Source organism: Gymnoscopelus microlampas (genome assembly GCF_963454915.1).
Source record: "Gymnoscopelus microlampas genome assembly, chromosome: 21".
Taxonomy (NCBI): domain Eukaryota; kingdom Metazoa; phylum Chordata; class Actinopteri; order Myctophiformes; family Myctophidae; genus Gymnoscopelus; species Gymnoscopelus microlampas.
This window is the reverse complement of record NC_139958.1, coordinates 42,928,505-43,032,865: the sequence shown is the minus strand read 5'-3', so window position 1 is coordinate 43,032,865 and position 104,361 is coordinate 42,928,505. Positions and strand designations below refer to the sequence as shown.

Here is a 104,361-nt window from a genome sequence, read left to right as displayed (position 1 = left end):
GTTGAAATAGTGCAGCACCTGCAACATTTAGGCTCTACACAGTAGTACCAACATATTTTAAATTGTGGTCGTTTGGTGTTCCCTGTTCACTTCCATGTTTCCACCTGTTCTACCTGTCCACAGACAGTCAGACATGCCCAGCTACAGCCTCCCTTCACCTTCCACTACTACTATGGTAACATCAATACTAATATTTAAATGTGTCCTGTTGTAAGCTTGCCATAGCATGCAATATCTAATAATCATGTTTAGATTAATACATACCGGTTATCTCTGGGGAATTGTCCACGAGGATTCAGTTGATGCAACTTGGAGGTCTGACTCTGTCTGTCTCAACTCAAGGCCCGCCCTACTTTGCCTCTCATTTGTGGTTCAATTTGAGGGTAAGCCAATCAGAGGCGGAGTAAAAGTGACATCACACAGTATTTTATGTATTTCAAATACAGAAATACTACATTTGAAAGTATTTCATTTTTTCAATCCCAGCCAAATACAAATTACAAAATACAAAAAAGAATTTCAAATACGTATTTCAAATACATCTATTTCAAATACTGCCCATAAAATAAAATAAAGTATTTTATGTATTTCAAATACAGAAAATACTATTTGAAAAATATTTGAAAGTATTTTGATACAAATTACATTTCATTTTTTCCATCCCGGCCAAATACAAATTACAAAATACAAAAAAGTATTTCAAATACATATTTCAAATATATGTATTTCAAATACTGCCCATCTCCCATTCAAAATGTTCATCTTACTGTGAACAATGTTTGCCTGAAAACAAATCTTTGAAGTATTTCATAGGTTTAGAAATGTACTCCTTTAAAAGTTTTGGCACCTCAAACAACGCTTTCACCTAGAAACTCCATTCACACTTTTTATAATTCATCTTACTGTGGACACAAATGCTTGAACTTTTTACTTTGAAATGTTTTGTAGTTTTTGAGATATTTAACTTTAAGCGCCCAATGCATTGTCAATGGCAATGGATATAGAGCACCGAAGGGGGAGGGGAGAGAGGATAACTATAGGGTGACTGAGTCTATACACTTCGGCTATAGGCTTTATCATAGAGAAAGGTTTTTAGTCTAGTCTTAAATATACAGAGTGTGTCTGCTTCACGGACTGAGACTGGGAGAAGGTTCCACAGCTGAGGTGCCTGAAACTTAAATGCTCTGCCTCCTTTTTTGGGGTTTCCTGGAGCCGTAAGCATTTTTTCATACTGTGGGCGCAGTGGTGTTCTGGTTGGTTTATAGGGCTCGATGAGTTCTTTGAGATATACTGGTGCCTGTCCATTGAGAGCCTTGTATGTGAGTGTGTATGTGCAGTAGAGGGCCAGTAGAGGGCGCTGTTCCAGGGTTTGTGGCTTTATTTTTTGAGTTGCAATCCCCATTTGGGAATCTTATATCACGTCATATAAGAACTGTGTTCCAAACATATACACACCACCCTGGCGTTTTTGTCAGGGGGGTGGCTACTTTAACCTATAAACTTCACAATTTAAAAATTCCACCTTACTGTGGACATGTATGCTTGAGATTGACACAGTGGTTCTTACTTATCATGTTCACTTGTGTGCTATTCACTGAAAGATTAGATAAAGGTAAAAGCGCCAGGTAAAAGTTGGAAAAAAGATATGGCTGGATTTGAACCGGGATCCTTCTGGTTGCAATTCCTGTATCTAAACAACTGCACCACAGAGGTCCTTACCTGTTCTGTTGACTTGCGTGGAATTTTCTGAAAGATTAGATACAGGTAAAAGCCCCAGGTAAAAGTTAGAAAGATGTCCTTGCGGGATTTGAACTGAGGACCTTCAATATGCAAGGCCTGAATCTTAACCACTGCTCCACCATGGTACATACTTTCTGTGGTCTCTTGCATGATCTTCAGTGAAAGATCAGATAAAGGTGCAGGGGTCAGGTAAAAGTTGGAAAACTGTCCTAGTTGGTTTTGAACTGTGAACCTTCTGGTTACAAGCCCTGTATCTAAACCACTGCACCACAGTGGTTCTTACTCAATCTGTTCACTTGCGTGGTCTTCAATGAAAGATTAGATAAAGGTACAAGCAAAGTTTGTACTTTTCCCCCTTTAAATGTCCATTGCAATTGACAATGCATTGGACGCTTAAAGTTAAATATTTCAAAAACTACAAATCATTTCAAAGTAAAACATCTCAAGGATGCATGCCCACAGTAAGGTGGAATTTTTGAACTTTTCTAGGTGAAAGTATTTTTTTGAGGTCCCAAAATCTTCCATCGACCTCCATTATAAATCTCTGAACTTCTAAAACAATGAAACATTTCAAAGATCCCTTTTCAGGCAAACATATCCATATTAGGATGAACATTTTAAAGTTTGAATGGGGTTTCTATTCTATACATGACATTTTGAATCATTACAGTCAGTTCACCTTCTTTTGGGTTTTGAGTCGAACCAATTACTCCCGCGGAGACATCAAATTTCTCTTTTGGGCCTTGAGTCTTGGGACATAAGGCCCAAAAGAGAAATTTGATGTCTGCGCGTGAGTAATTCGTTCGACTCAAGACTCTTTTGGGTCTTGAGTCTTGGGACTCAAGATTCAAATCCTGGAAATGGCAAATCAGCATGTGTGGGATTTGAAGGTGCAAGCGTCAGGTAAAAGTTGGAAAAATGTCCAAGTTGGATTTGAACTGGGAACCTTCCGGTTGTAAGCTCTGTATCTTAACCACTGCACCACAGTGATTCTTACTGACTTTGTTCACTTGCGTGTTCTTTACTAAAAGATTAGATAAAGGTGCAGGAGTCAGGTAAAAGTTCAAAAAATGTCCTTGTTGGATTTGAACCAGCAACCTTCTGGTTATAGGCCCTGTATCTCAATCACCGCACCACTGTATTTCATCCTAATTCTGTTCACTTGCATGTTCTTCATTGAAAGGTTAGATAAAGGTGAAACAGCCACGTAAAAGTTGAAAAATAATCCTTGTTGGTTTTGAACTAAGAACCTTCTGTGTGCAAGGCCTGTATCCTATCCACTGCTCCACCATGGTTCATAGTTTCTCTGGTCTCTTGCAGGCTCTTCAATGAAAGATTAGATACAGACCACAAGAGTCAGATAAAAGTTGGGGAAATGTCCTGGTTGAATTTGAACCGGGAAACGTACTCCTAACAGGTTTTTGGGGGGACGATTTTGGCCTCCACACTCAGTGATTTTTTCGGATTTAACTTTCGTTATGGTAGCGACAAACTTTCGTTTCGGTAGTGACACAATGGTGAAAAAAAATTGACTAAGTCCAGAGCTCGATGAATGTTAGGGACCAAAAAAAAAAGTCACTACAAAGTACTACCAATCAACTCTAAATTTCCTGAAACGTACTCCTAACAGGTTTTTAGGGGGACGATTTTGGCCTCCACACTTAGTGATTTTTTCGGATTTAACTTTCGTTTCGGTAAAATAAATTTTACCGAAACGAAAATTACCAATCAACTCTAAATTGTCTGAAACGTACTCCTAACAGGTTTTTGGGGGGACGATTTTGGCCTCCACACTTAGTGATTTTTTCGGATTTAACTTTCGTTTCGGTAGTGACAAACTTTCGTTTCGGTAGTGACACAATGGTGAAAAAATAAATGTATTTGTCTTGTTTGTTGTTCAAGTCAAAGCACCAGGAAGGCTGTATTTTTTGGCCAACAGTTAGCTCAATGGGTTGAGCTAAAGTGTCCCCGGTAACTTGGGGCAACGGATAAATTGACTGATATCCTTAGTGATGCTTCCCTTTGCAGACTAACTTCTAGAAAAACAAGTTAAAACCACCAGGAAACCTGTAACTCTCAGCCAACAGCATAGCTCAACTGGTAGAGCGTCTGTCCAATAACATGACTTGACTTCACTTGAGTGGGTTCGATTCCCACTCGAGTCAAGTGTCCCCGGTAACTTGGGGCAACGGATAAATTGACTGATATCCTTAGTGATGCTTCCCTTTGCAGACTAACTTCTAGAAAAACAAGTTAAAACCACCAGGAAACCTGTAACTCTCAGCCAACAACATAGCTCAACTGGTAGAGCGTCTGTCCAATAACATGACTTGACTTCACTTGAGTGGGTTCGATTCCCACTCGAGTCAAGTGTCCCCGGTAACTTGGGGCAACGGATAAATTGACTGATATCCTTAGTGATGCTTCCCTTTGCAGACTAACTTCTTGAAAAACAAGTTAAAACCACCAGGAAACCTGTAACTCTCAGCCAACAGCATAGCTTAACTGGTAGAGCGTCTGTCCAATAACATGACTTGGCTTGACTTGAGTGGGTTCGATTTCCACTCGAGTCGAGTGTCCCCGGTAACTTGGGGCAACGGATAAATTGACTGATATCCTTAGTGATGGATAAATTGACTGATATCCTTAGTGATGCTTCCCTTTGCAGACTAACTTCTAGAAAAACAAGTTAAAACCACCACGAAAACTGTAACTATCAGCCAACAGCATAGCTCAACTGGGGCCTGTTCCTCAAAAGGTGAATAAACTAAGCCTGGACTTAAGCCAAATCCAGACTTGACAAAGTCGGGTCCATATAAGCCTCGTTTATTCCGTTCCTCGAAGCAAAGCCAGGCTGAAAAGGAGCGACTTTGTCGAGCTAGGCCTTGTCAAGCCAGGCTATGTCCAGCCAGGATAATGAAGCCAGGCTTCACGTATTTCTATAAAAGACCATGAAAGTCGATAGCAGAATCCTTGAACTTGACCAATCATGGAGTCCAAAACCAGAGCGGCGTTCCTCTCTGTGGCTGAACAGCAGCATTGCAGCAGCTCATGAAATCATACAAGGAAGTAAAATCTAAAATGTATTATAAGCGAGAAAGGAAACGCGACCGCAATAAATAGATCCAGGGAGAAAGCGTGGCAAGGTATTGCAAGCACACACAGAGTGTGTGTGTGTGTGTGTGTGTGTGTGTGTGTGTGTGTGTGTGTGTGTGTGTGTGTGTGTGTGTGCGCGCGCGACGGTACGGGACGGCAACGGGACGCACGGGACGGGACGCCGCGGGGGGTTGACCGCGACTGGGGGCCGCGACGGGATGAGCGGGGGACAGGGGGACGGGGGGCGAGACACGCAATAACCCCATTTGCAAGACCACTTTGGTAGAGGTTTGGGTTGTGTAGTTACCTTGCCATCATGATGTAACTCCAAAGGTGGACAAGAAATAAATAAAAAATTCTCCATTGACTAGAAATTGATCATTTAAAATATGCTCCTCATTGACTTACATTCAGTGAAAAAAAAAATCTGTTATATATTATCAAACATCTAACAACAATATGAACTATAGTGTTAACAGAGTGACAATGACATCCCATGAGTCATTGTGAAACAATTATGATTCATGGTCACACACTATTTCAGTAATATAATTAATTTGATTATATCTGATTGTATTTATTTCATTTTATTTGAATGCAAGGTCATTAAAATGAGTCCATATTCAAACACATGTGTTGAATTAACTGTGGAAAAACTTGAAGAACAAGGCACTGGATTAAGTAAGCTTGGCTGTTAGCCTGCTCCTGACCAGGCTAACTTCACAGCTAAATTGCCATGGTAACTAAGGTAGGATTTCAATTCTCTTTTGAGGAATCGGCTCATGGCTAAACTTAGCCCGGGTGAACTGGCTAAACTAATCTTCAAGCTAATTCAGCTTTTGAGGAACCGATTCAGCCCTAATCCTGGCTAAATTAAGCCAGGATAGGTGTTAAAGCCAGGCTTAAGCTTTAATTCTCTTTTGAGGAACAGGCCTCTGGTAGAGCGTCTGTCCAATAACATGACTTGGCTTGACTTGAGTGGGTTCGATTCCCACTCGAGTCAAGTGTCCCCGGTAACTTAGGGCAACGGATAAATTGACTGATATCCTTAGTGATGGATAAATTGACTGATATCCTTAGTGATGCTTCCCTTTGCAGACTAACTTCTAGAAAAACAAGTTAAAACCACCAGGAAACCTGTAACTCTCAGCCAACAGCATAGCTCATAGTCCGCTTGCCAGAATGTGAACCCGGAAATGTTGAGTATACCAAAGTTTTATGTTAGAAATGTTGAGTATGGGTCCCCAGCATTTAGAAACTGCCGGATGCTAACTTGGATATGTTGAGCAATTTTCAGAATTAGCGTAATTAGCTTTTATTAGCATAATCACCTATATGGACAATATTTCAGCAATAGTCCCAGGCCTTAGGGATATTTTTGCGCTAATCAGTCTTAAATGCACCAAATGTAAGCCCAGATGTAGCCCAGGGCATGCTCTAATGATTTAGCTAGGGCGCCCGAGCGGGCGACCTTTGGGGTCGACATAGCGGCCAAATCCAAAATGGCCGCCATATAAAACGGTTTTGGCTGTAACTTTTGAACCAGATGAGCTACAAATACAAACTTGGTGTCTATTTCATGTTTTTTGACCATTGCAAACACATTGGAATGCTTATCATTATGATTGGGTGTGTCTGAAACCCTAATATGCATATTTCCAAGATGGTGGCTATGTGCAAACGAGTTATAACTTAACCTTTGACACTTTTGGCAAACTTGGTGTCATTTTATGTTTTTTTTAAGCATTAGAAACACATTGGAATGCTCCGATTAATGATTAAATCTATCTAGAGCACTCTAATTAGCTTATTACCAATATGACCACTATCAACAACCTAAAAAAAGCAACCTATGTATGTTTACATACAATTTTATTGAAACAATAGAAAAATGGAGTGGAGCATATCCCTATTGATACAGATAATAAGCCAGTAGGCTAGAGTATATTAAACAATACAAATAAAAATGGAAATGCGGTGCGTGGAAGGGGTGGGGGTGCCCGGGGGGGGGGGGGGGGGCGCCACTCCACGCACCACACAACAAGGTTTGTTGTGTAGAACCTCAATGTTCCTTACATCCACAGGATGAGGTGTAGCAAACTCCGGCTTTTCCTCTCTTCCATGCGCTAGCAGGATGTGATACTACATCAGCCTTCCTTGGCCATGGAAAAAGAGTGCATGTTTAGCTTGAGAGGCAACACTGGATCTCACAGTAGCACCTGATTATGTGGACGTGAGGATGCCTCACCAACAATGAGCGGTCCAGATGACAACATATAAGCACAATGGATAGACAGATACCTTTATTGGTCGCACAGGGGAATTTCAGTCCCCCAGAGGCAGCACAGCAGTCAGAGTTACAAAGTTACAGATACAGAGTAAGGAATGTATATGTTACAGGGAAATTGGAGAACCAGGGAAATTGGAGAAGGAGCACTCGTTTTCACCGCCCCCAAGCAATTCTGTAGAAACAACACTAGAGGGAGCCACGAGCCAGGCTTCTCAACTAAAGTGCACACACATATATGGCCGCGACCACACACACACACTCACACGCGCTCATGCTTTCAATTTAGAAACAACACTAGAGGGAGCCATGAGCCAGGCTTCCCAACTAAAGTGCACACACATATATGGCCACGACCACACACGCGCGCGCGCACATGCGCATACGCTCATAATTTCAATTTGGTTTATTGAAAGCAGGACTGTTAAGATACTTTTATTGTGTTCTGGCTTTTGTTTTAGTTTCTCCCTGACACGCGCGCATCGGCCGGTCAGCGTGGGCACTCGCGCCGCGCGCCTTCTCGGCCTCAAGCTCTGCTGAGTCGGCGCCCCTCCGTCATGGACAATAACTATTATCACGTGTGCGTGTGAACGTGTGTTCAGCGTTCCCCTATCGTAGCTTCCTGGTTGCTACGTGGGGGGAACAACAAAAGACAGGTCCGCGTCGCATCAAAGCCCCGCCTCGCCCCAAAGCCCAGTGCCTAAAAACGAGCGCTTTGTCTTCAATCTCCCTGGTTCTCCAATCTCCCTGTGACATATACAGCAATACAAAGGTAAGACATAACAATAAGATGCACCATCACTAAAGAACAAAAGTATACACCTGTACAAACTATCCTGCACTATGCAGAAAAATAACAATAACACCAGGTTACAGTGTCCTGTCAAACCGTGCAACCAGTACAATCACTGCAATGCAAAGAAAAGTGACAAAGTGTCCACAGTGCAATCAGTACAATAACTATCTAAGTGTAATTAGAGGTCAGAGTCCTTGGTACATCTTTTATTCCAAGTTATATGACCGGGAGCAGTATGGGTTAGCGCCCCCAGCCTGTGTCTTCCGTGAGGAAGAAGCCCAACACACCCACGGTGAGGCCTTTAGGAGGGCCATTCAAGCAAACCGGCCCAAGGAACCATCACGCCAGAAGGAAATGTTTGGATCGGGGTGTTGCAGCGGATCTGGTGCAGCGGATCTGGTACAGTGCTCAGGTCCTGGACCTGGTGAGACGAAGAAGGAGCCCGGCCAGGAGGCCACCCACAGAGCCTAGTCCCTCCACGTGCCAGAGCCTCCCCGAGTTCCGGCAGAGTAGTTCTGGAGAAGCGGACTGAATGGCCCTGTCTTTCCCTATAGGACTGACCGTGGGTCCTGGGACGTAAGTTGGGGCTTGATCAACCCCGGCTGGGTCACCTGGGCGAGGGTGTATGTTGCGAGACCCGAAACAGCCTATGACCCCAGGCTACAACACTGATGATACATCCCAGGTGCATCCATGTGATGTTTTCTTTATAGACAGAAGAGCGGCAGAGCGACCAACGTGTGTCTCATTGTAAATCCTCATAGCTACCTGCACAAAAGACATGCCAAGTCTCAAACAGTTCCACCCGGGGTAGGTGAATCTACCCCGGGATGCCCCACTATATCCTTGTGAAGGGAGAGGGACGTGTTTGCCATGATGGCGTCCAGCCTCCTCACTGTACGCACCTTAGCCACCCCCTCCAGTGAGGTCCCCACGACGGAGCCCACCTTCCTCACCAGCCATTTACAGCATCCTGTTGCACACGCCAAAACATCAGAGTCTTCTCAGGAAGAACAGCCTGCTCCTACATTAGAGTATGTCAGACCAGTCCAACAACCTGTTCAGGTGCACTCCTAGAAACTTAGTTGGCTACAATCTCCACCACCTCAGCATTTATGGTGCTGGGGACCGGAGGTACCCTCTTGGTCGTGCCATAGTCCACCACCATCATCCTTGGTCTTGCTAGCATTGGGCCGGAGGCGGTTTGCCTCGCTCCAGTCCACAAAGTCCTTCGCCATGCTATCGTGCTCAACAGTGTTGTCACTTGAGATGCAGCTGACCACCGCAGTGTCATCTGAGAACTTCTGTAGGGGCCATGTCTTGGAGTTGATCGGAAGTCAGATGTGTATAGGGTGAACAGGAAACATCACTGTGCCCTGGGGACAGCCGTGTTGTTCACCAGCACCTCCGACTGACAACCATGCAGTCTCACATACTGCGCTCTGCCCGAGAGGTAGTCTGTGATCCATGCCACCAAGCCGTGGTCCACATCATCAACGCAAGCTTCTCAGCAAGCAGTTGTGGCTGGATAGTGTTGAAGTAAAAACACATGATTCTGACTGTGTTTCCCAGGGTGTCAAGGTGTATGAATGCCCTGTTTAGCATGTAGATGATGGCATCATCAAATGTCCGCCTGGTATGCAAACTGAAGGGGGTTGAGGTATTCACTCACCATCGGTCTAAGTTGATTCAGTACCAGACGCTCAAAGGTCTTCATGCTCTTTCATGTCAGAGCCACTGGCCTGTAGTCACAAGGTGCAACTTTTCTTAGGCACCGGGACAATGCAGGAAGATTGCCACAGTTGCGGCACCCCCCCCCCCCCCCCCCCCCCCACCCGTCTAAGAGAGGCATATCGTTTGGATCAGCGGTTCTGGACAACCGGATCACTATATATGCCTATACTATACTGATACGCCCAGCCCACCTTTGCACGTACAGTTTTTGTGCATTAATTGTAAGATTGTTTCAAATACTCCTATCTATATCAATAGGAATGTGCTGCACTCCATTGTTCTATCTTTCAAATGCATTATATGTGTAACATACAAAGGTTGCTTATTAAGGTTGTTCCTAAAAGTGTTCTGGGCGAATACCTCTTTGGGGATAGTGTTGATATTGTTAATGAGTAAATTAGAGTGCTCTAGATGGATGCAATCAGAAAATCGGAGCATTTCATATGTTTCTAATGCTTAAAAACATAAAATAGACACTAAGTTTGCCAAAACTGTCAAAAGTTAACGTTTTCACATAGCCGCCATCTTGGAAATATGCAAATTAGGGTTCCAGACACACCCAATCGTAATGATAAGCATTCCAATGTGTTTGCAATGGTCAAAAAACATGAAATAGACACCAAGTTTGTATTTGTAACTCATCTGGTTCAAAAGTTACAGCCAAAACCGTTTTACATGGCGGCCATTTTGGATTTGGCCGCTATGGCGACCCCAAAGGTTGCCCGCTCGGGCGCCCTAGCTAAATCATTATAGCATGCCCTGGGCTACATCTGGGCCAAATTTGGTGCATTTAAGACTGATCAGTGCGAAAATATCCCTAAGGCCCGGCACTATTGCTGAAATATTGTCCATATAGGTGATTATGCTAATAAAAGCTAATTACGCTAATTCTGAAAATTGCTCAACATATCCAAGTTAGCATCCGTCAGTTTCTACATGCTGGGGACCCATACTCAACATTTCTAACATAAAACCTTGGTGTACCCAACATTTCCGGGTTCACAATGGGGCTCTATGGGCTGGCAAGTAGACTATCAACTGGTAGAGCGTCTGTCCAATAACATGACTTGGCTTGACTTGAGTGGGTTCGATTCCCACTCGAGTCAAGTGTCCCCGGTAACTTGGGGCAACGGATACATTAACTGATATCCTTAGTGATGCTTCCCTTTGCAGACTAACTTCTAGAAAAACAAGTTAAAACCACCAGGAAATCTGTAAGTTAAAACCACCAGGAAACCTGTAACTCTCAGCCAACAGCATAGCTCAACTGGTAGAGCGTCTGTCCAATAACATGACTTGACTTGAGTGGGTTCGATTCCCACTCGAGCCAAGTGTCCCCGGTAAATTGGGGCAACGGATAAATTGACTGATATCCGTAGAATAACTTGTAGGAGTGTGCTGGTTCAAATCCAGTTCAACCTAGGACCGAGCGGTCCTGGGTTCGATTCCCACTAACGTCAAGTCCCCCGGTAAATTGGGGCAGCGGATAAATTGACTGATATCCGTAGAATAACTTGTAGGAGTGTCTTGGTTCAAATCCAGTCACCACCTTTGTAACTGAAACCGAATCTGGCCAATTCGGTCTCAGTTACTGAGATAGATAGAGGGTGTGTAGAGTAGTGAGTAGAGTAGTGAGTAGAGTAGGGGTAGAGTAAAGAGGGAATATAGTCGGGAGTAGGGGGAGGAGTAGGAGTAGGGCCCAGAAGGGCCCAGAGTAGGAATAGGGCCTAGAGTAGGGGGAGAAGTAGGAATAGGGCCCAGAGTAGGGGGAGGAATAGGGCCCAGAGTAGGGGGAGGAGTAGGAATAGGGCCCAGAGTAGGGGGAGAAGTAGGAATAGGGCTTAGAGTAGGGGGAGGTATTGTTATTGAGTTGTGTGGTTTAAAAAGGCAAATTAAATGCTCTATTGCACTGGCCCATCTGTTGCTCCCTTAAAAGACTGTTTCAACTAGAGAGTTATAAAAACACATATACACATACACACATATATATACATATATATACATACATACATATACATACATAAATACAAAGGGCATTGTGTGCACGTGTGTATGTGTGTAATGATTTATTTTGTCCACCAGAGGGGGGTGTTCCCAAATGGTGACCATCTATGGAATAAAATAACCAGTGAACTATATGAGATATGTTCACTGGGGGCTGTGCATGGCAGGGGCGTCCAACTCCCTGAGTCCCACCTTAGTTGGACCGCATACCCACAATCATCCACTGTGTCATTACAAAAGGGTACAGGACTTGGACTCAAGGGAAGATTAAAAACTTGAAACTTAAAATATATGCTAAAAAGGACCCACTGTTGTATATTGTTGACTTGGACAGTAAGGGGTCTAACAAGGCTGCCGATAAAATGTAGTTTTGGACCATGACGGAGGCGCGCCGACTCAGCAGACCTTGAGGCTGAGGAGTCGCGCCCGAGCGCCTCCAGGCGCGAGTGCCCGCGACGACCAGCCGATGGTCTGCTAGTCGACTCAGCGCCGTCCGAGTTATGTACCGATAAGGACAGAATAGTAAATATTTTTGGGGGGGACTGCGTTTTCACCACTGCGTTTTCCTGGTGTTTTTAACTTGTTTTCTAGAAGTTAGTCTGCAAAGGGAAACATCACTAAGGATATCAGTCAATTTATCCGTTGCCCCAAGTTACCGGGGACACTTGACTCGAGTGGGAATCGAACCCACTCAAGTGAAGTCAAGTCATGTTATTGGACAGACGCTCTACCAGTTGAGCTATGCTGTTGGCTGAGAGTTACAGGTTTCCTGGTGGTTTTAACTTGTTTTTCTAGAAGTTAGTCTGCAAAGGGAAGCATCACTAAGGATATCAGTCAATTTATCCGTTGCCCCAAGTTACCGGGGACACTTGACTCGAGTGGGAATCGAACCCACTCAAGTCAAGCCAAGTCATGTTATTGGACAGACGCTCTACCAGTTGAGCTATGCTGTTGGCTGAGAGTTACAGGTTTCCTGGTGGTTTTAACTTGTTTTTCTAGAAGTTAGTCTGCAAAGGGAAGCATCACTAAGGATATCAGTCAATTTATCCGTTGCCCCAAGTTACCGGGGACACTTGACTCGAGTGGGAATCGAACCCACTCAAGTCAAGCCAAGTCATGTTATTGGACAGACGCTCTACCAGTTGAGCTATGCTGTTGGCTGAGAGTTACAGGTTTCCTGGTGGTTTTAACTTGTTTTTCTAGAAGTTAGTCTGCAAAGGGAAGCATCACTAAGGATATCAGTCAATTTATCCGTTGCCCCAAGTTACCGGGGACACTTGACTCGAGTGGGAATCTAACCCACTCAAGTGAAGTCAAGTCATGTTATTGGACAGACGCTCTACCAGTTGAGCTAAGCTGTTGGCTGAGAGTTACAGGTTTAAATTTTACCGAAAGAAAAATCACCAATCAACTCTAAATTGCCTGAAACGTACTCCTAACAGGTTTTTGGGGGGACGATTTTGGCCTCCACACTTAGTGATTTTTTCGGATTTAACTTTCGTTTCGGTAGTGACAAACTTTCGTTTCGGTAGTGACACAATGGTGAAAAAATAAATCTACTAAGTGGTTACACTGAGTGTTTTTCCCAGATTTAACTTTCGTTTCGGTAGTGAAAAACTTTCGTTTCGGTAGTGACCCAATGGTGAAAAAATAAATGTACTAAGTGGTTACACTTAGTGTTTTTTTGGGATTTAACTTTCGTTTCGGTAGTGACAAACTTTCGTTTCGGTAGTGACCCAATGGTGAAAAAATAAATATACTAAGTGGTTACACTTAGTTTTTTTTTCGGATTTAACTTTCGTTTCAGTAGTGAAAAACTTTCGTTTCGGTAGTGAGCCAATGGTGAAAAAATAAATGTACTAAGTGGTTACACTTAGTGTTTTTTTTTGGATTTAACTTTCGTTTCGGTAGTGACAAACTTTCGTTTCGGTAGTGACTCAATGGTGAAAAAATAAATTTACTAAGTGGTTACACTTAGTGTTTTTTTCGGATTTAACTTTCGTTTCGGTAGTGAAAAACTTTCGTTTCGGTAGTGACCCAATGGTGAAAAAATACATTTACTAAGTGGTTACACTTAGTGTTTTTTTCGGATTTAACTTTCGTTTCGGTAGTGAAAAACCTTCGTTTCGGTAGTGACCCAATGGTGAAAAAATACATTTACTAAGTGGTTACACTTAGTGTTTTTTTCGGATTTAACTTTCGTTTCGGTAGTGACAAACTTTCGTTTCGGTAGTGATCCAATGGTGAAAAAAATAATTTACTAAGTGGTTACACTTAGTGTTTTTTTCGTATTTAACTTTCGTTTCGGTAGTGAAAAACTTTCGTTTCGGTATTGACCCAATGGTGAAAAAAAAATGTTACTAAGTGGTTACACTTAGTGTTTTTTTCGTATTTAACTTTCGTTTCGGTAGTGAAAAACTTTCGTTTCGGTAGTGAGCCAATGGTGAAAAAATAAATGTACTAAGTGGTTACACTTAGTGTTTTTTTTTTCGGATTTAACTTTCGTTTCGGTAGTGACAAACTTTCGTTTCGGTAGTGACCCAATGGTGAAAAAATACATTTACTAAGTGGTTACACTTAGTGTTTTTTTCGGATTTAACTTTCGTTTCGGTAGTGACAAACTTTCGTTTCGGTAGTGACCCAATGGTGAAAAAATAAATTTACTAAGTGGTTACACTTAGTGTTTTTTTCGGATTTATAGTCCAGACCTCGATGAATGTTAGGGACCAAAAAAAAAAAGTCACTACAAATGTTACCCCGCTAAATAAATGGAAGGCAGACCAAAGTGTAGGTTATAAAAAATAGCAGTTATTTTATTATAGAAAAGTTTACAAAATGCTACTTTCATTTATTTGCATCATGGAAATGGTTAAAATGTGTTGGAGCAAATATAATGGGGAAAACTGGTACAAAACTGGTACAAAGAAATAAGTAAATCAAAACATAAATCAAAGGGAAAAGGAACAGCAGTCCAACATATGCCGCTTGTTCATAAGGGTGGATCTACAAGCAATGACAAAAACACATTTTGTTAGTTTATAATATGCACATGGCATGGTATCATATCACATCAACACAATATAATAAAATGCACTAATGCCATCTACAAAATGTCACAGGTATATTACAATAGGCAAACCAATAAAAGGAATACCTTACCATATAGCTCTTAAGTTTATGCTCAGGGTTGTCACACAGGCAAAACCTCCCTCAACAGTTATACACACACAGAACAGGCCCCGTCTCCACCTGTATCTGTTGAGCAATGACATTATACATGAAAGTTAAACAGTGTTACACAGAAACAAATTACCGCACATATATAAACCCTTGTTCCCCTTTGCACATACATACATATACTCACATTTCTTCTGTTTAAATGCCCATATACTGTATACCTAAAGGCAGCCACACCCCAAACAAATGGACCGGCACGCCAACAGTGCAGTGGAACAGACCTGACAACATAAAAACATTTCTTCATTATAAACATATGAAATAAAACAACAATAAAAGCGAGGATACAAAACAAAACAAACAAACAAACAGGCTTACCGAGTTAGCAGGTCAGCATGCAAACCTCCTCCTCTCAACACGCTACCAGCAGTGTTGAGGACCCACAGTTTACTGACCTGCTAACTGCCTGTTCAGAATCCTCTTAAATAGGAGTCTCACTCAAGACGTCAGTCTGCACTCTGCTACCCTCTAGGGGCTACACAAAGTACTATCAATCAACTCTAAATTGCCTAAACGTACTCCTAACAGGTTTTTGGGGGGACGATTTTGGCCTCCACACTTAGTGATTTTTTCGGATTTAACTTTCGTTTCGGTTGTGACAAACTTTCGTTTCGGTAGTGACACAATGGTGAAAAAAAAAATGTACTAGTCCAGAGCTCGATGAATGTTAGAACCAAAAAAAAAAGTCACTAGAAAGTACTACCAATCAACTCTAAATTGCCTGAAACGTTCACTTGCGTCTTTTACCTGCAGGAGTCAGGTAAAGGTTCAAAAAATGTCCTTGTTGGATTTGAACCAGCAACCTTCTGGTCATAAGCCCTGTATCTCAATCATTGCACCACTGTAATTCATCCTAATTCTGTTCACTTGCATGTTCTTCATTAAAAGGTTAGATAAAGGTGAAACAGCCACGTAAAAGTTGAAAAATATTCCTTGTTGGTTTTGAACTCAGAACCTTCTGTGTGCAAGGCCTGTATCCTATCCATGGTTCATAGTTTCTCTGGTCTCTTGCAGGCTCTTCAATGAAAGATTAGATACAGACCACAAGAGTCAGATAAAAGTTGTGGAAATGTCCTGGTTGAATTTGAACCGGGAAACGTACTCCTAACAGGTTTTTTGGGGGACGATTTTGGCCTCCACACTTAGTGATTTTTTCAGATTTAACTTTCGTTTCGGTAGTGACAAACTTTCGTTTCGGTAGTGACACAATGGTGAAAAAAATTTTTTTACTAGTCCAGAGCTCGATGAATGTTAGAACCAAAAAAAAAAAGTCACTACAAAGTACTACCAATCAACTCTAAATTGCCTGAAACGTACTCCTAACAGGTTTTTGGGGGGACGATTTTGGCCTCCACACTTAGTGATTTTTTTGGATTTAACTTTCGTTTCGGTAGTGACAAACTTTCGTTTCGGTAGTGACACAATGGTGGAAAAAAAAAATCTTCCATCGTCCTCCATTATAAATCTCTGAACTTTTAAAGGAGTACTATTCTAAAACAATGAAACATTTCAAAGATCCCTTTTCAGGCAAACATGTCCATATTAGGATGAACATTTTAAAGTTTGAATGGGGTTTCTATTCTATATATGACATTTTGAATCATTACAGTCAGTTCACCTTCTTTTGGGTTTTGAGTCGAACCAATTACTCCCGCGGAGACATCAAATTTCTCTTTTGGGCCTTGAGTCTTGGGACTTAAGGCCCAAAAGAGAAATTTAATGTCTGCGCGGGAGTAATTCGTTCGACTCAAGACTCTTTTGGGTCTTGAGTCTTGGGACTCAATACTCAAATCCTGGAAATCAAATCCATTGCCGCATTGACAAGGCATTGGGCGCTTAAAGTTAAATATCTCCAAAACTACAAATGATTTCAAAGAAAAAATCTCAAGCATGCATGTCCACAGTAAGCTGGATTTTTTTAACTGTGAATGGAGTTTCTAGGTGAAAGTGTTTTTTTGAGGTCCCAAAATCTTCCATCGACCTCCATTATAAATCTCTGAACTTTTAAAGGAGTACTATTCTAAAACAATGCAGCATTTCAAAGATCCCTTCCAGGCAAACATGTCCATATTAGGATGAACATTTTAAAGTTTGAATGGGGTTTCTATTCTATATATGACATTTTGAATCAGTACAGTCAGTTCACCTTCTTTTGGGTCTTGAGTCGAACCAATTACTCCCGCGGAGACATCAAATTTCTCTTTTTGGCCTTGAGTCCCAAGACTCAAGGCCCAAAAGAGAAATTTGATGTCTCCAAGGGAGCAATTGGTTCGACTCAAGACTCTTTTGGGTGTTGAGTCTTGGGACTCAAGACTCAAATCCTGGAAATCAAATCCTGGAAATGGCAAATCATCATGTGTGGGATTTGAAGGTGCAAGAGTCAGGTAAAAGTTGGAAAAATGGCCAAGTTGGATTTGAACTGGGAACCTTCCGGTTGTAAGCCTTGTATCTTAACCACTGCACCACAGTGATTCTTACTGACTTTGTTCACTTGCGTGTTCTTCACTAAAAGATTAGATAAAGGTGCAGGAGTCAGGTAAAAGTTCAAAAAATGTCCTTATTGGATTTGAACCAGCAACCTTCTGGTTATATAAGCCCTGTATCTCAATCACTTCACCACTGTAACTCATCCTAATTCTGTTCACTTGCATGTTCTTCATTGAAAGGTTAGATAAAGGTGAAACAGCCACGTAAAAGTTAGATTTTAACACAGAACATCCTGTGTGCAAGGCCTGTATCCTATCCACTGCTCCACCATGGTTCACAGTTTCTCTGGTCTCTTGCAGGCTGTTCACTGAAAGATGAGATACAGACCACAAGAGTCAGATAAAAGTTGGGAAAATGTCCTGGTTGAATTTGAACCGGGAACCTTCAAATCCTAATTCTAAAATCTAAAAACCTTTCATTTGAGATATAGCCATTTTAATCTCCTGGCATCCATCTTGGATGCCATCTTAAAAATGACACATTTCAGGACGGTATATTTTCCTACATTGTTTGTATGTTATTTAGCAGGCCAAATACTACCAGAATCAATTGAAAACCCTTTTGTATCAATTTGTTTGGGGTCAAACCATACATTGACTCACCTACTGTGGCGAGACAGCGGAGCTAACAACACTGCAGAGCTCAAGACCCTGATGCTGGATGGAAGGTGTGGAGGGCAGCGATTCAGGAGTCCTGAATAGGCTCTATGCATAGCAGCCATATTGGAAAGAAATTGGGCCTCTTCTTACTTCCTTCACAGGTGTTACCAATGATACTAATGAAGGCTCTGTTCCATTCTGGTCAGGGTGCTGATATTGTGCATGTTGGCTCACTAGAAACACTCCATTTTGGTTCCCAAATGGCCCCTTATGGTGGGTGTGTAACTCTGAGAGTGTACAAATGGAACCAAATGGACCCGTGAGGGTCCATTTGGTTCCATTTGTACACTCTCAGAGTTATGGGGGTTCTTTAAAATAAGACAACCACTGTGCTACACTAAATGGAACAGAGCCTTAATTAGTATCATTGGTAACACCTGTAAAGGAAGTAAGGAAGGGGCCCAATTCATTCCCAATATGGCTGCTGTGCATAGAGCCTATTGGTGTTGGCTGGTCTGGACTCTCGCAGTGCGTCATTATGTATTTTCCAGGTGAGTCTTTCACCAAACCACATTCAGAGACATTTTTATTCATTTACCTGCTCTAAGAGAGCCCCATACCTAAGGTAGATGGATAGCCTTATTGGAGTGGTGCGAGTTGTGAGCTTGTAGTTCAGCTATTTTCGGCTTAAGGTGCATGCATTTGGGATATAACGCTGTGAGGGTTGATAAGCACTGCTCTTAAAAACCAAAGATGGAACATCTGTACAAAACATTTATTTTAAAATTGACAAACAATCCATGACAAGCAAACAATAACTAATGAAAGAAATGCCTTAAATAAAATCGTACATAACATGTTTTTTTTTCATGAAGTCACAAAGCTATTAGCTGAAGAAATTGAAGAAGTTGGGACTTGCATTGAAAAGGTATAAACAGAAAATTATACATGTATATATATAAAAGACATGCTCACATCAACTGTCAAGAGAGTAAAGTAAACACAACATTATGTATAGAGGCCGATTCATTGCTATGCTTCAAGCCATTTGATACAGAAAAGGCCTGCTGAGAAGTAAACAGAATATTAAGTCAAGGGGAAAAAAATTGCGCAGAGGAAAAAATAGTCCCATAGATGCAGGGTGTTATTTCATTGTCTTGTCACTAGATGGCAGTGCCAGCACTGTAAAGCCTTGTTCTTCAGCTATAAAATAGAAATTCTTTCCTCTCTATATAAAATGTAGTCACTTCACTGCAGAAAAAAAGGGCTAATTTGAGTCTCTAGTTTAGTTTTTTTCCACTTCAACATCAACCCCCTTTAGTCAGCATGTCTGCTGTATGCATAAACTTCATACCTCACTAGATTTCTTCTGGTTTTTGTTAATAGAACTGCAGATATATACATATACATATGTTTTTGTGAGGCACACGTTCTCTCTGGAAAAAGAAAATATGTACAAAGGGCTCTATTGGGTAAATAAAATTGAACTTCTTTCCTTCCTACTGTAAATCCAGAAAAGGTTTCCTTCATCTTGTCTTGAGTCTAACCACGAGAAAACATTCCGTACCTGCATGTATTAGCTATATGGCATTTTGTCAGTCAGTTAATGGATTTGGACTTACTGGGACTGGCCAGTCCGTTATAACAAAGAAACAAACTGTGGTGGAAAGTAACTAAGTACATTTACTACTGTATTTGAACACAATTTCTAGGTACTTGGATTTTACTTGAGTATCTCCATGTTTCGATACTTCTACTCGATGACATCTCAAATATTGTACTTTTTGCTCCACTGCAATTATTTGACAGCTTTAGTTATTAGTTAACTTTGCAGATTTAGATTATTAATACAACAATTAACAACTTAAGCTCTATTTTATATTTTGGCTAAATAGCAGGTCAAATATTACTCAACTACATGTGAAGGTTGCTAAGTCAAAATATTTACTCGAGTTAAAGTACTGCAAGTACAAATTACAGTACATTTTCTTTTATCATTGCATTGCTGTATTACAATTTAGATATTTTCCACAAAAAGATTTTTCAGAAATGTAAAAAAACAACTAAAAATCAAGTTAGTAGATTGGATATATTCACTATATTTGAAATAGGGTTCAAGTGGTTAATTCATAATGTATTTTTTTTTCTAACCTTCCTAGAAATATAGTGGAGTCAAAAGTACAATAATTGTCTTTGAAATGTAGTGGAGTGAAAGTATCCAAAAATACAAATACTTGATACTAGATTGTCAAACATGTTTACTAAGTACAGTACTGGTACTTTGTTACTATCCACCACTGGAGTTACCCCTTAACAACTGCAGCGATCGCAGTGAATGTCGATGGTACTGGATGTGAAAAAGTGGGACACGTAACATTAGACAGTTTTTTAGAATCCGGTTTCTCGCTGCACCGCAGTCTGTGTGCATCCAACAGGAAAAGGGTTTAACAAAACAAAACACTGCAAGTTTCAGCCACGCCTTCCAATTGGATCTCAGTCATTGTTGCCCTGAGGCTAAAACGTAGTCACAACACAAAAACAAAATCTGTGCTAAGTTCTGTTTCCAGGGTTTGTTATTGCGATGGTATAAATAATGGCAAGATAATTATAATTCATTAGAATAAATATGTAAATAAATAAAATGACGGCACCTTGGAGGCTTGTGTTAACAACGGAAACATTGAGGAAACATAACTAAAGCTATTAACAAAAAAACAAACAAAAGTTGTGTTCCAAAAGAAACATTGACTGAAACTCCTTCCATGTTTTGTGTAACACTGAACATATCAAAGACTTAATGAGGCGGACTGAACCTATTCAGTTTACTGCTATACTGTATGAAAGGAGGATAGGCTTTATGCACAGCAGCCTTATTGGAAAGAAATTGGGCCTCTTCCTTACTTCCTGTGTAAGGTGTAAGGTGTTACCAATGGTACTAATGCTTAGTACCAATGGTACCAATGGAGGCTCTGTTCCATTTAGTGTACAGTGTACAGTTTTTAATTTGAAGGACCACCATAACTCGATAGTGTAGAAATAGAACCAAATGGACCCGTATTTGTACACTCTCAGAGTTGCACGTCCGTAAAGGGACATGAGGGTCCCTGGACCACACTTTTGAGAGCCACTGGTGTAACAGAGTGTTTCCAGTGAGCCAACATGCACAACATCAGCACCCTGACTCTGTTTGACCAGAATGGAACAGAGCCTTCATTAGTATAATTGGCAACACCTGTGAAGTAACAAGTGGCCCAATGTCTATCCAATATGGCTGCTGTGCATAGAGCCCATGGTTGTACAAAAACATCTATGGCACTTCTGTATCACTGCTAATAAGATACAATCATATGGCAAAGATCTACACCAAAACAGACTCGTATTGTACATTTTTTCAGATTGGACAAACTGTGGGGAAAAGAGGTACAATTTCCATGAGTAAGCCCCACATACCAACCTCTCTTTAGAAATGGTCCAAACCTTTCTTGTCCTTGTCTTAATAGTAATTTGCATACAGCCTATTGACCTGTAGTTTTAAGAGAAAATCTAATTCTACACAACTATTAGTATAGCATAATTGTCGCTCTAAAATTACAAAAAAATGTGCCAGTGGTCAGTGCATCAAGTAGGCACAGCATCAGTGACGGGTAAATGCCACCGCTGCAAAACCAGTGTATGTTCCCTGTCTCAAGGTAAGGGTGTTGGCATCGTGCTCGCTTGCTCAGCATTCTGGGACAAGAACCAGGTGACCCAGGTGAGCTACACGCAAGCCAAGACGCCTATAGGCTTATATTGGCCATACAGCGCCGTATCATAGACAGTAGCCACCTATATGCTTATATGGGCACACAGCGCTGTATCATAGACACTGATATGGACACACAGCGCTGTATCATAGACACCTATATGCTTTTATGGCCACACAGCGCTGTATCATAGACACCTAGATGCGTATACGGCCATACAGAGCTTTAGCAAAGCCTAAAACGTGTGGCTGTTTGGCCTGCTGAGGCCGAGAGCTTCTCTTCATTTTACTCCTTAATTTTGAGTTTTGAGTTTTTGAAAAGACTTGCATGGCCTTCTTTGGGGACGAAGTTGTCAACTTTGATCACTATTTCTTTTGTTCTTCTTTGTTTCGCATTATTTTGCATGTAACCGACCATCCTGGTTAGTTACACATTGTATAACGACGATTAACGACAATTCCTTCCATCCCCATTTTTTTTCTTCTTGTTTTCTCTTTGCTTTTCAAGAACGACTGGCCCTTTCGACGGCCAAAACAACCACACACACACACACTCACACACACACGCACACGGCCAAATTCAGCCAGCGAGAGGTACACCCCCCCCCCCCTCCCCCACTCTTGAGACAATGTCAACCAACAACAGCGTCTATGTGCTTGTTCTTCTTGGGTGTAATAAGTACTTATAAAGTTTTCTCTTGTTTGTGGGCTCTCCCCCCCCCCCCCCCCCCCCCGTCGTCACACCCGCGCGGGGGGGGGTTAACAGGGAGCGTCGGCGTGCTTGTAGTAGCCGCGGTGCAGCGCCGCGTACGCGATGCTTTCCGCCGAGCGTCTCTGGTCCATGCTCAGCAGCGCCTCCAGCAGGCTGTTGATGTCGGCCTTGAGGCCCTCGCGCTGCATCCAGTTCTTCAGCAGGTCGTAGACCTTGTCGCCCGGCGGGCCGCTCTCGGCGATGCGGATGTGGTTGTCGCTGACGCCGATCAGCCGGAAGAACTTGTTGTGGATCCGCACGTCCAGGTACTCGTCGAACAGGTCGAAGCTCTTCCTCAGCGACCTTTCTGATCCTTGGAAAAAAGTAATAAAAAGGGGACAAACGGACGGTCTCACTTCTTAACCCTTTAAGAACGCATCTGTGCCATTTTAAGATTTCTTTGGCCATTCAAAAATAGCAGATCTACAAGCTCATAGCGCGGCGCCGAGTGCTGCGCTATGAGCTTGTATATCTGCTATTGAAATGGTGGACATTTTGTGCAAATCTCTGAATCTGTCTTTTTTAACTCTGTTACAACTTCTGGGGGGTCCCTGGAACAAAATATTTTGAGTTGGGGGTCCACGGCCAAATACATATTTTGGGTGGCCCTCGACATGAAAAGGTTTGGGAACCACTGATTATAGCAATATAAGAGAACAAAAGTTAGAGATTTAGGAGACATTTGTAGAATCCCCCAGAAGCAAAATGTTTGCTTTAAAAATATATATATTCAAAGATTTGCACACATTTTCACTATTTTAAAACAAAATAGCAGATCTACAAGCGTTCCCGGTCTTAACACTTCTACTGCCAATCGCGTAGATCTACGTGAACATTTTTTTTTTTTTTTTCCAATTTGACCCAAAGACCAAGGAGATATGATTTATCGAAGATATAGACTCCTATCCACTTCCTTGTTAACTTAAAACTTAAAAATGATTTATCTCGGCTCCTGAGTACTTTTTTTTTTTTCAATGAAAAATCTCTGGCACTGGCTAGAAATATTCAGAAATACCTCTGGCAGTTACTGGGTTAATGGGTTACCCGTGTAAATAAACCCCATTATGCTTTGTTGTGTGTCAAATAGGGAAAATAGCCGATCAAATGCTCACCACGCGTTGCGGCGCATTGTGAGCCTTAGATCGGCTATTTTTTAGCCACGTGTTCACCTATTTTCATCAAACGTTCGTCCATTTTTGCAGAATGTTTGCCTATTATGACATGCCATGCAATGTTATACACATCATGTTATCCATTTTACTTACAATAAAATGCATTCTAAACGGCTAACTGCAGCTTACATTGAGTACTTAAAGATGACCCCCTAAAGCGTGTAGAGAATAGAACGCTAGCTTCATGAAGTGAGGAATGGGTCGATAAACTTACCGAGTAGTGGAAGTAATCTGTTCTGTAAAGGATCATCCTGCAACACAGAAAATAAAACAAATATATTAATATAATGTTACAAGTTTAAAGCAGAGGAAAGAGCCCATAATAAATCTATTCATTATTTTATAATTCTTTGGTGTCAATTTGTTCATAGAAATGTGTTGATTTGTTGATTGAATCGAAAAAGTAATCAATAAAAAATCACACCCAGAGTGAAGAGAGTGGTGCCTTTGAATTAGTGTAACTGGTTGCATCCTTGTGTTGCAATCAGCTGCAGATGTCGAGGCCGTGCTCAAACATACGGACGGACGGACGGACAGACACACACACACGGTCAAGTGTAGGAGTGGCTGGCACCACTCAAAAATAAACGCTAACAAAACAATGGATAGTTGCATCCGCTTCCTTCTCACCATGTCTGTGGGCTGCAGCCTCTGCGAGGTGGGGCTGTGATGCGGGGAGCTGCCACTGGAGGCCGCCGTGGGCAGAGCCGACAGGCTGGTTTGGGACGAGCTGGTGGTGTTGGGCAGACTGTCCCCTAGGCCGCGGTCCTCGTCCTCGAGGGGGGGCGACGCCTTGCTCAGACCCCCCGCCTGGGTCTCCTGAAGCAGGGGGCGGGACTCCGGGCGAGACTCCTCCCCCTCCAGCCCGGCGTTTTGGTTGTTTTGTCTCTCCTCCGGCGTGGGGCCGCTCTCATCCTGAGAACATGAGGCATTGAGGGACAGGAGAAAACACATTCATATGAACTGGATGAAGCCATTAATTACTGCTAATTAAGGTGGTGTAAGTATTTTGTTGTTATTGCCGTTTATCATTGCTATAGAGCATACGTGGGCAACTGGTGGCCCGGGGGCCACATGCGGCCCCCACCTTCACTTAATGCGGCCCGCAGGTTAATATGGGAATACGGATATATTATTGATTTCAGCTGTTACAATTCCAAACATGCAAACATGCTTGGAATTCATGCTTTAATGACTTCAGTCTATATTAGTGGTATTTAAGTTCATAAAGTTAACATAAGTATAACTGAATGCATTTGAAATTAAGTACAACTATTACTTTTCAGGATTCCAATTCAAAAATAGCAAAAACAGCAGATCTAAAAGCTTGTCGCCGTGCAACACGTTTTGAGCTTGTAGATCTACTAATTTTGCTACTTTTGTGTGACATAAAATGACGAAGTAGGGCATTAATTATGAAAAAAGTTAAAATACAGTCCGACAGTATATGCAATGTGGCCCCCTGGACTGAGTGTGGAAATATAGTGGCCCTCTCCATCATCAAAGTTGCCCACCCACGCTATAGAGTGTTTTTTTTTTCAGTAATAGGGGTCTCCCAGTCTCTCCAGCTCTGTAAATAGAACATATATGTTCAGGTCGGGATACCAATTTCATCCATTCCCACCCAATTTCATTCAGGAGAGAGGACGAATACAGGATAAACAAGTGAAATTGGACGTTATTAAAGAGCTGGAGAGACATGGAGACCCCTGTTACTGAACACACACACTCTATAGCAATGATTACTATCACCATTATAGAGCTTTAACTTTTTGGAATTAAAAGAAAAAAAGATTAGAATTCAATAATGAATTACTTACGATGGGAATCTTGACAATTTCACTGTTATCACTCTGGCTCTCAGAACCTGCACCAGAGAGCAAAGACAAAATGGCGTCAGGAAAACCTTGGTAAAAAACAAACAAACATGAAAACATTTTTAAAAATGTACAGTATAGCAACATACATTTGTTGTCATTTTTTAATACATATTTGAAGTTTTTCAGAAAACGGAGGATTTAGGATCAGGATTTAGAAGGCGTTTTTAGAATTGGCCTCAGGTCTGAATGGGTTAAGAGTGTCTGTGGGTTTTCTAAATATTGAAACGACAATTTATTTTCCCCTAATAGGCTCTATGCACAGCAGCCATATTGGAACGAAATTGGGCCTCTTCCTTATTTCCTTCACAGGTGTTACCAATGATTCTAATGAAGGCTCTGTTCCATTCTGGTCAAACAGAGTGTGAACCCCCTCATGGTTCCTTGAGGGGGTTCCAAATGGCACCTTGTGGGTGTGTAACTCTGAGAGTGCACACATGGAACCAAATGGACCCGTAAGGGTCCATTTGGTTCCATTTGTACACTCTCAGAGTTATGGGGGTCCCTGAAATTAAAAGGTTTGAGAACCACTGTGCTACACTAAATGGAACAGAGCCTTCATTAGAATCATTGGTATCACCTGTGAAGGAAGTAAGAAGAGGCCCAATTTCTTTCCAATATTATGCCTATTCCTGAAAAGTAAAGGTTTCGGACATGCAAGACATTGTGTTCAGTACTTACATGGTTTTTCACATGAATGTTTGCTAATGAACCACCATGCCGTCACTCCAACCACGACGAGGAGGATCAGTAGAATCACCACGGGGATAACTGTTCAAAAACAAACAGTACGATGACGTCAGGACATTGCAAAACATTTCTTTAAGACATTCCATAAATAGCAGACCTACAAGCTCAGCTTGTAAGCTTTACATTATAGATCGGCTACGTTAGCCACGCGACACCACCGCACCACAAAGTATGACCCTATGCTAAGTTGGCTGGGGTCCCCCAGGGCTTTCTACTAGGTTCACTCCTTTTGCCCTCTACACCAAATCTCTTCCCCGAAAACAGTCGATCTACAAGTTCACAATGAGTGTCGTGTCGACGCGTTGTGAACTTGTAGGTCGACTATTTTAGCTGAATGCTCCCCCAGAATAGAGACACGCATCATTTCAATAAAAAAATGTAAATTGAGTTTTAAATGTTGATCAATATAGTATAGAATCAATAATGCATGATATACAGTAGTCAGGGTTGGCAATTAACAAAAGAAATATCAAAACCAATATTTAGAACCAGTAAGCGACAGACTTAATCTTGCTCATGTACCGTAAGTTAATCAAATTATTGAGAACAGTTTCTCGAATGTATTTTTAAAATGTATTATATATCAATGTATCCCTTCAGTATGTTAGTACAAGCGCACACAATAGCAAAAATAGCTAATCTACAAGCTCAGTTTAGATCTGCTATTGTCACTTTTCTTATATATATAATTAGTCAAAAGTTTTAAATAATCATGATGCTAATTTGAAGTCATATCGCCCAACCCTATACAGTGGTTAACCTATGGATTATTGTACAGGAACGATAATGTATGACATAGTTACCTATGGATTCAGGAGAGCTGGGGGCGGGGGTAGTGAGGGCCGGAGAGTTTTCGGTGGGATCGAGGTCTCGTTTCCTACATATGGTGTTGGAAAACGGGGTGCACTTCCTGACCTCCTCGTCCCCCGCTTTACACCTGAAACACACACACAAGTACGTAACGTAATGAGACGTATGAACACATTTACATATGGAGTGAGCGGAAATTATCGGTCTCGTTCAAATCTAATTAATGTAATGACACTAATCTTCACTGATGAGAAATGTTCATGGATATTATGAACTGATCCATTCCAGAGGAGAGGAAATTAAAGAGGCTTTTTAGTTTTTAGATCGACCTATCGCAGCCAAACTACTGAAGGGAAATATATCTACAAAACCCAGACAAATAAAAACATCTTTGGACATGCCACACTGATTAACCCATTGAGACCTGAAGCCGATTCTACATCTCTCCTAAATCTCAACAGTATTCTGAAAAACTTATGTTTCTATATCAGTGGTGCTCAAACTTTTTCATGTCAAGGACCCCCAAAATGATATGTATTTGGCCGCGGACCCCATCATAATATTTTGTTCCAGGGACCCCCAGAAGCAAAGATTTGAGTTAAAAATGTTCGCTTTAAAAAAATAATATATATATTCAAAGATTTGCACACATTTTCATGATTTTTCAAAAATAGCAGATCTACAAGCTCATAGCGCGGCACCGAGTGCCGCGCTATGAGCTTGTATATCTGCTATTTTTGAATAGCCCAAAGTGTAAAATAATGCTTTTCAGCTCAAATCTAAAAATGACACAGTTCCAGGTCTTAATGGGTTAAAAAAATACAGTGGTCATAATGACAATGAAAGTATCCGTTGCTAATTAGCATCAACCCCAAACTCGCAGCCATTATTTTCAAAATAAGTGGTAGACACTTTTTAAAAAAATATATATTTTGCAGTTTTAACTTTTTAGGGGCGCTGACATTAAAAGTAGGGGTGCAAAAAGGGTCTAAAAACGCCCCTGGCGTCATGCAAGCCAATTTCTAAACCTGTAGTGAGGCCAGCCTGAGACGGAATGAAGTGTGATCGTTGTGTTAAAAACGTGCCCAGTTAGAGGTCACTCACCTGGCACAGCGCTTGCACACCTCACAGGCCTGGTCGGGCACACAGAACGTCCCGGGTTTACACTGGCATTTAGTGTCCGTAGTGCTGGTGCACGACTCCGTTTCTATCTCATCTGTGGACAGAGGGGACCAGAGAAATGTGCATTAGAATCAAACTGATTAAATTATATAGTTGAGTTTAGGGATGGTAAAGCATCCAATGTACAGTACCTGCAAACAAACAGACAAAGTTGATCCAAGGGAACAGAGACCAGATACTTTTATAAAAAAAAAAAAAAAAAATCTCTTTACACAGGTAAAATATCTAATTGGAAAACAAAAATCAAAGACCAGGATAACTGGATTTACACAGAGTTTGCAATGAGAAACAAAATTCCAGAATCTCCTAGATTTTCTCTATTTTTCCTCTAATCCAAGTAGCCCGGAAATCCAGTAACCTGTTCATTTACATAGTATAACACTAAATCCACATGTTGAAAGAAAATTATGACAACATACATAGATGACAAAAATATTCCTGATCCGACTTAAAGCGTAAGGACTCTCTGGTAGAGGTTTGAGTTGAGTGTGTAGTTCAGGGGGTCTCAAAGTGGGGTCCCCAGCTAAATGACTTAATATAGCAGAAAAATCCAACTACTTTAATCCTATATACACCGGCTATCTACAGCGCGCCGTTATGAGCTTTTTTTCTTTTTTTTGTGTCTCTGGCACAAAATATTTCTAGATGGGGGTCCACAGCTGAATACATGTATGTTCATTTGGAGGTCTTTGAAATTAAAATGTTTGTGAACCACTGGTGTAGTCAGCTTGTCATGATGTATCTACAAATATTGCCCAGATATCTAGCTCTGTTCCTCCATTGATTAGAAATTGATCATTTAAAAAAATCACTTTCTCATTGACTTACGTTGGACAGTGAAACAGCTCTCAAAGTCAATCTTTTTTAAGCACATAAACAAACACAAACAAAGCCGATTCTACCAATGTATAACATCACAAAACCCAGCACAGCATTTGTTTTTGTTTCAAGACAAAATGTCAACTTCCTGTTGATTTTACCGTTTGAAGATCCAGATATGTGGATTTTTCTTAAAAAAACCCCGAAATAAATACAAATTCCGTACTGGGTTTTGTGATGTTTGGCAGAATCCACGTTTTGCTTGTGTTTGTTTATGTGCTAAAAGAGTGCCTTTAAGAGCTATGCAATGTAAGTCAATGAGAAGACTATTTTAGGAATATCAATTTTTGCTCGACGGAGCGATTATTGAAAATATCTCCCAAATATTTGGAGTCACATCATGTCAAGCCTCTACCAGAGTCATTGCACTTCAACAGTAACACTAGGTTAAAACAATAGGCTCTATGCACAGCAGCCATACAAATGAGTGAGTGTACAAATGGAACCAAATGGTGTACAAATGAGTGTACAAATGGAACCAAATGGACCCGTAAGGGTCCATTTGGTTCCATTTGTACACTCTCAGAGTTACACACCCACCATAAGGGGCCATTTGGGAACCAAAATGGAGTGTTTCTAGTGAGCCAACATGCACGATATCAGCACCCTGACCAGAATGGAACAGAGCCTTCATTAGTATCATTGGTAACACCTGTGAAGGAAGTAAGAAGAGGCCCAATTTCTTTCCAATATGGCTGCTGTGCATAGAGCCTATTGGTTCACGGTTAGTATAGAAGCAAAAAAGGCACATCATTTCATTGATGTCGGGCAGAAACCTTGTGTCTCTGACTGTATTTCAATGTGTTATGTATTTTCCTAAATTAATGCCCTATTTCATCATCCTACACTACAGCATCACACAAAAGTAGCAAAAATAGCCGATCTTCAAGCTCACAACGCACTGCGATGCAACACGTAGATTGTCATTTTTGGTACTTTTTTATGTTGCTGTAGACAGTATGACTTAGAAGGCGTTAATTTACCCAAAACAAAGAGGAGAAAAAAAGAAGAAAAAAAAGCACTGCCAGTGCCCAGCCGACAGTTAGATGCTGAGTTTTCTCATAGCTTTGACTGTTAAACAGGAGTTTGTTGTAGAACCACTAAGGTCGTGAACTTATGTTGCATTTCTGGAAAGAGTGATCAATTGTTCAACACCTCTGAATCGATGCTTCACTGCTGGTCAGTCAGCTCGCACCATGGTCTCTGACTCACAATGGTGGAGGAACTACTCAGACAAAATGTTGTCAACCACTCTGAGCTTTATACTAGCGTCTTTTCCGTTTTCGCTCAACACTAAATATCTTCGCTGAATATGGAAGATCTATAAGCTTGTGAGCTTATAGATCTGATATTTTCCCCCAAAGTTTCCCCCAGAATACGGATGCTATCGTTTAAGTGGTTAAGTAAAAGTGGCAATACCACAATGTAAAAAATATTCTGTTAAAAGTAAAAGGTATTACACATTTTACTTGAGTAAAAGTACAAACATTTTTGGCATCAAATACACTTAAGAGTACCAAAATTGTACATCGGAGTACCAAAATATCTCGAACCTTTCCAAAAATAGCTGATCTACAAGTTCACATCGCCACACGTTATTACACGCTATTTTAAAATAGCTAAAAACTGCGCTCGAGTAAATGTAACTTTCCAGCACTGCTTAGTCGATCCTTCAGTCTGCAGTTAGCCCAGCTAAACACCACGGTCGGGGTTTGCATTTGTGGAGAGTTTGGTAGACAACACTGCGATTGTCCCATTTAATCACCAAACTTACCAAACCAATAACAAACAGAACATGAATGTTTGCGCTTTAAATGGCCCTGCTGTAACAACACGCGCTGAGCAATTACACATTCTAAACACAGCAGCTAAACGGTGGGTTTTTTACACAAATACAATTCAACTGTGGCTCCCTCCCTGCACTGCCATGATGTTTCCTGGGTTGATATTAGGCAGAAGAGAGGAGGAGGGTCGACAACATGATTGTTGGTGTTCTCTTCTTATCTTCAAGGGAAACGCGCTGAAGGAAATAGTTAGTCAAAGCATGCTCGACTGCGACTGAGAAACTCCTTAATCAGTCAGCCCTCTGCTATAGTCTCCAACACAAGCTGCTAGATTACAGTCTGTCATTGTCTGTCAAGCATTTTTGCATTAATGCAGAGGATAAGTTAGCCACTTTAGTCCTATACACTTAGTCGTTCAAAAAATTGCCGATCTGCAAGCTCACAACGCGTTGTGTAGATATTATCCTCGCAGATGTTGTACATTTTGGAAACTCATTTAGGAATAACTGGTTGCCTCATGTTCGAGCATAGCCTACAGCCACGGTAACTACAAACCCAAGCTTGAAAATCTATTACAAATGTAAGTTATTAGATTTTCAGGCCTTCAAATCCAGCCCATATATCGCGCTGATCAGAGTAATGGCCACCAAGTTATGGCCATTTGACGTGTTAACCCATTAAGACCTGAAGAAGTATCTGTGTCACTTTTTCATTTGAGCTAAAAAGCATTATTTTACACTTTGGGCTATTCAAAAATAGCAGATATACAAGCTCGTAGACGTGCTATTTTTTAACTCTCTCAGTGCCAATGAAATAAAAGAATATGTTCATACTGTGCCAGCAATTCTTTTTCTTTCAGAGTAAAAAAAAAAAGTGCTTAGGAAGCGAGATACAGCCTTTTTCAGTTATAAGTTAAACAAGGAGTGGATGGAGCTGCAAATCTTCAGATAATGATATCTTGGGTTCTGAACATTTTTTTTCAAAAAAAGAAATAAAATAAAAATAATATATATATATATATATCTTTTTTTTAAACTCTGGATTTTTCGTTCTTGGCACCGAGGGCATTCAGAAAAAAACTCAGGATATCTCGTTGTGTGGCACCGAGAGAGTTAATAGCCTAATAAGTCTAAAATGATACATGCATTAGGAGGAGCGGCTTGCCCTGACCAATATGGCGGCCGCATTGACGCATGGCTCCAATGAGCAGGAGCAGCCAATGCAGTATCTAGGTCATTGGGGGTCCGGGGACCCCCAGAGGTCCTTGGGGGGGGGGGTAGTACCAGGGGGTCCCCCAGCAAAATGTGTTAATATAGCGTCACAATCATATTAACCACTTGAACCATATTTTATACTTTGGCTATTCAAAAACAGGAGATATACAAGCTCATAGCGCGGCGCCGAGATGGGGCGTCCGCAGCCAAAAAAAACGTATCATTTTGGAGGTCCTTGACATGCAAACGTTTGAGGAGCCACTGATCCAGGTGCATATCATAACATCTATGGCATGAAAAGGGCAGGACAAAAACAAGGGGCCGAGATATCCTTCCCTCCACCTCGAACACACAAAAAACACGGCGAGACAATGGAGGCTCAATAGCTTCACTTTATGGCCAGAACCGGCGAGGTGTCGGGTGGCAGCGTTTTTGTTCTGCCCTTTTTTCTTGTTTCAGAACTAGGACAAAGAACACACCTGTACGGGGCGAGGTGCTGCCCCCAATGGAGCTCAGACTACACTCAAAAGGGATGAAACAACACAAGCACCTTTATTGTAACCATTTGTTACGCTTGTGTGTTGTGCGTTTTACATTGTCCTGGAGCTGCTGCTAATAGGCGTTATTTTCTTGGCGACAAGAACCCCCAAAAAAAGATAATTTATCAGCTTGAAGCTTTAGTGTTCCAGTTCCAAAAGGTTCTGCTATTTAAAACATAATAACGTTTAATCACTTCCTGTTTCGCTCGTCTGTCCTGTACGACTTCTCTCTCTCCCGATTGGATGAATTTGGTATCCTGACCTGAATCCCGACCTGAGTATTGTCTGTTTACTAGAAGAGCTGGAGAGACGTGGAGACACCTGTTACTGAACTAACATTCTACACAGCAATGATAACTAACAGAATAGAGTCCGGAATTAAAAATTAACTTGAGTAAAAGTACAAAAGTATTGGTATCCAAATGTACTTAATACCAAAAGTAAAAGTACCAAAATGTTTGAAAATAGAAGATCTACAAGGTCACAACGCGTCGCGACGCGTTGTGACCTTGTAGATCTGCTATTTTCAAATAGCCTGGGTATAAAATAAGGCTAAAGTGGTTAATGTATGTTTTAGAATGTAATAATGTATATCTGCAAAGTATCTTAGTAACTAAACTTTTAAAATAATTGTAGTGGAGTAAAAGTACAATATTTGCCTCTGAGATGTAGTGGAGTAGAAGTAAAAGTATAGACAATTGGAAATACTCCAGTAAAGTAAAAGTACCTCAAAACTGTACTTAAGTGCACTACTTGAGTAAATGTACTTAGTTACTTTACACCAGTTACTTTACACCACTGTATTTAACACATCATTATTTGAACAGAAAAGAGATATCACTTACACCACCCTTAATTGACTAGCTCTTTGTGACCCTGGATAACATGTTTGTGATCGTCAAGACATAAGGTTGTAATTTCCTCTCTTGAATTTACTGGACATGACAGATTACAGAATATTTCTTTCCGGTATGTCTTGGATCAGCCCGACTACTGGCATTGGAGCTGATGTGTTGGCAGCGACATTTAAACGAAATATGTTTGAAAATGGGTGTGAGCAGAAAGGTCTATGTAAATGTTGTGCTCGCGCATTGAAATGCAGCTCAACAGAACTACGACACGAGCAAAACACGTATGCATCCAGCTGCAGAGATGCATAACCCGGCGATGACAACACTATGTGGTGTGTTGAAACCATTAGGGCACTTTTGCACTGAAAAATGTCTAACCACGGGCGAACCAGCAAGCGAGTGTTGTCCCAAACTGTTTTTGGAGCTAAAAAGCATTATTTTACACTTTGGCTATTCAAAAATAGCAGATCTACAAGCTCGTAGCGCGGCACCGAGTGCCGCGCTACGAGCTTGTAGATCTGCTATTTTTGAAAAATCGTGAAAATATGTGCAAATCTTTGAATATATATTGTTTTATAGCAAACATTTTTAACTCAAATCTTTGCTTCTGGGGGTCCCTGGAACAACCTATTTTAAGACGGGGGTCGGCGGCCAAATACATATCATTTTGGGGGTCATTGAGATGAAAAAGTTTGAGCACCACTGATATAGAAACATACGTTTTTTTTTCAGAAAACTGTTGGGATTTAGAAGACATTTTGTAGAATCGGCTTCGGGTCTTAATGGGTTAACTGCATCTCCGGTCGTACTACTTTTAGGACCATAACAAAAGTCGCATACGCAACTATTTTATTTAACTACAGAGCAACATCACTAGTCTTTTTAGGCAGTGTGGCCAAATGTTAAGTCACTCAGCTGTACCGTGAACACAATCCAATTCCGCCTTTTTCCGCATGCTTGCACAGCATTTCTATTGTATTTACGGTCCAATAAACTGTATTTTGTTCAAATGGCAGTGTAACCAAATGTAACCAGGTGTGAAAAGGTGTCTACAAAAAGAATTGCCTTTCTTTCTCATCATGAGAATGACACAATGTACAGCCTGCCCGGTTTCATTTTAAAACACTCAAACAAGTCACGTGACTAATACTTGCAGGTCGTGAATAATATATTTTAGGAAAGAAGGGCCTTATACAATCTGCCCTCGTACCACGATTGATACCCAGGACGAGGATTTTGGACTTTGGACTTTAATTTAAAAAAAATAAAAGGAATTAAGCAGTCTACAAGCTCACAGCGTGTCTCATCGCGACGCATTGTGAGCGTGTCGATCTGATATTCCAAACAAATTCAAAAGATTTTTAAATGCTTTTGAATATTTTTGAATATTCTTGCCTTTAACCCATTGAGACCTGGAACGCATCTGTGTCACTTTAGATTTATTTTTTATATTTTTTTCAAAAAACTGCTAGGATTTACATTTTTTTAAAGAATCGCCTCAGGTCTTAACTCATTCACGGCCTCTGATGTAATTGACGTAATTAACCAATACTGCCACTGACGTAAAAAACATATATATATATATATATATATATATATATTTTTTTTTTTTTTGACCCAAAGACCAAGGAGATATGATTTGTCGAAGATCTAGACTCCCATCCACTTCCTTGTTAACTTAAAACTTAAAAATTCTGTATCTCGGCTCCTGAGTACTTTCTTTTTTCAATGAAAAATCTCTGGCAGTGGGCAAACGCAAAAAAAAAAGTTCTGGCAGTGAATGAGTTAATGGGTTAATGACGAGCCCAAAATCAGGATGCCAGGTTGAAAGTAGTTAGTCAGTTCAAAGTTCAAAGTGACGCAACACACCCACACACCTGTCAACGCCTGTAAACAATAAAAACATAAAAAAAGATTCCCGGCACACTCCTAACTTCCGACGCACAAATATTGATTTTGGACGCGGAGAAATAAAAGAACAGGCTGGCCTTCTTCAACCCTGAAGAAACGTCCCTTCCTAAATAAATATTTGTGTCGGAAGTGACTCTTTCATGTTTGTATTAGCACAAATACAGTACTCCAGTACTATGTGCTTCAGAAATACAGAACAATCATTCAGTGTTGGGCAAGTAACAAGTTACTTGTTACAATACCAATTACTTGGTATCAAGAGTGACTAGTTACATTACAAGTTTTATTACTATGTTATTTTTGCTGCTCAACCCAACATCCCCCCATACTTTTTTTTTTATGTCATGATTTTGGGAGAGGGCACATGCTTAACCCAAGACCTGAAGCCGATTCTACAAATGTCTTCTAAATCCCAACAGTATTCTGAAAAAAAAACCGTATGTTTTTATATCAGTGGTGCTCAAACTTTTTCATGTCAAGGACCCCTAAAATTATATGTATTTGGCTGCTGACCCCCATCTCAAAATATTCTGTGCCAGGGACCCCCAGAAGCAAAGATTTGAGTTAAAATGGTTCGCTTTAAAACAATATATTCAAAGATTTTCACACATTTTCCAGATTTTTCAAAAAATAGCAGATCTACAAGCTTGTAGATCTGCTATTTTTGAATAGCCAAAGTGGCTGAATAGCCAAAAGTGGTTGAATAGCCAAAGATTGCTTAACTTGGAGTAACAAGTAGCCTAAAAGGTACAATATTGTGTGGTGGAGTAGAAGTATATAGCAGAGGTCTTCAACAGGGGGTCCGGGACCCCTAGGGGGTCCTCAGAGTTACTACAGGGGGTCCGCCAAATCTTTGTGTGATATGATTTTTTTTTTTTACATTAACCACTTGAACCCAAGCATCCCTTTTCTGAGGAGAACTTTAGCCACAAATAGCCGATCTACAAGCTCACAACGCCTCGCAGCGCGAGGCGTTGTGAGCTTGTAGATCGGCTATTTTTGGCAAAGAGGTATAGGTGTAGAGGGAAAAAAGAGCAGACCAAGTAAACAAAAAAAGTTGAATCTGCAACACAATTTTATACAATATAGAGGGGGGTCCCTCCTTCATCTCTCTCTCAGCTAGGGGGTCCTTGGCCTGAAAACGTTGAAGACCCCCTGGTATAACGCATTGAAAAATGGAAATACTCGAGTAAAGTAGTAGTAAAGAAGTACAGTACCTAAAAATTGTACTGAAGTACAGTACTTAGTCACTTTCTACCATGTTGTATGTTGTCAATATACAGTAAAAAAAGAGGCTCTGACAGATATAGTGTCAATGACACTCGTGTCATTGACACTTTCTGTCTGCTAGGGCCTTGGGCAACACAAAAAAAAAAGACAAATTACCCACTGTACTACATTATGTGTTTAAACGCAGCGTAATCCACGGTCAAACAAAGGTTTTCTCCTTTTGTTTTATACTAAAATGGCGGCCCCGATTAAATATCATCCATCTATAGATGATTACATGTCATAAATAAAGACCAAATCAGCGCTGGAACAAAACAAAAAAAACATGATCGTCACTGTTGGGCAGAAACCTTGTATCTCCGTGATTTAGACTTTTTATATCATTACGTAAATGAATAGGCTCTATGCACAGCAGCCATATTGGGAATGAATTGGGCCTCTTCTCCTTCCTTCCTTCACAGGTGTCACCAATAATACTAATTAAGGCTCTGTTCCATTTAGTGTGGCATAGTGGTTGTCTTATTTTAAAAGGCCCCCATAACTCTGAGAGTGTACAAATGGAACCAAATGGACCCTTACGGGTCCATTTGGTTCCATTTGTACACTCTCAGAGTTACACACCCACCATAAGGGGCCGTTTGGGAACCAAAATGGAGTGTTTCTAGTGAGCCAACGTGCACGATGTCAGCACCCTGACCAGAATGGAACAGAGCCTTCATTAGCATCATTGGTAACACCTGTGAAGGAAGTAAGTAGAGGCCCAATTTCTTTCCAATATGGCTGCTGTGCATAGAGCCTATTCCCCATTTCGTCATACATGCAGTGTCACATGCCAATCTACGAGGCTATCTTTGCTATCAAATACAAAAAAATAAGTGCAAGTGAAACTAAATAATACAGTGGTGGAAAGTAACTAAGTACATTTACTTAACTACAATTTTGAGGCATCTGTACTTTACTTGAGTATTTCCAATTTACAATACTTTGACTTCTACTCCACTAAATCTCAGAGGCAAATACTGTACTTTTTACTCCACTACAATTATTTGAAAGCTTTAGTCACTAGTTACTTAGCAGATATAAATTATGATTTTATGAAACATACATTATCTAGTTTGGCCCCGTTTTATACGTAGGCTATTTGAAAATAGCCGCTCTACAAGCGCACGATGCGCCGTGAGCTTGTAGATCTGCTATTTTCAAACATTTTAGTACTTTTACTTTTGGTGCTTTAAGTACATTTTGATGCCAATACTTTTGTACGTTTAATCAAGTAAATTTAGAATTCTGGACTTTTACTCGCAACAGTATTTCTACATTGCAGTATCGAGTACTTTTTCCACCGCTGAAATAATAAGTACATTGGATCCATTTTTTCTCCCCAATTTTCTGCAAAGTAACACGTTTTGGATATACAAGGTTTCCACCCGACAGCGAAGATATAAAGCAGTCACTAAACTTTTTTTCTTTTTTAAAAAGCTTTAGTGACTAAGCACAAAACGTGTCCCATGGTTGTAACAGTATTCTGCATTGTGCAGCGCAGGGCTTTCAGAGCGCAACAAAGACAGCACAGTGTGAGAGACAATAAAAAAAAAGAGAGCCACACCCAGGTGAGACAGGTGGGCGCAGACAGACAGACAGACAGGTTTCTTAACCCTTTTAGACCTGGAACGCATCTGTGTCATTTTTTGATTTGAGCTAAAAAAAAAAGCATTATTTTACACTTTTGGCTATTCAAAAATAGCAGATCTGCAAGCTCGTAGCGCGGCACCGAGTGCCGCGCTACGAGCTTGCAGATCTGCTATTTTTGAAAAATCGAGAAAATGTGTGCAAATCTTTGAATATGTATATTTTTAAAAGCGAACATTTGTAACTCAAATCTTTGCTTCTGGGGCGTCCCTGGAACAAAATATTTTGAGATGGGGGTCCGCGGGCAAATACATGTACATTTTGGGATCCTTGACATGAAAAGGTTTGAGAATCACCGACATAGTATGTTTTTTTTCAAAAAACTGTTAGGATTTAGAAGACATTGGTAGAATCGGAACCTCAGGCCTTCATGGGTTAAACTCTCTAGAGAGACAGGTAACACACCGGCATTCAGCGCAGGAAACACAAAAACAACACAGACACACCCTGCTACCTCTGTGGACCCAAATGAGATCAGGTTTTACTGCAGAAAGGAGAGAGAGACAAAAAAAAAACTTCCCAACTAAATATTATCTCAAAGTGCCAATCGGACTGCAGAAGCGTCTCAATTGTGTGAAACCTTTTCATGTCATGTGACACTTGATTGACAAACTTGATGGGGTACAATGGGGTGGTGGGTGTTACACAATACGGAATCAGCTTTGTTTGCGTTCATTCATTTCTATGCCAAAAGAGTGACTTTGACGCTTGCAATGTAAAGCCCAGTCCAGACCAAAGCTTTGCGATGCAACAAAATAAGTTGCAGAGGGAGATCGCGGCGGTCTGTAGTTGCCCCATTGCAGATCGGCGCAGTTTGGGGGATTCTGTTGCAAGCGGCTGCACGTTGCAACTGTGAGTATTTGGTGTGGACTGGGCTTAAAAAGGGATAGTTCACCCAAAAAAGGACTTCTTTTCAATTACACACCCCATGAAGCCTTGAATTCATGGAGTTTTTGTTGTTTTTGTCTCCGGTAGGAGACTCAATGTAGACTCTTTGAGTCTCTGCCGGTCATCACATTATTGGTTTAGGAATGCGACATAAGTGGAGGTTTTTTAACCTCCATGAATTCAAGGCTCCATGGGGTGAGTAATCAATAGAAAAAAAGTCATTTTGGGGGTGAACTATCCTTTTAAGTTAATGAGGAGACTATTTTGAAATATCAATTTCTGAATCAATGGAGCAATTATTGGAGGTATCTCACCAATATTTGGAGTTACGTACATCATGGAAAGGTACCTACACAACCCAAACCTCTAGCAAAGTGTCATTTTGCTTCAAGTACTGTAAATGATTTGACTGTGTGTGGTTTTTATAGCGGGCTGTTAACCCAATCAAACCGGGAACGCATCTGTAACCACTTTATCCATATTTCATACTTTGGCTGTTCAAAAATAGCAGATCTACAAGCTCATAGCGCGCTACGAGCTTGTAGATCCGCCATTTTTGAAAATTCTTGAACATTTGTGCAAATATCTGAATATTATTATTATATAATTTTGAAATGGCGGTCCGCGGGCCAAATACATATCATTTTGGGGGGTCCTTGACATGAAAAGGTTTGAGCACCACTGATATAGCGACATACGTTTTTTTCAGAAAACTGTTGGGATTTAGAAGACATTTGTAGAACCCCCAGAAGAAATTTATATTTGAGTTACAAATGTTTGCTTTAAAAATATATATATATAGGCCTATATATATTAACTCATTCAGTGCCAAAAATATTTCTGGCTATATCACCCCTGTGCCAGAGCCAAAAATACATTGTAAAAAAAAAAGTGCTTAGGAAGCGAGATACAGCTTTTTTCAGTAAGATGTTAAACAAGAAGTGAATGGAGCAGCAAATCTTCAAACCATGATATCTTGGGTTCTGAACATTTTTTTTCAAAAAAAAAAAAAAAAAAAAAAACATTCTTTTTTTTTGATTTTTTTATTAATTTTTTATTCATGACGTCTCAGACGTCATTGGCACTCTGGGCTTATGAAAAACGTGACGTCTCAGACGTCATAGGCACTAAATGAGTTAAAAGATTTGCACAAATGTTAAAGATTTTTCAAAAATAGCAGATCTACAATACGAGCTTGTAGATCTGCTATTTTTGAATAGCCAAAGAAATCTAAAAATGACACTCCCGGGTCTTCTTTCCCGGTCTAAACGGATTAAGCTGTTCATTACCTGTGTGACAGTGGGTACAGGACAGACAAGTGTACATTATCATCATCATTATTCTATGTATTATTACCTGTGCGACAGTGGGTGCAGGACAGACAGGCGTACATGCCGTTGGAGTGCTCCGTGTATGTCTGTCCGTGTTCACAGGGCAGACACGTCCCCAGCTCCAGGTCTCTCTCGCAGGGCTTCTGCACAAAGGTGCCTGCAAAGCAAACAAACAAACGACGGTCACACGCACACGTTTAGGCCACCGTAATTATACACACTATGTCCATGCATACGCTTAACCACATTAACCCACTTACGCCCCTGCATACTTTAAGTCCTACGACCAATAGACAAAAGTAAAGACGACCTGCAAGCTTGTAGATCGTTTGCTTTTGATCTCTTTAATTTGACAAAACATTAAACAAAACAAAACATTTTTGGCAAAACATTTTATGTAATTTTTTTTGTGAAAATCTTTGAATTATATATTTTTTAAACATTAAGTTACATTTGTAACTCAAATCTTTCCTTCTGGGGGTCCCAGGAACCAAATATTTTGAGATAGGGTCGGCGCCCCAAACACATATTTTGGGGGTCTTGACATGAAAATGATAGCGACATAAGTTTTTTCAGAATTTAGAAGACATTTGTAGAATCCCCAGAAGCAAAGATTTGAGTTACAAATGTTTCGCTTCATTCAAAAAAATTGCACATGTAAAAAAAATAAAAATGCAGATCTACAAGCTCATAGCTTAAAAATAGCAGATATAGCCTATCTGCTATTTTTGAAAAGCCAAAGTATAAAATAATGATTATAGCTCAAATCTAAAATAGACACAGATGCGTTCCCGGTCGTAATGGATTAATGTTATTTCATCAATAAAATCGTGGTGTTTTAGCAAATAATCCGCAATACCCTCACTGCCCACCAGTGGGCCCTGGCCTACAGGCCTGTTGAATGGCTGGCTTCGAGTGCATGGGAACTGGTGCAGTAGAGATTTAGATTATACAGTGACCTTTGACCCGGGTGCGGGGTGTGTGTGTGTGCGTGATGGTTCTAATTATTTTCACAGTCGGTTCACGCATGCCACAAATTAGACCAGTTGATTCTCATGTGTTTTCAGCCGTTTTATGTGAAACACATGCAGCAAAAAATAAAAGTTAAAAAAAAAAGAATGAGGAAAAACGATACAGGCTGAGAGAGTCAAACATGAAATGTTATGTAAAATATTAACTATGTGACATATTATGGTCAAGTAGTGCGCTATCGCAGCTGCTTGACAATTCTGTGCACGAGGGTCGTCTAGGACACTGGTTCTCAAACTTCTTATTTTTATTTGAATCCAAATTGTTAGAATTGATTTTAAGGTGTTTTTATTCATTTACAAATCATTAAATGGGCTGGCTCCATCCTACCTCTCTGCACTTGTTGAACCATATGTCCCAACCAGGGAATTCTGACCAATTTTTGCTCGAGGTTCCAACCCAAAAATGTAAAAAGACCAGGGGTGACCGCTCTTTCATGGCCACGGCCCCACGACTCTGGAACAGCCTGCCCCTCCACATCCGATCCCCCCCAACCGATCGGGGCTTTCAAGGCCAAACTTAAAACGTATCTCTTTTCCCTCGCTTTTAATAGCACCTAACTTACACGGCTTTTGCCTTTTATCTCATTCCACTCAAAATGATGTCCATGTATTAGTTTATGTACCTAGCCTATATGCAACCTCTACTTATACATATTTCCCTTTCCCTCTCTTTATGTTGCCTTTTAAAGTGTGTCTTCCTTTGTTGCTCTCAATTGTTGTGTGATTTTGTTCTGTTGTTTTTCTTGCATTGATGTCACTGAATTTGCCTGAACAGCACTTTGGTTCAGCTTGTCTGTTTGTAAATGTGCTATATAAATAAAGCTTGATTTGATTTGATTTGATGAGGCCATTCTTCAAAATCCAAACAGTCACTCGGTGCCGTGCTATGAGCTTGTATATCTGCTATTTTTGAATAGCCAAAGAAATCTAAAGTGACACAGATGCGTTCCAGGTATTAATGGGTTAAGGCATCTGTGTCAATTTAAGATTTATTTTGCTATTCAAAAATAGCAGATATACAAGCTCATAGCGCGGCAAATGAACTCGTAGATCTTCCATTTCTTTGAAAAATCGTGGAAATTTTGTGCAAATCTTTGAATATATATAATATATGTTTTAAAGCGATCTGTGCTTCTGGGGGTGGGGGGGGGGGGTCCCTTGAACATGTTTTGAGATGGGGGGGGTCCGCTGCCAAATGCATATCATTTTGGGGGTCCTTAACACGAACAAAAGTTGGAGCACCAGTGATTATAGCAACATACTGTTAGGGTTTAGATCTGTATTTGGCCGCGGACCCCCCCCCCCATCTCAAAACGTTTTGTTCCAGGGACCCCCCATGAAGCAAAGATTTGAGAACAAATGTTCACTTTACAAATATATGTATATATTCAAACAAAGATTTGCACAAATTGTCAAGATTTTCCAAAAATAGCCAAAGAAATCTTAAAATTACCCATTAAGACCTGGAACGCATCTGTGTCACTTTAGATTTCTTTGGCTATTTTTTTTTAAGCTTTTTTTTTTTTTTTTTTTTTTTTAAATATAAAAGAATCAAGAATTGCCTCAGGTATTTTAATGGACTAAGGACGCCACAACTGAAGTGTACACATGGAATCAAAATGGACCTGTGTGTACACTCTCAAGAGTTACAGACATGTACGGGTTCATGTGGAACCTCTTCAAGGAACCCCGAGGGTCCCTGGACGCCTCTCTTTGAGAACTATACTGATCTAGAAATTGAATTCACAATCCATCTAAACTGAAAGGTGTTCCAACGCCAAAGCCTGATTTATAAAGGAGCAGATCAACAAGCTCACGTCTTCGCACCATGTCTGTGTCTGTCTGTGTCCCTTTTATACCCATATATGGAGATCCCTGGTGTCATCAATACGATGTCATAGTACTGACATCATAGACTGGCCTCCAAGTACTCTGACATCATCAGTTACAATGCCTATTGCATTTACCTGAGGGCCAATGCGTTCCTAATGGGCATCAACTTTGTTCAGACTTCAAAATGCTGATTAAGACAAAATGATGATAAAAAAAAGGCCCACAGTTGATGCAATTGAATGTCATTTTGAGTCAGCTGATACTGTTTATGACAGGGGTTTGGCAATTATTCACTAAATAATAAGAGACACTCCTCATTTATACTTTGACGGGTGACTTTGCGTCACGATCATGGGTCAAACATGACTCATTTTCAATGTTTAGCAGACAGTAGATTGTCCTTAACCCTTTAAGACCTGAGGCGACTCTTTAAAAAAAATCTAAATCCTACCAGTTTTTGGAAAAAAAATAAAATAAAAAAAGATTCAAGATTTTTCAAAAATAGCAAATTTTCACGATTTTTCAAAAATAGCAGATCTACAAGCTCATAGCGCGGCACTCGGTGCCCCGCTATGAGCTTGTAGATCTGCTATTTTTGAATAGCCAAGGAAATCGTAAAATGACACAGATGCGTTCCCGGTCTTAAAGGGTTAAATAGCCGTTTGTGTCATGAGGACATCCACGCAGAACCGGAACATTCTGCGTGGTGATAATGTAGACCTGATGATCTACAAGCTCACAATGCATTGTGACACGTTGAGCTTGTAGATCAGCTATTTTTGAAAATAATTTCATAGGCAAGCGGTTATATAAAAAGCTTTTCGTGTTTATTTATTTTTATTTGTTTGCTTATAAGTAGAGAAAACGTTTAATAAGTAAAATACGTTTTTCAATATCAGTCAGAACATGGTCTAGGGGCTCTACCAAATTGGGATCGGACCCAAAAATCTGGCATCGCTCGGATTCCTAGTGAAGATTGAAAGCTGTGCATGGCATTGCTGTAGGGAAGAAACCTTGTATGTCCAAAAGTGTTACTTTTCAGGAAAATAAAAATAATATATAATATTTATTTTATATAATAAAATAAAATAAATAGATCCCTTTCACTTATATTAAAACAATATATTATAATATTAACCCATTAAGACCTGGAACTGTGTCATTTTTAGATTTGAGCTAAAAAGCATTATTTTACACTTTGGGCTATTCAAAAATAGCAGATCTACAAGCTCATAGCGCGGCAATCTTTGAATGTATATATTTTTAAAGCGAACATTTTTAACTCAAATCGTTGCCTCTGGGGGTCCCTGGAACAAAATATTTTGACGGGGGTCCGCGGCCAAATACATATCATTTTGGGGGTCCTTGACATGAAAAAGATTGAGCACCACTGATATAGAAACATACGTTTTTCATTAAACTGTTGGGATTTAGAAGACATGTAGAATCGGCTTCAAAAAAACCAAAATTTTTTTTTTTACCAAAAAACATAAAAAGTTTAAACATGGATATAAGAGGTTGCTGACAAACAGCAACAATTTCGTTCAAAGTTTAGAGCACATCTCAAATAAAACCAGACATGACAACTCAATCAAATATTTACGATAGCTTCGATAGGGTCATTGGATTATAATCGTATAATAATACGTTTCCTATTGCATTTCCTACATGGATCAGAGCTTGTCTGACAATTATAGACCCAATAAAACATAAGAAAATAAAATAAAACTATTACAATGGCTAGTAACAGCAGGACGCAATAAAGTCAACCAAATGCATTCTCTTCAAGAAAGCAAAATGGTTGTCATCACACGGCCTCTGATATTTATTTACTTCTGCCAATAGAGCTGGACGGAGGTTGTTTATCTCAGTGGTTCTCAAATATTTTCACGTCAAGGACCCCCAAATGTATTTGGCCGCGGCCAAATACATTTTTACACTTTGGCTATTCAAAAATAGCAGATCTACAAGCTCATAGCGCGGCACCGAGTGCCGCGCTATGAGCTTGTAGATCTGCTATTTTTGAAAAATCGGTATTTTTTTGCAAATCTTGAGAATTGAGTTACAAAAGAGAATATTTGTAACTCAAATCTTTGCTTCTGGGGGATTCAACAGTTTTTTGAAAAAACTTTTGTCGCCATAATATCAGTGGTTCTTTTTCCCATGTCAAGGACCCCCAAAATGACATGTATTTGGCCGCGGACCCCCATCTAAAAATATATGTTCCAGGGACCCCCAGAAGCAAAGATTCGAGTACATTTTTTTTCGCGTTAAAACAATATATATTAAAAGATTTGCACACATTTTCACGATTTTTCAAAAATAGCAGATCTATAAGCTCGTAGCGCGGCACTCGGTGCCGCGCTATGAGCTTGTATATCTGCTATTTTTGAATAGCCAAAGTGTAAAATAATGCTTTTTTGTCTCATATCAAAAAGTGACACAGATGCTTCTTCAGGTCTTAAAGGGTTAAAGAAATTCAAATGTATTCCAAATGTGTCACCAATTCTTCAAGATTATTGAAAACGTTTCAAAAATAGAAGATCTGCACGTTGTGAGCTTGTAGGCTATTTTCGGCTATTTTCAAATATCCGAAGTATAAAATAAAGTTACAGTGCCTAAACTGCTGATACAGTGTCTACCTACTCCTCATTTTCCTGGGGACCCCCTGGAAACCCCTGAAGGAAACCCTGGGGGTCCCCAGACCCCACTTCGAGAACATGCGTTTATCCCAATGACTTTACTTTGGATTACTTGGATTTTTTTTTTGCATTAAAGCACAAAAAGAAAGAAAAGAAAACAATAATCTCACAATGTTTGCATTAGGCCAAGCCGCAATCTGCGATTTGCTTCCTAAACAATTATCACAATATGTAAAAGTAGAATGCTTTAGGTATTATCATTCTAAACCTATGTTCCTGCTGTTCTATGAAACATATGGTCATAATAGGCTCTATGCACAGCAGCCATATTATCACTTCCTTCACAGGTGTTACCAATGATACTAATGAAGGCTCTGTTCCATTTAGTGTAGCACAGTGGTTTCCACGACCCCCATAACTCTGAGAGTGTACAAATGGAACCAAATGGACCCTCTCAGAGTTACACACCTGTAAGGGGCCATTTGGAAGCCCATGAGGGTCCCTGGACCCCAACTGTAGACCCACTGGTGTAACAGAGTGTTTCCAGTGAGCCAACATGCACAATATCAGCACCCTGACTCTGTTTGACCATGAAACATCTTAGACCATTAGGGCATTTTGGAAGATGCTTCTGAACAGTAAGCTACTGTAGTTTAACAAATGCAAATACTCTTTAACCCATATGTCTCCTAAATCTCAAAAGTATTCTGAAAAAAACATAGGTTTCTATATCAGTGGTGCTCAATCTTTTTCACGTCAAGGACCCCCAAAAGTATATATATTTGGCCGCAGACCCCCATCAAACTATTTTGTTCCAGGGACCCCCCAGAAGCAAAGATTTGAGTTAAAAATGTTCGCTTTAAAAATATATATATTCAAAGCTTTGCAAACATTTTCACGATCTTTCAAAAATAGCAGATCTACAAGCTCATAGCGCGGCACTCGGTGCCGCACTATGAGCTTGTAGATCTGCTATTTTTGAATAGCCCAAAGTGTAAAATTATGCTTTTTAGCTCAAATCTATAAAGGACACAGTTTCCAGGTCTCAATGGGTTAAGGTTAAACATACCTTTCATATCTTTATAATTAACTGTAGGGCTCGAGTTTACCAGTTTGTTGTGAGCCATGTCACACACTAAAAATAGCCGATCTACAAGCTTGTAGATCGGCTATGTTCAGTGCGTGACAGCCCGTGGAACCATGTATAAATCCTCCTTTTAGAGGAAGCCAAGAGTTAACCATGAGAAAGACACGTTGAACTCTATGGAATCCAAAATGAGTGAAAACAGTGGTGGTTGAGTGAGAACTGTAACCCATGTGTCTCTCTATTCCTCAGTTCAATCCTCATTAGCGACAGCAAATAACCACGTCGGCTCTGGTTTGCGTTAAAAAGTGTAGCACTTGTAAAACGGTAATGATCTTCACTACGTACAGTGGTATTTATTTGTGTCTTGAGGCAGGACATGCACAGAGGTTCAACTCAACATGTTGTGTAGGACAGTGCTCTGGGATGGCTTTCACTGTCTGGGGCCTTTTCCGTGAGGCATGTATGCATGTTCCGTGCCCTTTTCACTCGGACACACAAAAAACACAAACGTACGCGCACGCACAGACAGACACTTGTGTTTTTCAAACATGCTAACCACTTAAACCCTATATACTTCTCGTACGACGAGTAGTGAAAATTAGCCGATCTACAAGCTCACAACGGGGACGCGTTGTGAGTTTTGTTTGAGCTTGAGTGTTGTAATTGACACAGAAGTTGTAACTTTCAGAAACGTCTTGCTGAAAACGATGCTTTTGTGCAACATGTTTGAATACCTCCAAAGAGACCAGACCGGCGCTCTTTGGGGGGGGGGGGGGAGGGCAAACCCCCAGGTTGAGAAAAAAAACGGGTTTCCGTCATGTTTCTGATGGCCAGTGGTTCTCAAAAGTGGGGTCCAGGGTCCAGTTTCCAAATGGACCCTTAAGGGATCTGTAACTCTGAGAGTGTACACATGGAACCAAATGGACCCTAAGAGGTCTGTAACTCTGAGAGTGTACAAATGGAACCAAATGGACCCTTACAGGTCTGTAACTCTGAGAGTGTACACATGGAACCAAATGAACCCTTACAGGTCTGTAACTCTGAGAGTGTACACATGGAACCAAATGGACCCTAAGAGGTCTGTAACTCTGAGAGTGTACAAATGGAACCAAATTGTGTACAAATTGTAACAAATAGAACCATTTTATACACTCTCGGAGTTATGGGGGTCCCTGAAATTAAACAGTTTAACATATCCCTGTCCACACTCAAAACCCACTTTTTCAGCCTTGCATTCCCTACCTAATTCCCCTTTTAAATATAAAAATATATATATATTTAGTTTTTTATATATATTTTTTACCCTTTTACCCTTTTTGACACGTTTTTCCCCCTAATAAAAGTCGTTTTTATTTGTTCTTCTATGATTATTGTCGTTGGGTCTTACCGGCCTGGCAGTTGGAGCAGCAGAGGCCCTGGTGGAAGTACTGCTGGTTCTCCACGCAGACGCGGTGTCTCCTCAGCAGAGTCTGGTTCCTGTAGTCCTCGCCGGACCACTGAGGCGATGCCGCTACGCCCGCGCCCAGGGCCAGCTCCGCCGCCGCCGCTGTGACACCCTGCAAGCCTGACGATAGCACCATCACCATGACCTGATGGAGACAGAGAGAGAGTATATGGTCATAATAGGCTCTATGCACAGCAGCCATATTATCACTTCCTTCACAGGTGTTACCAATGATGCTAATGAAGGCTCTGTTCCATTTAGTGTAGCACAGTGGTTTCCACGACCCCCATAACTCTGAGAGGGTACAAATGGAACCAAATGGACCCTTACGGGTCCATTTGGTTCCATTTGTACCCTCTCAGAGTTACACACCTTATAAAATGTTGGAACCACCTCCAAAACAGACACGGTGTCTCAGTGATCTTTGGGCACCCTACCAACGGGGTCTCGGACCCCAGGTTGGAAACCAGTGTTCTATTGCATGCGGACGAGTAGAGAGCAGAGTCTGTATTCTCATCAGAAACCTTGTGTGAGCAATCTACGGCCTTAATTTGAACCATCTGATCTGTGAACATCTGCAGCGGGGAGGCAATTAACACAGCCTTGCAGCCAGCCAGGCACAGGGCAACAACAAAAAAAAAAACAAGCCTGTATGTGGACGACACAGCGCTATATACGCTATAAACCTTAACCCATTAAGACCTGGAACTGTGTCATTTTTAGATTTGAGCTAAAAAAGCATTATTTTACACTTTGGGCTATTCAAAAATAGCAGATATACAAGCTCATAGCGCGGCACCGAGTGCCGCGCTACGAGCTTGTAGATCTGCTATTTTTGAAAAATCGTGAAAATGTGTGCAAATCTTTGAATATATATATATTTTTAAAGCGAACATTTGTAACTCAAATCATTGCTTCTGGGGGGTCCCTGGAACAACATATTTTGATGGGGGTCGGCGGCCAAATACATATCATTTTGGGGGTCCTTGACATGAAAAAGTTTGAGCACCACTGATATAGAATCATACGTTTTTCAGAAAACTGTTGGGATTTAGGAGACATGTAGAATCGGCTTCAGGTCTCAATGCGTTAACAACCACTGCAGGCAACGATCTAACTCGATTATTTCATGATCCGTTTCCCCCTTGTGTAGCACCTTGTGTTTAGACGCAAAAAAAGGTTCACAAAATGCCGATGTTACGAGCTCACAACGGGTCGGCGCGTTGTGAGCTCGTAGATCAGCTATTTGTGAACATGTTTGAATAGGCTTGTGTTTAAACTGAATGCTTTATTTGCAGCATTGTTAACGGTACAGGTAGTTCAGTCAAAAGGTTATGCTAAGGATAACACAAAAAGCCCCAGGGCGCTTGTTTCCATTGCGGTCCATTGGACTCAGTGCATCAGTGATACATATGCTACATACAACACAATACAAATACAATACATAGGGATTAAAGCTCAGTAGAATCATAAGGTGTATTTACATAGAAAGGAGGGGTGAGGGCGGAGTCAGAGGAGTTAACCCATTAAGACCTGAGGCAGCGTCTAAAAAAATTCTAAATCCTAACAATTTTTCGGAAAAAAATATAAAAAAATAATGTTCACGATTTTTCAAAAATAGCAGATATACAAGTTCATAGCGCGGCACTCGGTGCCGCGCTATGAACTTGTATATCTGCTATTTTTGAATAGCCCAAAGACATCTAAAGTGACCAGGTCTTAATGGGTTAAACTTCATTTTGAGGACAGGAGGTAACTTTTGACGTTTGGTTAGGGAGTCGAGCTCCTGTATGTCTTTGGTAGGTCATTCCAAATGTTTGTGGCCGCATAGTAGAATGCATTTTTTTACCCATGTTTGAGCCTGACTGAAATAAAGTTAAAATGTTATTGTTGTTGCGTAAAAGTAGAGAAAAAATATATATATATATTTTTTTTTACTTTTTTTTAACACTGCAGATGGGTGACACAGCGTTATACGCTATAAACACTGGCAATCACTGCAGGGAAGAATCAAACTTAATTACTTCCCGGTCTGTTTTTTTCCTGGTGTGCACCGTTTTGTTTAGATGCAAGTGCAGCCCCATCGCCTCGCCTCATTTGTGTGTGTGTGTGTGTGTGTGTGTGTGTGTGTGTGTGTGTGTGTGTGTGTGTGTGTGTGTGTGTGTGTGTGTGTGTGTGTGTGTGTGTGTGTGCGTGCGTGCGTGCGTGCGTGCGTGCGTGCGTGCGTGCGTGCGTGCGTGCGTGCGTGCGTGCGTGCGTGCGTGCGTGCGTGCGTGCGTGCGTGCGTGCGTGCGTGCGTGCGTGCGTGCGTGCGTGCGTGCGTGTGTGTGCGCGGAGGACGACATAATGGGGGCTTGATAAGATATCTTAGCCAACACTAGCGCAGGCAGGGCCCCATATCGAATGTGATTCCAGGGCAGTAATCCATTCATGGTTGCTGTTGGATAATAACAGGAGCTTGTATAGGTGGGGGGGGGGGGGGGAGCGGCTAAGAAAGAATACGGCCCGAACACTTTAGTGCGGCCCCCAGGCGCTTGGCGTTTGCTTCTCACGGCTTTTCAGCGCGTCAACGTGAGAAGGCTCCATTCAGCGGGGAAACAACACACTTTAGTGGCTCTACTTCAAATGACCCACATTCTTAAAGCCCGGCCCTTTGAATGCTGGGACATGCGACACCGCCACGAATGCGCCCGGGATGCAACGCGACACCCCGCCGTGTAAATGAGAGGGCCCACTTTTCCGAGGTTTTGTCTCTCTCTCTCCCCCTCTCCCTGTGTGTGCAGTGTAGCACCCAGATACAGCACCCATACACCCCCCCCCCCCACACACAAACACACGAGAGAGTATATGGTCATAATAGGCTCTATGCACAGCAGACATATTATCACTTCCTTCACAGGTGTTACCAATGATGCTAACGAAGGCTCTGTTCCATTTAGTGTAGCACAGTGGTTTCCACGACCCCCATAGCTCTGAGAGTGTACAAATGGAACCAAATGGACCCGTAAGGGTCCATTTGGTTCCATTTGTACACTCTCAGAGAGAGAAAGAACAGGTCAGAGAGAGAAAGAACAGGTTAGGGTGGGGAGAGGAGAGAGAGAGAGAGAGAGAGAGAGCGAGAGAGTCAGGTTGAGGCTATGAAAGAAGGGTGTGGCGCTTCCCTAGTTAACCTTTTTCAACCTGACGTCCCCATTGCATTGTGATGCTAATGAGCCTTAAAAAAAAAAGGACATCCACACACCTGCACACGATGCTAATGTTCTGAACATCATACCCGCTACTGCAACATAGATGTATATCTTTGATTATTTGACCTATGTTCTTTCCTCTCCTACTCCTACCATGCGTCTATCTTCTCTCCTCTCACAAAAACGACGAATTATGGAGCACAATTAAAAAAAAATACGTAAACCTATGACGTGACAGTAAAGACGATGCTGATTCTATTTTGGGCACGGCGTTATATGCTTTCATAACATTCACTTTTTTTTTTTTTACATCAAACTTTTCAATTTGGTTTCTTTTCATTTATTTCGCACTTATCGGCTATTTTCGCAATTTGGCACCGAAAATAGCAGTTAAGTTACAGATGGAGAGCCAGAAAAAAAAGGTACTATAAGACAACAATGGTAGCAATACAAAGGGAACTAGGGCAGTGATTCTCAACCTTTTCTGGATCATCTTGAAAGCATTTTTCAGCCCACTTTCAGCAACTTTGATGATGGAGAGGGGCCACTTATATTTCCACACTCACTCCAGAGGGCCACCTTGCATATACTGTCGGGCAGACACGTCTCATCTCCATATTTTATTTTCATTTCGTAATTAATGCCCTACTTCGTCATTTCATGTCACACAAAAGTAGCAAAAATAGCCAATCTACAAGCTCAAAACGCGTCGCAGCGCGACGCGTTTTGAGCTTGTAGATCTGCTATTTTTGCTACTTTTGAATTGGAATCCTGAAAAGTAACATTTTTATTTAATTTCAAATGCATTTAGTCATACTTATGTTAACTTTATGAACATAAATACAAATACATTTGACATAAAAAAGACAATAACATTGTATTACTAGTCATTAAGCTACTAATATAGACTGAAGTAATTAAAGCGGGTCATGGTTTGCATGTTTGGAATTGTAACAGCTGAAATCAATAATATATCAGCATTCCCATATTAACCTGCGGGCCCGCATTAAGTGAAGGTGTGGGCCGCATGTGGCCCCCGGGCCGCCAGTTGCCCATGTATGGGCTAGGCCATGGTCAGATGGGTGGGCCACTACTAGTGGGTCCCAGCCCACAGGTTGAGAACCAGTGCGCTAGGGAGTCAGGGGGAGGGGATGCCGCCACATAAAAAAGCACCATCAATAATGAAGGTACAGGTGTATACAGTAGTATACACCTGTACCATACCCTGCACTATGCAGTAGTACAAGGGTTCCCAAACTTTTCAGGCCGCGACCACCCAGACATAATCATAATTTAAACTGGGGACCCCCCCACCACCCTGACAAGCACTTGGAATTATAGGCATTACACTGAGTTTGACTCGGTTCCACAGATAAATATTGTGAAAATAGCCGATCTACAAGCACACAGTTTTTGTGAGCTTTAGGGCTGTGAAAGGAATCGTCTGCCGTCTCTCGATTCGATTCCGATTCTTGGGGTCACGATCCCGTTTTTTTTCCAGATATTTTTCAAAACAAACGATTCTCGATTCAAAAAAGTTTTTTTCCCCGGATTCAAAATCGATTTTATTTTTTTTTCGATTCAAAACGATTCTCGATAAAAAAATCGTTTTTCCGATTCAAAATCGTTTTTTTTCCCCCCGATTCAGCCCAGAACTTGACATTTCTCAAAAATGTCATACAAAAATACTGGAGGAAAAAAAGGTAATTAAATTGTGACTTCAGAAATGTGCAGATACCCTCTTATACTCTTATACTGTATGTTTTTTTTTTTTTACTGTTGAGTGAGAAAACAATGTTGCACAATTAAGCTACTTATCTAGGGACCCCGCAAAATCGCCACGACACCCAGTTTGGGAACCACTAGAGTAGGATAATAGGATAATTCCTTTTAACAGGTCGTTCATGAAAGTCCTTGCGGTCTTGTTTCCAATGAGAACCTGTGAGCAATTAGGGGTTAAGAGTCTTGCTCAGGGACAAATTTCATTTCATCGACACATATTCTGACATGGCCTGGAATCGAACCTGGGGCAACCAGGGCCTCTGGCTCCCTAGGCGGGCTCACTAACCATTCAGCTATGGCCGCCGAGTAGCACACACCTGTACAACAGCCCCGCACTATGCAGAACAACAAACAACAACCGACACAAAGTCAGTGTCATCACAGTATCCCGCCCCAAAAAGGCACAATCAAATCAGTATTCAAATCGGTATCCAATACAATACACGCCGATACTAAAGCCCGCACCGCAGAACTAAACAGACACACGTTCACACAGCAGTGTCCATGGTCTCCATACAAGGTCCCGCCCCAAGCTTTGGCAAAAAAAAACGTGAGCAAAGAACACACCATCACAGTGACATAATAACATAATGCAGTGGTTCTCAGAACTTTTTAAATTTCAAGGACCCCCATAACTCTGACAGTGTAACAAATGGAATCAAATGGACCCGCGAGGGTCCATTTGGTTCCATTTGTTACACTGTCAGAGTTACAGACCTGTAAGGGGCCATTTGGAACCACTAACATAATGTATGTATGTGTTTTTTTTAAATGAAAACGGAGTGCTTTGGTACAAAGGTGACAACGACAAAGAGTTTTTAAAAAGCCTTTACTGTCTAATGCATGGCAAAGACAAAAAAGTCATGCATTAGCCGATTTAATAAAGGCTTTGATTTTTTCCCACAATAGTGTCATGGCCATTTTTTTTCCCTCCTTTTTTTTCCAGAAATGGCTGGGAAAAGAAACCAGTCTACAAGCTCGCGACCCGTTTTGAGCTCGTAGATTGTCTTTTCTCCGGCTATTTATCGTAAGATAAAAGCATACAGCAGGGCTAAACCTCTTAAACCCCAGCATCCTTATCGTGGGGAAGACTTTCGCAGGAGAATAGCCAATCAACTAGCTCACAACGGCTATTTTCAGCAAAGAAATTTAATGTAGAGCGACTACAGAAGAGACACCAGGTATAGAGCCCTGAGGGACTCCGGTAAAACATATAGGGTTAAAGGGATATTTCACTTTAAAAAAAGAATATGTGGTGGTCATTTTGGGTGGCTTTTGGGAGCACCCCGGACAGTTTTTTAAGTTGCTTGATTCAGTATTTAGATATTTGATATTGATATTCATTTTATCAGACACGCCCCCTTCCTATACAAACCCATTGTAACTTCAAACTCCATTTTAACCATGTTAGATTAATCCGTCCTTGGTTCTGGTGACTGATATTGTCCTTCTAATACGTGAGGAGACCGTGTTTTAACAATTACTTTTTTCATTTATTTGTAATATTTTTTTTTTGGAAAATGACATAGCTCCCTCATCATTTTATCATGATACAGCCCCCTCACATATTAGGAGGACAATATCAGTCACCAGAACCAAGGACGGGTGCTTTTGATGAATCTAACATTGTTAAAAATGGAGTTTGAAGTTACAATGGGTTTGTATAGGAAGGGGGCGTGTCTGATAAAAATAAATACCGAACCAAGCAACTTAAAAACTGTCTGGGGGGCTCACAAAAGCCAGACGACAAAATTACCCAAAATTGTTTTGAAAGTGAAATATCCCTTTAAGTGAAAGTGTTGCTAGCAACGGGCCAGAGACTGTGTGAAATGACTGGGTCAATGAGAAATAAAGAGCTACAAGCTGTAAAAAACCCTCAGTGTGCATTTTATCCATTTGAACCTCCAAGTGTGGTAAAGTCAGAGTTTCACAGTGTAGAGAGAGAGAGAGAGAGAGAGAGAGAGAGAGAGAGAGAGATGGGGAGAGACTGACTGCATGGAGTTTGATGCTAGACTTTGCTCTCTGGATGGCAGCCATGCCTTGTTGTTCACAAGACGTTTCCTCTCTCTCTCTCTCTCTCTCTCTCTCTCTCTCCCCCTCGCTCTCCCTTTCCTTTCTTCCTCTCTCTCTGTGTGCTGTGCTCACGTCAGACTTTCCACAGACGCTGAGAGGCAGGCAGACGGCAGGCAGAGCACTCACAATCACACCATTTACATTTATCCAAACATTCTCAGAGAGAGAGAGTTAGAGAGAGAGAGAGAGAGAGAGAGAGAGAGAGAGAGAGAGAGACACAGAGAGAGAGAGACACAGAGAGACAGAGAGACAGAGAGGGAGACAGAGGGTTAGAGAGAGAGAGAGAGAGAGAGAGAGAGAGAGAGAGAGAGAGAGAGAGAGAGAGAGAGAGAGAGAGAGAGAGAGAGAGAGGGAGACAGAGTTAGAGAGAGAGAGAGAGAGAGAGAGAGAGAGAGAGAGAGAGAGGCGGGGGACAGAAAAGAGAAGGAAAGAGGAGGGAGATAAAATGAGGGAGAGAGAGAGAGAACGGCAAGCTTGCATGATATGGGACAAGTCAAAGACTTGAATACACTGTGTGTTCGTGTGTGTGTGTGTGTGTGTGTGTGTGTGTGTGTGTGTGTGTGTGTGTGTGTGTGTGTGTGTGTGTGTGTGTGTGTGTGTGTGTGTGTGTGTGTGTGTGTGTGTGTGTGTGCGTGCGGGGTGGGGGGATGTGACGAAAGAGGCAAAATGGGGAGCGACCGCGGAGAAGAAAGCCATGTGAAAGAGCGAGCGAGGGGAGGGAAAAAAAACACCCAACGCACAGAGGACCGTGTGTGTGTGTGTGTGTGTGTGTGTGTGTGTGTGTGTGTGTGTGTGTGTGTGTGTGTGTGTGTGTTCAGGGAGAGAGAGAGAGAGAGACAACTGTGCAGAGAGGAACAGCTTGGAAAGTAAAGCAACACGCTGAACGCTCCTCAAAACAAGCGGTGTTACTGTACGCACACACACACACACACACACACACACACACATCCCACTGGATGCACGTCAAACAACACAACGGCACAGAGCTAGAATCAGTTAATCATCGCGCGTGTGTGTTTTGTTAAGCTCGTGATTCATCCATGGTTACACAGGACGGGACCGCCCCAAAAAAAACTCAGGTGTCCCAGTCAACAGAGAAGAGGCACACACACAGCAACGCTATGATGTCATTTCCTGTCCGTGCATTCCAGGATCCCTGATTCACAGGATTCCCTGGTGGAGCCGACAGAGACAGACAGGCAGACAGACAGACAGACAGACAAAAGTTGCTCGGTAACAACTTGCACTCGAGTTAAAAGTACTGGATTACTTGCTTTAGGAAATTCCTAAGTATGCAAAAGTATAGGCGATTCAACGTTACATATTCCAAGGTGCATTTTCTTTTTTAATATCAATGCTGTATTAAAATTTAGACACATTTTCCAGACATTTTCCGAAGAAATATCAATAATAGTGAAAATAGCAATAGAAGTACAAAGTACACTATTTGTCTTTGAAATGTGGTGGAGTGGAAATCAAGTATCTAAATACTTAAGTACAGAATGATACTCAAAAAAAACTTAAATGCAGTACTCAAGTAAACAAAGTGGTGTAAAGTAACTAAGTACATGTACTCAAGTACTGTACTTAAGTACAATTTTAAGGTATGTTTTACTTTACTTGAGTATTAGCAATTTTCAGTACTTTTGGTCCTACTCCACTATATCTCAGATGAAAATATTGTACTTTTACTCCACTACAAGTATTTGAAAACTTTAGTTAATAGCTACTTTACAGATATAAATTATTACATTATACGACATACATTAACCACTTTTTAGCCCTATTTTAAACCTAGGCTATTTGAAAATAGCCGATATATACGAGAGCTTGTCGATCTGCTATTTTCAAACATTTTAGTACTTTTACCTTTGGTACTTGAAGTCCATTTTGATGCCAATACTTTTGCACTTTCACTCAAGTCCATTTTGAATTCTGGACTCGTACTTGTAACAGAGCGTTTCTACATTGCAGTATCGATACTTTTACTTTACCCCATTAAGACCTGGAACGCATCTGTGTCACTTTAGCTTTCTTTGGGCTATTCAAAAATAGCAGATCTACAAGCTCATAGCGCGGCACCGAGTGCCGCGCTATGAGCTTGTATATCTGCTATTTTTGAAAAATCTTAAAGAGCTGGTGCCATGTTTTTGCACTTTTTCTGTTTTTCATGTGTCTATGAGGTTGATAGAACTTCATTAAGCCCCCCGGTGGTGGTTTTATGGTGTTTTATGTCTTCTCTGATTATTTGGAGTTTCTTCCTGGAGGCTGAAATCTTGAGGGTCAAACGTGCCAATAGAGAAACAGCCCTTTAGTGACATCACAGAGCCCCAAAAAAACATACCCTCCCCCTCATTGTCATAACACAAGAGGTGTGGGCATGAGGAGGAGGAGGGACTAGGACAGGTGGGTGGTGCTAAAGGTGGTGGAGGAGGTGCTAAGGTGAGAACCAGGCATACTTAATGAACTGGAGGCGTGTCCACATAAAAATATTTTTTTTAACAATTTCTGTACACTTTTTGTTTTTGAAAAAATCCTTACATAATAATAATACCTTATGATCAGGTTTTAGGGTTGAAAAATATCATGGCACTCCATCTTTAAAACATTTTTTTTTAATTTTAACTGTTAGGATTTAGATTTTTTTGAAGAATCGCCTCAGGCCTTAAAGGGTTACGTAAAACACGCGAGTACTTTTTTCCCACCACTGAGTAAATGTACTTTGTTTACTGTCCAGCATTGCACACGGTGCCCTTGCGAGCAGTGAAGAGCGGGCCGTTTTTATAGGGGAAATATTGGAGCGGATGGAATTTGTCTTGGACGGGGAGCAGCAGAGAGAGAGAGCGTTGCTTCACAGGAGCAGGAAGGGAGTTCTTCTTGCAGAAAACGAGCGAGTCGGACGCCGACATCCTGAAAGGACATCCTTTCACCATTAAGAATCAATGCTAATCTTCTCCAGAGAAGTAAAACAAGCTAGCGAGCAGTGGTGCAAAGTGACTACTCAAGTAAATGTTTCCAATTGTCTATACTTTTACTTCTACTCCACTACACCTCAGAGGCAAATATTGTACTTTTACTCCACTACTATTATTTGAAAACGTTAGTCTACAAGCTCACAACGCGTTGCGATAGATCTGCTATTTTCAAACTTTTTTTTTTTGATACCAATGCTTTTGTACTTTTACTCAAGTAAGTTTTTTAATCCCCGACTTTCACTTGTAACAGTACTTCTACATTGCAGTATTGATACTTTTACTTAAGTAAAACATTTTTTTTTAATTTGTACTTTTTCCACCACTATTTTGGGTAATGCATGTCATTATAGGTGTAACTGTTCAAAAATAGCTATAAATTAGGCCTCGATTATTACATAGTTGCCGAATCGCAAACCCATGTTGAAAAATGTTCATGTATTTTCAAAAATAGTGGAAATAGCAGACCTACAGGCTCAAATCGCGTGTCGATCAGCTATTTCCACTATTAATATTATAACCCATTTAGACCGGGGACGAATCCGTGTCATTTTTAGATGTCTTTGGCTATTCAAAAATAGCAGATCTACAAGCTCGTCGCGGCACCGAGTGAATGAGCTTGTAGATCATAGCGCAACAAGCTTGCGACATTTTAAAGACAAATGTTGTACTTTGGCCTACAACAACTAAACATAACATCATGCCATGCAGTGTAACATATTTCACAGCTTTTGGAACTCAGAACTTACACTTTCAAATTGTTTATAAAAATAGCAAAACACCGCCGATCTACAAGCTCACAAAGACAGATCTCGTACTTCCGACTCCCCTATACCAGGGGTCTTCCACAGGGGGTCCGGGATCCCTAGGGGGTCCTCAGAGTTACTACAGGGGGTCTGCCAAATCTTTGTGTGATAGGATTATTATTTTTTTTACCTTAAAGGGATATTTCACTTTCAAAAAAACTTTTGGTCATTTTATCATCTACTCAGGCCTTTGTGAGTCCCCCAGACAGTTTTTAAGTTGCTTGATTCATTACTTAGATATTTGATATTCATTTTTATCAGACACGCCCCCTTCCTATACAAACCCATGGTAACTTCAAACTCCATTTTAACCATGTTAGATTCATCAAAAACACCTGTCCTTGGTTCTGGTGACTCATCCTGCCCTCCTAATGCGTGAGGGGGCCGTATTTTTTCGATTACTTTTTTCATTTATTTTATTTACATTTTTTATTGTATTTTATTTTTTCATTTTCCAAAAAAAATATTAAAAATAAATGAAAAAAGTAATTGAAAAAGCACGGCCCCCTCACGCATGATAAAATGACCAAAAGTTTTTTTGAAAGTGAAATATCCCTTTAAGCACTTGAACCCTAGCATCCCTTTTCTGAGGAGAACTTTAGCCAAAAAATAGCCGATCTACAAGCTCGTTGTGAGCTTGTAGATCTGCTATTTTTTGGCAAAGGGGTATAGGTGTAGAGGGAAAAAAGAGCAGACCAAGTAAACAAAAAATGTATAATCTGAAACACAACTGTATACAATATAAAGGGGGTCCCTGCTTCATCTCTCTCTCAGCTAGGGGGTCCTTGGCCTGAAAACGTTGAAGAGCCCTGCCCTATACATTTCTAGGAAAGGGGGCAAAAGTAACTTGAGGAATGAACCACTTCGGCCCCATTTCAAACCTATAGCCGAAAAAACAGCCGATCTACAAGCCCACACAAACGCACGTGGCCGCACAAACCCACGTGTGTAGCAGCCGGTCGGGGTTGTTTACATTCAGGACAAGCTTTAAGGATGTGTATAAATACTATGGGGCTGCCCGCGCCACAGTGCGGTCTAAGCCTTTACCTCTAAGACCTAGTGATGTGTAACCCCACACTGACCAGAACCCTCAGCTGCAGACAGATCTCCAAACCCCCCCCACGGCACAGACTGACCATAACCTCAGGGTAAGAGAGACCTCCGAAGCCACAAATCCGCTGGCGGCCCTCCAACACACACTAGACTGGCTGGAGAGCGAGAGAGAGAGAGAGAGAGAGAGCGAGAGCTCCGAACGTCCACTTCTTCAGCCTAACCCATTAAGACCGGGAACGCATCCGTGTGTCACTTTTAGATTTCTTTGGCTATTCAAAAAAAATTGCAGATCTACAAGCTCAGTAAATGCTTACCGTCATCCCTGCCCATGTTTTACTTAAGTAAAAGTATCGATGCTGCGACGGTAGAGGTACCTCCATTACACAAGTTAAAAGTTCGGAATTACAAACGTACTCTGTGCCGCGCTATGAGCTTGTAGATCTGCAAACGTATTTATTTTTAAGCGCCATTTTTGTAACTCAAATCTTTGCTTCGTGGGGGGTCCCTAAAACAAAACATTTTGAGATGGGGGGGGGGGGGGGGGTCCGCGCCCCAAATACATATCTAAAAATGTGTTCTAACAGTACCGTTGCTATATCGGTTTTCCATGTCAAGGACCACCCAAAATAATAGGTATTATAAAATATGTTGTTCCAGGGACCCCCCCTCCCCCCCAGAAGCAAATATTGGAGTTAAAAATGTTTAAAAATATGTCTATATTCAAAGATCTGCACAAATTGTAAAGATTTTTCAAAAAATAGCAGATCTACAAGCTCGTAGCGCGGCACTCGGTGCCGCGCTACGAGCTTGTAGATCTGCTATTTTTTTGAATAGCTAAAGAAATCTAAACGCATTCCCGGTCTTAATGGGTTAACCCCGTAAGTAGCCCTTCTCTCCACAATGAAGCCACGGCACTGCTAATTATCGGCTACTCCACTGTGCTTACTGTCATCCCTGCCCCGTGTTGTCGGGCTGTGATAGGTTTAGTGCTGTCGTTGCAACGAGTTCAGTGTTCGGTTCAAGTCCATTTTTATATGTTTCTTTCACATTTGAACACGCTGTGAAACACTGGAGTCCACTGCAGCCTAACTCCTCAGCTCGAACCCTCTCCGCAATGAATGCTAATTGCCGGCTACTATAATGCTTACTGTCATCCCTGCCTATGATTTACTTAAGTAAAAGTATCGATGCTGCAACGTAGAAGTACTCCGTTTACAAGTTAAAAGTTCGGAATTAAAAATTGACTTGAGTGTCAACAGTGTCAAAATGTACTTAAAGTACCCAAAAGTAGAAAGTGCTCATTATGCAGAATGTCCCATACCACAAGTTTTCGAATGTATAAAATGTTGAAAAATCTTTCGAAAAATAGCAGATCTACAAGCTCATCGCGACGCATTGTGAGCTTGTAGATCGGCTATTTTCAAATGGCCGAAATGGTAGGGCTCAAGTGGTGAACGTACGTTTTGTATAATAATCACAATCTACAAACTAGTAACTAAAGTTTTCAAATAATTGTAGTGGAGTAAAAGTAACTATATTTGCCTCTGAGATGTAGTGGAGTAGAAGTAAACGTATTGGAAGTTGGAATTACTCAAGAAAAGTACAAATACCACACAGTACTTGAGTAAATGTACTTAGTTACTCTACACCACTGTGTGTGTGGATGATAGGTTTGCTACAATTTAGGCATTTAGCAGACACTCTTATCCAGAGCGACTAAAGTCAACCGAATCCTAAAAGGTTTGCAACTGGACAGTCCACATCCAGGCGCCGAGCTGCGACCGATTGCTGTTTCCACAGCAATGTGTGATAAACAACAGCATGGTAATCACATACATTTAATGCAGAGAGAACAGTGTGGCGCCTCAAGCAACTAGGATCACAGGTAAACCAAGAACCTAGCATCAGTCTAACTATACCCATTAAGACCTGAAGGACCATTTGTGTCATTAGATTTGAGCTAAAAAGCATTATTTTACAGTTTGGCTATTCAAAAATAGCAGATATACAAGCTCTGCCGCGCTATGAGCTTGTAGATCTGCTATTTTTGAGAAATCGTGAAAATTTGTGCAAATCTTTGAATATGTATATTTTTAAAGCAAACATTTGTAACTCAAATCTTTGCTTCCGGGGGTCCCTGGAACAAACTATTTTGAGATGGGGGTCCGCGGCCAAATACATATAATTTTGGGGTCCTTGACATGAAAAAGTTTGAGAATCACTGACATGGTAACATACGTTTTTCAAAAGACAGTTAGGTTAGATTTAGAAGACATTTTGTAGAATCGGCTTTAAGGCCTTAATGGGCTAAACAAAATACTATCAGAATAATAATCTGTGCATTGAAACTAGAATCCTTACACTTTGCAGATTTCAAAATCACAAAACATAAATTAACCAGTGAAGCCCCTGTGTTATGCTTCATCTATTCACAAAGGGATCTTTAGATATCAAAGAAAGAGGTCTGGAACGTGCAAAACACTTCATTCAGCAGACGTTTCATCATCAACACGCAATGTGACGCGTTGTCAGCTTGTAGATCGGCAATTTTCGAATGATTTGGACACATTTTTATGACATTTGGAAAAACCTGAGCAGCAGTGAATACACTGCAATGCTAATTATCTGCTACTACACTGTGCTTACTGTCACCCTCGTGTGTGTGTGTGTGTGTGTGTGTGTGTGTGTGTGTGTGTGTGTGTGTGTGTGTGTGTGTGTGTGTGTGTGTGTGTGTGTGTGTGTGTGTGTGTGTGTGTGTGTGTGTGTGGTACTGTGTTGCTTGTGTAGAGCCAAGCTAATGTACTGACAATCTAACAATCAGTGGTGGAAAGTACCATTACTCAAGTGCTGTACTTAAGTAAATCTTTGATTAACTTTTACTTTGAGTATTTCCATTTTGCAATGCTTTATATTTCTGCTCCACAACATCCCGTTTTGCTGGGAGTTGTAGCTTGTAGATCTGCTATTTTCGTTTGGTAAAGTAAGTACTTTTTGATGCCAATACTTTCGTGCTTTTACTCAAATGAGATGTTGAATTGCAGGGCTTTAACTTGTAACAGATAGTACTTTGTGGTATTGCTACTCTTACTTCTGAGTACTTCTGAGCACTTAAGTTCTTCCATCACTGACAGCAAATTATCTGCTACAACAGTGTGCTTACTGTCATTGTGCGCACGCGAGGGTGCATGTGCGCGCATGTGTGTGTGTGTGTGTGTGTGTGTGTGCGTGTGTGCATGTGTGAGATAGGTTCCGCGCTGTGCTCATGTACAACCAGAGTTAACCCATTAAGACCGGATAGGAAAGGGATAGGGTGTTTCATTTTAGATTTATTTGGCTATTCAAAAATAGCAGATCTACAAGCTCGTAGCTACGAGCTTGTAGATCTGCTATTTTTGGGGGGAAAATCGTGGCAATTTTGTGCACATCTTTGAATATATATATATTTTTAAAGCGAACATTTTTAACTCAAATCTTTGCTTCTGGGGGGTCCCTGGAACAACATATTTTGAGATGGGGGGTCCGCGGCCAAATACATATTATTTTGGGGGTCCTTGACATGAAAAAGGTTCGAGAACCACTGATATTATAACAACATAAGTCTTTTAAAAAAAACTGTTAGGATTTAGGAGACATTTGCAGAATCCTCCAGAAGCAAAGATTTGAGTTACAAATGTTCGCTTTAAAAAAAACATATATATTCAAAGATTTGCACACATTTTCACGATTTTTCAAAAAATAGCTAAAGAAATCTAAAAAAATGACACAGATGCGTTCCCGGTCTTAATGGGTTAAGCTAATGTACGTCGGACAACTATACTCGCTGAGGGCTCCCTTTGTTTATCTGACAACAGTAGGCCTCGGCTCCGGCTTCCTGTGTCGGGCCAGTGGTGGGGTACTTCCAAATTGTCCTTGGCACAGACGGCGGTGACATGCCACGTTACAACCGAGTCCACTGAGCCGTGCCCATTTATCATCATGTACAAACCGAGCGTTGTGTGTTTTACGCGCCGACGACAGGGACGCTCTTTTTCAGGCCGACCTGGGCTTATCAATGTCATCCATTTAGGATCGGGTGTGATGATGATGGTGGTCGCGTAAAACGTCCTCCCACCCAACAAAAAAAAAGAATTACAGTCAGCCGCCCATTAGAGATAATTGACCGAGGAGAAAGGAGGGAAAAATATGTGGCTCATGCAAAAAAAAAATGAGACGTACACGAAAGCAGCAGTGGTGGAAACGGTACTCGAATGTTTTTACTTAAGTAAAAGTATCAATACCGCAACGCAAAAGTACTAAGTAAAAGTCCGGAATTCAACATTTACGTATGTAAAAGTACAAAAGTAGAAGTACTAGAATGTTTGAAAATAGCAGATCTACAAGCTCACAACACGTCGCGCTGTGAGCTTGTAGATCTGCTATTTTCAAATAGCCTAGGCTATTGAGAAGTAACTAGTAACTAAAGTTTTCAAATAATTGTAGTGGAGTAAAAGTACAACATTTGCCTCTGAGATGTAGTGGATTAGAAGTAAAAGTATTGGAAATTGAAAATACTCAAGTGTAGTACAAATACCTCAGAATTGTACTTAAGTACAGTACTTTCCACCACTGGAAAGCAGGGGTGGACAAGGTAACCCCAGTGCTTGAGTCAAAAGTATAGATAAGATACTCCCGGTCAAATGTCACTCAACTATAAGTGAAAGTCGTTAAGTTAAAATGAGTTAAAAGTACTGGAGTACTTGCTTTAAAAAAAAATACTTAAGTATTCAAAAGTGCATGCATTTAAAAACACTTTAGTATTCGAAAGTACAAAAGTACAAATAATATTGACACATTGTGAGCTTATTAGATCAGCTATCTTGACTTGAAAATAGCTGAAATAGGGCTTTAAGTGGTTAATTCATAATGTTTCCCCCTTCCTGGAAATGTAGTGGAGTCAAAAGGACAATATTTGTCTTTGAAACGTCAGCGGAGTGAAAAAGTCATTAAGTATCCCAAAAATACAAATACTCAAGTAAAGTACAGACGCTCCGAACGATTATGCAATTAAGGACGGTACCAAAGTAAATGTACTTCATTACCGTCTCCCCACACACACACACACACAGAGATGTTTTCATTCATACAGGAGGACAGATGATTTCAATCATAAGCTGCATCTGATAAGGAGAAGCACGATGGAGCTCATTACCCCCGGAAGGTTCCGGAGCGGGAACCCTCTGGACGGAGCCCTATACACATCATGCTTTTCCCATTAAAAAAAAAAAAAACACTCCTTTTTCTTCTTCTTCCCATTGACCACTCCCTATTATTCTTCACATTAGCCACTCCTAAATTCTTTCATGTCGTTATCTGTGCGCTGCGGGGGCGCTTGATGATACCGAGCGGGCGGGGGTGCTTTGTGAAGTTGAGATTGTAAAGCGAGGAAAAGTTATCATTTAAATCAGCGGTTTTCAACCTTTCTCATGCCAAGGACCCCTAAATTGATACACGTTTGACCGCGGACCCCCATTTGAAAATGTTTTGTGCCAGGGACCCCCCCCCCAGAAGCAAAGATATCAGTTCATTTTCGCTTTAAAAAAATATAAATATTCAAAGATATGCACACTTTTTCAAGGTTTTTCCAAAAAATAGCAGATCTACAAGCTCATAGCGCGGCACTCGGTGCCGCGCTATGAGCTTTTAATGCCTCCAAGTACAGATCTAGGGTCAGATTGACTGATATCCTGACTTATTTTGAAAAGCCAAATCCGATCCCGAATCAGCAGCCAGGGAATTTAAGTAGATTCACACACTTTTTTTGCGAAATTATTGCACATTTGGGCATTTTTTTTAATTGTTGATCGTACATCGTACAGACGGTAAAATGATAGTACAAATACGATATTATCGTACATCTGGCAAAACTGGGTCTAGTTATTTTCCTGCTCTACGCCAAATCTCTTCAGCGAAAATAGCCAATCTACAATCTTGTAGGTCTGCTATTTTTGCAGGATATTTGCCTGATATGACATGCCCAGAATAGGGGTCAGGGATCAGTGAGTACTGAGTAATGAGTCCGTCCATGTCCGAGGAACATCTTAGATTTTGGAAGAATAAATTATGGAAAATAACAAAGAATTACATTTACTTCAGTAAAAGTACAAAAGTATTGGTATCGAAATGTACTAAAAATGCCAAAAGTAAAAGTACTAAAATGTTTGAAAATAGCAGATCTACAAGCTCACAACGCGTCGCAGCGCGACGCGTTGTGAGCTTGCAGATCGGCTATTTTCAAATAGCCTATGCATAAAATAGGGCTTAAGTGGTTCATGTATGTTTCATAGTATCATAATTTATATCTGAGAAGTAACGAAAGTGTTCAAATAATTGTAGTGGAGTAAAAGTACAATATTTGACTCTGAGATGTAGCGGTGTAGAAGTAAAAGTATAGACAATTGGAAATACTCCAGTAAATCAAAAGTACCTCAACATTTTACCTAAGTACAGTACTTGAGTAAACGTGCTTAGTTATAGTTACTTTACACCAGTGCAAGCCAGCATGAGGATGAGACCTCTGATAGGGACTCTAGCGTTCATGTGGTTCAACACTGGACAAAGCAAAACGAAATGGAACCAAATGGAACATGTTACGGGGGGTTCCATTTGGTTGCCAGTGTAAAACCCTCAGTTACAAATGGATGAATTGACATGTGAAACTTACAATTATTGCATTATTAGCGTGTGTTACTACTTCCAGGAAACGAGGCATTGCAAGTGGGGTGATATTAAAGCACTGCGGCACATGACACCAACTGGGCCATAAGACACACATCTGGTTTGCACACAGTTTGCACGTGAACAAGCCTTAACGAGGCCAGGGCTCAAACTTTCCTTTAGCCACTACTTTCGAAAAGCAGTTTTTTTTTCTATTATATCAAACAAATCGTTAAAGGGATAGTTCACCCCCAAAATGACTTGTTTTTCTCTATTAGTCACCCCATGGAGACTTGAATTCATGGATATTGTTTTGTTTTTGTCGCATTCCGCAAGCCAATGATTTCGTGACCGCAGCGGTTCCGGTGGGAGACTCAAAAGAGAGTCTCCTTTGTGTCTCCTACCGGAACCGCTGCCTTTTGGGTGAACTATCCCTTTAACCACATAAAGCATTAGGTTATACTTCGTCGCACAACGGTGTCATGCAAAAATAGTAAAAATGTTAGAACGTTTGTTTCGTTTTTTTTGCCTACAAGCACACCCCCAAAATAGGGATAGATTATTCATCGATTATTTTATTAATTCATTGATTTTTTTGTTTGTTTTATAATCGATGAGTTCAATTAACTTAAGCATCCCTAAATGAGACAACGTTTAATTTCACTGCAACTCAATTCACTGTTTTACTACAACAACAAAAAACTATGTATAAGATACTAACATAACCATTTGAATCTAACCACTAGGAATCTGTTCCTCAACATATTTTAATTATTTTGTACACATTTCACTTTTAAGTAACCCATTAACTCAATTTCTGCCAATCACGCATAAATGCGATCTATTAAATAGCGCACTTGGCCGCCAAGATCGCATAAATGCGTTCTATTGAAAAATTTGAAAAAACTTTTTTGTTTTCAATTTGACCCAAAGACCAAGGAGATATGATTTTTTGAAGATCTAGACTCCTATCCACTTCCTTGTTAACTCAAAACTTAAAAATTCTGTACCTCGGCTCCTGAGTACTTTTTTAATTTCAATGAAAAATCTCTGGCAGAAAACAGCAAAAAATCTGAAATAATTAGGGCAGGCTAAGTGTTAAGACCTGAGGCGATTCAACAGTTTTTTGAAAAAAATAAATACAAAAACAATTCAAGAATTTTCAAAAATAGCAGATCTACAAGCTCATAGCGTGGCACTCGAGCTATGAGCTTGTATATCTAATATTTTTGAAGAGCCAAAGAAATCTAAAGTGACACAGATGCGTTCCAGGTCGCCAAAGCATCTCACTTTTGGGGTGGGTCCCTTGGATAGAATCACGTCAACTGAGGGGGGTCTGTGGTCAATTTCTGTGTGAACATCAAACATTTGCGAGTGCAAAATCCCACTCACATTTGCCTCCTATAACAAAAGGCAGGAAACGTTGTGCTGCCTCGCTTCAATAGTATAGATTACAGACGGCGACAGTATCTATGCATCTGGCAAATCAGGTTAAGCGTCCTAATATTCCATTCATACTGGGACGTATGTTTTTTTCAGGCCAAAGGACCCCTTGGCTGAGAGAGATATGAAGCAGGGACCCCCCTCTACGTAATTGTATAAAATTGTGTTGCAGATTCAACTTGGTCTGCTCTTTATTCCCCGTCCACACCAAACCTGTGCCAAAAATAGCCGATCTACAAGCTCACAACGCCTTGCGGCACGAGGCGTTGTGAGCTTGTAGATCTAACGTTCCCCTGAGAATAGGGATTCTAGGGTTCAAGAGGTCAGGTAAAAAAACAAACATCCTATCACACAAATATTCAGCGGACCCCCTATGGTAGCTCTGAGGACCCCCTCGGGGTCCCGGACCCCCTGTTTAAGATCCTTGCCCTAGTTTATACTTTCAAATGTTTCCAAAACATGTTTTCAAAAATATTTGCCAGTAAGGAATAGGACCCGAAATAGAGACGCCAGTCAGTATGAAAGCGGTTACTCTGTAATTAGCGTAGCATCATAACATGATAGTTTGTATTCATAGTGGGAGGCAACCATAGCGGTACCACTACCAACCTAGATACCAAATGGATGTAAAAAATCACTGTTGCCAGATTTTGCACGAGACATTGAGCAACCAGGTCTACAAAAACAAGCTCAAAAGAAGCGACTAGGCTGCATGATCACACACACACACACACACACACAAGGTCCCAGCATATAGCATCAATATCACTTGAACCCTATATACAGTACGTTGGCTATTTTAAAATAGCCGATCTACTGCACAAGCTCAGAACATGTTGCAATGTGATGCGTAGTGAGCTTGTAGATCGGATATTCTCAAAACATTTTTAAAAAGTATTTGGAATATTTTTTTAACATTTTACCAACACAAATCTTGTATGTAAATGTTTTCAGATGGGTGTCAGCTGACAATTTGTATTAATTTGGAGGTCCTTGACCTTGAACCACTGGTTTAAACAATATTAGGAAGCAAGCCCTAAATAAGCAACAACACTTAAGAAACAAGCCCCAAAGAAATGAGTTACAAGCAACTTTACAGAAAGACAAGCCTGAAGTCGCTTATAATAAGCAGACTTGGCAACGCTGGTCAAATTAATGATGTCGAGCAACAGCTAATAACAAAAGGAGGAAGCGCTATAGCAATGGGTTCAAATTCAATGTCTCGCTCAACAGGTGCTCCTCAGTGGAACAGGTAGGTTATATATAGAGACATCAAAGACTCACCGCACACTCCTAGCTTCCCCCATGCCAGGTTATATATAGAAATGCCAGGTTATATATAGAAAACCTGCTTAATTTTAACCCATTAAGACCTGATTCTACAAATGTCTTCTAAATCAACAAAAAAACAGTTTTTTGTTCTTTTTTAAACCTATGTTGCTATTATCAGTGGTGCTCAAACTTTTTCATGTCAAGGACCCCCAAAATGATATGAGTTTGGCCGCCAACCCCCATCTCAAAATATTTTGTTCCAGGGACCCCCCCCCCAGAAGTAAAGATTTCAGTTAAAAATGTTTGCAAAGATTTGCATCTAGGGCTTAAGCGGTTAATGTATGTTTTATAATGTAATACTTTATATCTGCAAAGTAACAAAAGTTTTCAAATAACTGTAGTGGGGTAAAAGTACAATATTTGCCTGTGAGATGTAATGGAGTCGAACTAAAAGTATAGACAATTGGAAATACTCCAGTAAAGCAAAATAGTCCCTAAAAAAATTGTACTTAAGTACAGCACTTGAGTAAATGTACTTTGTTACTTCACCCGTGAGGGTCCATTTGGTTACACCAGGACACTCTCAAGAGTTACAAAATGGACAAATAACTTCCACCGTCCCAAGCGGCCTGGCCCTGATAACTAAACCGGAAACCCCTGAATATATCCTATCAAGGTCAACTTCAAGGCTTCACAATAGCCGCTGCTCTCTCTTGACTTGAAGTCGTTAGAAATAACCGCTGGCATCCTTGTAAAAGGCTGGAGAGAGAGAGAGAGCAGAGAAACACGCTTCATTCTGCCCTGATAAACCATCCTGACGTGTTGTATACACAACGCATACTTCCTCGGAGGATGCCAGAGAGCGGTATCTCACAGCCTCGTGTCAACCACAACAATGTCCAACATTTAAAATAAAGGAGCACTTCGGCCATTTCCATATCTTCAAGATGGTCCTCGCCGGTGCTCGTTACAAAGATGGCATTTAACCCATCATTTTAAGATTTCTTTGGCTGTTCAAAAATAGCAGATCTACAAGCTGATACCAATACTTTTGTACTTTTACTCAAGCAACTTTCGAACACCAGACTTTTACTTGTAACAGAGTACTTCTACATTGCAATATTGATACTTTTTAGTTTTTTTTAAGTAAAACATTCGAGTACTTTTTCCACCACTGCCTACCAGTGACAATCATCGGTCGGCAGGTTCGGTCATTGAAAACAAAACAAAAAGAGGACCGAAAAGAGCAGATCTACAAGCTCAAAAAACGCGCCATCACCAACAGAAATGTAACTGTTATTTATATGCTGGCAGTGTTCCAAACGCCAAGAACACAATTCAAATCATTCATCGCACTTATTTGTATGACAATTAAACGTCAAGTAAAATGTCATGATCGTGACACACACACACACACACACACACACACACACACACACACACGCACGCATACAGTATGTAGTGGTGGTGGGAGCGTGTGAAAAGCGCTCGCCCCCTCCTCCCACACTGACAGGAAGCTGCAGACAATGCAGACGCTTCATGCAGACTGGAACACACACACACACACACACAAGCTGGAGCTCCGTCCACACACACACACACACACACACGCACACGTTTGTATATTAACCCCTTAAGACCGGGAACGCATCCGTGTCGTTTTTTTTAAAGATTTCTTTGGGCTATTCAAAAATAGCAGATCTACAAGCTCGGTGCCGCGCTAACGAGCTTGTAGATCTGCTATTTTTTTGAAAAATCGTGAAAATGTGTGCAAATCTTTGAATATATATATATATATACATTCTTAACCCAAATCTTTGCTTCTTGGGGGTCCCTGAATCAAATGCATATAATTTTGGGGGTCCTTGACATGAAAAATGAGAACCACTGATACATAGCAACATAAGTTTTTTGGCTTTTTTTTTTAACTGTTTTTATCTTAGAAGACATTTGTAGAATCCCCTAGAGGCAAAGATTTGAGTTCAAAATGTTCGCTTTAAAAATAGATATATTCAAAGATTTCCACATATTTCCCCGGATTTTTCAAAAATAGCCCGAAGGAAATCTTAAAAATGACACACAGATGCGTTCCCGGTCTTAACGGGTTAACATACTTGCGAGGACATCCAACATTTTTAGGACGACGATTTTACGGATGCCATTTTTGACCCTATAACCCCAAAGCAGGAAAAAAAAAACGAAAAAAAGCAGATCTACAGTCTGCTATCTCTTCAGTGCAGGACGCTGTCTGGCACACAACTAATCAGGCATAGTTCCCTAAACCCCAATCCCTAACCTTGTTAATACTTATATAGTAAACACACACACAAAGGCTGGAGCTTCGTCCCCACACACACACACACACACAGGCTCCGTCAGCCCAGGGGTCCGGCCCCTCGACGGGCCCCTAGCGGCCCCGCGACCCCGATTAAATCCTCACAATGTATCCGCTACGGTGGATATTTTTAACTCGGGGGGGAAGCTGCAAAAAGCTCCACGACGACACACGCGCGCACACGCACACACATGCTTCCTCAGGAGGCAACACTTCACTGATTAGGAACCCAGTGAAGGACACGGGTGCCGGGCGGGGCGGGTCAGGTGGGCTTTCACGCAGGAGGTGGAGAGTAATGACATGTGTTTACTCGAGTACCGCGTGTACTTTTGAGTACACACGAAAGCCTGAGGACGACGTTAAAATGACCAACAGAAGTGTTTTAGAATAAAACACTTCTGGCACCAAAAAAAGGGCAGGAGACTCGCATTGCATGCATTCCACTCGTCATCGAATTATTGGCTCAGGAATGCGGCAAAAACAAACAAATTCAAAGCTTCATGGGGTGTGTAATTGATGGAAAATAAGTCATGTTTTGGGCGAATTACTCCTTTAAGCCCAAGTCAAACCCCAAACCTAAACCCATTCAATTCGGGAACGCATCTTGTGTCATTTTTAGGCTATTTTTAGGCTATTCAAAAACAGCAGATCTACAAGCTCATAGCGCGGCACCGAGTGCCGCGCTATGAGCTTGTATATCTGCTATTTTTTGAGAAAGCGTGAAGATTTGCGCAAATCTTTGAATATATACTCTACAAATGTCTATTTTATTTTTTTATTTTATTTTTTACTTATGTTGCTTTATCAGTGGATCGCAGACGTTTTCATGTCAAGGACCCCCCACAACGATATGTAGGCTATTTGACCGGGGACCCCCCATCTCAAAATATTTAGTTCCAGGGACACCCCCCCCCTCCCCTGCAGAAGCAAAGATTAGAGTTACAAATGTTCGCTTACAAAAAATATACAAGATTTGCACCCATTTTCACGATTTTTCAAAAAAATAGCAGATCTACAAGCTTGTATATCTGCTATTTTTTGAATAGTCCAAAGACATCTAAAAAAAAATGTCACAGACAAGCAGGTTAGATGGCTTTTTGACCTTTCACTCCAGAAAGAAAAAAAACACACTACTACAACAGCGTATATACGGTGACGTGAGTGACAGTGTGTAAGTTTCCTGTTTCGGCGGCGGCGGCGCTCCGCTTTTGCGGTCGTTTGAAATGACTGGACAGACTTGACACGTCGTCGCGACCACAAGTTGAAGTTGACGTACGGGTTCGGTGACATCATCGGCGGGGGCGGGGCTGCCCGAGAGAGCTCCGACGGCGGCTTTGTTTTAACCCATTAAGACCTGGAACTGTGTCTTTTTTAGATTTGAGCTAAAAAAAAGCATTATTTTACACTTTTGGCTATTCAAAAATAGCAGATATACAAGCTCGTAGCGCGGCACCGAGTGCCGCGCTACGAGCTTGTAGATCTGCTATTTTTGAAAAATCGTGAAAATGTGTGCAAATCTTTGAATATATATATTTTTAAAGCGAACATTTTTAACTCATATCTTTGCTTCTGGGGGGTCCCTGGAACAAAATATTTTGATGGGGGTCCACGGGCAAATACATATAATTTTGGGGGTCCTTGACATGAAAAAGATTGAGCACCACTGATATAGAAACAGACGTTTTTCAGAAAACTGTTGAGATTTAGGAGACATGTAGAATCGGCTTCAGGTCTCAATGGGTTAAAAAAAGGGGTAGCGAAACAACAGGTGTCGTGTGAGAGAGACAATGCTCTAGAATCCGATTCATGTTTGTGGTGGGTTTGAGGTTTTTTAGACCGCATTGGTTTAGTGAAGGTTATGATGCTGATGTCACAGATGGATGTAGACAAGAGGGAAACACACACACACACACACACACACACACACACACACACACACACACACACACACACACACACACACACACACACCCTAACCTTAAAGCAGGGGTTCTCATGCTTCTACTTCTTCCGACTCGAAACACAAAAAGGTAAATGCTGTGTCTCTCCGTTACGAGTAAAAGGTCTGGCATTAAAAATGTACTTGAGTAAAAGTACAAAAGTATTGGTTTTCAAAATATACTTAAAAGTACCAAAAGTAAAAGTACCAAAATGTTTGAAAATAGCAGATCTACAAGGTCAGATCGGCTATTTTCAAATAGCCTAGGTATAAAATAGGGTTAAAGTGGTTAATGTATGTTTTATAACGTAATAATGTATATCTGCAAAGTAACTAGCAACTAAAGTTTTCAAATAATTGTAGTGGAGTAAAAGCATAATATTTGCCTCTGAGATGTAGTGGAGTGAAGTAAAAGTACCGAAAATTGGAAATACTCCAGTCAAGTAAAAGAAATACCTCAAAATTGTACTTGAGTAAATGTACTTAGTTACTTTACACCACTGCATCCAAACTTACAAAAGTACACTATAAATTGACCACTTGAGCCCCATTTCAAAATGCGTGAAAGTCGCAGATCTACAAGCTCACAACTTGCCACATCGCCCATAAAGATGGGTTACAGCACGTGATCCAAAAATGGGTCCCGACCCCATTGCTTGGGAAACACTGGTTAAAAAGGGCAATGCAAACAGGTGTGGCCATGACACATGCTGCAGAAACTCCTATATGACGGTGGGTTTGAGGTTGAGACCGCCTGGCTTGATGCTGACACGATAAGACGTACACGAAACAAAACCCACACATGTACACAAAAAAAAAACGACATTTCGCTGCGCATACCTGCGTGAGTGAGAGGACAAATAACGCCTTGTCGGTTTCCACAGACCATCTTCACACAAACAGCAGTGTTACGTGCTCCTTGTTTGACTAATTGCGAGACGCAATGAAAAGCCACGAACATTGAATTTGAAACCTGGCGGCTCGTCAAATTGAGTTTGGTTTGGAGACGCGCAATTAACTTAAGCCTTTTTTTTTTCGAAAAGGGTCAATCTAATTTATCCGGAATAGGAGAAATGTGACGGCGGTCTGATGAGAACGAATGCGCTTGCACACGTTTTTTTTTTTTCAGCGTTGAAGAATCCGCTCGACGTAAGCAGCAGTTTTTTTAGGAATCACAAAATATGTAGAATATGTCCTTTAGCCCGTTAAGACCTGGAACGCATCTGTGTCACTTTTTGATTTGAGCAAAAAAAAAAAAAAAGCATTATTTTACACTTTGGCTATTCAAAAATAGCAGATCTACAAGCTCATAGCGCGGCACCGAGTGCCGCGCTACGAGCTTGTAGATCTGCTATTTTTGAAAAATCGAGAAGATTTGTGCAAATCTTTGAATATATATATATTTTTAAAGCGAACATTTGTAACTCAAATCTTTGCTTCTGGGGGGTCCCTGGAACAACATATTTTGAGATGGGGGTCCGCCGCCAAATACATATACATATCTGGGTCCTTGACATTAAAACGTTTTTTTCAGAAAACTGTTTTTAGAACTGATTTAGAAGACATTTTGTAGAATCGGAACCTCAGGCCTTAATGGGTTAAACTAGTAAGTGTTATGAGAGGTGAGAAGCAACACACATATTTGCTGTGTTTTTTTTCTCAGCTTTTTTTCTCAGATTTGAAGGGCAGGGGAGGTAGAACATAGGAAACGGAAGGTTCTGGGGTTCGATCCCGGCCTCCCCCAGAGTTATAGCGTCGAAGTGTCCTTGAGCAAGACACTGAACCTCTAACTGCTCCTGATGAGCAGGTTGCTGCCTTGCATGGTTTCCTCTGCCCGTTGGTGTGTGAATGTAATGCACATTTTAAAGCGCTTTGGATAAAGGCCCTACAGAAATGCACCATTAACCATTTGAAGTTTAACCACTTCTTAAACGCTATATACTACTTCATTGACCGGGGTCCCCCAGGGATATATACTTGGCCCTCTTCTACACCAAATCTCTTATCCAAAAATAACAGACCTACAAGCTCGCAACACGTTGCAAAAAATCTGCGGTAAATCTGCCATTTATGGCAAAGAGGTTAGGCATAGAGGAAAATAGAGCAGACCAAGTACTGAGCCAAAGGTCAAGTTTTGAGGGGTTTAAGTGGTTAAAATGTCTGAAAATACACTTTAACACGAATAATAATGTAAACAAACAAACAAACATTCATTTACACAACACTGACGATAGTGCTGTCAAACAAATCTATGAAGCTATGAAATGAAAAAAGTCTAATTTGCAACACAATTGTATACAATTGTAGCGGGGGTCCCTGTACCCTGCTTCATCTCTCTCTCTCGGGCTAAGGGGTCCTTGGCCTGAAAAAACATGTTGAAAGACCCCTGACTTACGATATGCACTTTAATAAATGTGTGAAGAAAAAAAAGGAAAACTCAAAAGTGAAGTGAAATGCGCGTATGAGCCTTTACTTGCGGCACAGTCTGCCCGACCGTGCCCCACAACTACCGAACAACAACGCTATAAACAACATGAGGAGAAGGGACACACACACTGAACAGAGAGAGAGAGAGAGAGGATGACCAAGTAATTAAAGTATGTTCACCAAGTAATTAAAGTACACTTCAGGAATCCATGGACTTTCTCCGGAGACAATAACAACAACATGGGGTCTTATTAACCCTTTAAGACCTGAAGCCGATTCTACATGTCTCCTAAAGCTCAACAGTTTTCTGAAAAACGTATGTTTCTATATCGGTGGTGCTCAATCTTTTTCATGTCAAGGACCCCCAAAATTATATGTATTTGGCCGCGGACCCCCATCAAAATATTTTGTTCCAGGGACCCCCCAGAAGCAAAGATTTGAGTTAAAAATGTTCGCTTTAAAAATATATATATTCAAAGATTTGCACACATTTTCACGATTTTTCAAAAATAGCAGATCTACAAGCTCGTAGCGCGGCACTCGGTGCCGCGCTATGAGCTTGTATATCTGCTATTTTTGAATAGCCCAAAGTGTAAAATAATGCTTTTTAGCTCAAATCTAAAAATGACACAGTTCCAGGTCTTAATGGGTTAAAGCATGCCTGAAGCCCCTTTGAAGTCCGCCTCTCTCTCCGCATAAAAACACATCACAGCAAACATGTAGGATTGTGCTGGCAGTGGTTGGACGAAGCATTCAACCCCCAGTATACTCGAGGCATACTCCCTGGTCAAGATATTATGAGTGAAAGTTTCTCTGTCAAAACTTGCTTTTAACCCATCAAGACCTGAGGCCGATTCTACAAAATGTCTGTTTTTTAGAATGTCTTCTAAAAAGTGTTTTTTGAAAAAAAAAAAACGTGTTACTATGTCAGTGGTTCTCAAACTTTTTCATGTCAAGGACCCCCAAAATTATATGTATTTGGCCGCGGACCCCCCCATCTCAAAATATTTTTGTTCCAGGGACCCCCAGAAGCAAATATTTGAGTTAAACATGTTTGCTTTAAAAGAATACATATTCACAGATTTGCACGCATTTTCTCGATTTTTCAAAAATAGCAGATCTACAAGCTCATAGCGCGGCACTCGGTGCCGCGCTATGAGCTTGTAGATCTGCTATTTTTGAATAGCCCAAAGTGTAAAATAATGCTTTTTTTTAGCTCAAATCAAAAAAAGATGCGACACAGATGCGTTCCAGGTCTTAATGGGTTAAAAAAGAGCCAACATAATTCTCAAGTCTTCCGCCTTCTCCGCTCACTCCATTGGCTCCCAGTTAGCGCCCCGCACAGAGCACAAAACACTGACGTTGGCCTACAAAGCAACCAAAGTTATGGCACCCCCATAATATCTTCAAAGTCTGATCCAACCCCTACAACCCCCTTACAACACAGGGAAAGCTGTCTGAGCCTTTTCCTACAACATCCGGGGGACAACGCTCCACACGTCCCAGAGTCTCTTCTCCCTTCTGGCTCCCAAACTATGGAACAAACTATGGAACAGACTCGCCTCTTCAGACTCCACCTTAGCCCGAAGCACTTGACCTAGCCTTGACGACCACGCAGTCTTATGCAAAGGTTTAAATAATGTATTTTAGATGTTATTTAGACAAGATGCCAGGTTCATTTGTTGCCCTGACATCCTATATATTTTTTTATATTATACTGTTTTTTAGACTGATGCTAGGTTCTTGGTTTAACCCATTAAGACCTGGAACTGTGTCATTTTTAGATTTGAGCTAAAAAGCATTATTTTACACTTTGGGCTTTTAGCAGCAGATCTACAAGCTCATAGCACGGCACCGAGTGCCGCGCTACGAGCTTGTAGATCTGCTATTTTTGAAAAATCGTGAAAATGTGTGCAAATCTTTGAATATATATATTTTTAAAGCGAACATTTTAAACTCAAATCTTTGCTTCTGGGGGGTCCCTGGAACAAAATATGTTGATGGGGGACCGCGGCCAAATACATATCATTTTGGGGGTCCTTGACATGAAAAAGATTGAGCACCACTGATATAGAAAGATACGTTTTTCAGAAAACTGTTGGGATTTAGGATACATGTAGAATCGGCTTCAAGTCTCAATGGGTTAACTATGATCCTAGATTACTGAGACACTACACTGTCTCTCTGCTTTTGGATGCATGTGTTCACCTTGCTTACTGTAAGTCGCTCTGGATAGTGTCTGCTAAATGCCTAAATATAAATCATGACACAAATGCACATGCTTTAAAAAAATACTTACTAAATGTTCAAACGCACAAATCACAAAATACATGTCTTTTTAATGTCAATACATTGCAGTTACAATTTAGACATTTTTCCAGGCATAAAAAAAGTCAATAATAGCGACAATAGCAGATCTACAAGCTCACAAAATAGCAGACAAGCACACAATGCGAGCTTGTAGCTCTGCCATTTTCACTGTATTTGAAATAGAGAATAATTGGTTAATTCATAATGTACTTTTTTTCCCTTCCTAGAAATGTAGTGGAGTCTAAAGTACAATAATTTGTCTTTGAAATGTAGTAGAGTAAAAGTCACAAGTAAAACAAATATGTAAGTAAAGTACAGATACTCAAAAAATGTACTTAAGTACAGTACTCAAGTAAACGTACGTAGTTACTATGCACCAGTGTATGGAGGACATGGCTCTTGTGTTAACAGGTCAACACAGCATTAAGTGACCATGACTAGTTGGAATTTATGACCTTATAAACAACGTCATAGTGGAATGGTTGAGTTGTGTGTAAGACTCAACCGTTTCATTATAACCCCCTCCAATCCTCAACATCAAAGAGGGCAAAGTTCAAACAACAGAACGCCGATTAACAGTCAATTTAGACGCAACCATACTCTGATGTCATGTTATGTTATGTGACATAACTGAACAGTGGCTGTGAATGACAAACGCTTCAAAGTAGCCTACATCTCTAGTGGAAAAAAACGCTCTATGTAACCAAATGCACCCATTAAGGGTCCATTTGGTTACATTTGCACACTCTCAGTGGATAAATGAACGCTGTACTGAGGAGTTTACTGTTTAACAGATACACTCTCAATATTCTAAAAGATAAAGGCTGACCCCATGGCCTAGTGGCTGTGGCTCATTCCACACGGGCCCAAAATGCCCTCATCAGCCAGTCGCCGGTTTGGCCGACCATCAAGAATCAAAAATCATTTATTTGCCGTCGGGCAGAAACCTCCTAACTCCATATTTTAACTTTGTATGTTTTGTTCTTTTCTTGTAAATGAATGCCCTACTTTGTCATACTACAGTGTCAAACTAAAGTAGCCGGTTATTTATATAGTTCAGCTTTTTTTTTGCTCAAACGGACGGACGGACCCACACACACGGTCAAGTGTAGGAGTCTACACTTGACCGTGTGTGTGGGTCCGTCCGTCCGTTTGAGCACGGCCTCAACAGCTGCAGCTGATTGCAACACAAGGATGCAACCAGTTACACTAATTCAAAGGCACCACTCTCTTCACACTGGGTGTGCTTTTTACATTTAAATCCTGAAAAGTAACGGTTTTGTGGAGTTTCCAGTTTCCACCCTACAACAAGGATTTGCTGTATGCCATTCCCCAACTCTCTCCCTCTCCACATTTCCTGTCTCCCTCTGAACTCTCACTATCAAATAAAAGCTTAAAAACGCTCCCTCACCCCTCAATTAAAAAAAAAATCAAATACAAATATTCTGTAAGATAAAATGCACACTCCCACATTTGAGTAGCAGACGTCTACCTGTGCTAAAATGTCGTGCGAATCGATTATTCACGTGTGGAAGGCAGACGTAGCATCGCCGGTATGTATGACTTAAAAGCACATCATGGCTGAGAGACCAGGTGGCACTCCCAACCAGCTCAGTGAAAGAGGGCTCTAATAACAGGAAGGTGACTCACTGATGTAATAACAACAGGTGCCTCGCTCCACACTACGCTGGATGGCATCATGATATTAGTTTGAACAAGCACGCTAGAACCGAGCCTCTGTGTCAAAGCCGATGTGGTCCGACTGGTCTCTACACCTAACCTGACCTCTGTGTCAAAGCTGATGTAGTGTCTCTACACCACTGGTTCTCAAACTTTTTCATGTCAAGGACCCCCAAAATGATATGCATTTGGCCGCGGACCCCCATGTCAAAATGTTTTGTTCCGGGGACCACCCAGAAGCAAAGATTTGAGTTACAATATTCGCTTTAAAAACTTTTATATTCAAAGATTTGCAAACATTGAGCTTGTAGATCTGCTATTTTTGAATAGCCAAAAGAATAAAAGGTTAAAGTGGTTCAAATTATTGTGACGCTATATTAACACATTTTGACCTCTGTGTCACGACTAGCTAGTCAATGAACCAAACCTAGGCTGTGTCAAACAAGCTAGTGTTGTCACAAAGCAAACCTGTGTGAACCTAGATGGTATTGTCACAATTTAGGCATTTAGCAGACACTCTTTATCCAGAGTGACTTACAGTAAGCAAGGTAAACACATACATCCAATGCATAGAGACAAGTGTAGTGCCTCGGTAATCTAGGCTCACAAGGTAAACCAAGAATTTAGCATCTACATTACATTTAAACCTTTGCATAAGGACTGCGTGGTCGTCAAAGCTAGGGCATAGTGCTACAGGCTAAGGTGGAGTCTGAAGAGGTGAGTCTTCAGATTACGGCGGAAAAGTGGGAGTGAGTCTGCAGTTCTTAACAGCAATGGGGCTCTATGCACAGCAGCCATATTATGTAGACATTCACAGGTGTTACCAATGATACTAATGAAGGCTCTGTTCCATTTAGTGTAGCACAGTGGTTTCCACGACCCCCATAACTCTGAGAGTGTACAAATGGAACCAAATGGACCCTTACGGGTCCATTTGGTTCCATTTGTACACTCTCAGAGTTACACACCTGTAAGGGACCATTTGGAAGCCCATGAGGGTCCCTGGACCCCAACTGTAGACCCACTGGTGTTTCCAGTGGGCCAACATGCACAATATTAGCACCCTGACTCTGTTTGACCAGAATGGAACAGAGCCTTCATTAGTATCATTGGTAACACCTGTGAATGTCTTCATAATATGGCTGCTGTGATGTGAATAGAGCCTATTGCATCAAAAACGGCAAATGATGGCCGATATATATATATATCGGTCAGGCCCTGCTCAAATCTAGCTGACACCAGACCCTCTGTTAAGTGTCTCAACTTAATAGCTACTCAAAGAGGGTTGTTGATCAACTCCTTGAAAATCATTTACTACGACTCTTCACGTTAACCGCCAACAATAAGTTACAGCGCTTAGCCAACCACTGACTGACTGACCACCATGTTGACCACAACTGCAACAGTTTATTTTGGTTTTACTTTTCCCAGATGGCAGTCCTGTCCTCGTTGTCTGTGTTGTCCACACAGAGAGAGAGAGAGACAGAGACAGAGAGAGAGAGAGAGAGAGAAAACATTTGCAATGCATCCCATGTCTATGATGCATTACTTATAATGCATCATAATGCATTTTAACAGTGATTAAAATGCATTGTAATACGAGTGGTTATGAAGCATTCTATAATGATTATAATGTCCTACAACTATGAGAATTATCGTGGTATGCGTAGGCTTATGAGTGCTTATAACTGTAATTATACAGTGTCAGAAGCAGATTATAATTGTTGTTATCATTATTATGTTTATAAAGCATTACAGACATGGGATGCATAGCAAGTGTTACCGAGTATTTCTACATTGTGGTATTCCTACTTTTACTTAACCAATTAAGACCTGGAACGCATCTGTGTCACTTTAGATTTCTTTGGCTATTCAAAAATAGCAGATCTACAAGCTCATAGCGCGGCACCGAGTGCCGCGCTATGAGCTTGTAGATCTGCTATTTTTGAAAAAAACGTAAACATTTTTTTTTTTTTTTCAAAAATCTGTTAGGATTTAGAAAACATTTTAAGAATTGGACTCAGGCCTTCATGGGTTAAAACGGCACTACATAACTTTTTTTAAAGAATAAAATGTCATTTTGTCCAATCTGTATTGTAGAGTGTGTTAATAAAATATAACTACAATTATGGTAGTTGTATTTAGTCTCCCTGCTCTTCTATCGAGACATTTAGATCGTGTCTCACTTAGACACAGGATCTGACACAGAATTTGACCTGACGGTCAAGATTCAATTCATCCCCTGAGCAAGCAGGCCGGCTCTATTAGCTCAATGGTAAAAAAGATGTCAGCACTTGCGCAGGAAACCCGGGTTCGAGCCCGGGGTAGAAGAGGAAAGTCACATTTAACTAAACAAAACACACACAAAAAAAAGAATAGTAGCTATACTTCCACAACTGAAAAAAGAGAGAGAATCATTTCCGCTGTGAACCCACACCCAGTAGTACAGTTAAGTAGCCACAGATAGTCATCTAGTGCAAATTAGCAAACTCTCAAAAACAAAATTGATGCCACCAGTAATCGGTCAATCTGTGTACAAGTACACAGGAAGTTTACTGAGGGGACGGAAAGGCACGTAGCCGCACTGCTGCAATCTCACAGCCTGCGCAATTAAGAGACCAGAGGGGGCGGGACCGTTGACTCCCAGGGGCCATGGAAAGTAACTAAGTACATCTACTCAAGTACTGTACTTGAGTACAATTTTGAACGTACTTGTGCTTTAATTTGATGGCCATTTTTCAATAATTTATGCTTCTACACGTAGCTACACTGCTGCAATCTCAGAGACTGGAGCAATTAGTTCTCCCAGTCCCATAGCAACAGCGTTTATTTTTGTACTCAATTACAAGTAGCACAATATAAAAAATACTCTGTTACAAGTACATGGGGCTGTATTCAAAATGTTATTTGAGTGAAGGTACGAAAGTATTGGCATCAAAATATAGTATACATACTTTTTTTTCGAAAACAGTCGATCTACAAGCTGACAACACTGCATTGTGAGCTTGTAGACTGGCTATTTTTGAATAGCCTAAGTATAAAATAGGGCTTAATTGGTTAATGCATGTATTGTAATAAAAATCTAAATCTGCAAAGTAACTATATAATTTTAGTGGATGCAAAGAAGAAGAATAAAGTATAGAGCGAGAAAAAAAAAGCTAATACTGAAGTAAAAGGACCTCAAAGTTTTACATTAAGTGCAGCACTTGAGTAAACATTTCCAGCACTGTTTCTTTCTTAGTAATAAAGTACTGGCCAGTTAAGTCCAAATCCATTAACTGACCGACCAGGTGCCATATAGCTAGCTACACATGCAAGTACGGAATGTTTTCCCGTGCTACTTGAGTAAATGTACTTAAAAAGTTACTTTCCCCCACCGCATAGCAGAGAGTGGTCTGCTCTCTCCCCTCTCTCCATTCCAGAATGTTCAGTGGTTTATACAACAGATAAACAATGACACTGCCACCCCCAGAGGAGAGTCAATCTGATTCGAGTCACGGAACAATGCACGACTTGTAAGACGGAACACAGACGCCACACCTATCTGGACTTCAAGACAGACCGACTCTCCCTCGAGGTCAAATATTCACTTATATATCTATAAGCCTGGGAGTTGACCTCTATAATCGTCACTGTCGGGCGGGGAACCTTGTGTTATGTCCAAGACTGTTACTTTTCAGAAAATGGGAAAACATAACCTGTGTTCCAATGGATCCAATGTAGTTATTATTTAGTCACAAGCTCTTGTTAACCCATTAAGCCGCGCTATGAGCTTGTATATCTGCTATTTTTGAATAGCCAAAGAAATCTAAAGTGACACAGATGCGTTCCAGGTCTCTCAATGGGTTAATACTTTTAATTTGTTCAATATTTATGAAACACACAGTGGTAAAGAAAATAGCGATAATAACAGATCCACAATCTCGCGATGCAACGCGTTGCGAGCTTGTAGAGCTGCTACTTTCCCTACGTTTGCGAGACGCTCTTGCATGACAAAGGAGGGGATTAATTTACGAAAGAGAAACATTAAAAAGCTGAAACATGTCGATATATACAAGGTTTCTGCAATGGACGCGATGCAATGACGCGTCGCACTGTGACGCGCCATGAGCTTGTAGATCTGCTATTTTCTGACATTCGTGAAAATGTCCGCCTGTAATGACATAACCCCAAATACGGCCGGTTGAAAGTTGCCAATTAAGCATACACGTAAGCCTTTCCAATTAATTCCCAATAACTGCACTGCATTGTGAACGTCTTAATCCACTTACCACACGTGGAATATAACTGCGCTCAGCGTTTACACAAAAGCACTCAATCCCAGTACTTCAGTCAAAGTATAGATACTCAAATATTACTCAACTACAAGTGAAAGTTGCTCGGTCAAAGTTGTACTTGCGTTAGAGTACTGTAGTGCTTGCTTTATAATATTCAAGTAAAGTACAGATAGGCAAAAACATTCACTTAAGGACGGTACTCCTCAAGTAAGTGTACTTCGTTACTGTCCACCACCGCAGACTGTGATACAGTGCCTGCATTTACACCGCTAGTGTCCCACACAAGACTTATTTTCCGTGACTTTTTCCCATGCATTTCATCATATTTATCCAGGTCTTTTTTTTTTATGTACAGTAAGTTGCTTAAGGCCTTTAAGGTCTTACAGTAAGCATGGAGTATTTATAGAGTCACAGTTTTGGCGCTGCGCATTTGGAAAAAACAACAGCCAGGCAGTGAATGGACGTCTGTGTGTGGAATTGACTTTATGCTGGCTACAAACCACCCAGCTACACCATACACTGCAGTCACTGGAATAACTCCTAAAACTTCCTGGCTTTTCCTGAACTATTTACAACTTGAAATATTATTTTTTCTAAACCATCTGCTTGACAGTTTTTTCAAAACACTAGCCTGTAAGTCAGATTAAATAAGCCCATTTGAGTAACAGTTCGGTATAAAGTATGCTTTGATAGTCTGTACTTGCATTACACAGGGGTTCAACAGTTAATCGAACAAATCAATTTAATCGAATAAAGAAAACGATAATTAGTAATTTCATGAAGTAGTCGATTAGTCACTAAACAAACAATATTTTGGTCATGTCGTAGGCGAAACGTTTCAAAACTTTCAACAATTGAGAAAAATAGCGATAGCATCTACAAGCTCACAACTTGCCTTGTGAGCTTTCCTTAAATCTGCTATTTTCACAATGTTTGCACAACACAGTATTAAATAGGGCTTAATTGGTTCATCGATTCATTGATATATACAAGATAATATTGGGGGGGAAAAAAGCACTTCTCAATTATTCGATGAATTGATAGAATAATCATAAGAAAAGTATCAACAGATGCAAACCCAACAGTAGGCCAATTGTTATTATGTTATATAATAGCCTATCATGTCCATGCATTCCAGAGCCAGTGTGGTACATCCCAGTAGGATTTTGAAAGCTCTCTCTCTCTCTGTGTGTCTCTGTGTGTGTCTCTCTGTGTGTGTGTGTGTGTGTGTGTGTGTGTGTGTGTGTGTGTGTGTGTGTGTGTGTGTGTGTGTGTGTGTGTGTGTGTGTGTGTGTGTGTGTGTGTGTGTGTGTGGAATGGTTTCCACACCACAGATGGTGGCTGGTATCTTTATATGAGGGGAATGGCACTGTAGCTCACACTGTCAGCCGAGTAGAATATCACACTCGGCCTACATTTTTCATAATACATAGGCTAAAGATAATTCTCATAACTCAACACTGTAACGGAGCAGCAGAACACTGGTATGTATTATGATAATGTCAGTGGTCTGGTCTTAACTGACAATGAGCAGATAACAGTGGTGGTAAGTAACAAATTAAATGTACTCAAGTATTGTACTGAAGTACAATATTGAAGAAGTTTTACTTTGCTGGAGTATTTCCAATACTTTGACTTCGACTCCACAACATCTCAAGAGGCAAATATCGTACTTTTACTCCACTAGATTTATTTGAAAACTTTAGTTACTTTGCAGATTTTGATTATTATTACAAAACATACATTAACCACTTCAGCACTATATTCTTTGGCTATTTGAAAATAGCTTATCTACAAGCTCACAACGCTTGTTTGTGTGGATTTTCATACATTTAAAAAAAAGTCTGCATAATGAGTACTTTTACTTTTGGTACTTTAAGTATATTTTCAAGGTTATACTTTTGTACTTTTACTCAAGTATTTTTTTAATACTGGACTTTCACTTGCAACAGCGTATTTCTACACTGCAGTATTGATACTTTTACTTAGGTAATAAATGTGAGTACTTTTTCCACCACTGACAGATTCTAAAGTATCTCAATGGCAGCAGAACAGGCCTGCATGTTGGTCGTGATTACAAATCACAGCACAGCTGCGTCTCTCCCAAGCCGCTCTGCTGTTACTTTTCCCAACATTATGTGACATAATAACAGCTCTATAACAACACATATAACGCCAATGTATCGACTTTTTCCAAACAATGATTCACATTTTCATGTTTTTGACGATAACACACGACCGGGGCGATACATTTTGCGACCCAACACGCGTGGTTTAAGAACCCGGAGAGCTGCTGTTTGATAAGAAGTTGTGTCGAATACCAAAACGCTCGCCCCAATACACAGTCGCCCCCGGGGCAAATCCGGCGACCTCGGAAACGTGCTTATTCCCAAACGTAACCTCAGTAAAACTATGCCTAACCCTAAACTTATTCCTAAACGTAACCTCAGTAAAACTGTCTTGACCTAACCTTATTAAAACTATGCCTAAACCTTACCTTATTAAAACTGTGTCTAAACCCTACCTTATTAAAACTATGCTGCCCCAACCTAAACGTATTCCTAACCGTACCCTCAGTAAACTATGCCTAAACCTAACCTTATTCCTAAACGTAACGTAGCCTCAGTAAACTATGCCTAAACCTAACCTTATTCCTAAACGTAACCTCAGTAAAACTGTCTTGATCTAACCTTATTAAAACTATGTCTAAACCTTACCTTATTAATACTATGCCCCAACCTAAACGTATTCCTAACCGTACCCTCAGTAAACTATGCCTAAACCTAACCTTATTCCTAAACGTAACCGCAGTAAAACTAACCCTAATTATGTTTTATTCCTAAATGTAACCTCAGTAAAACTATGCCTAAACCTTACCTTATTAAAACTATGCCCCTTACCTTATTCCTAAACGTACCCTCAGTAACTATGTCTAAACCTAGCTGTAGTTTACAACCCTCGTAGACGTATTTACGATTCTGACGTCTTCAATCTACGAGAGTTGTAGGGTGCACCCCCCCATGGATTCGAGCACTTTCGGCACTTTACCCCGCTACACTCCAAACATGTACAAATTGAAAATAAAAGGTGCTTACCGCAGAGCCCCAAATGTTAACGACCTCGGCGGGGTAGTAGTGATCCCCGTCGAGGTATATCTTTCAATAAAGAAGTCTTTTAATCCAGCTTGTGTCGGAATCTTCACTGTTCTTCTTTTGTTTTAAATGAGTTTGAACTGCGCATTAGCGATTTGGCGGTCGGGAGGTGTATTGCGCATTGAACTTACAATGTATCAATACACCTCCCGACCGCCAAATCGCTGTTGCGCAGTTCAAACTCATTTAAAACAAAAGAAGAAGCAGTGCGCAATACACCTCCCGACCGCCAAATCGCTAATGCGCAGTTCAAACTCATTTAAAACAAAAGAAGAACAGTGAAGATTCCGACACAAGCTGGATTAAAAGACTTCTTTATTGAAAGATATACCTCGACGGGGATCACTACTACCCCGCCGAGGTCGTTAACATTTGGGGCTCTGCGGTAAGCACCTTTTATTTTCAATTTGTACATGTTTGGAGTGTAGCGGGGTAAAGTGCCGAAAGTGCTCGAATCCATGGGGGGGTGCACCCTACAACTCTCGTAGATTGAAGACGTCAGAATCGTAAATACGTCTACGAGGGTTGTAAACTACAGCTAGTCTAAACCTAACATTATTTTTAACCATATCCTCAGTAAAAACGAACACAAGTGGTCCGCAACAAAAAAAGGGGGGGCGAGCGTGTTTTGGGGCGAGCGTTTTGGTATTCGTTTTGTCGGGTCCTAATAATTAAGTCACACGCCATTCCACAAGCACTGGGAAAGGCTACTTTTACACACTTTTACAGTAGTTTTTCGACAAATAGGCCAACAAATGGAAGAATGTATGAACACATATTGTTTTATCACGCATAATATAGCCGTCATTGTGTCGTATTGATGTGTATATTGTCGGACTTACCAAGAGTTTCGCGACCGTCCGACGACCGAAGTTCATCTTGGAGGAACTCCGAGATTTTTTTATTTTTTTTAGAGCTCGATTTTCTTTTTTAAAAAACCTCGATCTTCTGGGGTTTATCTCAAAAATCAACCAAGACAAAAAGTTCAACGATAAATCTATGAAGAGGAGAAGGACAGCCACGCCGATCCAGGTGTTATTTGATCCCACATCCAGATGTTTGCCTAGGGTTTTCCAGTGCAGACAGACGGTGTTGTGTATGTGTGTGTTGCTGTGATGATCGGTCGGGTTGTGCTCGCATCGACAGCTAGGGACAGAATGACTGCCGTGGAGAAAGTGTTGCCAGATTTTGTGAGGGAAATAAGCAGCCAGGTCTATGGAAAACAAGCCCAAAAGAAGCCACTACTACAGAGCCATATGAGCACTTTATTGAAATTAGCAGATCTACAAGCTCACAATGTGTTGATGCAATCTTGTAGATCTGCTATTTAAAAATATATATATTGAAAAAAAAAGTGCAGAATGTGGAATATTTTTGAAACATGATTCTAACAACACAATACACAAATCTGGTATGGGGGTCCCTGGAATAAAATATTTTCAAATGGGGGTTGGCGGACAAATAGGGCCTACATATTCATTTGGGGGTCCCTGACATGAAAATGTTTGAGAACAACTGGTTTAAACCATAATAATAAAAAAAAACATTGGAAGCAAGCCCAAATAAGCAACTACACTTTAGAAACAAGCAACCTGCAACTATCAATATTTACAAGCAACTTTACAGAAAAACAAGCTCAAAGTCGCTCATAATAAGCGGACATGGCAACCTGGCTAGGAGGAGCTGCTGGGGACGTCATTCACGTCGAGAGCCAATCACATCGCCCTGTTTGGAATAATTACTAAAGTATAGCAACAATGTAACTTCTTTAATAGAAAGTTTACATTGTTGTTACATTGTTGCTACATACACAAATGGACCCTTAAAATGGTCCATTTGGTTACATTTTTTGTATAGGGCTGGGGCAGTATTGATAAAATCTAATTTCATAATATTTTTTTGATCAAATACCTCAATGTTGTGAGTGACGATAATATTGAATTTATTTTTGAATGTTGAATGTTTTTAATGTATCTTTTTTTTCATTGCCTTATTGTCGTTTTTTTGGGAGGCTGCGAGATCATTGGAGATAAACTCATTTCTAGTTGGTCATAGTTATTAAGTCACACTCACAGTCGCATTAATGTCTTTATAATTATATTAATCAATATATTATCTACTATGTTGTGTTTCCTTCTGTAGTTGTTTTTTTTTCTTGTCTTTTTATTACTTTGCATTATAGCTTTTTTCCCCTCCATTGTACAAGTTGACTGCAACTAAACTAGACTAAAGCAGCTTATCTGTGTGCTACTTGTCCACTAATCATTAGTGACTAATGGGTGCCTTATAAAGAATGGTCATTTCGGGATCAGATGAATAATTCTCCAAGCAGGTGACTAAACCCACAGCAGTCAGAACGATGAGAGAACACTGGACACTTTATATCACATGAGTGACTTTCTACATGTAAGGCCTACTGTTACCTAATGCAGGGGTTCTCAAATACCCCCAAATGAATACGTATTTGGCCACACACTAGGCTACATCTGAAAATACTGTGTGCCACGGACACCCATACGAGACTTTTTTTTAAGGTTCAGATTGTTTGAAAAAAACAGATCTACAAGCTCACAAAGCACCCCATCGCAACGTGTTGTGAGCTTGTAGATCTGCTATTTTCAAGTGGCCGACGAATAGGCTTAAACTGGTTGAACTCATTTTAGCTTGTAGATCTGCTATTTTCGAAAGATTTGAATACATTGTATACATATGATACCTTCTGAAACAGGACATTCTGCATAATGAGTACTTTTACTTAAATATACTTTTAGTATATTTTGATGCCATTATTTTTGTACTTTTACTCACGTTGATTTTGATAACCGGACTTTTACTTGTAACAGAGTTCTACAGCGTTGGTTCTCAAAGTGGGGTCCGGGGACCCCCAGGGGTGCTTGAGGGGGTTCCAGGGGGTAAATGATGGATAGAAACCAAATGGACCCTTATGGGTCTGTAACTCTGAGAGTGTCCAAATGGAACCAAATGGACCCTAACGGGTCCATTTGGTTCCATTTGTACACTCTCAGAGTTAAATTAACATTGATTTTACAATATGAATTGGGGTCCCAGAGATATAAATGCCATTAAATGGGGGTCCGTAGCCTAAATGCATGTCAAACTGGGGGTCCTTGAAATTAAAATGGTCGAGAATCACTGCTAGAGCCGTAAAAATCATCTCTTATGGGGGTCCCTGGCTTATCTTTTCAAATGGGGGTCCGCGGGCTAATAAGTGTCAATTTGGGGGTCCTTGACATGAAAAAGTTTGAGAACCACTGTTCTACAGTATTGAGTACTTTTTCCACCATTGCTCATATACGCTGAGTTAGCGCCGTACGGGATCAGACCCATGACCTTGCGGTTGAAAGGCCAGAGTGCTCTACAGACTGAGCTAAACTGTATGGCTTCTTCTGTCACAATCCGAATCAGATTTATTGTCACATCACAAGTTTACTGGTGTAGACAAGTGGGCAAACTGGTGGAAAAAGTACTCACATTTTTTACTCAAGTAAAAGTATCAATACTGCAATGTAGCAAATAAGTAAAGTACAAAAGTACTTTATCTGTGTGATAATAGCAGATCTACAAGCTCACAATGCGTCGCATCGCGACGCATTGTGAGCTTGTAGATCAGCTATTTTCAAATGGCCGAAATGTATATAGGGCTGAAGTGGTTAATGTATGTTTTGTAATAATAATCAAAAGCTACGGTTTATCTAAGTAATTACTAACTCAAATCTTCAAATAATTGTATTGGAGTAAAAGTACAGTATTTGCCTCTGAGATGTAGTGGAGTAGAAGTAAAAGTACAGAAAACTGGAAATACTCCAGTAAGGTAAACATTTCTGAAATGTAATACTTGAGTAAATGTACTTAGTTTCCAGCACTGACCAGGAGTATCTATACTTTGACTCAAGTGGGTTGAGTATACTTCGTCCACTACTGTCTGTGGTACGGCGAGGTCTAGTACTTAAGTGGTTCACTTTGGTCACATGTGGCCAGTGGAGATCAGTTGTGTTGTTAGAGAAAATATCCAAGACAAGCATGAAAGTGGCAGAGCAGAGCAGAGCTTTCTCTCTCTCTCTGTGTGTGTGTGTGTGTGTGTGTGTGTGTGTGTGTGTGTGTGTGTGTGTGTGTGTGTGTGTGTGTGTGTGTGTGTGTGTGTGTGTGTGTGTGCGTGTGCGTGTGCCTGTGTGTGTGTGTGAGCTGTGGGAAGCCACAACTAAAGTCCTGGGTTTGCCTCACATGTGGCCAGTGGTCAAAAGTAACTAAGTATGCTACATTTACCCAGGCACTGTACTTAAGTACGATTTTGAGGAGCTTTTACTTCACTTGAACATTTCCATTTTTCAATACTTTATACTTGCTACAACTATGGTGCGTTTTACTACACAAAAAAATATTTGAAAACTTAAGTCACTAGTTTTGCAGATTTACATCATTATTACAACACCTACTAACCATTTAAAGGGATAGTTCACCCCAAAAATGACTTTTTCCCCCCTATCGATTAGTCACCCCATGGAGACTTACAGTATTAGATTTTCTTTTTGGTTTTGTCGCATTCCTAAGGCAATAATTTGCTGACCGGCAGCGGTTCCGGTAGGAGACACAAATAGTCTCCTTTGTGTCTCCTACCGGAACCGCTGCCTAACGGTCCCGAGGTCATCAAATTATTGGCTTAAGAACAAAACCAGCGACAAAACCAAAAAAATATCCATGAATTCAAGTCTCCATGGGGTGACTAATCGATAGGTGAACTATCCCTTTAAGCCTTGTTTTATATGTCGTCTATTAGGAAATAGCCGATCTACAAGCTCACAATGTGTCGCGATGTGACCTGTGAGCTGACCTGTTTAAATGTTTGACAAACCTTTGAGCACTTTTACATTGGTAAATACAGTATATTTTGATGCCAATACTTAAAAAAAAAAAAGAAAGAAAAACTTTTACTGAAGTAACATTTTGAATACAAGCCATTTACTTGTAACAGAGTATTTCTATATTGCGGTATTGTTACCTTTACTTACGTAAACAAATCAGAGTCCACAGTGATTCATCTCAGAGCAGTATAATCTGACTCGAGGTCAGATCTAACACGCACACGTTGTTTGCTCACACTGACCCGAGGTATGTGGCAAGAGTACTTAAAAGGAGCACTTCACCCATTTTCAACCTTATCTTCATCTAATTGGTCGTAATAAAGACGAAACCATTTCTGTCTACTCACAGTGGACAGTTCAGAAACCTGCCTACCAGTGACATCATCGGTAGGCAGGTTCGGTCATTTGAAACAAGATTTTAAACTTTTTTTTGTTTTGTTTTAAATGAATGCAAGAACAATGGCCTCTAACTTTGCAGAAAGAGAAACGTTTGTATTAGCTTGGAATCCCCATCGATGATGTCACCGGTAGGTCTCTGCACTGTCCGCAGCCGACCAATGAGACATAGAGTGAGTAGACAGAAATGGTGCCATCTTATAATGAGCATTAGTGAGGGCCAATTATGTGACGATAGGTTCAAAATGGGTGAATTGCTCCTTTAAGTAGCCTACTTAAACCCTATATACATTGTTGACCAGGGTCCCCGCAGGAGGTCTATACTAGGCATAGTGTTTGACCAAACCTCTTGCCTGGTCAAACACACTATATATACTGTACTTTAGTTGACTGGAGTCCCCCAGGGGTCTATGCTAGACCCCCTGCCGTTTTCCTGCTTCACTAAACACCGTTGGGCGAAAATAGCCGATCTACAAGCTCACAGTATGTCATGTTGCTAACGCGTTGTGAGCTTGTACATTGGCTATTTTCTCCAAAATGTACACCCAAGAATAGGGACGCTAGGTTTTATGTGGTCAAATGTCTTTAAGTGTGTGTGCGCAGTGGTGGAAAGTAACTAAGTATATTTACTTAAGTACTGTACTTAAGTACAATTTTGAGGTATTTGTACTTTACTTGATTATTTCCAATTTCCAATACTTTTACTTCTACTCCACTACATCTCAGAGGCAAATATTGTACTTTTACTCCATTACATTTACTTGAAAGCTTTAGTTACTAGTTACTTTTCAGATATAAACTATGATATAATAAAACACACATTAATCACTTTAGCCCTATTTCATACATAGGCTATTTGAAAATAGCCGATCGCGTTGTGAGCTTGTAGATCTGCTATTTTCAAATATTTTGTACTTTTACTTTTGGTACTTTAAGTACATTTTGATGCCAATACTTTTGTACTTTTACTCAAGTCATTTTTTTATTCTGGACCTTTACTTGTAACAGAGTATTTTTATATTGCAGTATTGGTACTTTTACTTAAGTAAAGAATTTGAGTACTTTTTCCACCACTGCGTGCGTGCGTGCGCATTTCCGTCCTAAATACCAAAAAGTCCTTTCAACTGCCTCACATTTATAAGTTATAAAAAAACACAAACAAAGTACACGTTGTAGAAAACGAACAAAAGTTGCATTCCACTCGTCATGTTGTGTAACACACGCATTCACTGCATTCATTTTTTCCTTTTTTTTTTTTGCAGTCACACAGAAATGCGTGTCCCCGTAAATGAACTGTGAAATGTTAAATATGGAGTTTGGTTTCTCTTTTTTTTTTTATAAGTCACACAGAAATGTGTGTCCCCTGTACGTGAACCCTCTCTCCGCTTGGATCACTTCCTGTGTTCCTCCTTCATATGAGGTCACCACAGCTACGTGCTGGAAAACAGGACGTGGATGATAGCGTTGTTTGCAGCCTTATCCTGCTCCTTCCTGTATTTACACACACCCTGTGCTCAACCAATTATCATGACAGTGACCGCCGCGAGAGCTAAACAATAACAACAGCCTATCATTCTATGATGCCATGATATGATACATCTGAAAAAGTTGCATTATTACGGCATCATAGACTTCCTTGACAGCACTGTCATCAGTGTTGTGTACATCTGTTTGTTGTTTACGTCATGATCTATTAATATATTGGTTTCATTTCGATAATTAAACTCAATTAATAATACTATTATTAATACTTGAACCGTGGCTCTGTATTTGGTCTGCGCTTTTTGGCCTCTACAGCAAACCTTTGCCGAAAATAGCCGGTCGACGCGTTGTGAGCTTGTAGATCTGCTATCTTTTGCAGCATGTTCCTATAATGCTAGGGTTCCTGTGGTTAATGTAAAAAAAGAAGGATAAAGAACTTATCACAAAGATCTTGGCTGCCCCCCTGTTGAAGACTCATGAGTTATGGGTCAGGTTTATAGGGTTAGGGTTGGGGTTAGTGTACTTCTTCTTGGTCAATCCCTTTCTTTTTCCCCTCTACATCAAATCTCTTTGCCAAAATAGCCGATCTCCGTGCTCACTGAGTGTCGCAGACTTGCAGATTGTCTATTTTCACTGGATGATCGCCTATCACTACATGACCTGAGTAGAGATACCACGGGGTTAAACTGGATCTCTGTTTGAAAGTAACCCTAAGCCTATGAAAATGTCCTATATGTTTTTTTTTACGTGCAAGTGAAAGTGGTTACGTGTGTCTGTGGTTTTTGGAATATAAATACAACATTGGAATATTATTCCAAAATAGCAAAAATAGCAGATCTACAATCTCACACTGTAGTAGTATGGCGGAGTAGGGCATTATTTTTTTTTTAAAACATAAAAAGTTGAAATTATGGAGATATGTAACCAGGTGAATGACTTTGCATGTTGCGTGTGTGTGTGTGTGTGTGTGCGTGCGTGCGTGCGTGTGTGTGTGTGCGTGCGTGCGTGCGTGCGTGCGTGCGTTTTCATAGAATGACCTGGAGAGAGGAAAAGCCAGCACAAATAAAGGGAAAGGAGTCTTCCTGTTGGTCAGTAAGTTATCTAGCGTGACGCTCGCCGTGCATTGTTCACCTCGCTGTTTAGGAAGAGACCAAAAAAAAGAAAGAGCCACACGCACAGCCCATGATGCTGGAGGAGGCTGAGACATGTTTTATAAATGGTTCCCTTTGTTTGTCTCCTTTTGTTTGTGAGACACAAATATCACGTGATTGTTTTTAATTGCTGTGCGTGGTATTAATCCAGATCTGCTTTCCTCCCTTGATTTGGATTGTATTGAAACTCGGTGAACAAGCTGCCCTGCCATGTTAGGGACGGCCGTATGGGTAGAGACTAGGCCTTCTGGGGAAACAGCTCCCAGGTTCGATTCCCGGTCCTGTCAATGTCTCCCTGACCATGCCACTTAGTGGTGGAAAAAACGACTCAAATGTTTTACTTAAGTAAAAGTATCAATGCTGCAATGTAGAAGTACTCTGCTACATGTGAAAGTCCGGAATTCAAAATTGACTTGAGTAAAAGTGCAAAAAGTATTGGTATCAAAATGTACTTAAAGTACAAAAAGTAAAAGTGCTACAATATTTGAAAATAGCAGATCTACAAGCTCACAACGCGTCGCGATGCGACGCGTTGTGAGCTTGCAGATCGGCTATTTTCAAATGGCCGAAATGTATAGGGCTGAAGTGGTTAATGTATATTTTTCTAATTGACCCCCCCGCGCTCAAGACTGATTTCTTGGGCAGCAATCGGCTGCTGAAATTGAATTTTCCCTGTGGGATCAAATCGGTCCAATAAAGTTTTTATATCTCGTCTTAAAACGTATTTTTACTCTCCTAGATTTCTTTTGGGTTTTTTATGCCTTTATTAGAGCGGGATGGGGAAAGTAGGCTAACAGGAAATGAGGAGAGAGATGGGGGGGGTGACACGCAGCAAATCAATCTATCTATCTATCTATCTATCTATCTATCTATCTATCTATCTATCTATCTATCTATCTATCTATCTATCTACCTACCTATCTACCTATCTATCTATCTATCTATCTATCTATCTAATCTAATATCTAACACTTTGGTTCAACACTGTTGTTTTAAATAAGCTCTGTAAATAGTGTGGATTGGATTGATTGTGTTCAGCAAGAAAAGTAACAAGAACAAGTTACAAGAACCCCAAAGCAGAACAGTATTAGAATCATTAACTAAGACAGGAAAAGGGCTCCGTGCCTTTCAGCCAGCTGTAACAGGAGGTGCAGTGAGGGTCAGGTCACTTATCTGGGTAGAGGTCCTGGTTCATCTGAAGAGATGTTTCTTTTCAGGATTTGTAGGCAGGTTGAATTAGGCATAGCAGATCTACAAGCTCATAGCGCGGCACTCGGTGCCGCGATATGAGCTTGTATATCTGCAATTTTTTTGCTTCTGGGGGTCCCTAGAACAAAATATTTTGAGATGGGGGGGGGGGGGGGTCCGCAGACAAATACATGTCATTTTGGAGGTCCTTAACATGAAAAATGTTTGAGAACCACTGACATATAGCAACATAAGTCAAATAAATACATTTAAAGAAAGAACTGTTAGGATTTAGAAAATCCCCAGAAGCAAAGATTTGAGTAAAAAATTATCGCTTTAAAAAAAAAATATATATATATATGTATATATATATATATATATATATATATATATATATATATATATATATATATATACATATATATATATATATATATATATATATATATATATTCAAAGATTTGCAGGCATTGTCTCGATTCAAAAAATAAATAGCAGATCTACAAGCGAGCTTGTATATCTGCTATTTTTTGATAGCCAAGTGGTTAAAATGATTGTGACGCTATGTTAACTAATTTAGCTGGGGACCCCCCTGGTACCCCCCCCCCCCCCCCCCCACGGACCCCTGGGGGTCCCCGGACCACTGGTTGAGAGCCACCGCTTCAGATCTTCAGTGTAAAACGCTCTCCCTATGAGCTCTTGCGCTGCAGTGCCAGTAGATAGTTCAGCGATGACTCAGTCATTCACGCCACAGTAAATCAGCGCAACCGCTGGCATGCTGGCTGTCACTGCCTGTTATGCACATTACAGCAGATACATACCTCAACCTTTCCATGCCTAGGACCCCCGCGTTGAACTGTATCAGGCGGACCCCCATTGTAAAAAAAAAAAAAAAGGTTGGTAACACTTTACTTAAAGGTCGGGTCTATAGCGCATTATGATTGCATTTATAATGCATTATAATGCGCTTATAAGGCATATAAATTACATTCTCTCACTGGATTAACTTGAAATTATGGTGTTAAACTGTTCCTAATTTTGCTGGGGACCCCCTGGAACCCCCCTCAAGGACCCCCTGGGTGTCCCCAGACCCCAGAGCCACCGACCTCAACGATCTTTAACTATTCTGTAGGCCTTTCGTAGTATTAACTTGATCTTCAAAGAATTGTCAATATTTTCAGCCAATGTACGGTATATAAATTAGTATAGAATGTATCGAATGAATTCTTACACAGTAAAATCAAGTGTTCATTTAACTCTGAAGACTGTGCAAATGTAACCAAATGGACCCGTAAGGGGGCACTTCGACAGGGGGTCCGGGACTCAGAGATACTGCAGGGGGGCCGCCAAATCTTTGTGTGATTGGAACTTCATTTTTCATTTTTTTTTACATCAACCACTTATTCTGGGGGGAACATTAGCGGCTGATCTACAAGCTCACAGTGAAAATGGGTGAAGTGGTCCTTTAACTAACCCATTCAATCCGGTAACGCATCTGTGTCATTTTAGATCTGAGCTACAACCTTTATTTTAAGCTTCGGTGCCGCGCTACGAGCTTGTAGATCTGCTATTTTTGAAAAATCTTGAACATTTGTGTAAATCTTTGAATACGTATATTTTTTGATACAACTCAGATCTTTGCTTCTGGGGGGTACCTGGAACAACATCTTTTGATGGGGATCGGTGGCCAAAAACATGATTTTGGGGGTCCTTGACAAGAAAAGGTTTGAGAACCACTGACATAACAACATACGTTTTTTTTCAAAAAACTGTTGGGATTTACAAGACATTTGTAAAGATTTGCACACGTTTTCATGTTTTAAAAGAAAATAGCAGATCTACAAGCTCATAGCGCGGCACTCGGTGCCGCGCTATGAGCTTGTAGATCTGCTATTTTTCGACATTGTGACGTCAGTGACGGGGACACGACATGCCACAAGGGTCTTCCTCCTCAGCGTGACAGCTCAGGGACAGCGAGCAGAGGCCGCTCTCCGCCTGTTTACCGTCAAAGGTGAGAGGTCGCGGGGGTGAATATTTTGTTGAGAGGAAAGGGTCATGACCGCCCTGGAAGAGTTTACAGAACTGCTCATGTCTCTGTGTCTCTGGTGAGTGCAAAACAGTCATACAGTGTGGTCTGGGCGCACACGCACACACGCACGCACACATGTGCACACGGACGCACATCGCACATCGCACACGCACACACAAAGAGACACACACACACACACACACACACACACACACACACACACACACACACACACACACACACACACACACACACACACACACAGAGTGACAGACAGACAGACAGACAGAAAGAGAGAGAGTGACAGACAGACAGACAGACAGACAGACAGACAGACAGACAGACAGACAGACAGACAGACAGACAGACAGACAGACAGACGGAGAGAGAGAGAGAGAGAGAGAGAGAGAGACAGTCAGAGAGAGACAGTCAGACAGACAGACAGACAGACAGAGGGACACAGAGAGAGAGAGAGAGAGAGACACACACACACACACACACACGCACGCACGCACGCACGCACGCACGCACGCACGCACGCACGCACGCACGCACGCACGCACGCACACGCACAGTGCACGCACACACACACACACACACACACACACACACACACACACACACACACACACACACACAGACAGACAGACAGACGCACACAGACAGAGAGAGACAGACAGACAGACAGAGTAGAGACAGAGAGAAACAGAGAGAGAGAGAGAGAGAGAGAGAGAGAGAGAGAGAGAGAGAGAGAGAGAGAGAGAGAGAGAGAGAGAGGAATAGACTTTGACCAGACTAATACCTATCTTTATAAGGGGGATTTTTGGGGGCCGTGATTGTTTGAAGGCGATCAATGATTTATGAACTTCAGTGCACACAGCAATGAACAGCACATCCTGTGACCTTTTGACCTCTGATTGTTTGCTGTACAACTACAGTTGGTGAATTCCACGGAACAAGCAGAGAAGTGTATTAATGATGTAATCTAATTTATTGTACTTTTCTACCCTCCTCAGAGACACAGAGAGTACACAAGCAGTGTTGCCATGTATGCTTATAATAAGCGTCTTGGGGCTGGTTTTTCCTGTAAACTCGCTTGTAAATATCGGTGGTTGTGGGTTGTGGTTTTTTGGGGTCATTTCTTACGTGTAGTTGCTTATTTTGGGCTTGCTGTGTAATGTTGTTCAAAACCATTTTCATGCCAAGGACCTTCAAAATGAATAACTCTGCTGTCCGGCAGAAACCAGATAATTTCAAAGTGTTCATTTTTCAGGAAATGAAAAAAAAGTGGAGTTAGGAGGTTTTGTTCATCATTGATAAGAACAGCTGAATGGACCTCCAAGCTCACAATGAGGTTGGAGGTCAAAAGGGGGTGGAGCCTGGAGTCAGCAAAAGCAGCTAACTCTTAGCAAAACGTTTGAGGATCCAATGGAGTTAGCTGGTTTTGTCAGAGGCACTTTTTAATGCTTTTCATTCGTTCAATTTTTTTTTTTTTACCAACACACAGACATAAAGGGTGTTCAATGGCCCTGATTTATGGGAAAAAAATGCCAAAGCATCAAAATGGAGTTAGCTGGTTTCTGCCGGACAGCAACGATATGCATTTGTCTGCAGACCCCCATCTGAAAGTATTTTATGCCAGGGACCCCCATACAAGATTTGAGTTGTTAAAATGTTTCAAAAACATTACATTTTTTCTCATTTTCTCCAAGATTCTTTTGAAAATAGCAAATCTGCGTTGTGAGCTTGTAGATCGGCTGTTTTCAAATAGAAGATGTATTATAACATTTGGTTTAAAGGGGTCATGGAGTGCAGCCTTCTTTTGGACTGTTTACTTAAGTAAAAGTATCAATACTGCAATGTAGAAGTACTCTGTTACAAGTAAAAGTCCGGAATGCAAAATTCACTTGAGTGAAAGTAAATGTACTTAAAGTACCAAAAGTAAAAGTGCAAAAATGTTTGAAAATAGCGGATCTACAACGCGTTGTGGGCTTGTAGATCGGCTATTTTCAAATAGCCTATGTATAAAATAGGGCTAAAGTGGTTAATGTATGTTTTATAACGAAATATTGTATATCTGCAAAGTAACTAGTAACTAAAGTTTTCAAATAACTGTAGTGGAGTAAAAGTCCAATATTTGCCTCTGAGATGTAGTGGAGTAGAAGTAAAAGTACCGAAAATTGGAAATACTCCAGTAAAGTAAAAGTACCTCGAAACTGTACTCAAGTACAGTACTTGAGTAAATGTACTTAGTTACTTTACACCACTGAGTACATCCACGTATGTTAGTGTGGGATGTCCTCGTGACCGATGCCCGTGCGTTGGTTCCCACACTGCACCAATTTGCTGGCAGCTCTTGATGTCTTTAGCAGTGTCTCTGCTATAGTCTCGTTCTCCTGGCTGCTATTTTCTCGCTCACCCTTGGTATTCCCTCGTACAGTAAAGTAACTAAGTACATGTACTCAAGTACTGTACTTAAGTACAATGTTGAGGTACTTTGACTTTACTGGAGTATTTCCAATTCTCTATACTTTTACTTCTAGGCCTACTCCACTACATCTCAGAGGCAAATATTGTACTTTTATTCCACTACAATTATTTGAAAACTTAAGTTACTAGTTACTTTGCAGATATAAATGATTACATTATAAAACATACATTAACCACTTTAGCCCTATTGTATACCTCGGCTATTTGAACATAGCAGATCTACACGCGTCGCATCGCGACGCGTTGTGAGCTTGTAGATCTGCTATTTTCAAACATTTTAGTATTTTTACTTCTGGTACTTACTCTTTAAGTACATTTTGTTACCAATTTGTACTTTTACTCAAGTACATTTTGAATTTGGGACTTTTACTTGTAACAGAGTACTTCTGGCATTGCAGTACTGATACTTTTACTTAAGTAAACACTTGGTGCACTCTTGCTGATGTTAAGTGCTGACCTGCTGGTTGCGTCTTTCTCTCGCAAAATCTGGCAACACGGGACACAAGAGTCAAGACACAGGACAGTGTCCTCGAGGCCATTCCACCTCCCATCGGGGGAAGAGAGTTCAGCACCTCCTGGGAGAGCCAGCGTGTCTGCACGCTCTCACAACCCAGATATATAACCCTACCCTGCTGCTTTGTTGTTGAGTCTGTTTGTGCTTGTCTTTCTATTTTAATGTTATCTTAAGCAGTGGTTCTCAAAGTTTTTCAAGTCAAGGACCCCCAAATTGATGTGTATTTGGCCGCAGACCCCCCGCATCTGAAAAGGTTTTGTGACAGGGACCCCCAGAAGAGATTTAGATTTATGTAAAAAAATATATCAAAAATATTAAAACGCTGCGAGCTTGTAGATCTGCTATTTTTTGAATAGCCCAACATATAAATGGATAAAGTGGTTAAAATGATTGTGAAGCTATTAACTACTTTAGCTGGGGACCCTGCCTCTGGGGTCTCTCTCTCTCTCTCTCTCTCTCTCTCAGCTAAGGGGTCCTTGGACTGAAAAACGTTGAACACCCCTGGTTAAAAGTGGTTAATGGTTCTTTCTAGAACCATAACAATCTTTAAAGAATATTGGTCTTTTATTGAGTACAATAAGTTCAAGTTGCAGCTTTCAAAAGAGTTATTTTTTTCCAAATAACCCATTAAAACTTGGAAAGCATCCGTGTCATTTTAGGTTTTTGCGTTGGCTGTTCTAGCAGATATATAAGTTTGCGAGCTTGTACAGCTGCTATTTTTTAACATTGTTGAAAAAAATATCACACTGCTGTCGAAATGGAGTTAGGAGGTTTTGTTCATCATTGATAAGAACAGCTGAATGGATCTCCAAGCTCACAATAGGCTATATTCACAGCAGCCATTATGAAGACATTTACAGGTGTTACCAATGATACTAATGAAGGCTCTGTTCCATTCTGGTCAAACAGAGTCAGGGTGCTGATATTGTGCATGTTGGTTCACTGGAAACACTCTGTTACACCAGTGGGTCTAAAGTTGGGGTCCAGGGACCCTCATGGGCGTCCAAATGGCCCCTTACAGGTGTGTAACTCTGAGAGTGTACAAATGGAACCAAATGGACCCGTAAGGGTCCATTTGGTTCCATTTGTACACTCTCAGAGTTATGGGTGTCGTGGAAACCACTCTGCTACACTAAATGGAACAGAGCCTTCATTAGTATCATTGGTAACACCTGTGAAGGAAGTGATAATATGGCTGCTGTGAATAGAGCCTATGAGGTTGGAGGTCAAAAGGGGGTGGAGCCTGGAGTCAGCAGAACCAGCTAACTGCAGAAAGTTTGAGGATCCAATGGAGTTGGCTGGTTTTGTCGGAAGCGCTTTTTAATACTTTTCATTGGTTCAATATCTTTTTTTTACCAACACACAGACGGACAGCAACGATATATCAGTTTGGGGGTCCTTGGCACGGAAAAGTGTGAGAACTACTGGTTTAGAAGGGATTTGTAGAATCAGGCCTCATGGTCTTTATGGGATAAAGGAACTGGTAGACAGAGAGAGAGAAGGAGGAGGTGTTTGCTGGGGTATTGAGTTGTATATTAACACAGTGGAGCATTAAGCCCTGGCTGACAGTCAGAGACAGGAATGCCATGCTTTGTTGAGTCCAGGAGAGAGTGTGGGCTAATGATGGTGATGTCAGTGCCTGAGCACTTTCCCCTGGCACCTCCACACGGTCCACACACACACACACACACACACACACACACACACACACACACACACACACACACACAGGAGGGGCCGGCCTGTTAGAGCCAGTGCTGGGGAAGTAACTAAAGTACATTTACTCAAGTACTTTTACTTTACTTGAGTATTTTCCAATACTTTCTACTTCTACTGCACCACATCTCAGAGGCAGATCTTGTACTTTGTGCTCCACTAGAGTTGTTTGAAAAAACTTTATTTAGTTACTTTGTGGATATAGATTATCATTATAACACATACATGAACCAATTTAGAACCTATTTTATAGTTTGTCTGTTTGAAAATAGCAGATATAGGCTACAAGCTCACAACAAGTCGCAACTCTGATATAACTCTGAGTATGAATTTGGGCTTAAGTTATTAAAGTTGTTTTGAATTAAAAATCTATATCCTCAAAGTAACTGTAATTATAGTGAAGTAAAAAAAGTGCAATATTTTCAGTAGTGGCATAGAAGTTTAAAGTATCATGGAACTGAAATACTCAAGGAAATATTACTCAACTACAAGTGAA

At 40.8% G+C, this 104,361-nt stretch overlaps 1 protein-coding gene and 1 long non-coding RNA gene across 2 annotated transcripts; both read right to left on the bottom strand.

The window, feature by feature from the left end:
* Window positions 1–18,740: 18,740 nt before the first annotated feature.
* Window positions 18,741–22,435, bottom strand: LOC311038106. The gene is made up of 2 exons (XR_014600014.1): window positions 21,806–22,435; window positions 18,741–21,756 (listed from the first exon to the last, which is right to left on the bottom strand). It is a non-coding gene; the product is annotated as an uncharacterized lncRNA (long non-coding RNA).
* Window positions 22,436–22,467: 32 nt separating this feature from the next.
* On the bottom strand, window positions 22,468–89,162 carry tnfrsfa (tumor necrosis factor receptor superfamily, member a). Its single transcript, XM_084047446.1, has 10 exons — window positions 88,862–89,162; window positions 48,561–48,762; window positions 40,606–40,737; window positions 28,187–28,298; window positions 27,076–27,209; window positions 26,204–26,293; window positions 25,466–25,512; window positions 24,276–24,560; window positions 23,860–23,896; window positions 22,468–22,786 (listed from the first exon to the last, which is right to left on the bottom strand). The coding sequence occupies exons 1-10, from the start codon at window positions 88,895–88,897 to the stop codon at window positions 22,482–22,484; spliced, it is 1,380 nt and encodes a 459-aa protein (XP_083903572.1). The 5' UTR covers window positions 88,898–89,162; the 3' UTR covers window positions 22,468–22,481.
* Between the last annotated feature and the right edge of the window lie 15,199 nt (window positions 89,163–104,361).

What these genes read in the sequence shown, in the direction of transcription:
- tnfrsfa (XM_084047446.1), bottom strand. Translation starts at nt 88,897, where the DNA reads ATGAACTTCGGTCGTCGGACGGTCGCGAAACTCTTG. An exon ending in GGCTGCAGCCCACAGACATG is followed by an intron (nt 23,897 to 24,275) that starts GTGAGAAGGAAG and finishes TCTGTGTTGCAG; the next exon opens with GATGATCCTTTACAGAACAG. An exon ending in CAGATTACTTCCACTACTCG is followed by an intron (nt 22,787 to 23,859) that starts GTAAGTTTATCG and finishes CTTTTTTCCAAG; the next exon opens with GATCAGAAAGGTCGCTGAGG.